This window comes from Lepisma saccharinum, chromosome 12 (assembly GCF_977018435.1).
Source record: "Lepisma saccharinum chromosome 12, izLepSacc3.1, whole genome shotgun sequence".
Lineage (NCBI taxonomy): Eukaryota > Metazoa > Arthropoda > Insecta > Zygentoma > Lepismatidae > Lepisma > Lepisma saccharinum.
In genome coordinates, this window is record NC_139240.1 from 53110668 (window position 1) to 53254846 (window position 144179).

At 37.8% G+C, this 144179-nt stretch overlaps 4 protein-coding genes across 7 annotated transcripts; 1 reads left to right on the forward strand and 3 right to left on the reverse strand.

The window, feature by feature from the left end:
• Positions 1–10473: 10473 nt before the first annotated feature.
• Positions 10474–27929, forward strand: LOC145996080 (cathepsin L-like). 3 transcript variants are annotated; one of them, XM_083132326.1, is made up of 8 exons: positions 10474–10496; positions 11827–11922; positions 12759–12908; positions 16587–16691; positions 21420–21553; positions 23586–23721; positions 25369–25529; positions 27350–27929. In XM_083132326.1, the coding sequence occupies exons 1-8, from the start codon at positions 10491–10493 to the stop codon at positions 27558–27560; spliced, it is 999 nt and encodes a 332-aa protein (XP_082988452.1). In that variant the 5' UTR covers positions 10474–10490; the 3' UTR covers positions 27561–27929. The 3 variants fall into 3 exon arrangements, with proteins under 3 accessions (XP_082988452.1, XP_082988453.1, XP_082988454.1); XM_083132327.1 differs by lacking the exon at positions 10474–10496 and adding an exon at positions 10662–10762; XM_083132328.1 differs by lacking the exon at positions 10474–10496 and adding an exon at positions 10813–10830.
• Positions 27922–44704, reverse strand: LOC145996079 (cytochrome P450 6k1-like). Its single transcript, XM_083132325.1, has 5 exons — positions 44584–44704; positions 32950–33897; positions 32189–32407; positions 30979–31230; positions 27922–28305 (listed from the first exon to the last, which is right to left on the reverse strand). The coding sequence occupies exons 2-5, from the start codon at positions 33884–33886 to the stop codon at positions 28133–28135; spliced, it is 1581 nt and encodes a 526-aa protein (XP_082988451.1). The 5' UTR covers positions 33887–33897; positions 44584–44704; the 3' UTR covers positions 27922–28132.
• Positions 44705–68411: 23707 nt separating this feature from the next.
• On the reverse strand, positions 68412–118623 carry LOC145996077 (cytochrome P450 6k1-like). 2 transcript variants are annotated; one of them, XM_083132322.1, is made up of 5 exons: positions 118452–118623; positions 76817–77764; positions 74022–74240; positions 70434–70685; positions 68412–68828 (listed from the first exon to the last, which is right to left on the reverse strand). In XM_083132322.1, the coding sequence occupies exons 1-5, from the start codon at positions 118477–118479 to the stop codon at positions 68656–68658; spliced, it is 1620 nt and encodes a 539-aa protein (XP_082988448.1). In that variant the 5' UTR covers positions 118480–118623; the 3' UTR covers positions 68412–68655. The 2 variants fall into 2 exon arrangements, with proteins under 2 accessions (XP_082988448.1, XP_082988449.1); XM_083132323.1 differs by lacking the exon at positions 118452–118623 and adding an exon at positions 84634–84777.
• A 1337-nt stretch (positions 118624–119960) lies between these two features.
• On the reverse strand, positions 119961–121158 carry LOC145996332 (cytochrome P450 6k1-like). The gene is made up of 2 exons (XM_083132763.1): positions 120645–121158; positions 119961–119965 (listed from the first exon to the last, which is right to left on the reverse strand). The coding sequence occupies exons 1-2, from the start codon at positions 121156–121158 to the stop codon at positions 119961–119963; spliced, it is 519 nt and encodes a 172-aa protein (XP_082988889.1).
• Between the last annotated feature and the right edge of the window lie 23021 nt (positions 121159–144179).

Genomic DNA, 144179 nt, shown 5'->3' on the forward strand with positions numbered 1-144179 from the left:
ATCTAGGAACTTCAAAACGAGTTTATCTTCTGATCGGCCATTCGCCACCGTTTTGGTGTCTGATCCTGGTTCACGATACTGACGCTTCGACTGCAGGCAGTTGTTTTTTAATATAAAAAGAGCGGAAAGTGATATCGAGGGCGTGCAAACGCTATAGATGTTGGATGTACAATGCCGATAATTCGAGAAATGTGTAAAGTAAACTAAAAACTGCCAAAATAATAATAATCATTTGTGGTTCTGTGGCACAAAGTCGAAATGTTTCTAAATACTGTACTTTCTATCCCAGAACACAAAACATATGCATGTGCAAGGTAAATTACAACAGAGGAAATATGATTGTATAAATTTACGAAAATACATGTTACTGGCTATTTACACGACACGACAATATAAATATATAAGAATTAAGAAATGAAAAATTCAAATACTTACCACAATACAGCAATAATAATAATAAAATATCTTTATTGAGCGGGCGAGCGTACCATACCATATGAGCGCACGCTGTTCTCTCGCGAATGCATTTCGTAAGGCATTGAAGTCCCGTAGAAGAAGGTTCCATGCTTTCTCCTTATCCTTTTGTCTTGCGCCGTCAGTTCTTTTTTAAGATTATTATTTCTTTACACCCTACTACATCCTTGTACTCGTCGACAAGGTTGATCAGTACATTTCTCAAATTCAGATAAGTTTGCGGCCCGAATTACTTTCTTCTCCTACACGTTGATACTTTAACACATCACACTACTCTGTGGTGTTCTTGATTGTCATTTGTTTTAGCCAACCAATCAGGTATAGCCTTACAAATTAATCTCGGATCATTTGAACGGAATCTCGTGAACGTCGTTTTTCGTTGGTGCAATGCAAATCTTTAAACCAAGTTCATTTAAAGTGGATTAAAATTGATCTCGTTCATCTGAACTTCGAAATAATCGGCGTTGGTGCACGCGGCCATGGACGTTGTAAAACTTGGACATTTTATCGATAAAACTGAACGTAGAAAAATTGAAAATTAAGAAATCGTATGTCACATTTCTAATATTAGTAGTAAATAGATGGAAATTATTGAAACGTGAGGTTGGCGTCTACCTTCTACTTCCATCCTGTGCGCTTGCGCCCTATAACGCGGTGGGTGATGTTAGGGGCGACACCTGGCGGGAAAAGTGACAACCATACTGCAAGGGGACATGTATATTCGGACGGCAGACGAAAGGAATGGGAGAGAACGGGACTGAGTGCTTTCTAGTGTTGCTCACGGGATGGGACATGTCCCGTCTCGTCTCGTGTCTCGTCTCGTTTTCGAGACGAGACACGAGACGGGACAAGCCTTTTGAAATTCGAGACGGGACGAGACGGAATGCCTTTCTCGTCTCGTTTTCGAGACGAGACACGAGACGGGACGGGACGGCTTTTGAAAAGTCTCGTCTCGTCTCGAATGTCTCGAAAAAATAAAAGCAAAATATTTAATCAGTTGCAAATACTTGTTTGCTTGGAATAAAGTATTTCAATTAGAAACGTTCATAAGCGTGTATTAAGTCAAAAGAAAACTATTCTAGAGAGAGTAATGAATGAATTGAACATCTAAATTTATTTTCAATACTCTTTCGAAACACAGCGTTACTCCACAATTTTTTTCGAATTTATTCCAGGTTAATAACTTTATGTTACGATAGTACTCCAGATACTAATACAATTCTGAATAACATCAAGTAAAAGGGCAGGTAGAGAAGGTGGAAGGAGAGGCCAAAACATCGTGGAGTGTCTGAGTCCGAGATTTATCTTGTAAAAATAGTCTCAGCTCTATAGGTTGGAAAGATAAACGGATCGACGGATAGGGTTTATTATTATTATTATTATTTAATTTTTACATCAAAGGGTGTACAGAAGTGAATGTTATTAGGATGTAGGAAACATGGCAGTACAAATTGATAAGGAGTTGTTGGGAAAGTTATTAAGGAGTTCAAGATATTAGCAAGACTAAGAGAAGGAGATAACTAGCGTACAAATAATCTTGCATTATCCCACTCCGAACAGCTGAGAGCTAAAGAGGAGAAAATACGGAAAATAAAGAAATAACTAATTTGGTGATTTTAGTGTTTACAGGGAACTATGACAAGATTTTACCACATGATTATTTGCACGGATTGCGAAATTATTAGAATGTTATGGAAATTTCGGAAATGTCTTTGTTCAGAAAATTCTTGTTGTTTCCCTCAGGCAATCTACAGGTGGTTGGATTGGATTTCTTTACGTCCGTTTGAAGATTATTTCCAAAGATTTTTTTATTTATTTATTTCTTATTTAAGGAGAATACTATTCCTTGGATTGTAATAATGAAATACCAAGGCTGATATAGAATAGATTTGAAATGAAGAAGTGCACAAAGTTCTGTATAATCGTCGTAGAAGGAAACGTTGTTCTACGAGGGTACTCCCCGATGGTACAGTGCTAGCGTCGTCGCCTTGTAATCAAGGGGTCTCGGGTTTGATACCCGGTGAAGGCACATAGTGATTTGAATCCCACTTTAAACTGTGGGTCCAGTCCCGATTAGCCTTTCTGTAAATCAGATGAAGGAATGTTGTAGCTGTTATTTTTATTCTATGAATTTAGCCTTCAAAACAAATTTCACAAAGTAGTTTTATTAAATTTTAGAGGGAAGCTGACAGCAATGTCAGGGTGGCGGGAGCTTGTTTATGACCAGGGTGTATTCCGAGACTATTTTTCGCCGTTCCCCACTGACAGAGGTTTCGCTTTGAACAATGGGCACCGTTGCTTCAGGGGACAAACACCAAACATAGGGGCGAGGTTGACCTGCAGTAGCGGGTAAGTGCCATAAATCCAGGCCTGAAGTAGGAATGAAGGTTGATGCAAGGGAGGGGCAATAAAAATTCTGTAATTTGGTTTGCTTGCTGACGAAGTTTTGCAGGAAAAACTGAAAAGAAAAACGGCAGACTTTGAATGAAAGAGGGACAGTGAACACAAGTTCTTTGTATTATTCGCCGACACACAAGCTTCCATTTCGAAGGTGAGCCTATTAGCAGCGAAGTTATTAGAGGGTTGGAAGCAGTGACGACGCCAGAGGGGGCAAGGGGATGCCCCATGTCAGACACTTCCCCCCTCCCCTGGGGGCCCCCAACTGAAGTTAATTAAATATCGTATAATAAGAGAGTTCATTTATAAGAGTATGACAATTTTCACCTTTTCAAAGTGGTGTATTCTGCATGATATCAGTTTCCTGCTTATAATACCAACTTGATTAACAAATATTAATTTGTTTAGTATATATATAGCTATGTGTATGTGACTTTCGTCCAAGATTCGAGCGCCGACCTGGGCATAGATGATTTCTCATTCATTCATGTCCTGTAATAGCCGAGATTAACCTAAGTTTTAACCAGTCTTAAGAACTGGGAAAAAGTGTTGAATGTGGATGGTTTTAAAACATCACGAATATTTTGAGGACCGCAAGACATCATCTGTAGTACGGACAAATTATTCTAATCGTGGTCATTAGTGACAACGCTAATTAGTAAAAGACATTCAAAGTTGATTCAAGATTTGGTTGGTTGGTTGATTTGATGTTTTAAGTCCACTTTATGCACAGTAAGGCTAATCGGGACTGGACCTACAGTTTAAAGTGCCTCCACTGGGTATCGAACCCGGGACCAAAGGTGATCGAAGAAAAACCGACACTACATGTCTGTTGTTGTGGATTCATCGCGGTTTCTTACTATTCAGGGACTTGAATTTCGAGATGATGAGTCTGAGGAAACCTTAACAAAGGGAATTTCTTCGATATTCTTGAAGTTAATGAGGGGATATTATTTGGAAATGTATTGAACGTGAACCTTAAAATGCAAATTACACTTAAAATTCGATTCAAAACATATCGCGGGCAGGTAAAAGAACTCTTATTATGATTTGCCACTCTTCAATCATTAGATGCAGGTTCGCTCTTTCTCGTACATAACAAAATCGAAGAACTTCTTCCCACGAACTCCATAGGTGCCTGTAATTGTGTAGCACAGACATACGTTGGAGTGGTAGAGTATGAGTAAGTAATGCCAGGGTCAGAATATTTCTTGAATTATGAGATAACTGAAACCTTTGTCTGATTTTTTATCCTGTGATAACATTTCCCTGAAAGGTGAAACACAAATTTTGCCCAAAACTCTTCAGCGTTACGAAGATGGTTGTCCTTAAAATCTTTGAAAAGGCTTGCTCGAAACAGGATGCTGGATGCAGACTGCCTCATTTGGCTGTTCTTGCCATTGAGAAGAAATGTTAAGTCCTGGACGTACCAAAGGTGGGCAATGTGTTCTCCAAAGCACATAGAGCAGAATTCTCCTACAGGGGAATTGCACTTCACTAAGTGCCTCACATTGTTTCTAATACTTAAGAAGACTAATTTCTTCCAACGTAACGTTTATTTTCCAAGAAAATTAAACTCTTCGAAGCATTTTTTCGTCATTTATATTATTATCTTATAACTTAAATATTTATATCAGTAGTTTCATCTCAAGAAAGACGATGAATTATAAAATTATGAATGTCTTCCAATACTGAAATAGGCTACTAGAGACAACGCAACTTTACAATAAAAAGGAATTAATGCCTTTATTAAAACGAATCATGTGGAGATAAACTCGTAATCAAGAAGTAAATTTAGGCAGTAAACGTCCACTCTAAATAAAAGACAAATACAAAACACCATACATGAATATAATAATAATTATAATAATAATAATTATAATAATAATTATTATTATTATAAGTATTATTATATATGTATATATATGTGTAGTGTTTTCGGGCGTGTTAATGTGACTGCCCCCTTACAATATTTTGTTGCCAGCCTTCCCCCCCCCCAGTCACATTTCCCTGGCGCCGTCACTGGTTGGAAGTAAATGTATTAGGACGAGGAAAGTAACATTAGCTGTTGACAGTGTTGCACCAAAGGACGTGATATGTGCTACTGTTTGTATAAATGATAGGAAATTTAAGCAAAAAAATTATAATTATTGAGACTTGATAGTTGTTTCCTTCATTATCGTGGGAAGAGGTTTTCTGAGACAAGATTGGGATTATTTTACAGATACATGAGAAATGGTGGTTGTTTAAAGATAGAGACATATTTTGCACATTTTTTAAAAGTTCAGATAAAACGAGAATTTAGCCTTACTGTTATGAAAAGAAATAACGCAGTACAGGAAAAGAATAACTCTGCACATTTCTCGCACCTGGTAGGATGCAACACACATTCAGAAGGTATTGCAGGAAGTCTATGAACGAGGATGAAGACGGATATGTGAAATTTGACTTACCTGCGGGTGAATTAGTGGATTCTAATATTCTTAAGGTTGATATTTTTTTTTTAAGTCCACTTGATTCACAAATAGGATAAATCACGAACCGACCTACAGTTTAATGTGCGATCCGATCCACTTTTTGACTCCATTGGGTATCGAACGCAAGTACCGTTCATTACAAGACCTCGACGTTATTACTACGCCATCGGGGAGGCACCCAATTTACACAAATATGTTCATTCCAATAACACGTTATATGCATAATCTGATAATGATGCACTTTTGGTGCATCTAAACATATTTTTTTCAACTATAGCATGTCTAAAAGAATCATTCAAGTTGGGATTTTTATAACTTCAGGAGGCACGGCTCTGTAAATATGCGATATGAACTAAATGCAGGCTTGCCTTCCATACGTGGTGGTTTTGTCACGTTTCTTTCTTTCGTGAAACATACACTTTTGCAGGTACGGCTTCTTTTATCCTCCTGGGGCCTTGCTCTAGCTAAACAAGAAAATATATTTGTTTAGCATAATCGAGGGTTACTTATTCCTGCCGAACTTACTAGAAAAGAAGATTCCATTGGGATCATACGGCTTTGAATGACAGTATCAATGAAGATTTATGATGTACACTACTACTTATAATAATGAGCATAAAATATTAATCAGGAACTTTATTTTTCGTCAACTGGATGTAACAAACTTTTTTGTTATTCAGCAAATATTCAATTTATCACCTTTTTTGACATTAATTTTCTTGCCAGGACAGCTGTTTTTATGCAAATTTTGGCGATCTTAACTACACGTAAGCTAGATATTAGCTAATATTCGTGCTGTTATATTACTATTCTTCTACAATCTTTGTAACATTTCATGTAATAACAATAATAGAATTAATTAATTTACATATTCAAGTGAATAGACCTATGAATTATATTAATGTATTAATTTAAACATTTGCTTAATTGTTGTCGTTAATGTTATTATTATTATTTTTTCTGAACACTTGGCTCGGACACCTTCCCCGACATATATTTCTAGATGCGTGACTACCGAAGGATAAATTAGATCAAACGGTGGTGGTACCGGACTCAGAGGCTAAAGGGAAAACAAAGAAGTATGTGCGTCATAGGCTGAGCATAAGAAACAGCACAATATCACAAAGAAACATTTTTTTAAACTTATGTCATAGAAGATGTTTGACAATATTAAGAACAATAAATGCATTCTATTTGTAATATACTAGGCTAAGTTTTGAAATTTTAAATAGTCTTTTGTGTTCGTACTACACATTTAAAAACATTTTTGTTGCTCCCAGCGCCAAGTTTAGAATTTAAAGAAAAAATGTACATTTTCATAGTGCATGGAAGTTCGACATTCAGAAAGAAAGAAGGTCTAGTGGAATACATTTGAAGACTTCCAAAAGGTATAGCAGTAATGAAAAAGAGCACTCACTTATGTACGATGGATAGACAGTTGTATGGAAGCGAGAAAAAACACATGGTAGATTTCATAAGATACCTAGCAATCAGTAACCAACAAACTGCATTTTTAATATTAATGTCCTCATGATTAACGAACCTTATTTATTCTCACCACGCAATGGGTAAAATATTTGGAACTTTATCCCACTTTCTGGAAAAATATTTCGTGTTTCTGTTACTTTTGACTTTTGTTGGCATGATATCCCGGATCACTTTTACGAGACGAGACGGGACAAAACGAGACGGGACGAGACGAGACGAGACAGAACCCTTCGAGACGGGACACGAGACGGGACAAACGAATATTTTCGAGACGAGACACGAGACGAGACAGCATTTTCACGAGACGGGACGGGACAGACCAAAGTCTCGTCTCGTCTCGTCTCGTGGGCAACACTAGTGCTTTCCAATCCGGACACGGCCTTAGCTGGACAGTAGGGGTGTGCGGGACAGAATTTTTTTGGTGGGGACGGGATGGGAAATTTTTTCAATCCCGACATTCGGGACGGGAAAAATTCGTCATTTCCCGACAAAGTCGGGAAATTTTCGGGACGGGATCAAATTTCCCGAAGCTCTAAAAATCTTGAATACTACACGTAATTTTCAACTTAAGTGACTGTTTTTGCATTTATGGAATAAAAACAAACAATTTCCTATAAGTTCCAGACACTTGCAAAAAATGACCATTCGGCATTTCCCGACTGCTCGGGATCCCGAAAAGTCTGGAAGTCATTTCCCGAAGTCGGGATCGGGACGGGAATTTATTTTCCCGATCACGGTCCCGACCTTTCGGGATTCCGCACACCCCTACTGGACAGTATGTTTCGGACAGGTGGCCGTCGCAATATCAGGTTCAATATACAACAAGTAAATCGAGTAAACCATTTAGAACAGAAGAAATACAAAAGCAAATATTTGTAATAGAAATAAATTATCTGGTTTAGCTACTTATCCTAATTCTAGTATAAGTCCTGCAATGTAATACAATGTTGAATGCCCTATTAGCACGACAGTAGTGCGAAAGGGAAAATACCATAAACAAAACAAACCGAGACGGGGGGGGGGGGAGGCCACAAATAATAAAACTAGAAGGCAGGGCAACCAACGAGAAAGCAAAACCGCCATAATTACTCCTGCTTGCTTGCTTGCTTGGTTTCATTAATGGCCTTCCCTGTTTTGGTGACTTTTGGCCAAGTTGGGACTCTCACTTTTCTTCTTACGTGGTTTTCTTCTTTTTTTTTCGATCTAAATTGTGTGTTGAGTGGTTCTGTTAATTGATTCTAGGCGAGCACACAGTTTGGGAATGTTAGTACACAGTTAAAACATTTACTATTCTTCGCTCCTTCGAGGCACACCGAGGAGTCTTCTTACTAGGTATCTTGTGCCCTGGTGGGGATGAGAAAACAAAAACATGTAGAAAATTGTATACACAGGGTTACATTTTATTACATAAATGTTAGTGTTTTTTTTCTTGTTATATGGTGATTTGGGATTTCTTTTTGAACTTACTCATGCAGTTTATGATGTGTGTATTTTGGGTAAAAATTGAATGTATTTAGTTCAGTGGGTGTTGGAATTTTCAATTGATTCACCATTAGTAAGTAAAGATATAACTAGCTGTATTAGTTGTTGTAAGAGTTGTCTCATTTCTGGGATGGTTAATAGTTTCTGATTTTGTAACATGGTTCCAATGAGGTTGTTTAATTGGGTTAGTGTGTTATACAGAGTATTTGATTGTACAGTGGGGAGTACAGATTGTGTAGTGTCTGTGTGTTCTTGTTTTGTCTGTAATGTGTTTGATGTTGGTTTGATGGATTTTTCCTCTTCGCTATGATGTGAGGTTGTGGGTTTTTCTTCTGATTGAATCTGTTGTGGTATACAATCTTTCTGTTGGGTGGTTTGATCTATGCATGTTGGCGGGTGTTGAAGTCTGAAATTGGGTCCCCATTTTTTTATGCTTGTAGCATATGAGCGATCGGTTACAGGTGGTATGGCTTTCCAGCACGTAACGTACGTATCTTGTCTTCTTGGTCGATTGTCAGTTTCTATGGGTTCTGGAGGAGTAATGTCTTTTCGTTGTAGAGGGCCTGTTCTACTATCCTTGCTCAGTGGGGGAAAACATGTGGAGTTGTTAGTTGGTGGGGGTGCGTTTTGAAAATTTGGATTGTAATATCTTCTTTTTGCTTGTTGGTATGATAGATTTTCGTACGCCATTAATCTTGATATTTCTCGTTCGATTTCCCACATGTTGCATATTTTATCATTGGCAGAGTGTAGCCCCCCGCAGTGGATGCATTTTTGGGTGCACAAGTATGATTCGTTGTGTTCCAGATTACCGCATCTGGGACATTTTGGCTTGCTTTTGCACTGCTTTTTTAGATGTCCAAATAGATAACATTGGGTGCATTGTTTTACATTTGGAACGCTAGGTGTTACTTGCACCCTATGTTTAAGGATGTATAGATATTTAGGTAGGGTCTGTCCTTGGAAAGTTATTTTAATAATTCGGATAGGTTCATACTTTGTTTGTCCAGTTTCTGTATTGTATATACGTCTGGTCATTCTTTCTATTTTGAGTATAGGTATTGTTGTTTCTGTTGATTCGTTAATCTCGTCTTCAGATAATTCTAAATCTATTCCATACACAATCCCTTCCCTTTGTGTGGTACCATATGGGATATGTGCTGTAATGTTACTTTTAGTTAAGAAAAGGTGATCCTGGGTGAATTGATTAGCTGTATCCCTATTCTTGAAGAAAATTTTGAATCTATTTTTTCCTACTTGGATTGTTGTATTTATGTTCTCATGAAATGGTTTTAACATTTTGCCTAATTTTAAGCCTGTGAAATATCCTTGGAATGTTGGCACAGGTTCCACCATAACTATGTATGGTCCTGGATGAGAATTATAATATAAGTTAGCTGGACGTACTTGGTTTCTCTTAGTAATGTTTTCGCTATTATTGGTAGGACTACGTCCTCGTTTTTGTGTGACTCTGGTGTTACTACTGTGTGTGTCCATGTTGTTGTCTTCATCTGGGATAATACTTAGTATTGCTTGTTTCAGTATGTCATTATTTTGGTTAAATGTCATTGTTAATACGTAGGGAGTAATATCCCCAGAATTGTGAAAATGTTATACTATTATCTATATGTATTTTAGATCGAAAAAATATACTTATCAATCCACGTTCTCTACAATTTTTTCTCTTTCTTGGTACTTTCACAGTCAACGATGTGTGCACGTCGGCCATTTTATAATAATTACTCCTGTCCTGTCCGACTGGTACAGTCAACGGCAAAGATAATGGTACGCAAATTGTCCACTACTATTTTCATTACTTTTTTTTAATTCTACATCCTGTGTTGTTTTAAGGAATGAAACTATGTTGGTTCGAAGCAGGCATTGTTCTCTGCTTATCGACGTCATTATTTCAATTCATTGTCATCACATTGTGTAATACAGGCCGAATGAAAATGGTGGTGGACAATTCGTCTACTGTTTCTTTCGCCGTTGGGGTACACTCGCCTCAATTAGTACTCCGGCAGTATGTTTCTTTATACAGCATATTTGCAGAAGATACAATTCAATCTATAGGTGTATCAATACACGCTGTATAAAACACAACTCATTACTAACTTCGCTGACCCTGTATTAGTCGCTACACAGTCAGCGCTCGAGCGGCACAATGACCAAATGAAGGTACTGTATATGTCCTGACATTTTCTTAATGAATTTTGTAAATCTACAATGTTGGTGTATTAAGAGAAGTAAATACTATTAGTAATGATGCTCATATGTGAAAACCTAACACACCAGAGCTGCGTTCAGTGTGAGCATGACCTTTGAACTTTGCGTCACGCAGAATTCTGAAAAGAACTTATCAAACGAGAGGTCAGGGGCCACAAGTAGCTGATGCTCTGTCAGCTGGTAAGACTGTGCTCCATTTTCTTTCGTTCTGCAACATGGTACGTATTTACACATGATAGCTTGAGTTCTGTTAGTGCATGAACAAAATTTAACTAGATGTGAATCGGTAGGTTCTTTTTTTACTTATCCTCAAGAATTTTGTTTTATATATACACACAGTTTCCGTGACACGTAGCCTTGTCCAGAGACATGAGAATTATAGTGAAACATCAGGAAGTAACGAAGTTATGTACCATGTTGAGAAACTAATCTGTTGGATCTTAATTCCGGGAAGAGTTTAAACAACGTTCCAAACAAGTTCGGAATGGGCGATTATCGTTAATGATATTCGATTTTTTTTTTAAATGTATTACTTTTAGTCTTATTTCTTTCTAGGAATGCAAAAGTATTGGTTTTATTATTGTTGTAGTTATTAGTTTCTACTAGCTTTAGGATTGTTACCTTCCAACACTCAAAATTCCACCCATAAGTTGGTTGATTGGTTGATTTAGTGTTTTAAGTCCACTTTATGCACAGGAAGGTAAATCCGGACTGGACCTACAGTTTAAAGTGGGATCCGAACCACTATAAGCCTCCACCGGGTATCAAACCCGGGACCCCTTGATTACAAGGCCACGATGCTACCACTGCGCCATAGGGGAGGCCCACCACCCATAAGTGCCGTGCATTTAATCTGCAGTAGCAAATAGCCTAGTTTTATACACACACAAACAGACATGCACATGTGTGGTGTAAGGGGTGACCCTTTCTGTTGACACCTAAATGTCAACCTCCCTTACACGTAGTACACCCTGGACTGCATTTTGCAGACTAGCGAGGCTCTGGCGTCTGGACTCGCTGACAGTATAATGCTCTATGGGACTCTTGTAGTGTCCATATATGTTTGTGATTGTCTCTTCATCCATCTAATTTTATCACCATTCATTCTCATCTTCGCGATTAGCCGAAAGTAGCATAAAAGCGAGGTAAAAAAAAATCATGTCAATCAACATATACCAAGGTATAAAAATGTCCAGATAATGGAAATTCTCCTTTATCTTCCCTACAATATTATCCTATACTAAATAACCATATAATATTCATTTTTCGTTTTTGTCCTTAGATGAAGTTGAAGATAGTGCTTTTGATTGTTGGAGCATCGTTTGTATCATGCAGAGAACTTCTAGATAAATATGATTTTGCCTGGGAAGAATTCAAGGTACTGTATCTTGGCAACATGTTTTTTAAATTTCAACATACCAATTTATCTATCTCATTACCTTGAAAATAAGGTGAGTGAATATTATGGATAAATTGGTATGTTGAAATGTTTACCTTTTCTTTATTAAGAGTTATCGGCCCAGAAGTTAATCAATATGTTCCGATAGTTGACATTTATATTTTAATTGTTGGTAGCGTCGAGAACAATAAAAGTGAATAAAGTTGAGCAAAAAAATATTGACAATCAATTACAAAAGGCTTAATTTGATCTGGCGACTATAATTAATATGAAATTTTTGTATACACAATGTTGATATTTTATTGCCTTTGCTACCTTTGGTTAAATTTTTATTTAGATATCAAATGCTGATAGGATATACGTAAAATGTCAAATATGCATGAAAAAACTCGATTAATGTATGCGATCGGTTGATACTTGTAATTTTTGAGTTAATATTCAGAAGACTTCTTTAAAGGAGGAACGTGAATTATATTCATGAGAACTGTAACAAAACTGCAAATGTGGAAGCTAGTTGTAGAAATATCTGACTGTCAATTTTACCAAAAACCTCATCATTCGTGGATATAAATAAACACAAGTGCACACTTTTGTCCCTTTCTGAATAGTTAGTTATTAACAATTTTTTACTCTACAATCTGTAGTCGCTTCACTACACAAAACTTTTAGTGTAAAGGTAAATAGTTCTGTATTAAAAACTTTACAAAACATTTCTGTATAATTTCTGCTGTAACTGTTCATTAATGTTTGTATTAATACATTAAGGTTCTAAGTGTAGCGCTCCTTTCTATATCAAAATGTCACTTGTTTTCCAGGAGAAATATAACAAGCTATATTACACTGATGAGGAGGACGATAGAAGAGCAGTATGGGAAGATAATATGCAAGCAATAGAACTTCACAATGTCGAAGCTAACATGGGACACCATAGCTATAAGCTGGGGCTTCACGAGTATGCCGATTTGGTATGTTAATCAGTTTCTTACATTGCTATAATCACACACATTCTCCATCGTTCAGTGGTCTCGCGAAACGTCTGATGAGTTCTTGTTGCCCTGGTGCGATTTTACATAACTGCATTCCATTACGTCAATGCTTTCCCGTAGGGAAATCCATCAATATTACCCGTAAGCAGAACACACTCGATTTACCCCATCATTCTACCGCGGCCTACAAATCTTCTTTCTCATTTTCGGCTCCCAAAGCATGGAATGCATTGCCAGCGAACATCGCAAATATAAACAACCCATTAAATTTCAAAGATAAAAGATCTGCTATTAATGGAACAATGGCAGAGTCGAGGCACATACTGAAGGTATGAAGTCACTCGCTACATGGAATTGTATTATTGTTACTATTGTATTTTGTATTTGTAGTTACTCTTTTTTGTATGCAACTAATTTTTGTGTATTTTTTAAAATTTTTAATTGTATGTGTATTATTTTACATTTAGCTTACTGCTCCATACGCAGATTATATTATCTTATATGTATCATCATATTGACAAGGGTTAGGTCACAGAGCAGCCCTTGGCTGAATCTCGCCCGCTTAATAAAGAAAATTTATTATTAGTATTATTGGTTCTTAAAAGTTGGGTTTCATCCCCTTGCGTAGAAGTATAAAGGGGGTTAGGACCGGTGACTGGAATTCCCAGTTCGATAGCTTCTCCCTGGAAAGGTATTAGACGTAAATTCACGAATAAAGTACACAATACCAATGTTTTTATTGAAATTGTGACTTTAGGCACACTCTGTATATGGCTGTAGCAATTAAGCTTTGTCGGTCATCACCTGCAAAACATGTTGAGTGTACAGGCACAACTTCACATTATAGTAGGTTTAGTTCACTGTAAAAGTTTAACTGCATTTGAAAAGATGGGATTGCTACCAAATGGCACAGGCTTACATTTGTCTAATCATCTTTTCTGTAGTCCATAAGAAGGAGGTCATAGATTTATTCAATTTTTAAAAACAATTTGCATTAAATTAGTACGCACTTGAGAAAATGATGCACTGTTAATTTTATGCCGGTTAAAATATTTAAAAACTTACTTTATGATATCAACATTTAAGATCACTACGACCTTCACAGCAATAAATCAGAGATGATGTATCATAATTTATTTCTCCCTAAATTCAAAAAAGTAATTTTTAAGGGAATGGAATTTCAACAGCAGAAAAAAATACGGGAAAATGAAGTTCAAATGGTAACTCTCAACCCCACACCCTTCCTAGATATAGTACCACTTATGCAGGATATGAAGAGGGAGGGGAAATTTAAGTGGTCACTAAAATTTCCTATTTACGAATAACAAAAGCAAACTGTACGTGTAAACCATTGAACTATATATAACGTGGAAGGACTGATTTACGGGGCAAAAGTGAAGCCATTCTCTCGCTTAGTTACGTCAGGGAAGAAAAGCTCAAGCAGACGAATTTTTCTGTGGCGAATTTTACGGCAGCTTTTTTCCGAAATAAAAGCCACAATTTATGAGAAAGCATTGCATTGAGTACATTATCTGCATTCAGACACCACTTTCTATGCATATTCTTGATACTTGTGAATAAAACGTGTGCAAAATACCTTTCAAAGGATATAAAACGCTTAACATGTAAAAGTGATAACAAGAAGTGAAATTGAATACAAACCGTCTGTTGGAAAGGGTTATCTGAGGTGAGCTTTTACGTAATACTTGACATGTATTTACTTGTGATTAACGCAATATTTTTTACATAAATTATCAGAATTATAGCATAAGTAATGCATAATTACAGTAAAATTGAGTAAAAGTATCTGAATTATTCCTCATATCTACCAAACACAACCTAAAAAACTGCAAAAGAAAGTGGGAAATTTCGAAACGTTACCTTCTCCTAAAGTATTTAATATACAATTTCTACTGTATAATTACCAGATATACTCAGTGTGTCAGATTGAATTAGAGTTTGCCCGCAACAAATTTTAAATGTATTGCTTGTCCTTTTCCTTTTTCAAAAACCTACTCTTGGTGCATTACTACGAAAACGTTGATTTTTCCACAAATACAGCAAATTTCCCTGATGTTTTCTAGGATTTCCAGATTGGTAGACACCCTGATAACATGCTTTTTGGCACACAATTAATGCACAATTAACACTTTCAGTACAAAAAAAAATGAATCACCATGTCAAAAAATCTCAAACAATATTTAACACTCATTTCGAAGATTCCACACATTTTGTTCTTCCTGTGCGTCTTGCGAAAAACATACATTGTGTGGAAAAGTAGGGCCATAATGTCGAGACACATTTTTGGGTGCACAATTAAAATTTAGTAACTACTGCTCGACATGCCGACAATATACACAAATTGTTCACAAGCATGACATGCAGATAAAACTAATATTTTACAACAAAAAAATCTATCCGGAGATTAGTTATTTTAATTCGCTTTGTTACTTCTGATTAGCTTCTCTCCATGACTCAATTAATTTCATGTATTTATAAATTATGAAAAATTCCAATTGGTTATTGCAAAATTTAATCACTTGCGAGTTGCGACAGTCGACAGTTTATGAAACTCGTGGGTGTAAACTCATTCGAAAGCTTTCGCTATAATATTTAATTACAATCACCAACTTTTAACAAATACATTTAGTCGTACTATTCACATATTTTAAGAATGATACCGATAAAAGTTTACACCCGGGCAATTATCTAAACGATTTGTACATCCAAACGCCGAACTCGACCGTACCATATGTTCAACCCACTTAATGATGGATAAATTGTTCGAAGGAAACACATGTCAACTATTAATGTAGCCATGAAACACTTAATACGACATTCATTTATAGCACTGAATGCATAATTATGGCTAAATTATGTTTCCTTTCGTGTTATACGAAAGCAAAGAGGCGAGTAAATAGGTACAGTCACGGACACTTCTGGGTTGTAATGAATACATTGACTTTCAATGGAAACTATACAACCCAGGAGTGTCCGTGACTGTACATATTAGCTCATGGGATCATCACGTTTTCTTCCCGTCTTCCCTGGAGAAACTAATCGCAAAAGTGGCTTCAGTTCTCGCGGCCGATCAGCGTTGCAGCGAGCGTTCCAGTTATATATAGTTCAATGGTGTAAACCCAGTGTAAACCTTAATTGACACCCCACAGAACTAACGGCTACAAAGCAAAGCTTGTTTTAAATTTTCAATATTTCACATACATATCCTGGATGATGTCAAAATTCTAAATGTGTACTTATGTAATATCTTAAAACATTAAACACCAATAAAAAATGTACGATTTTGTGGTTGATTCTTCTTTATTCATTTGATGCATTTATATATGCATCGTTACATTGTTAACCACAAATCTATTCATGAAAAAGAAACATGTGAATATGTCTGTCGAAAATAAGTGCCAATCACAAAGTAAATTTTAAAAATTAAGGTTCACTACAAAGTGTCTGTAGTGATATGGGAGTTTGCCAAAGATATGATTTAAAATACAATATCAATGTTAGTCTTGAAATGTATACAATGGTATATAATTATAATAATATCCAATCTCCATTAATCCGGACTGATCATGCTACAATTAAAAGTTAGTGGGACATATCGTGTTACATACAGTAAACGAATTTATTTTTATTTTTCAGACAACTTTCGAAATGCGAAAAGCGTTCAACGGCTATGTGAGTAAAGTACCAAGAACTGGGGACATATTTTCGCTTGTAGGAGATCCTGAGTACTTGCCAAAAGAGGTAACTCCTGCTTTATTACTATACCAAACCTTCAAAACAAGGGTCGTTCTCAGAAGATTAGCTTAGTGGGACCAGAGTCAAACCAAAATTTCTGTTGAAAAATCAATCATCTTTCCATATTTGTATACAAATTGTAAGGCTAGCGTTAATCGTTACATCAAATCTTTCAATTGCTGACATAGAATTGGCTGGATAAATATCACCAAGCAAATTGTCCATCCGCATGTTGATCCTCTTTGTTTTACGCAATGAGAGACAGCATCAGTGGCGAAGCGTCCTATGAGGCCCGGAGGCCAGGCCTACCCTATTATATTTGTCTATTACGGATTATTTTATTACTTATAAATTTAATTAAACGACGCTTAATAAGAGAAAACTGAAATTCTAGGTCTTCCGATAATTACCGCAAGTTTGCAACCCTGCCTGGAACCGTATCTGCGCATTCAGCGAGGCCCGCCCGAGAGTGCCTCAGCTGGTCCCATAACAGCCTATGTGATTCGTGCGGGAAAGCATAATTTCAGGGGCGCGTACGCCTGTAATGTAACCTGAGAGGCCGGCCTCTTTTCTCTCTCTCACCCTCTCTCCCTGACTTCCGAAGAGTGCCGATCGTGTACGAGCGCGTGACGAAGCAGGCAGTGGACGTACAGAGCTTGTTGAGAAGCAGCGTTTCCATGGAAGATTCAGAGCCGTGCCGGGAGCGGAGCACACCCAGCTGCTAACATGTAGCGAAAATGTGTTGCTAACACCTCTAAGCCTGGCCTCCTAACCTATCAAAGTAGGCATTATTAGAATTCTAACTGCAAATAATGCATGCAAGTTGGTTGCCAGTGTTACGTTTGGTGCTTTCAGCTCTTTTGAGCAACCGCTTTTCGCAAAGTGTTAGCTGCTGGATGTACCCCACACCAATCTCGATTCAGAGAGGGAAAGCATTTTATTTATTTGAGGAAAGGGATATTGAAGCGAAATTTCCTTTCATGATTAGTGACATAACTGAAAACGCGCTACTTTTAAAATGGGGCAAAGTACGTACAATGCAAACGTATAGAGAAAATCCACGTTTCTGAAATTTTCTGGTCGGTGTTACACAGAAAGGTGTCCGTGTTCTCATTTAGCATTTCATCATTTTCTAAATCATATTATAATTTTTTTTAAAAAGTCGCCTGTTGAAGAAGAATTATATGCATAAAAGAGTTAAAAAGAAATAGCATAGATAGATTTAGTTTATTTTACTTGGCTTTCTGCCATTTTTGGCTAATTGGGAAGATGAGAATGAGCGATAATATGATGACATTGACGAAGGGACACTCACAAAGAACACCTATGCCCAGGTGGGGATTCGAACCTGAGGCCCTTGTCGTAGCACGCTGTTATAACCAATCCGCCGCGGAGGTCAGCATTAAAAATAAATAACGGATAAGTGACGATCAAGTGAACCAACCATTTCTGTAATGCGAGAAACATTTACAATACTGTTATTGAAGCAGCAAATAATTTTTACGAGCAGCTTTAATCTAACAAATGTAATGGCTAGGGCCTGACAGAACGGCTTTTTCATTGGGTGACGCGTGGTCAGAACATCGAGTCCCATTGTCACTGTTTTCTGACCTTCGAGACAGAAGCGCCTTTTTTCTCAGATATCCAATCGAGACTAGATTAAAGTAGAATCTGAACCAATGTCTCCAGTGGGAATAGAACCTTCTACTTCTTGATTATAAGGCGAGAGCGTTAATCACTACATTATCCTTTACAATCACTATCCCGACTTTTTCGAATAGTAGTAGACTAGATTCAGGCAATATGTTATCTTTTCTTTTCTGTGCTATATTTTAACATACTACTGTTAAAAAAAATCACATCTTCCCCTCCCCCCAAACCCTGCTCCGTCCTGTGCCTACCCTTCCAGAGACAGCACGCTTCGCCACTGGACAGCATCAAGAATTGAAACTAAACGTTGTAACTTTTGCGTCAGCACAGTAAGAAACCATTCCTTAGAAACACGTAGGATGCAAGAGAAAAATTAATGACAATAGTCATGTCATACCCAGTAATACTTTGGCATCCCACTGTACATCTATCAATTAACTTGCAGCCTCACTTCGCCAAACTAAACTTTTAGATAATATTGTCTCTCATTCTTTTCAAAATGTTCTTCACTTTCTTTAAACATTTTCCGAGAACATAGATCAGCTGAGCTAATCAGTACAGCCAGCGATCAACAAATAATAGCATGCAAATTGTCCATCAGCATGTTCATTCATTCTGGTTTCTGCAAAGTAGTGTTCAAGAATTGAAACCAAAAGAATGAATAAACAGAGCCTAAAAACAGATACGAAGAAAAATAGCTAATAACAATTTGTACCAGAATGTAGAGTGCGTCCAATTCCTTGCGAAGTCGTGATATCGAGAGAAGTGTGGCGGGCGGCGCTAGCGGAGATGCCGACATCTTCGACCAGTAACGTCCCGTTTATTTTTATGGACATATCTCTAGCATGCAGATATTTATATTAATTTTGCAAAACGAGCACTCACCTCTGTTATAAGAGTTGTTCAAAGTGATGTCCACCTACATTCACACATTCCTGGCATCGTTTGATGAAATTTAGAGATTTGTTTGGAGAACGTTCTAACGCTGCACCAATTTCGTCGAGTTTTTCTTCGGTTAGAATCCGTCGTTTTTGTTTAGGGGTTCCAAAATTTAACGATCCACTTTCTCGTAATGTAAGAACAAGACGTCTAACCCGTCTCTCTACCTGGAGGTGAAACTCCAGGGAATTTCTGTGCAAATTGCCTACACACGTCTCCTCGACACGAGTCTGTTTTCACGTCTCGTACACAAAAATTCTGAAAAACTAAACATGCTGACCAAGGCAGTAATTTATTTTATTAAAAACATAAACTAAACGTAACGTTTCAACCTTCTAGCAAGGTCTTCTTCAGACTCTGTATCAAGTACAAAAGCAACAAGATACAAAAACAGGGTATTATATATACACAAACATTACTCCCTCCCGACTATTTATAAAGGGAGGGAGAAGCATCTTAGGAATAGCGAGGAATGCAAACAAGAAAAAGGAAAACAGAGAAGAGGAAGGGATTATCTACGAAGTGAAATGTAAAGAATGTCAGAGTGTGTACATAGGAGAAACGAAAAAAAGGCTGAAAGACAGGTTGAAACAACATAGGGATGATGTTCGACTTAAGAGAGAGAAAAATGCAATATTTAAACACACGAGAGAAACAGGACATGACATAGAGTGGGATGAGGCTAAGCAGATAGGAAGGGAGAAGAGAATGCTAGTGAGAAAATGGAAGGAAGCCAAGGAAATAGAGAAGAAAGGTGAAGAAGACACAATGAACTGGAATGGGGGATTGAAGTTAAACAAAGAATGGAAGAAGATGTTAGAAAGAGTTGAAAGGACAAGAGAGAAAGAGGAGAGGAGAAGGAAGAAAAATGAAGGGAAAAGAGCGTGAGATTAAAAGTCCAACCACATTCTATATGGAAGTAATTGTGTTTAGCCTTTTAGGTGAAAGTAAAGTTGGCAAGTGAAAGTCACCTGCTAGAAAGTTCCAAACAACTTTCTAAATAGTCGGGAGGGAGTAATGTTTGTGTATATATAATACCCTGTTTTTGTATCTTGTTGCTTTTGTACTTGATACAGAGTCTGAAGAAGACCTTGCTAGAAGGTTGAAACGTTACGTTTAGTTTATGTTTTTAATAAAATAAATTACTGCCTTGGTCAGCATGTTTAGTTTTTCATAATCATGGAAACAAGGCTGAATGGTGTTATAAAAATTCTGTTCTAAAGTGAACTTTGCGGCTGGCATTTCAATTGCTTCACTTACACACAACGCACACACACTGCAATTACACAAAGAAGTAGCAGGGAAAGTAATCAAAAGCCATACTCTTTCACACAGTACGAAATTAACCGGCTCTTGGTTCTAGGTCTGTTCCTCACTCCATTCGCAGCTCTGTCCAGGGCACCTGTAGTCGCGAAGGAAAGAACAACTCAAGCTCGGAGCTTTTCAATTGCAAACAATGCTCAAGAAAACCATTGACTTTTAAAGGTTTAGTCTGCAACGTAATCTTGATACAGTGTTGCACATTCGAAACCTCCAAACGATTCCGAGCGAAACAAAACTCTTTCGAGGGCAAACTTAAGCGGGACGTTACTGGTCGAAAATGTCGTCATCTCCGCTAGCGTCGCCCGCCACACTTCTCCCGATCTCTCGGCCTCGCAAGGAGTTGACGCACGGTATTATAATAGTTGACGGTGGTATAAATTATTTTGGATAGGGAGGTAAGCTAGACAAATAAACTTTCCATGTTTACTAACATGAGATTATTTGAACAGTACCATGAAGGGGTACAATTTGGACAGAAGGGTATAGAGGAGCTTCTAGCCCCTTTCCAGGAAACATGGTAGGGTTCAAACTACTCCTGTACCCCGTATTCCTGTGCGTATGGAAAGTCGAATTATGGTTGCTTGTTACAGTGCTATATTTTAAAACTTTTTAGAAAATATCTGGCGTTTTTATTTTTTAAAAAAATTGGGCAAATGTGAGGATTATAAAACCTACAAACACCCTTTAGTAACGCCAATGACCTCACAAGCAGTTGAAAGTAATTTCAAATAGTAAAAAAAATTGTGAACTTACTTCCACTATTCCATTAATGGAGTAAAAGTAAACAAATTTTTATTCATGCTAAAAACTTTCTTTTTTTAGGTCGACTGGCGTAAAAAGGGGTTTGTGACTTCTGTAAAGAACCAAGAGAATTGCGGGTCCTGCTGGGCTTTCTCCGCCACTGGGTCTTTGGAAGGGCAGCATCGGAAAGCAACAGGGAACCTTACGTCTCTCAGGTAACTACCAGTTGCGTATCCTGAAAATTTTACTTGCTTTATAACAACAATTCTTAGTTATTGTACATGTTTATTATTAGGGAGCGGATTTTCAGGTGCTATAAAACTGGAAAATATTTATTTTTTATGTCCTAAAAACAATGGAAATAAGTGACTAAAAGTAAAAAATCTTCTAAATCCAAATTCTGTCAATCAAATTAGTAAATACTCACCAGTGACAGCACAACGTTCGTTGCTTGTTACATTTTATTGATTACAATGAACAACAAAGCACATTACAAATTGTCCATTGAAAATGTATGGCGATTACAATGATTTGCATTGTGAAAATGACCTTTCTATATCACACTTAGTCAGACACGTGCATATTTAAAATTTAGAATTCATTATTTTCCTGTCTAATAGAAGATTGGGTTTAAATAAATACCCGGGCAACGCCGGGTAATCATCTAGTCTCTTATAAAAGTTGAAAAAAAACTATTATTGTCCAGACCGAAAAAATACGATAAGCTACAGTTTTGAAGTTCTGCATGTCAACAGGGGTGTCCATATTAAGTGTTTTAAGTTAATATCCTAAATATATGATAAACCTGAGGACGCTACGTACACAGGCTGGTGTATGTATCTCCGTTCACTACCAACTTGCGACCAGTTGAAATCGGGGTAATCATTTTGGGATACCTTGTATTCTTCAGTACTGTGTTTACTGTTCGAGAGAAAGTATGGACAATACACATCAGGAATGGGAGACAAAATCCAGTCTTCACCAAAACTGAAATGTGGAAACCCTCAGCTGCATTTTTTGTTCAAGAAGTTCGATTTATGCTCTTGAAGGTATCTAGAAACATTTTTGAATGTGAGAGATTGATACCTGACTGTCTTCCAAGGTCCCAGATCTGTGTTGCCATCTTAGTTATAACCAGAGCTAGGAATTTTAGGTGCTGCACCTTAAATTATTTTGTGTGAAAATGGGTAAAAGAGTGACTCATCTCCAAAATAAGCACGTATTGTTTCGGTTGCACCTTTTTGCACCTTTTTCACAATCTCAGAACCTTTTGCACATTTTTCACAATCTCAGAACCTTTTGCACCTTTTCGCCCTTTTTGCATCTTTGTCATTTTTTTAATACAACTCGCGCGCTGTTTAACCCCACGAACATTCGAGGCACGGCTTCTTGGCACGCGATTCTTGTTTACCGCACAACAATGAATCTGCTTTCTTCAGTTCTTGAACGTTAATGTAGTAAGCGCGCGGACTTTAAATAGTGCCAACAATGACCCGTTACAATTGCTAGAAGTTGTGCTTTTTTTGTCCTATGCTGTATTGTTTACGAATTGTTGTTCAAACCCTACAATCTACAACAAGGATGTGGATTACCGGTTGAAAACAAAATACGCACCACTTGTGTCTGTTGACGTTGAACGTTCTTTTTCAACTTATAAGTATCTGCTTAGTGACCGCAGATGTAGCCTCACTCAGAAGACCATAGAAATTTTGAATATAATATATTTTAACAGTTTTCTAGATGACTAATTCTAAGCAAGTAAGAAGAAGCATGTTTTCCTTTATGTCGCTTTCTAATGTATCAGAGAATTTTCTTTGCTTAGTTATATTAAACGATTTAAAACCAGAGAATGCTCTATGTGTTTATCCAGACAAGTTGAATCATATATGTATGCACTGCTCACAATAAATTTTACATCTGAAAATTAGCACCTATTTTAGCACCTTTTTATACAAAAATTGGCGCCTTTTTTGCACCTTTATTGGCAAATTTTTGCACCTAAAATTCCTAGCTCTGGTTATAACTTATTGATGTAATGATGTGTTTTAATACAAACATATGCCAGTAGCATTTACAAAATGGTCATCTGATATAGCACTCCTTAATAAAGTAAGAACATTGTGTGCAATATTATCTTTTATAGGCCTACAGGGACAGACAGTTCAGAACTATATCGATGTCAGTATGATAGTCAATGAAATAATTATAACCAAGACGTGTCAGTGAAATATCTTTTCATACTTTCAGCGAACAAAACCTAATAGATTGCAGCTCATCAGAAGGAAACGATGGTTGTAGTGGTGGAAGCATGGACCAAGCTTTTAAATATATTGTCGACAATAAAGGCATCGATACTGAGAATTCGTATCCATATATGGGAGAAGTAAGTTTCTATCTTCACCAATGTACATATTGAAAGGTAACAAATTTACAGTAAATATAGGTGTGTTCCACCTGCGTTACAAACTGTTGCATTGTGGCTTCGAGCACAATGATTGAGGACAGTTTTGTAGCTAAGCATACGGAATTAAAACAGGAGGCCAGTGGATAGAGTTCTACACAGAAAAACTGACTTCTTTGTCTGTGTACATATTCAGGATTTCGGCCATACTGGTGATGTGATCTGCTCCACGCTCCGGGTGCCTTTTCCTATTTGTACATTCTCTGACACTTCTGGGTTCTAATGATCCTGTGAAAAGTAAATGGAGTCGTTACGACTCAGAAGTGTCTGACTATACAAGCGCATTATATCGTCAATTAAGAATTTGTAAGTAAGGAAGTGATTCACCCAACATATCGATGGGGCTGAATGCACCACTGAATCGCGACTACGAGAATGAAATGATGAAATAGAGATGATTTAAATCCAGGATAATTGGTATAGCAGCGTCTTATTCTAGACACTTATGCACATAGTTTGTATACGTGTGTGTGTGTTTGCGGGACGGAGGGATACACATACATATATGCATTGATTTAATGATTTTCTTTGTTTTACTTCGCTTTCCTGCCACTTTTGGCTAATCACTAAGATGAGGATGAGTGGTGATAAGATGGATTTGATGAAAGGACAATCTCAAGGACTATGGACAGGACGCAACCCAACCTCCAAAGGGCATTATACTGGTTACGAGTCCAGACGCCAGTGCCTTGTTAGTCTGCAACAGTGCAGTTCAAGGTGTACTAGAGTTGACGAGCTGTATCTTTGCGGGTGAACCCTGCCCAAGCCCTGCTGCGCAGTAGCAAGGGGGAGGAGCTACCGGCTGCGCGTCATTATCCTTGCGTTCTGTCCTTGCTGTCGACCACCCAAAGGGCGATTAGGTGGCAACTACATAAACGTATTTCTCTCACACTCTGCGCGGAGTAGCCAAGGCACCCGCAAAGATATAGCTCGTCAACTCTAGGTGGAAGTGAGGTTGCCATTTGTGTGAATACGGGATAGTCCTTACACCCCACATATGTGTATGCACAATTCCACTTGTAACAAGTTATAACCACATGTTGTAGTACAGTAAAACCTCGTTAATCCGTAATAATGGGGGATAAGTTGACTGGTTTAACGAAAGTCCGGATTAGCTGAAATAACCTAAAAGAACAGCAGAAAGTGAATTAAAACTCCGTTTATAGCAACAAAACACCTCTGTTTTGTTTGTTTGAGTTGGTGTATTAAGTCCACTTTATGCACAGTAAGGCTAATCGGGACTGGACCTACAGTTTAAAGAGATCCGAACCACTAGTGCTCCACCGAACAAAACACGTTTATTATGGTGTATTTAAAGGGCATACACTATTTATTTATTTATTTATTTATACAGTACAGTACAGTACAGTACAAAGTTTGCGGGAAACAGAATCTCATCAGTGGTTGACTGCCTTTTGTTTGGGAAGTTCTCTTGTTGACTTGTAGCCACATATAAAACCTTGTATTCTGCTTGTCCGGATTAAGCGAAGTCCGGCTTATCGGTGTCCGGATTAACGAGGTTTTACTGTATTCAGTTATGTAAACAACATCAAATTTGTATTATTCCAGGATCAGCAATGCAGATTTAAGTCCACCAAAGTTGGTGCTACTCTACGGTCATGGGTTGACATCCCAGCCAAAGATGAAGCTGCTTTACAACTTGCGGTGGCAATTGTAGGCCCCGTGTCTATTGCCATAGATGCATCCAGCTTTGACTTTCAGTTTTACAAGTAAGTTTTCGCTATCTACGGGTGTTTCTTGCAAAGAATTCATTGTGCAAAAATATTATTCGTTCTATAATGAAATGTACTGTGTGTAAATAACTTTTCTACTTAATACTTGACAAGTACAAACTTTCCCTCTATGAACAAAAACTTGTGTGTCTTATGTTTTCGATATGGCTGGTGCTATCCAATGGGGACAACTTCAAAAATTGTAGAAATTAATTTATTACAATACCATACAACCAACATAAATAACTCCCAACATAAAAAAAAATAATGATTTGGGAGGCTATAATTTGAATATTAACCACATGGGCACGTTGGTGTGTATGGTGCTAGGCTGATTCTTGCCTTCGAGTTATGAGCAATTAATAGTCTACTGAAAGCCCTGTATTTCTCAATGACACTTACAAATGAAAAATCACGACTGGCTTGTAAAACGAGTACTTTGTGCGAAAACAAATATCATTGTGCCCCACTTTCATGTATATTTATTCTTAACGTATCGTAATATGGACAAAAACACTACTTGAAGTTTCTAAAAAGTATTCTAAATAACTTCTTTAAATTGTTACTGCCTGGAGTTACAAGTATAGATTCAAGATCATCTGAACGGTACCATTAGTTGACATTCTCTTTTATTTATTTAATTATTTATTTATATGTTCTTGTATTTTAGTTCCCGAGGGACAGTTAGAATAAATTCCTATGTTACAGTCATACCAAGAAGACAGTAATTTGTTTGCTCCTCACGAAAACGCACCCCTCTCTTTCGCTTGAGTCAGAGTGCTCCCACGTTGTCGTATTTATAACTTCCATCTCTTGCTCGTTTCAAAATATAAATATTATGTCTCTGTTTAGGCGTATACGATTTTCTCCCTTCATGATGATACAAACACTAGAAACTGAATAAAGGTGAAGACGATGTATTGAAAAAAGCCACATATTTGGACAATGGAGGGGCAGGATTACATGGCAAGCAGCTGATTACATTGCCCAAACTACCTCCGCTGGCTTAGCGTTGAAAATTCGACTATATCGTCAGAGTATTGCCCTTCTTGTTACAGCAGTACGAATCTTAAACATTGTGACGTAACAGGTTGGTATCGGTAGTACTTCCGGTATGGCTGATCCTCATTTGTTTTCCTCGAAACAAGATTAAACAACAAAATAACAAGTTTAGTGTATAAAGATGTTAAAAAAATGATTACACTGTCTCGGGAATGTGTGCAGAAACGCTAGATTTGATTGATTTGTTGTTTTTTTGTCCACTTTATGCACAGAAAGGCTAATCGGGACTGGACCTACAGTTTAAAGTAGGATCCGAACCACTATGTGCCTCCACCGGGTATCGAACCCGGGACCCCTGCAGTAACGCTAGAGAAAGGGAGAAAGCGAGTGGGGGAACAAAGCAGTTCCCGCTGCTGCAAACGACTGGTAGCCGTTTTCACCTTCACACACTCATTCCCCCTTTCACGCGTTCATTAGTCGATCCCTCTCGAGTCCTACTTGCGCAGAGACTTGTTTTTGTTCGCCTGCTCCACAGATTCCCTAGACAGAGTGTTGATTGATTGATTGATTTAGTTTATTTTACTTCGCGTTTTGTGCCTCTTGGCTAATTTGCGAAGATGGGGATGAGTGATGAAATGATGAAATTGATGAATAGACATTCACCAACAACCAAGCCCGACCGGGATTCGAACCCGGGACCCTTGGCGTCGCAGCGCGATGTGCTAACCACTCGGCCACAGGGTCGGGATAGACAGAGTGTAGAATCTGATCCATTAATTAATAGTCTAATAACTTTAATATATTTCTTCCAACAGGGAAGGCGTTTACGATAACCCATACTGTTCTGAAACCGAACTAGACCACGGCGTCCTCGTGATTGGCTACGGAACTGAAAACGGGAAAGATTATTGGCTAGTGAAGAATTCCTGGGGCACAACTTGGGGAGATGAAGGATACATAAAGATGACCAGAAATAAGAACAATCAATGTGGAATAGCATCACAAGCTTCTTTCCCCACGGTGTAGAAACATATTTCTTACAAGCAGCCACTCGTTTCTACTCATATATTTTGAAGGAATATATTATATATGCCTGCAGGTTGTTGATAAATATAAAGAAATAATAACAAATTCCATTTAATAAATAATGAATTTGTGTAAAACCTGGTATTAAATAGGGTATGTCTCAAACCTCAGTGTGACCTGTACTACCTGTCAACACTTGTGCACATTTCAGCTTGGACTACAAGATCTGTACTTGATTACTGCATTAATTTTACTACAAGATGTAACAAATATGTTAAGGTGTTGAAACATAACATTTTAGAAGATATTTGCTGCCTAGGACTTAAATTAATTATGATTATAGCACAACGAAATACATGTATAATACTATTAAGTTATTTTATTACTTTCCTCACTTTTAGACAGTACATTATTACTTATTGTTATTATTGTTAATCTATCATACTAAATAACAACGGTATAAAAACAGACACTTCAAAAACTTTTTCTTTCATTTGGATGTGCTTCTGACCTCAAGGAAAAGATATTTGGTTTTGAAATTAGTTTACAGTTGGAAACTCTGTAACAGAAAGTTACTCTTCATTCCTCTTGGTGATCTGCAGATAAAGTCCACCCTTCGTCGACAATACGATGGACTTCGGATCTAGTTGCATGGGGATCGGTGTCTGATTGCAAGTCTTGAACTTGTAATGTCGAAGGAGGGAAACCAGTCCAACTTTGGTTTGCATAAGTCCAAATCTCATCCCTAGGGGGAAAAAAATGTAATGTGGATGAATTTGCGACTATAAGTACTTCGAAATGACAAATATAAAATGGTATGCAAATGTATTTTAGAAATTGTATTTACCAAATCACCACATCGAAGGAGAAATGCATTGCTTATAACCTATATTCTACTTTTGCTTAATTTGTGATTAACAAACAGAAACAAAACAATTTAGCTATAGTAATGTTTTTGAAAGTTCATATTATTGTGGAACTACATTTGATTATTATTATTATTATTTATTATCTCAATAGGGTTACAATTAAGCCATACAACATTTCATTTAGAACAATATTAATACAAATAATGATCTGATGCCCTATGTATAAAAAATATACAAAACCTACATCTAAGGAAATTGAGATGTATTCATATGAGTATGTAGAGTGATATATAGTACGTAGTAGCAAGTGAAATAAAGAAAGTTTTATGTTAAAAGAAACGAAAGTGTAAGTGTGTATGGGTTTGGATATGAGTGTATGGAATTACTGTTGAAAGGATAGGGATGAAACTTTTAAAGCATATGTTCTTAAGCACTGAAATAATATTAGAATTTATAGGCATGTGAACTTGCGCTTTGCTGGTACTGAGTTTGACCTTCGTCGGAAGTGAATTCCAGGTTACCGCTGCAAGGTACGAGAAGGACCTCTGACCAAATCTGCTTTTGTTGGGTTTGGGGATTACTAGGTCTCTATGTAAGGACTTTCGGGCACTGACCTCAGAGCGGAGCTTAGACCTATGATGCAATAATGGAGATGATTTGTTATGAATACTACGGAATACCTTATTGAGGTAGATGTAGTGTATTCTCGAAGTGACTGTAGGTATGTAGTAAATCTTGCGCAATTGTTGGGAATTATTTTCTTTGGGGTGCATGTGAATGGTTCTTAAGCAATTGTTTTGGATTGTTTCAAGTTTCTTCAGATGAATTAAGTTACCGCCAAAAATAAGACTAGCACCATACTAGAATACGGGACCAATAAAGGAAAGGTATAAATGTCTACTAAGATTTCTATTGAGATATTTACGATTTTTTCGAAATATGTAAATATGGTGATACGTTTTACGGATATAGTATTTAGTTGAAGGTTCAAATTTAGCTGTGGTTCGATAATGATTTCGAGATATTTTAAATGATTACTCAAAGGAACCTTCGCGTCATTAAGAGTAATATCTATCGTGTTAGCCGGGATTCCCTTACCAGTGTGAAGCACCATGGCCTTCGTCTTTGCAACATTAAGCTTCAGGTTGTTGATGTTGTACAAATTTAATACTTTGGGGAATGAGTTTTCCATTTTCTCCCTTACATCCTCGTACCAACATTGCGACTTCCACACAGCGACATCATCTCACCAAAATATTAAATTAAGTATATCATTATAATGCTGCATATTTAAAATCACATGTTTTCATAAATGTTCATCAATATGATTAACATTTCATTGTTATTCTACCTATCTCACGGGGTGTATTTTAATAGGATAATAAAAGTGAACATAATAGAAGATTTGCTGCAAAATGTTATCTATTCTTGTCATTCTTCTTACTATTGACAAATGATGTAAGTAAGTTATTTTATTATTGTTAATTTAACACTAACCTATTCGTAAATAAAAATGGTATAACAATTATATTTGAATGTAGGATCATTAATATTTATAAAATAAAACGCACGGAATACAGATTTATATTAATTATTACAGTGTCAATGAACAAACTATTCCAATTACTTATTTTGATGGCATATAATAGTGGATATAACGAGAAAATCTAATATCAATACTATATAGTCTACAACATTTCAGTTTTTAGATTTCTAGTGTGAAAATTTTAGGCAAAGTGTGGCATAAACTTTAAATTTCATTATCTTGTTTCAAGTCAACTATACGGCAAATTGTTTAATGAATAGCAGAATCGTATTTCGAGAAAGAACATGTTCTTTATATCTGCGAATTAGTTTCTCTTGCACATTTATGTGTAATTGCCTAGATTTTCTTTAGAAAAAATATATGGACATAAAAAGGATTAGGAGACAGGTGAGTATAGAAGGTTACATAATTTAGAACTGCATAATTTGTATTCATGTCCAGATATAATTAAAATAATTAAATCAAGAAGACTTAGGTGGGCAGGACATGTGGCACGAATGAGAGAGGAAAGAAGAGTTTACAGGATTCTTGTTGGGAAACCTGATGGTAAGAGACCTGTAGGAAGGCCAAGACGAAGATGGATCAGAGTGGATTGATCTTGCCCAGGATAGGGACAGATGAAAGGCTTGTGTTGCTGCAGCCATAAACCTTCGGGTTTAAGAATGCTAGAGAGTAAGTAAGTAATTACCTAGGTGGTGTAGTCATGGGAACTTTTGGGTTATAACGATCTCATTGGCTTTCACTTATGACCTTACAATCCGCAACTATCCGTGACTGTGCTTGAATTCATTTGTTTTGCAAGATGTGCAAAAATTATATTATTCTTATTTCGTAATTACTACAGTGGCGTTTCCAAACAAGAATATGTGAGCACATAGTTTTCTCGTTTTTAAGTCAAATGGAGGAAAATTGTCAATATATGGATGGATTGCTAGCAAAAAAAGTCACACTTAAAACGAACAACAACGGTAAAGCAGTTTTGCTGTTATAACAACTTACTTACCAATGCATAATCTGGGTCCTTCTCCAAATGGTAAGAATGTGTAAGCAGGTCTCTTGCTCTTGGCTTCCTCAAGAAATCTTGTCGGCAAGAACTTCTCAGGTTGTGGGTAGTATTTAGGATCATAGTGGATGCCATATACTGGAATGATAACGTCTGTCCCCTTCTCAAGGTGTACGTCGGTGTCAGGAATATTGTACGCCTTGGTGCATTCCCTTGTTAGGTTGGGCAGTGGTGGGTATTTTCTCAGGGTTTCTGCGGAAGAAGAATGGAATTAAATGCATAATTGCTCTGTACTGTTTTCCCCTGAGCTTCGCTTCATGAACTTCTTTATCAAAAGCTGTCACGAGTTGGTTTTAAGTTCATTTTATGTTCAGATTAGGCTAATCTGAGTTGTACCTGCACCTTAAAGTGGGATCGAAACATTGGGCAAGTTCCACCGCGAAGATGGAACACAGGTCACCTTGATTACAAGACAAAGGCTTCCTTTAGGCGAAGGCATGGACGCGATTATACCAGATGTTTCAGAAACAATTGAGAGGTTATAAAAATGTATTGCAAGTAAACTGTTGAACTTTCGAAAAATTATAATTAAAGATACAGTTTAGATCATTGTCAGCTTGATGTTGCGATCCTTTACATGGTAATTATGTTCTAAATTTCAGACACCATTATTGTTAGTCTGATATCCGGATTGTACAGATATCCATTATGTTCGGATATCTGCATTATCCGGATATTCGAATTATGCGTTGCATCCGAAACGGATATCGGATAATTTGAAACCAGGATATCCATTATCCGGATATTGTGGCCTTCGCTATTGTTAATAAATGAGAACAATAAAATTAGTTATATCATTAAAGATACATATCTTTTAAAAAAAACTTATCGAGGATATCAGGAACCAATGTTACCTACAAATGATGATTACTTGTTCTCTACAAAAGGCTAACAGAAGGCAATATGCAACAATAAAAAGAGAGCCGGCCCCCGTGGCGGAGTGGTTAGCACATCGCGCCACGATGCCAGGGGTCCCGAGTTCGAATCGCAGCCTGGGGTGGATGCTTGTGAGTGTCCATTCAACAATTTCATAACTTCATCACTCATCCCCATCTTCGCAAATTAGCCAAAAGTGGCACAAAAAGCGAAGTAAAATAAAGCAAATCAAAACAAAAGAGAGTAAGCATTAATGGTAGTAGGAAGTACTTACCATTCACCACCAAATCCAAGTACTCCATCTCTTGAATAGCCTCGTAAGTAACATCCTTGTGCTTAGCCAGTACTTTGTCAATTTCCTCTCTAAGTTTCGTTTGAATATCAGGGTTACAAGCGAGCTCGTACAATGCAAAACTCATTGTTGTGGACGAAGTTTCGAAGCCAGCGATGAAGAACACCACAACTTGGGCTGTGAGGTCATCATGGGAGAATTCTGTTGAAAGAAGAGAACACAAATGTTTACAAAAAATCATCTGTAGCTGTGGTATGCATCAAAGACAGGAACAAATGGCAAAATGAGCACAGACTACTAAAAACAGTATACGTAAGGAAAACCATATATTGCTAAAGAAGATCTGTGCCTTGAAAATGAAATTTATTGTATAATAATCAGAACATGTTTTATTTAGTGTAGAAGTAGCAAGTACATTGGAACTACTTTCTAGCTACACTCTTTCTCTATTGCACAGAGCGATTCACAGGTCCGTGAAACATTTTAGAAACTTACTTTAGATAATTGGTACAGTGGTAATTTTGATTCCGACAGAACGACAATCTCTCCAATGTGCAAATTTTGTTATTAGAGGTGGCTGTCCTCCAACAGGTTTTCAAACAAAAATCAAATAAAGTCAGGAACTCAGTCGCAATAAATTAAGGGAACCGATTCAGTCTACTTTCAAATCTGAAAAATGATATTCTCAACGATGAAAGAATTTTGAAAAAGTAATTCTAGAAAGGTAAAAAATATACTGTTACCTTTGAATCCGTTTTTCTTTGCGTCAGTTCCACCATGTTCGATAATTTTACTGTCTTCTTCATCTTCAACGTAACCTTTCTTCTTGATTTGCATTAGAAGGTCTATGAAGTCATTTCTTACGATATTGTTGGTCTCCCTATACTCCATTGTATCCTTCACCAGCTTCCTGAAGAAGTCAGTCAGGTGATTTGAGAAAGACCTCAGCTTTAACAGATTTGACAATGCAGGACTCAAAACTCTTATACTGCGCCTCAGGCCATTAAGGAAAGTAGGCTCAAAGAGCGCTTTCCCCATTCTCCTGAACTCAGCGTCAGGATCCTTCATAGAGTTGCACTGTATCCCAAAAGCACAAGCAGCGATGACGTCAGTTGTGAACTTCCCAAGAACATCTTTAACATCGAAGATCTCCTTCCCTGCAGCTCTGTCTTCAAGGAACTTGCCTAGTTCTTCTCCGCTCTGTGTGATCAGGTACATCATCTTCTTAAGCTTTCCGCTCGTGAAGGTGGGGGTGAGTCGAACCCTCAGATCCCTCCATTTCTGGCCTCTGGAGTTGAACAGGTGCTTTGCAGACAGGGGATCCACGTTCTCGTCTACTGGCAAGGTGTGGTCGTGAAAGTGGGCGAAGTCCTTCACAAGGAAGAGCCTGATCAACTCGGGATCTCTCAGCATGAAATTGGGTCTGTGAAGAATATACGTCCCTACAAATCTGTGTTTTTCGGTTTGAAAATACAGATTCCTGATCCCATCCGCGAAAGATTGTGTCAACTTTGTCGATTCGCCGAAGTTTCCAAAGATGGATTTCGGTTGGACGTAAGGCACGCCTCTTCTCTTCCAATAAGTTTGCTTGTAGCTTAAATACAGATAGGCCAATCCCAGAGAGCCTACGAGCAAGGAGACTAGCGCAATGAACCAATCACTGAGTAGAATAGACATCATGCTCGTAACGGCTGGAATAAAAAAAAATGGTAAGGTGCAAAAATACTGGACAGTGATGAAACAAAAACAAGAAAAAAACACGTTATATACGTACACTGAGCATCTAATGTATTGGTTACGAATAGACCAGGGTTCATATATGTGTGCCCCATCCCCTGCCCACAAGCCTCCTCCATAACTTTTACAACAAACTATGTCAAATGGTTACTTATGTTTTTTAAAAAAATAATTTTACCACATTCCAAATTTAATATCTTTATTATGTCTCTTCAGTTCAAGCAATATATAACCTTTGTCAGAAAAGTTACAGGGTCAATTAATGGAACACGGTGTGTTAAAGCTTAATTTCAGTTTGTTATTGATTTAAGCTATGGGCGTGTTACACAAAATTTTTCCAATACGGAAACAAACCGGAATCGCTCAATTTGATTCTAAGACTGATGGTGGTAACAACTGCGCGATCTGAATGTGATTTGTTGCATAAAACTATACGAGAAAAAATTGTCACACTCTATGTAAATATTACATGGTCATGTGGGGTGTAAGGGGTGAATCTTTTTGAAGACACTTAAATGTCAATCTCACTGGACTGCATTTTGCAGACTAATGAGGTACTGGCGTCTGGAACCATGGCCAGTGGGACTTGTGTACCGTCCATGCGTACTTGTGGTAACACGACACTGAAAGGTCATTGTCTGATAAGGCAAGTAAGAGAAGAAAATACACGGAACTGGGCGAGGGATATAAAAAACATGTTGTACTCTATTGGGATGGGGTGGGTGTGAGAAACTGGAAGTATGGTAGATACATCAGTAGAAAACCAAATCAGAGCGAGACTGCTGGACATAGACAGACAAGAAATACTAGCCGACTGACAGACGAAGACTTCACTAAGGAACAAACTGAAATTAAGGGAATGGGGCAAAGCAAGATACATACATTTAGTAGGCAAAAAAGAAAGGGGAGGGTTAGCATAGATCAGACTGGGGGGTTAGAAACAAGTAAGAATGAAGCAGGGGAAACATGCTCTTTGTGCGGGGAGGGAGAGACGGACGAGCATCTGTTATCTGCCTGCCCCTCTACGCGTGATCTGCGAGACAAGTGGATTAAGAACGTAACAGGGAGGGAAATAATGGAAGTGGTATAGAAGAGGAATCATAAGTGAGATAGTGCAACGAGTGGGGAGATATTTGTGGAAAGTGAGAGAATGAAGAGGAAAGGCGATAGCGGATACCGATAAGAGCGAAGAAACCGCACAAAGTAACCTTAGCTTATAATACGTGGACTGTGGAACCAGCATTGTGCAATAGCCATATATATATGTTTGTTTGTTTCTGTTTCATATTTTCATACATTTGTCAAAAGAATAACCAATGTGAATCAACATGTAGTGCGTACAGCCAACGGCTCGCTCATAGAAGTTCAAATATACAAATATACACCTTATCACCATTGATTCTCATCTTCGCAATCAGCTATAAGTGGCAGAAAGGCGACGTAAAAAAAATCATTCATTACACGGTCAAGCTCTTGTAATATTTATTCATTTTTACAAAAAAAATAAACGTGGTACTTTACAGGGCAGTATTCTGGTCCGGTGGACACTAAATGACAAAGAAGGGCAGTAGCGGATCTAGAAATGGCATTTGGGAGGACAAAGTTTGGTACTTCACGAACTCGAGGATAAATTCTAACGTCTATTAACACTGTTTCCATCAGCAATGTATGCAATACCTCTAAACAACCAAATACTGTAACTCAGTGGTCTATAGATTACAATTAGAAGGCGATGACGTTAAATATAACCTTCAATTTATTTTAAAAGTGATGAAAATATTTGACAATACTGTTATATCTGGAAGTGCCACAAATAATCGGTATCGGCCGATACCAGCGGTATCGGTAAGTATCGGTTGAATTTTTTTCACAGATACCAGCCGATATCATTGTTTTAGAAGCGCGGCCAAAACCAACATTTGTTTCTCTTCAAAGGTTGTTAATCTTTTCCAACTTACCTTTGGCTTTAAAGATATTTGTGTATTTGTTAATTGAACATGGACTCAAGTTCCGTGAACAGCAAGTACGTGACAAAATTCCATACGCAGATAAGACTCGCGGTCAAGTATCTTGCAAATTAATGGTAACGAGAAATTCTCCCCATAAGAGTTTCTAAGAGGTCTACCAGGTTTTGTTCCTTCGGTCTCGTGTCACAATAATTAATGAGGTCCGGTAGTCACGAGGCACCTGGTGTATTGTGGACATTTCTCTGTTTAGAGACCTCCCGCAGTCAAAACAGTCATCGGCCATGTGAATGGTGAACGTGTCTCAGACATAGTATATAGCATATTCCTGGAAATTCAAATACCTGGGCTAATCCTCCTTATCCTTTCCAACTTTAGACTTTTGTTGTCCCGACCTACATAACTAGGTTTCAACAGGCGTGTTTCCGCACGGACAAGGGAATTAATTTATTTGAACGACAGCTGATGGCACTTACTTTCTGGAAAGTGTAGTGGTGGGTTTGGATTTCCTTCCACGCCAAGGGATAGTACTAAGCATTTAATACCTTTTTTAAAAAATCATGTGCCGAAAGTAAGTATGTCGAAAGCAAAGTCAAGTCTGAATTAGGGATGGCCAGATCCGGATCCTGGCGGTTCCGGATCCTTAGTCCTAAAATTTTTCGGATCCGGATCCAGAACTTTCGGATCCGGATCCGTTTAGCCATCCCACATGAGCGCTTCTTTGGAAAGTAAGAATGTGTTTATAACATATTGTTACCTAATATACATACATACATACATACATGCATATAGAGTGTGTGTGTGTGTGTGTGTGTGTGTGCGCGCGTGCGCGATTTGTAATTAATACACTTACAAGGGAGGTTATCTAAGTGTCCCCCTCCGATTTCCATGAAACTTGGCAGTATAGAGGGGCCCAAAGGAAGAAGTACGTGTTTTTGTGTTTCAGCTATAAAACGGTTTTAGGGGGCAACCCCCCCCCCCGCTCAAATGTCAAGATGAGGAGAAATTGACGCGGGGATCTGACCCCTGTGTCCCACTCCGATTTCCTGCCAAGTTTCATGGAAATCGGAGGGGGACACAGGGGTCAGATCCTCACTTTAATTTGTCCTCATCTTGACATTTGAGGGTTTTGCCCCCTAAAATAGTTTTTTAGCTGAAACAAAAAAAAGACGTATTTCTTCCTTTGGGTCCCTCTGTACACCTTCCAAGTTTCATGGAAATCGGAGGGGGACACAGGGGTCAGATCCCAACTTCAATTTGTCCTCATCTTGACATTTGACGGGGGGTTGCCCCCTAGAACAGTTTTTTAGCCGAAACAAAAAAAAAAAACACTTATTTCTTCATTTGGGCCCCTCTATACACTTGCCAAGTTTCATGGAAATCGGAGGGGGACACTTAGATAACCTCCCTTGTTAGTCTTACACTTTGTAATTATATAATACTGCATATATTATAAAATTTCTTTGTAATCGAAGATCATAATACCTTTTAAGGTGTGGTAATATTGTAATGGGATTAAGATACGAAACTTTCGGATCCGGGTCCAAACTGATCCGTTTGGCCATCCCTAGTCTGAATATCACTGTACTGAAATCAATCACCTGATATATAAGCAAGAGATTGGCAAGTTCTCATTCTCTCCTTACATTTAGTTTATTATTTATTATTCTCTTTGTTAAATGGCAAAAAAGAGACGAGGTAGGGCTTACATTACAGTTTTACTGTTAGTTTTTTAGACGTCATGTCCGGGGCTGGTAAATCACCAATTATTTTTGCGTGATCCCTTAGTTTAAAGGTTGAAGAGGCATGATCTCATTTTTCAACATGGGGGGGGGGGGGAGGGCACGATCGCCTTTCTCTTAGCTTCTCATAATATTTTTCTCATATTTGAAACATCTGATCTACTGTCACTGATCTACGGGCGCATCCAGAAAGTAAGTTTCCCTATTTTTTTTAAAAAAAAAACCAACACAGTTTCAGGAAACCATTTATTGGCAACAGGTACAGCAAAGGTTCAGCTATTTTTCAACATAGCAACCATCAGAATTGAGACACTTGTCGTATCGTGGTATCAACTTTTGGATCCCACTGTCGTAGAACTCCGCCGCCTGTGAATGGAACCAGCGTGTGACAGACGTCTTCAGCTCTTCGTCGTTGCCAAAGCGCTCACCGGAGGACAGGAATTTCTTGAGGTGCAAGAAAACGTGAAAATCGCTGGGAGCCAGATCAGGACTGTAAGGTGGATGATCAAACAACTCCCAGCCAAATTCCGTCAAAACAGCTGCTGTGCGCCGAGCCGTATGTGGACGAGCATTGTCATGGAGGAGCACAACACCTGCAGTAAGCATGCCACGCCTCTTGTTTTGAATGGCACGTCGCAATTTCCTTAGTGTTTCACAGTAATGATCAGCGTTCACCGTTTCACCTCTGGGGAGGAAGTCAATGAGCAGAATGCCCTTCCTGTCCCAAAACACGGTGCACATCACTTTCTGTACCGACAGCGTCTGTTTGAATTTCTTCTTGACCGGAGATCCACTATGCCGCCAATGCATTGACTGCTGCTTGGTTTCCGGGGTGAAGTGCGAAATCCACGTCTCATCGCCCGTGACGATCCTGTCGAGGAAATCATCGCCGTCATCATGGTACCGTTGCAGGAATGTCAGTGCTGCTCCTGAACGTTTCATTTTGTGTTCGGGTGTCAGGTTTTTCGGCACCCACCTGGCACCAGATCATCAGTGATGAGGGACGGACGCCCACTGCGCTCTTCATCATGGACACTTTGACGACCTTCCGAAAACTGCAGACACCAGCGACGCACCATCTGCTTACTCATAATGTTCGGCCCATAGACTTCACAGAGCTGACGATGAATGTCAATTGGCGCAATGCTTTGTGCATTCAGGAACTTTATCACCGACCGAACCTCGCATGCGGCGGGAGAAGGGATACGAGCTTCCACTTCGGACCACTGCTGCCTCGCTACTGGCGCCGGGTGGGATCTGCCCGCCTGGTATATGATTGATACGTCTTAGCTCTGCTTCGCATGCGCAATTTACACGGCTCATTATGTTTACTTTCACGGGAAAAAAATAGGGAAACTTACTTTCTGGATGCGCCTCGTATAATCTGTAAAGTTGTGATGCATTGTTACAAGAGAGAGCATCGTTTGGTGGGTTAATTTATTCATCGCCCCTTGTCAAAAATACATATCTACAAAATGTAACAATACTAAACACACACACATATGTAATAACTAGAGCCCGGAAGTTCAGGCATTTATTTTCGTTAAAATAGGCAGGCAAAAAGGCATTTATAATGTGGAAAATAGGCACTAAAAATGAAAAAAAGGCAAAATAAACCGAAAAATGGCACATTTGGAAGTCACTTACTTTTATCTATAATTTCTGGCAAAATGTTAAAATGTACTTTGAGAAGAGCATTTCAATTTTCTCCGTCTTGATTGCACATAACTACAAGGTGTTTTGTTTAAGTTCTCAACATTCATTGATAGTCGTCTGTCAGAGAGAATGTTTTCCATAATAGAAAATGATCATTCTACTTCGACAGAAGTTGTTGGAGCATACATAAAACAAGCTAATGTAGCTGGACTCATTTTGGTAACAGCATTTTCACCTTTTAGAATACCACAAATTGTTTTCAATTGTTTCAAGTCCTCATTTGCACTCACTACCTGTTTCCACTTTTCCGCAACAGCTGACCCATTCTCTCCTGGCACTTCCATCATATGCTCCATAGATTCCTCGTAGATTTTCATGGATGCTATAATTGTAATTGTCTCTGGCAATGCACCATAATGTGCAAAAATAAACTTGAATAGCACAGGAGTTTTTCCACTGAAGCCGCTTCATTTTCTGGAAGAGCATCTATCACCTCACTGATTTTTTCAAGGTCGTTATCAATATATAGCTGCTGATATCCAGGTTCCCCATCTGGTCAAGACTGGTTGTGGAGGTAAACTAAGCTCAATCGCAACTTCCTGAAATTTTCGGGTTCGAGAGGGAGATTTCAGAAATATCTTCTTTGTGTTCGAAATCAACCTGTCCACTTCAGCAGTCAATCATGCACAAGGAAATGTTAACCGAAAGGCAATATCCTAACTGAGCATGAAATACATTTTTCTCACACTTTTCTCCTTCAGCAATGTTGAAACATGCATAAGTTCAATATTACTTAAATAAGACGAAAATTACTCACATAATAAACGGAAGAAAAATAAATGCCAACAACGTTTTTTTGGAGAAAAATAATTTATATACACATTTTTTTTTAAAAAAATGGTCAAATTTCATTGAAAAAGGCAAAAAAAGGCATTTTAATTAAAAATAGGCAGTGGGGTCCCAAATAGGCAAAATGAAAAAGGCTTCTAAAACATTCGAAACAACATAAGAAACGTATATCCGGAAAAAAATTATCAATATATGCAGTAGATAAAAAAAGGCATTTTGCCAAACTTCCGGGCTCTAGTAATAACTAGCCTTTGTTAATTTAAATTGGAATTATACAAGTATTGGTATCGGCATCGGTTAAAAGTGGTAAAAGCCCTACTTTAAACACATCTGATTAAATGCTATTCATTAAACTTCGTTTGTAGTTTACAAACGCCACTTGCAATGTGCATTTCGCCACACAACACCAATACCGCATACGCACCAAAGGAAAAGGAACCGACCCCAGGGTGCGAAATCATTTAAGACTGGTGGGGGGGGGAGAAAGATCTTAACCTACAAATCCCCTTCCCCCACAAACATACATATAAATTACACGATATACATATTTATGTTATTGAAAGTAAAAATTAATTACTAAATTAAAAATATTTTAGTATTATTAATTACACAAAGAAAATAATTTGTTACTTTTACATATCAGATATTATAACGTTGCAAAGTAATTCCCTAAGTGGTTAAAGATGTTAATAAATTATGAAATAGTTGAAGTGTATAATATGTATAAGTTTTTGTTTAGATTTTGCTTTATGTTAATATTAATCAATTAGATTTCATAGTTATTATTCTTTTCCATTCTTGTTTTACTTGTATTGTGCGTATTGAAGTAGATTTGTTAATGATCTCTTGAGAGAGAAATGGCATTGAACACTCCAACTACACTAATTTGTGTGCGTTATTGATGTTATTCTTAGTAAAGTATACTTGAAATTAAAAGTAAATGCTTATCTTTTGTTTGTTGGAACAAAAACTCTCGCCCCGGGAATTTTTTGGTGGGGGGATTTTTGAGGCCAAGATTGTTGGTGGGGGGAAATCCACCCCGTCCCCCCCCCCCAGAATTTCGCACCCTGACCGACACTACTTTACAGCCACACTGGCCGCGAACTGAGAAACAAGGATGTTAATTTCAACCCTCAATATCCCTCCACTCCACTTGATTTTCAAGTTCGCATTCAAAATGTTTACATTCGTTTCTTCGAGGAAGAATTGTTCATATTCGAGCACTGTCTCGCGACCTCTGAAGATAGGGTTATGACGTAAGAAGTTATTTAAATGCTAGAAACTCCTTACTTGTACCTTTCTTTACGATATAAGCAAGTAAAATGACTTGATATATTGTTTAGTTTACTATTATCACAATAAGGAATTTTAATAGTCGATGATCTGCCATTTCAGCTCAGTGTGCGAGTGGAAAATGGAATTGATAGCATACTGTAATTTATTAAATGGAACAAATGCCACTTAAATCATTCCGGAACAGTTATTTAACCTTTAAAACAATTGTATCTACTACTCTTCTGAAGTTCTACTTTTAAATAACCCATTGTTTACTTGTTCGTATTGTCGTCGGGTGCAAAGGTTTTCGACAAACCTTCCAGACTAGTGCCATTGCTCTGTCCATTGTTAAATAAACTATGAAAATCTGAAGCAATGGCAGGTAGGGTTGATTTCGTCCGCTTTTTTCATAGGAGGTAGGTAATATTTCTCGCCGCACACAGTCATTGAGTTGAACGGACAATAGAAATTGGTCAAGTTCTTTCAGTATAGTTCTGTTTGTGTACGAGTTCGAGTTTTCTTAGAATGTAAATAGTTTCTAAATTATATGTAAATGTTATCATAAGATTTAATGTTTTGGGTTAGAACCACTGTTCTATGGTACTTACAACTGCAAGGCAATCGTTTAGTTCACCAACTGGTAACTGCCCCTCCACACTCCCTCCCGCCGCAATGAAATCACAAATACGCCACCGAGTGGGCATCCCCACCCAAGCAAAATGCTTAGATCGCACACTGCTTTAGAGTCTGTTTTGGCGTTGCCCGCCTGGACTTGTGAACCCTACGCTATAGCCTGCGGTCAGGCACGTATCCAGGAATTACTTTCGGGGGGGGGGGGGGAGTGGCTGAACACTTTTTTTTTAAGGGGTATAGATAGAACCTCACAATTATATGTTTAAGGTCAGTGGTGGCAATTTGGTTCCAAAACCGGGGGGGGGGGGGGTGCAAGGAAAGTTTACTTTCTCTTGTTAGACAAGGCTTAGGATTAAGAGGCCATAGTATGGAGGCAAAAAATGGGGAGCAACTATCCCCTAAATCGTGACCACTGTTTAAGGCTGTGATTTTAATCAAAACGTGAAATCGGAACATTTTTTACCACTCGACTCCTCAGTTTCCATTAACCTTGTGTGCCGGAACCATCTTAGTATGTATGTTCGTCCATTTCTTCTCATCAGGCATCAAAACATCTGTGTACCAGTTAACCAAAAGTGTTTTTACAAAGCTGTTACACATGCACGGGATTGATAATCAATCCACTCGACAACACGAGATTCAAACTGTGCTCTGCGAACTGGACGCAGACAGTTCTCGAATATTTCTCTGATTCGAACCTGAACACCACTAATGTGTCTTGTCCTCCCATGTTTGCAGCTCTTTTATAAGCCGAAACCCACCAAATTGTTCATATTCAGGCCTAAGCACTCGCAAGTGTTCAAAATTGTCTGTCATAGCTTCCGCAGTCTTGTCATATATCGGCACGAAACAAAGGAAGTCTTCTATAGAATACAACTGGATCGCGAAACAATTATTGCACAGTGAAAACCCTTCCGTTCCCAACACATCTAATGTTTCTTCTCCCAATATGATCAAATGCTTACTCATTTAGGTATCTCCAGTGACTTGCCCAAGGGAGGGTTGGTGGGGTCATAACCCCATTTGACCCAGTCCTTAAAAAAAGAACGTCAAAAACAGGAAAATATGGCAAAATGAGGACTGACCACCAAAAATAGTATGCGTAACCCCTCTCCCTGCAGAAAATCGTTGGCACGCCACTCTTTATCTCGGACACATTTTTTAAAAATCAACTCACCAGATGTTTTTATCATTTCGTATTGGAGACTGGAGTAAAGCACCTTATACACTATCAAATAAATCATGAACAAGTCCTTGAATTGAACGTTTAAAAGGAAATGACGTCAGAGACAACGCCATTTTTCTCATTGGATCCAAGGTTCGGTCAAAGAATTTCCATTTAGGAATGGTTCTAATTAACGCGTATTTATATCCTCAGTATATTGTAGAACGTTGCGCAGATAAACGATTTATAAATATTGCCAGTAGTTCGACTCCACTTATTCAAGAACATTCCCTCTCGCGCCTTCCAGAGATTAAAAATTACAACGAATCGCTCTACATGTGGCGATACCTTTGCTGTGCAGCTTCCAAATGCTGACAAGTCTCTATATAGTGCTCAAGTTTGCTGCGACAATACTGAAAGCTCAATAAAAGTTTACGTGCAATATTATCAACAACAGGGTTATAGAACATTCTCAGTCTTGCTTTGATAAGTATTTCTCCCCTTAAATTATAGTCACATTATTCAAAAAGCAAAAATCCTAATTTTATCTAATGTAAACAGAAATATTTCCTGAAGGTGTGTTTGTTGGGGGGTGGGCTCGAGCCCCCTGATTCCCACCTTGGATACCCGCTATTAATAATAAGAGGGTTATAGAACATCCTTCGTCTTGCCTCGACAATAATTTCTCCTTAAATTATAGTCATATTCAAAAAGACAAATACCTAATTTTATCTAGTGTAAACTGAAAAATTTCCTGCGGGGGTGGGTCGACCCACTTGATCCCCACCTTGGATACGCGCTAGTAACAATAACAGGGTTATAGAACATTCTCCTTCTTTTCTCGATAATTATTTCTCTCAAATTATCATCACATTATTCAAGAAGCCTAAATCCTAATTTTATGTGGTGTAAACAGAAAAATTTCCTAAGTGGGGGGGATCGAGCCCCCTGATTTCCACCTTGGATACGCACTATTAACAATAACAAGGATACAGAACATTCTCCGTATTGCCTCGATAATTATTTCTCTCCTTAAATTATCGTCACCAAAAAACTCATTTTATCTAGTGTAAACCGAAAACTTTCGGGGGGGGGGCTCGGACCCCTTAAGCCCCCTCCTTGGATACGTTCCTGGCTGGAAAGGTGATGGCTAAATGTCTGGAGTTCGGAGTTCTTTGTACTTTACATTTCAAAGATTGTTACGATATAGCCTAGTGGCAAATCTCACCCTGCCTGTGCTCATTATTTTGTGAAAATATTTTACCCAGCCCTTCTCACATTCAATCAAGAAATTATACCAAACACAAAATTTGAAATACGCATAACTTTATCTATTCATAACAATGTCTAACTCACATGTGGAGCGCCTGCGTTATCTCCCTTCGAACTTGTGTTGCTGCCAACTACATCAACACTGAATGTGGTGCGTTCAGATCTTGAAGTTTTAAGGAAGCAAACAATCTCTCTGATCTGTAGATAATTGCCAACGTTCCGACTGAAGATCAATGTTGCCAACCACTTTTCGGCAATGTCCCTACAGACGTAGTTAAAATGTCCATACAACTGACCAAATGTCCCTACGCCAAGTAAAGCGACTAAAAGAAACAACACCTCATGAGCATGCAAAGCAGAAGATAAAATATACACATTTACTTACCAAATCTTTCTGCTCGATGCTTCCACATTTTATGAATAACGTCGAGTCGTTTACTGTTGATTATGTTATTTGAAGTCATACATGCTGGTGCTGTGAGAAAGATAGACGTTGGTGGGTGATGCTGTATTTCCTGCAGTCTTCATCACGTGCCTTAAGGGAAGAATTTATCACTAGCAAAGAATTTAACAATTCTGGTTCCATTTCATTTCTCTTTTTTGTTTTTGTAGACTCCTGAAGTTGTGCACTTGTGCTGCTCGATGGTTCCTTTGTCCATAACGTGAGCAATGACTGTCTCTGAAGTTGAGATACACGTTTCTTGTGAATATCACGACTTGAATGTTTTATTAATTCACTACGGCCAGCATATAATTTCACATCACACGCTTTACACGAAGCCTTAAAATGATCACGAGGTACAGGCGCCACCCACCCTTTGAACACGTCTTCAAGCCATGCGTCTCGGAACCGTTGCTTTCTTGATTGATGTTTTGTTTTATCGAGTTCACCACTAACTTGTCTTTTCTCTTTAAGTGTAGAAGCCATGCTGCAACTTACAGCTATGAACTTTAGAAGCTAGAAACACGCCCAGAACACTAGTCACCCAATGACGATTGTACAGTATTTGCACACACTAGAGGCGCAACCACGAATTTCCGTCTGGGGGTGGGGACAAGTACCAGACTAGGATAAACGTACCAATAATAATAATAGAAATAATAAAACAATAACAATAGTAATAATAAGAACAATAATATTATTATTATTAGTAGTAGTAATAGCAGTGGTAGTATTATCTAAGACGTTATTATCGTAAATTACGCAAAAAAGGGGTATAGCTCGGTGCTGAAGCATTTGTGTTGGAACAAACTATTTGACTTTTTTCAAAACGTTAAATTTCACATTAATAATGGAAAACAAGCACACAAAACTGTATTTTTGAAAGACAGGAAGAAATGCATGATAAATTTATTCCGAATATAATTCTTCTCTACATGTAACATGCATAACTTTCATGTAGAGCATATGTCTTACACATATGCAACATGGAGCGAGGTAAAATGAGAAAATACATATGCAACTTTCTGACACTAAATTGTGTAGTACGTATTCAAAGTTTCTTTATGTATACAAAATATATTATTTAAATACATTACATAATCGATTCATCCATCTCATATTAAACCAACAGTAAAAATTATGTAAATTGTCTCAAATGTGCACTCTCCTATTCCTCCAAACATAATTGTTCATGCATTTAAGACAAAATCAATGAAGAGAAGTATTTCTTTTCTCTCTGGTAATTTACAATGCATTACAGAATACAATTATTGATTGCGAGCGAAGCGAAGTTGGGCTCGAAAATTTATTCAGTGTGTCTTAAAAACCTTTTGTCGGGCTTCGGCGCCGAATGATCTAAATTTTATATCGTTCAGAGCCCAGGCTCGACCCCCTCCTCCCCCTAGCTACAACTGAACTTGAAAAGGAAGAACTGCGAGCGTAGCGATAAAGAAAATTTTACAAAATGCATTTTTATTTGCATAAAATTTGAAATCGAGAGGGGGCAATTGCCCCTCTGTGCACAATGCAGCTGCCCTAAGCAGTCAATATTTGCACCCCTCCCCTAGAATCTATTTCCTTCCGTCCAAGGTTGAGGAGACAATGCCCCCCTGTGGTTGCACCACTGTCACACACACGTTACGTAGTTACCATACCGACCAAAATGCAGTCTGCAACTGCAATGCAAGATGCATCAACGCAATAATCATACACAAAGGGAAACTGAGCGCGAAGAAAGTGCAACTGACTGGCGAGTAAGCTTTGCATTTCGCACAATAAAATGTTATTTTCCAATATTGAAAAAAAACCTTACGTTTTCCCTCATTCGGCAAAATCTTTCCCTACGTGGGCAAAATATAGTGAAAAGTCCCTATGCGTACGGACATATCCCTACGGTTGGCATCACTGCAGAAGATTTTTTTGCGTGTTACAGGGCCTTGCGGTACTCGACAGTTTCGAAGCAAAATGACTAGTCATTTTAAAATTTTGCCGAGTCACGAAAATGATGCTGAGTCACGGGTGTCGTCGTTCTCATGGAAAAACTACGAAGAAATGTTTGTTTACAGAATCAAGACACGCGCACACAAAAAGGAATTGTGTTGCGGTGACGAACTTGTCTTATTTTTCTCCTTGGAAGGGGGAGTGGCTTAAAGACAGACAAAATCTTATCGGGTGCGTTCTACTTTGATTCCTATTTCTCTCAACTTTGCCCTTTCTCTTTCTATACGAACTTCGATTCTCTTCCCATACCTCCTCTCTCTTCTCCTTCTAACCCAAGGACGCCCGTTAAGGGGGAGGGGGGCAGGGGCAATTGTCCCACTTGAGATTATCTGGAATAAGTTCATGGAATTCGAATGGTGAAATAGTAGAGATGTTATATTTTATTACAAATAAGGTACTTTATACGGACTACCTCATTTCACACCATTTGTTTTCTGAGGTTAGGTTAAAGAGACGAAAAAGGCGTTCAATAACCTAACCTCTGAAAAAAGATTGTCTGAAATGAGGTAGTCCGTATAATACTAAAGTACCACAAATAATATTGTTCTGTCCGAATTAAGGGCTGTCAGTTCCAGCAATTAACTGCCATGTTCAACAATGCAACGTGAGAACGTTTTCACAAGAGACATCAGAATCATGTTGAGAGCTGTAACTGGCGGTGTGCGAGGCGGGATTGGGAAGGAAATAATAATCCTGACGTTTAGGGACTGAAAAAATTCTCCAATTCCAGACCACCTCAGGAAATTTTCTGATGCTGTGAAAATCTCTAAATTGTACACACTATTTTTCCTTCAAGTAATTGCTTTTCCACTTCTGGAATAAAAAACGGTCAATTTATAGACACTTATAATGCAGAAAATATCAGGAATGAACCTATTTTAAATAAGATCCTTTGGAATACCTCGGTTGTTCCGGATTCCGAGAAGTCTGGAAATTATTTCCCAAAGTCGGGATCTGACCTTGATAATTCACACCCCGTCATTTTGATGTATTACTTTCTTCACAGTACCCTTCGGCACTTAAAAACATAAATCAGAGATGATATGAAGGACAGTAGATTAAGTGGTCTGTGTTTGATATCTGTGCGTCGTGAAAAAGTACAAAAAGACAAAGAATTGTTAATCAACATAGCGATAGATTTTCAAGAAAAGGAAGCAAGGCGAATCCAGTTTCTATCTGAACAGTAGAATGGAGTCTGAAAAGTATTTTCAATTCAATATGAATTTTATGATTTTTAAAGTATTAATTATAATTTAAATAATGATAATAATAATAATAGAAATAATAACAATAACATGACTGAAGGGCAAGATATGAAAAAATCCTGCGGGCGCCCCCCCTCACCTTGACCTCCCAACCTCGTGCATTCTTCAATAAATCACGAGAATATTTCATACATTTCTGTTGGAGATTTATCTCTAAAAATCTAACCACGATTATTCCTTCTTTATATTTTTATATTCACGTATAACAGAACATATCAGTTGTTAAATTCTGCTATTCATTTGTTTCTGTATAACTTCAATTGTTTATTTGTGTATATGAAATGCTTCAAGAAATCTGCACTCCCATTTGTTAATTCATTCTGAGGCGATGTCTTGTTACCGTCATATCTTTGCACTCTGCAGTTTCAGTGTTCGAGGAGAAGCCACTCGGGCAACAGCCGGAAACCGTCGCGGACAATTATGGATACCGTAAGCCTAACGTGACTACGTTTCATAAGTGGCATTTCAGTGAAGTGCAGTGATATGTAATTGATTATCACAACAACATTACAGTGCTGAATAGCATTCATTCAAGAACTAGTGGCGTGTTATTGTAATACCAGCTACAAACCTCGTGCAGTTTCCTTAGGTAGAGTGCAGGGAAGTGTAATTACGTGTGGTGTGTATATACATTATAATCAGAGGCGAGGCGTCCGGTCATCGGGAGATGCGGCGATGACAAAGCAAAATAATATTGCTTTTTAAATATTTTAGGGAAGAAGAAAAAATAAATCAGAATATTCGCATATTTGAGCGAAATTAGTCAAGTAACACCATTAAACAGCTAGAAATACGCAAGAGGTTGGCTAAGTTTAGTGCATTGAAAGAAGAGTCCAGTTCTACACCCCTCCCCCCGTGCTCAATCGTCCCGCTGCGTTTCCGTTGAGTGCAATGGTGTCAGGTAGGCCAGCTCATCGCAGCAGGTCTGCGAATCCAAGGTCCTTCGACCGCTTTTCCCCTGCATTGGAAGGTCTGGTCATGAGAGACCTTTTTTTTTTCAGCCTCCTTGTTTACAAACACGGCAGGGTTTCTGTGACATCAAGATGAAACTTCTCAGACTGTCCAGCTCTGTAAAGCATGCAACGCTCTTGTTTTTTAAGAGAAAAAAACACATTGAAGGGCATCGCAACGCATCTTACACAGAATACATGATGAAAGTAAGTAATGGTGCATAGAAAAAAAAAAAGTAAGCAAAAGCATAAATTTCTCCACGGTTAGTGCTAGAAAGAACTGAAAAAAAAAGCATTCTGAATCCATTCTATTTTCTTCATAGTATTTCTTTTTTAATTTTTTTGGATCCTGCGGTTCAAATATAGATTTTTGGGGGAAACAAATGTTCTTGGTTTACAAAACACGAAGTACTTCCTGCTGTTTTGTGTTTACTATGCTTACAAATCACAAGATTGATCAAGATTTTTGTTCTCGAGGTGATAGACATACGTACTTACTCAAACAGAACCTTTTCCCTAACATACCTTACTTTCACACTAGGGACGGCCAAAAATATCAGGATTCCGGAAAATCTAAAAATCTCGATTCAAAAATTCTACTACCCGGATTTCGGAGAGAGAAGTTTAACAATTTTTCCTTTTTTAGATTTAGCCATCTCTACTTCACACGTCATGTACGAACACTTATCATCATTATCAAGGTAGTAATGCCCCCTCCCCCTTCCCCTTCCCGGGTTGAAATATTGACCCTGACGTTTGGCAAGTCTTGCAATGACTACGTAAAAATGTCACGCTTCGCCACTGATTATAATACATAGTTGTGGCGGCGATTGGGTTCCAAAACCGGAGGTGGGGGGCAAGGTACCAAAACTGGGAGGGGCAAAGACAGTATATTTCCCTTTGTAGTTAAGATTTAGCATAGTGCGGGGGTAAAAGTGGCGAAAAGTTGGGGGCAACTCCGCTCCTGATCGCCGCCACTGGTTATAGTTATCAGTGTATGTGCCTTTATTGTCTTTACAACTTCCAATAAGTTCGCGGTGAACTTAGCCCTACAGTGATATAATCCATTACAGAGGGATGTAATTGGCAACCTACAAATACGCATATATTTAGATCCTTCCGGTCCGGATCATCGTTCATTTTTGGTCGGACAGGTTCTACATTAATTTTTGGTCCTTTTCGGACCGGTGCCTTCCCGATGGCGCAGTGGTAGCGTCGTCGCCTTGCAATGAAGGGGTCCCGGGTTCGATACCCGGTGGAGCCACTTGGCACAGTGGTTCGGATCCCACTTCAAACTGTAGGTCCAGTCCCGATTAGCCTTACTGTGCATAAAGTGGGCATAAAACACCAAATCAATAACAATATCTTCGGATCTGATTCATCAATCAATTCAGTTTCACACTTTATTGTAAAAACAACAGTACAATGTACTTTTCACACTTCAACAATTGAAACGCAAGATAATTCTACTTCATTTCAACGTCCCCTGTTAAGCTCGCACTCGTCGTGATGTTGCTTACATTGCCTACCCGTAGAAGCACATCACTGCTGATCCAAACTGATTATATTAAAGCAAAAAGCTGCTTATTTCATTTGTAAATTCCGACAGTACTTACAATGCACGATGATACAATGTACTCACATTCAGTTTTCGCTCGAAAACTAGATTATGCAACATAATGTAATGCGAAGGTGGTTCCTCTGCATGTGCTGCACAATGTCCTGGTTACGTGCAGAGTTGGGTTACAGCGCCATGAATAACGTAGTGTGGAAAACGACCCAAGAAACTGGTTCCCGCGACTGATGAGAACATAGATGGCAGTGCGATCAGTATCGGTGCTAATTTTCTTATAAAGGTAATGCGGCTTTGTTAGTTTTTGGAATATATTGTGTAGATTTGTTCGTCTTGAAAGGCGGTACGTGAATTGATGGAAACAGTTAATTTTTGTGGAGTGATTTGCAGTCACGAAATGGCATTAATTTGGAAAGAAAAGTAAAATAAAATTAATAAATAAATAGCATGCGTGCGTAACACAAGAAGAAACATCGCAATGTGATTCCGGACGTCAGGTTTGGACTGTGTGTTAGAGTTTATTTTTCTATGTTATTATAATATAAATAGTATCCTGAGAGATATTTCATACCGAGGCGGCAAACCACAAGTGTCGCTTGAAAGCGAGCAGTCGGAAATCAATGCAGCCTTTCGAACCGTAGGGACACAAGCTCTGACTGCACCGTTTCCTCAAGGAGATTTTAGACCAAAGCGACACGCGACAAACGATACGAGGTTTCACACCAAAGCGACACGGGTCATTCGGTCCAAGGCAACTTTCATACCGAAGTGACACATGTTGCTTGGTAAGGAGCCAATCAAGAGCAACATTTCACATCGTAGCGGCATGACGGGAAGCACAGGCCAGCGTTTAGTGTTGCTCACGGGACGGGATATGTCCCGTCTCGTCTCGTGTCTCGTCTCGTTTTCGAGACCAGACACGAGACGGGACAAGCCTTTTGAAATTCGAGACGGGACGAGACGGAATGCCTTTCTCGTCTCGTTTTCGAGACGAGACACGAGACGGGACGGGACGGCTTTTGAAAAGTCTCGTCTCGTCTCGAATGTCTCGAAAAAATAAAAGCAAAATATTTAATCAGTTGCAAATACTTGTTTGCTTGGAATAAAGTATTTCAATTAGAAACGTTGATAAGCGTGTATTACGTCAAAAGAAGACTATTTTAGAGAGAGTAATGAATGAATTGAATACCTAAACTTATTTTCAATACTCTTTCGAAACGCAGCTTTACTCCCCATTCTTTTCCAATTTATTCCAGGTTAATAACTTTATGTTACGATAGTACTCCAGATACTAATACAATTCTGGATAACATCAAGTAAAAGGGCAGGTAGAGAAGGTGGAAGGAGGGGCCAAAACATCGTGGAGTGTCTGAGTCATAGATTTATCTTGTAAAAATAGTCTCAGCTCTATGGGTTGGAAAGATAAACGGACCGACGGATAGGGTTTATTATGATTATTATTTAATTTTTACATCAAAGGGTGTACAGAAGTGAATGTTATTAGGATGTAGGAAATATATTGTAGGAGACATGGCAGTACAAATTGATAAGGAGTTGTTGAGAAAGTTATTAAGGAGTTCAAGATATTAGCAAGACTAAGAGAAGGAGATAATTAGGTACAAATAATCTTGCATTATCCCACTCCGAACAGCTGAGAGCTAAAGAGGAGGAGAAAATACGGGAAATATGGAAATAACTAATTTGGTGATTTTAGTGTTTACAGGGAACCATGACAAGATTTTACCACATGATTATTTGCACGGGTTGCGAAATTATTAGAATGTTATGGAAATTTCGGAAATGTCTTTGTTCAGAAAATTCTTGTTGTTTCCCTCAGGCAATCTACAGGTGGTTGGATTCGATTTCTTTACGTCCGTTTGGAGATTATTTGCAATGCTTTTTTTATTTATTTATTTCTTATTTAAGGAGAATACTATTCCTTGCATTGTAATAACGAAATACCAAGGCTAATATAGAATAGATTTCAAATGAAGAAGTGCACAAAGTTCTGTATAATCGTCGTAGAAGGAAACGTTGTTCTACGAGGGGACTCCCCGATGGTACAGTGCTAGCGTCGTCGCCTTGTAATCAAGGGGTCCCGGGTTTGATACCCGGTGAAGGCACATAGTGATTTGAATCCCACTTTAAAGTGTGGGTCCAGTCCCGATTAGCCTTTCTGTAAATCAGATGAAGGAATGTTGTAGCTGTTATTTTTATTCTATGAATTTAGCCTTCAAAACAAATTTCACAAAGTAGTTTTATCAAATTTCAGAGGGAAGCTGACAGCAATGTCAGGGTGGCGGGAGCCTGTTTATGGCCAGGGTGTATTCCGAGACTATTTTTCGCCGTTCCCCACTGACAGAGGTTTCGCTTTGAACAATGGATACTGTTGCTTCAGGGGGCAAACACCAAACATAGGGGCGAGGTTGACCTGCAGTAGCGGGTAAGTGCCATAAATCCAGGCCTGAAGTAGGAATGAAGGTTGATGCAAGGGAGAGGCAATAAAAATTCTGTAATTTGGTTTGCTTGCTGACGAAGTTTTGCAGGAAAAACTGAAAAGGAAAACGGCAGACTTTGAATGAAAGAGGGACAGTGAACAGAAGTTTTTTGTATTATTCGCCGACACACAAGCTTCCATTTCCAAGGCGAGGCTATCAACAGCGAAGTTATTAGAGGGTTGGAAGCAGTGACGACGCCAGAGGGGGGCAGGAGGACGCCCCATGTCAGTCACTTCGCCCCCCCCCCACCTGGGGCCCCAACTGAAGTTAATTAAATATCGAATAATAAGAGAGTTCATTCATTCACCTTTTCAAAGTGGTGTATTCTGCATGATATCACTTTCCTGCTTATAATACCAACTTGATTAACAAATATTAATTTGTTTAGTATATATATATATATATAGCTATCTGTTTTGACTTTCGTCAAAGATTCGAGCGCCGACCTGGGCATAGGTGATTTCTCATTCATTTATGTCCTGTAATAGCCGAGATTAACCTAAGTTTTAACCAGTCTTAAGAACTGGGAAAAAATGTTGAATGTGGATGGTTTTAAAACATAACGAATATTTTGAGGACCGCAAGACATCATCTGTAGTACGGGCAAATTATTCTAATCGTGGTCATTAGTGACAACGCTAATTAGTAAAAGACATTCAAAGTTGATTCAAGATTTAGTTGGTTGGTTGATTTGATGTTTTCAGTCCACTTTATGCACAGTAAGGCTAATCGGGAATGGACTTATAGTTTAAAGTGCCTCCACTGGGTATCGAACCCGGGACCAAAGGTGATCGAAGAAAACCCGTCACTACATGTCAGTTGTTGTGGATTCATCGTGGTTTCTTACTATTCAGGGACTTGAATTTCGAGATGATGAGTCTGAGGAAACCTTAACAAAGGGAATTTCTTCGATACTCTTGAAGTTAATGAGGGGATATTATTTGGAAATGTATTGAACTTGAACCTTAAAATGCAAATTACACTTAAAATTCGATTCAAAACATATCGCGGGCAGGTAAAAGAACGCTTATTATGATTTGCCACTCTTCAATCATTAGATGCAGGTTCGCTCTTTCTCGTACATATCAAAATCGAAGAACTTCTTCCCACAAACTCCATAGGTGTCTGTAATTGTGTAGAACAGACATACGTTGGAATGGTAGAGTATGAGTAAGTAATGCCAGGGTCAGAATATTTCTTGAATTATGAGATAACTGAAACCTTTGTCTGATTTTTTATCCTGTGATAACATTTCCCTGAAAGGTGAAACACAAATTTTGCCCAAAACTCTTCAGCGTTACGAAGATGGTTGTCCTTAAAATCTTGCTTGAGCTTGCTCGAAACAGGATGCTGGATGCAGACTGCCTCATTTGGCTGTTCTTGCCATTGAGAAGAAATGTCAAGTCCTGGACGTACCAAATGTGGGCAATGTCTTCTCCAAAGCACATAGAGCAGAATTCTCCTGCAGGAGAATTGCACTTCACTAAGTGCCTCACATTCTTTCTAATACTTAAGAAGACTAATTTCTTCCAACGTAACGTTTATTTTGCAAGAAAATTAAACTCTTCGAAGCATTTTTTCGTCATTTATATTATTATCTTATAACTTAAATATTTATATCAGTAGTTTCATCTCAAGAAAGACGATGAATTATAAAATTATGAATGTCTTCCAATACTGAAATAGGCCACTGAAGACAAATCAACTTTACAATAAAAAAGAATTAATGTCTTTATTAAAACGAATCATGTGGAGATAAACTCGTAATCAAGAAGTGAATTTGAGCAGTAAACGTCCACTCTAAATAAAAGACAAACACAAAACACCATACATGAATATAATAATAATAGTTTATTTTAAGTGTTGAGCACAGTATGAAACCTAATACAGCACTAAGTCAAATACAAAAGTACAAAGTTACACGAATAGAATATATAAGCTGCAGAATAACATAACATAACAAGTTAGCATATTTACACTTCAAGTTACAGTTTTCAATGAGATCTATTATATCTCTGATACTAATAATTGTTTATTGTCATATAATATTGTGCAATTAACTGTGTATTGTTCTAATAATAATAATGATCATATTTATTGAAGTGATGATAACGATTAAACAACCACTATGTTATACAAAATTAAAAAAATTGAATACATAATTATAAAATAAAACAGTAGATCCTACAATTTTATACATCAACATAAATTCAAATTGTAGGTTTCAACAAGATCTGCTACTAAACCTCTTGCCTTGTTTAGGCATGTGAGAATTGAGATATACCTATGTGAATATCTGGGAATTTTATAAGCTATATTATTCAAAAAGTATTCACTGTCAACTTGGAAATTTAATATCTTCTCTACAAAATTTAACCTTTTCATTTTTCTTCTTAGGAAAACATATTCAACTGTGATAACCATTCAGAGTAATGTTGGTCATAGTAATTTTTTTTAAACTTTGCGCATAATAACCTGATAAAAAGTTTTTGAACTGATTCAACTTTTTGAAGGTGACTGGTTGCAGTCAGAAACCATAATTCATTTGCATATTCAAGAATAGGACGAGCTATTGTTTTATACAGGAATATTAAGGTATCTTCCTTTTTAAAAACTTTCCATGAGAAAAATATATAACCAAGCATTCTCTTTGCTCTTTTGCAAATTTCTGAAATGTGCTCATCAAATATGAGAGAGGAGTCTATTACTATTCCTAAGTCTTCATGACTGTCGCACACTTGGATTTTATTTTCATAAATAAAATAGTTGGAGACTATATAATGAACTTTCTTAGTACATCTTAAAACTTTACACTTTATAATAATAATTATTATTATTAATATTATTATAAGTATTATTATATATGTATATATATGTGTAGTGTTTTCGGGCGTGTTAATGTGACTGCCCCCTTACAATATTTTGTTGCCAGCCTTCCGCCCCCCCAGTCACATTTCCCTGGCGCCGTCACTGGTTGGAAGTAAATTGATTAGGACGAGGAAAGTAACATTAGCTGTTGACAGTGTTGCACCGAAGGACGTGATATGTGCTACTGTTTGTATAAATGATAGGAAATTTAAGCAAAAAATTATAATTGTTGAGACTTGATAGTTGTTTCCTTCATTTCATCGTGGGAAGAGGTTTTCTGAGACAGAGTGGGATTATTTTACAGATACATGAGAAAGGGTGGTTGTTTTATAAAGATAGAGACGTATTTTGCATATTTTTAAAAGTTCAGATAAATCGAGAATTTAGACTTACTGTTATGAAAAGAAATAACGCAGTACAAGGAAAGAATAACTCTGCACATTTCTCGCACCTGGTGGGATGCAACACACATTCACAAGGTATTGCAGGAAGTCTATGAACGAGGATGAAGACGGATATGTGAAATTTGACTTACCTGCGGGTGAATTAGTGGATTCTAATATTCTTAAGGTTGATAATTTTTTAATTTTTTTTAAGTCCACTTGATTCACAAATAGGCTAAATCACGAACCTACCTACAGTTTAATGTGCGATCCGATCCACTTTTTGACTCCATTGGGTATCGAACGCAAGGACCGTTCATTACAAGACCTCGACTTTATTACTACGCCATCGGGGAGGCACCCAATTTACACAAATATGTTGATTCCAATAACACGTTATATGCATAATCTGATAATGATGCACTTTTGGTGCATCTAAACATAATTTTTCAACTATAGCATGTCTAAAAGAATCATTCAAGTTGGGATTTTTATAACTTCAGGAGGCACGGCTCTGTAAATATGCGATATGAACTAAATGCAGGTTTGCCTTCCATACGTGGTGGTTTTTTCACGTTTCTTCGCTTCGTAAAACATACACTTTTGCAGGAACGGCTTCTTGCATCCTCCTGGGGCCTTGCTCTAGCTAAACAAGAAAATATATTTGTTTAGCATAATCGAGGGTTACTTATTCCTGCCGAACTCACTAGAAAACAAGGATTCTATTGGGATCATACGGCTTTAAATGACAGTATCAATGAAGATTTATGATGTAAACTACTACTTATAATAATGAGAATAAAATATTAACCAGGAACTTTATTCTTCAACTGGATGTAACATCCTTCTTTGTTATTCAGCAAATAGTCAATTTATCACCTTTTTTGACATTAATTTTCTTGCCAGGACGGCTGTTTTTATGCAAATTTTGGCGATCTTAACTACACGTACGCTAGATATTAGCTAATATTCGTGCTGTTATATTACTATTCTTCTACCATCTTTGTAACATTTCATGTAATAACAATAATAGAATTAATTAATTTACATATTCAAGTGAACATACATATGAATTATATTAATGTATTAATTTAAACATTTGCTTAATTGTTGTCGTTAATGTTATTATTATTATTTTTTCTGAAACACTTGGCTCGGACACCTTCCCCGACATATATTTCTAGATGCGTGCCTACCGAAGGATAAATTAGATGAAGCGATGGTGGTACCGGACTTAGAGGCTAAAGGGAAAACAAAGAAGTATGTGCGTCATAAGCTGAGCATAAGAAACAGCACAATATCACAAAGAAACACTTTTTGAAACTTATGTCATAGAAGATGTTTAACAATATTAAGAACAATAAATGTTTTCTATTTGTAATATACTAAGTATTGAAATTTTAAATAGTCTTTTGTGTTCGTACTACACATTTAAAAACTTTTTTGTTGCTCCCAGCGCCAAGCTTAGAATTGAAAGAAAAAATGTACATTTTCATAGTGCATGGAAGTGCGACATTCAGAAAGAAAGAAGGTCTAGTGGAAAACATTTGAAGACTTCCAAAAGGTATAGCAGTAATGAAAAAGAGCACTCACTTATGTACGATGGATAGACAGTTGTATGGAAGCGAGGAAAAACACAAGGTAGATTTCATAAGATACCTAGCAATCAGTAACCAAGAAACTGCATTTTTAACATTAATGTCCTCATGATTAACGAACCTTATTTATTCTCACCACGCAATGGTTAAAATATTTGGAGGTTTTTCCAACTTTCCGGAAAAATATTGTGTTTCTGCTACTTTTGACTTTTGTTGGCATGATATCCCGGATCACTTTTACGAGACGAGACGAGACAAAACGAGACGGGACAGAACCCTTCGAGACGGGACACGAGACGGGACAAACTAATATTTTCGAGACGAGACGAGACAGCATTTTCACGAGACGGGACGGGACAGACCAAAGTCTCGTCTCGTCTCGTGGGCAACACTACCAGCGTTCGGTTGGTGAAATCCTCAAGCGATAAGTGTCGCGTGCCGCTTGTCGCTTTGGTGCATAATCTCACTAAAGCAAGACACTCATTCCATCGCGTATGCGCGAACAACAAACCACGGCAACATGTTGCAAGCTATTGAGGAAATGGCCCAGTTTGAGCGACGCAGAAGCGACAAAGCGACGCGTGTGGCTTATCGTGTCGCCTAGACCTGTTGTTGTAATGTGCGGTTTATCGTGTCTCCTATCTGTTGTTCGCAAGCAACGCTTGCTAATAGGCTGAAGGCACCATGTCGCTTGTCACTTAGTTGGGAACTGCCCCTGTAGCGCGTCGCTTCGGTCTGAGCACCCTTGCTTTAAGGAGCTTTCCGACCGAAGTAACAAGTAGCATGCGAATACGCCATATGAACGTGTCGTTTGCTGTTTGGAACCTCATGTGCAATGAATGCTATTTTACAGTCTGGAAGTGTGTGTCACTAGTATGACAGTGTCAACATCCCGTGTCGCTTGTACCATTGGTTTGTAAGTTTCCTTACACTCATGTCGATGGCACTAAGAAAGTTTTGTGCGGTTCCAGTTGTCGTTTCATGCAATCATCATTATTATCATCGCCACGATTAGTTTAAAGCGGAAGGAAAGAGACAGTAAATATAAAAAAATACAAATGCTTCAATGTGTTATCTTTAAACTAAATGATGATGATGATGATGATAATAATAATAATAATGAACCTAATTCATACCAAAAATTTAGTTGCCAAGAGCATTCCACGCGTATTTTTTCTCCCGTATTATTAACGAAAGTATGACGAAAACAGGACGTGGTCGGCTGTCTGGAATGTTCGTTAATATCTTCGCGACCACTGTACCAAATATCATAGCAATTATCACATTCATAGAAATGCTTCATGTAAAAGAATCAGACGTTGCAGCGAAAACTCCATTTACTTCCATTATAAGCAGTCGAACACCAAGCACCGGGGTCAACACCAGCGCCTCTAGCGGATCATTTTCGAGTGGAACCAGCCAGAGAGCGCAGAAACGTGCCGTTTTCCACACTATGTTATTCAAGGCGCTGTAGTTCGGTCTTCTTCTGACTGATGCAAGAGGCGAAATACGTCTCACCATGCTTTTGACGTCATGGGCGCCTCCAGGAACGCTCAGCATAGTGACCTGCTACGTCACACACTTGTATGGCCTTTCCTGGATGCAGAGTTGAGAGGTAGCGCCGTTCCACCTGCTGCTAACAATTCAAAATCACATCGTGTTTGCCCTGTGGCGTCTACAGCTAAAATGGCAGAGCGTGTTGTGCTGTTGGATACGGTGCCACTATTCATGGATTATGAATCGATTATGTAGGAGTGGATGCCATTTTCCAAATAAAAGTGTGTGGTAAAGCACATGCGTAGATCTAGACACACAATTGAGGGGACATGTTATATTCCTAAATTGAGAGCTTTAGTTGCAACAAATTCTCCGTGGTTACAATTTTATCTCTCCAAAATAATAACCATGGAGGAGGAGTGACATCGAGTGTAGAAAAGTTGTAGTAAATTTTATTTAAGGATCTATGCTTAAATTGAAAATTACTTTCGTATAGAAGTGTGTGACGGTCCTGTGAATCCGCACAATATAATTATATGTTTATTGAAATTATTAATTTCATATTATTATAAAAAATCACTTTATATTAATGTTTAAAAATGTATAATTATTACTTTGTACAACGTTAATTATGTTTTATGTTATTTATTGCAATATACGCTGTATAAACGAGATATTTGGAATTCTAACGTTGCTATAGCAACGAGAATCAATAGTCGTTATGTGGTAATGTGTGTGACAAGAAATGGAAATATAGGTAATAGTGAACTGCATATTGCTCAGTTATTTCACTAATATATAGGCCCATAGAAGTTGTATCTTCATCTTCGCGTTTTTAGTTTCAAATATTTATGAACGAAATGTAATCGTGCTAATGATTGACTAGTGAACGTCACAGTATAATTGGTGGTCCAGTATTGTGGAACGTTATCAGCACGATCTTGAGTGATGTGTTTTGCGTGTTAACTTACAATATTGTTCTCGTGAATCTAGTTTGTACATACATTTATATTATGTACGCATCAAGTAATCCTTATAATCTGAGATCCAAAACAAGTCTTACAGCTAGATCTATCAATTGTGGCGATGAACTTGATGAATCACAAAATAAGAATGGTGCCATGAATATGGTGAAGTGCTGCAAAGATCCCGATAAGGAAAGGTTGGTAGCTTGTGAAAATTGTGGCCATTGGTATCATTTACAATGTTTGGGTTTGTCCGATAAGCATTGGGAGTTATACCAGTTAAATGAAAATTATTTCTGTACAGATTGTGATCCATCTTATGATCCGTTCAGTATTGAAGCTTTCGTGCAATGGAAAAGAAGTCAAAAAATGTTCAAGAAATTGACTTTCGTCCTTCTGTGTTGGCAGAGACGTCAACGGGGCAAAGTAATGTTCCTTTTCATTGATCTGCTGGCAGAGTTAAGAAAAATCAGCGAGTCACAACAGATGGAATTTACAAAAATTAGGGAAACTCAAGATTCTATGAGGCAAACTCAAGAGTCTCAACAGCTTGAGTTTACAAAAATGAGGCAAACTCAAGAGTCTTATCAGCTTGAGTTTACAAAAATCAGGGAATCTCAACAGGAAATTCAAAATTCACAGCAACTACTTAAGCTTGACTGCCACGAATTGAGTACATCGTTACGAAAGGAATTAGCTGAAGTTGCCGAGTCCTGCAAATTAGCAACACGTTCATTACATCAGGAAATGGAAAGAGAAGTGCAAGGACTAACAGAGAAAATCGAGGAAGTCAACACTACTTGTACAGAGAATTCCGATTTACTTGCTGGATTGAATGATCAGATTGCAGAATGCCAGAACAATGTTTCAGGGTTGTCTCGGCAAGTTCAAAGATTTGAAGTCGTTGTGAGCAAGGACGAAATAACTAAGCGCGTGGAAGCATGTGAGGAAAATATTACTAAGTTAACATCTAATATTTCGACTAATGTTGAATCAAGTAATCCTGTACAAGTTTACAGTTCTCATGTGAATAGTAACTGTCAACCTGGTATTCCTGAACGGACCCTAACCTCTCCTAAATCATCTGATTCTTCAGCGCGTGATGTTTTTGATCATGAACACAATCGCATTGCTTCACAAAGACACAAACGTTCTAGAAATAATCGAGTGAGAACTAGTAATACTAACAAGTTATGTCAATCAACCCGTTCTTTATATTCTGATGGTTCTGGTCAGGAAAGAAAGAGGCAACTAAACCAAAAGTCAGCAAATCCGCAAAATCATCGATGCGATTATCCTGACAATTGTATGCGTTCGCTTACTCAAGAACCTCGACGGTCGGTAAGATTGAATGAACTTACTGTTCTTCCTAAATATTCTGGAGATCCTGAAAAATCAAGCCCACATAAGTTTATTAAAACTTTAACGTCCTACTTAGACTCACTGCAAGTTCCTGACATGCAAAGGCTTGAATCTATTACTAATTGTTTTCAAGGACCTGCAGAAGGTTGGTATAATACTCATGTCGATTCGTTTACATCGTACAAACAGTTTGTTGACGAATTTCTGAATCACTACACGTCTTATTCGTTAACTCAGGCTCAATTATCTGAACTTAGAAGTCGTAAATATGATCCTAAATCGACGAGTAGTATGGAAGTTTTTGCTATTCGTACGCATTCAGCATATTATAATTTAGTTGATCGTCCGAATGATGCAGAAGTTATTGATATTTTAATCAATCAGTTGCCCACATATATTGCACAAACAATATTAGCTGCTAGATTAGTTAAAATGGATGATGTAATTGCTTTACTAAAGAGGTTGGATTTAGTGAATTCAAGATCAAACAAGAGTTTTAATGTTCATGATAATGTACGTGAAAAAAATTTCCGACATGATGGGAATAATTCTAAAAGTTTTACCGACAATAATAATGCAAGGGCAAAACTGAGAGTTCAAAGTGTTGCTAAAAGTTCATCGTTTGTGAACGATGATGAACCTAATGGAAATCAAGGTTCAAGACGTAACGTAAGACCTAATGATAGCGTTCATTTTGTTTCTTCTAGCGATGAAAATAAAAGAATTAAGATTCCACGTACATATGTTCCATTTGTTGCTGAAAACCAACAATCAAACTCCAGCCAGAAGACGATGATATTTAATAGAAATAATAATTTTGGGAAACCTAACCTAACTAACAGACCATATAATCGTTACAGGCGTAATGGTGCAGGAACTCAAAATTTCCGGCAAAATAGAAGTCCACAAAGCTCACGATACTTCAACAATAATGGTAGATTTATGAGCAACAGTTTCAATGCCAGAAACGAACAAGAAGAACAGCAATTTACACTGCGTCCTAACTCTCAGTTCTCTAACAATAATTTTCACTCATTCCAACCATGCCGTGTATGTGCCAATTGCGGATATTCGTCTTCTCAGTTGTCAACGGGAAACAGTTGCAATGCAACTGCAGTGGCGAATACTCCATTAAATGAAAATGCTCCATCTTTCGATCCAAGAGAAACTTCTTGTAAACAGTTCATTTCTTCTGTCCCTGAAGCAACATTAAACGAACGTCGCGGGTAAACGTGGACCAGTTTGCTCGCACTAACATAATGGAGGGTCCGTCTAAATCATATCGTAGTGATAATATAGGCACAACTTGTCAGTATGCTGTATTAAGTAATTCCATTTTATCTGAAGTTGATCATTGTTATCCACTTTCAATATTTTTTCAATTAGATTGGTACGAAGATGAACGTACTTGGATTTTAAATGATACTGGTATACCTACTCCTATTACTGATCAACCTTTGATCGCAGGAACAGTTTGCGGTATTACCATACAGTGTGGCATCGACAGTGGAAGCCAGTGAAATTTAGTCAGTTATGAATTATGGTGCAGTATAAAATCAATTATTCCGAGTGCCAAACTGGATACAGTGGATCAACTTAAGTTATTGCCGTTTGCAGGACATCAGAAGTTTCGTGTTGCTGGTCGGAAGATTATAAGTATTTCAATTAACTCGGAAGTTTTTTCTTTGGAGATGTTTGTATTGAAGCAACTGCATGCTGAATTAATTCTCGGAATACCATTTTTAAGGCAATACAAAGCTGTACTCGATTTTAGAAGAACCGAAATTAGTTTGATGCCGTCTACTGGTTCCGAATTGGTTCAGCCATTTAACTAGCAAAATCACAACTGATAGGGATCGCTGCCAGATGCAGGAAATTACTATAGTCAAAGAAGCAGAAAATTTTTACTTGTCGTTTCTCTAGATCAGATCACAACGAAGGTGCGGTCGTGTGAATCACTCAACACGGAGCAGCAGTCTCAGCTTGAGAATCTAATAATAGAATATCATAGGTTGTTTTCTGATCGACCCCGATCTGCATTCGTAGAACCTTATCAAATTGAACTAGACACAAAGGAACCAATCAAGGCACCTATATATCCGGTACCGTTCGCCAAAAGAGCAGCGTTAGAAAGGGAACTAGAGAAATGGAAGGCCTGGGGAATAATTAAAGAGATGTCTTCGCCTTATTTAAACCCAGTACATATCGTCCCAAAATCTATGGTGAGTGGCGTCCAGTGGTGGATTTTCGTCGCCTAAACCAACATGTAATTTCACTACTTACCCATGTTGAACCTATAAACGAGCTACTTCAACATTTAAAGGGTGCAAGATATTTTTCTTCGATTGATCTCTCCTGTGAATATTTTCAAATACCACTTACGCCCGACTCATATAAGTACACAGCTTTTTCGTATCGAAGACGACAGCACGTGTTTTGTTACTTGCCATTTGGTATAAAATCATCTGTTTCTGTTGAGAGAATGAATAAGGTGTTTGGACCAGAGACGCATTCATTTCTGATGATATATGTTGATGACATTTTAATATTTAGCCCAACAATACAGAAACATTTTGAACATCTTGATTATGTTCTACACATTGCAGGTGACGAACATGTCCATAAAATTTGCCAAATGCAAATTTTTCCAAACGAAATTAAGTTTTGGGTCATGTGGTGTCTGGTTCCGAGATTAAGGTCGATCATGATAAAGACTCAGCTATTCTACAGTTTCATTCCTCAAAACAAAAAGTAACTTCGCAAATTTTTAGGACTGGCAAATTGGAGGAATCGTTTTATACATGGATTTTCAGATATTGCTAGTCCATTATATCATCTTTTACGCAAGAATGTGCCATTTTATTGGACACCTCAGTGTCAAGAAGCTTTCTTGTTACTAAAGAATGCTCTAATTTCAGTACCAGCATAGAGTCAACCCGAATTTGAGTTGAGGTTTTGTGTTTCTGTTGATGCAAGCCAGAAAGGATTGGGTTGTGTACTTTGGCAAGTTGATAATGATGAAATTCGTGTCATACAATACGGCAGTCGTGCTCTTAGGGGAGCAGAGATTACATATAGTACACACGAATTGGAATGTTTAGCTATATTATTTGCTCTGGAGAAATTTGCTATATATCTTAAAGGAACTGATTTCAACTTATATTCAGATCATAAGTCGTTGTCTTGGCTTAAAACTGCACAATCACTTAATTCTCGTCTTACGAGATGGGCTCTCAAACTGCAGTGTTTTGATTTCACGTTATATCATGTCCCAGGAGTTTCGAATAATATTGCTGATACGTTGAGCAGATTTCCGCCTTGTACTACTTATTCTGCACTTGATGATAAATTATATATCAATCAAGTAATTGTGGAAGATTCACAAGATGATACTTCTTCTACTTGGTTAAAAGCTCAACGAGCACATGAAAAATGCAATAATATAATTTCTCACCTGGAAGATAGTACAACTGATAAGGAGTTTTCAAAGTATCTTCTTCACAACAAAATTCTTTTTTATAAACCCAATTCAGATGAAATTTGTAAACTTGTAGTGCCACGTGAGCTTATACCTTTGGTATTGCATAAGGTGCATGATTTAAATGGACATTTTGGTTATCAGAAAGTTTTAGCAGCTTGTAAAAGGGCATATTTTTGGCCGTACATGAGAAAATCAATTAAAAATTACCTGAAAGATTGCTTAGAATGTGCACGAAAAAAGATTGTAGGTCGGCCGTTGCGGAGAGATGAATATCACGTCGTTTCTCACCAACCTCACGATTTCCTCTATTGATTTAATCGGAAAATTACCAAGATCACGTACATATGAATATCTCCTCACAATTGTAGACGTTATGTCAAAGTTTGTTATGATTTATCCGTTAAGAAAAGCGACTGCCAGGGAAATTATCAATCGTTTTGAAGAACAATATTTTAAACATTACCCTGTATGTAATGTATTATTATCAGATTGTGGAAGCCAATTTACATCAAATGAGTGGAAAGCCTACGTGGATTCAAGGAAAATTAAGCATATTACTACCACTACATACAATCCGAAATCTAATCCTATTGAGAGGTACAATAAGGAGATTGTTAGGTTACTGCGATTATTCTGCAATGATAATCACACCAGTTGGTATCCAAAAATAAATTATATTATTCAGTTATTAAATCATTCATGCTCTTCAGTTACCGGATTATCTCCTAGTGAACTTTTCTTACATGAAGATATGAAGGACTCAATATTTGAACAAATCGGCTGGCCAGAACAAATTAAATCTTTGCCATGGAAACGCAAATTGTTTTTAGCAGAAATCAGGACTAGACAATCTAGAAGAAGTAGGAAGATTAAGAATGCATTGAACTCGATCAAACTTCAAACAGGAGATTTGGTTATGATAAAAAATAGGCAAGTTAGTTCTAAAATTAACAGCCAGATTCATAAATTGTTCAACTTGTATATTGGGCCATTCATTGTCAAGGAAATTAAGGACAATAATGCAATTCTTTACACAATGAACCAGCAATATTATGACAAGGTGAACTTTTCAAATCTTCGAGTGTTTAACTGTTCGGAAGAAAAGAGGAATCAACTCTTGTCTGAAAATTAAATTTATGAGAGTAGATACTGGAAAAGGGAAACCATTCTGTTTATTATTTTGTACAATTGAATGTTGTATTATGTTCTGACTTGTTATTACCTGTTAGGCACAAATCTGTTTAGGTGCACGTTGTTGTCGTATGTCAAATAGTATTGTCTATTTGTAACATTGTGTTAGTTATGTTGATACACATCTGACTGATTTATAAATTAAAACTCCTCCTCGGTGTTTCGTAGTTTTCATTTTCCCGGAGGAGGGGAATATTGTGACGGTCCTGTGAATCCGCACAATATAATTATATGTTTATTGAAATTATTAATTTCATATTATTATAAAAAATCACTTTATATTAACGTTTAAAAATGTATAATTATTACTTTGTACAACGTTAATTATGTTTTATGTTATTTATTGCAATATACGCTGTATAAACGAGATATTTGGAATTCTAACGTTGCTATAGCAACGAGAATCAATAGTCGTTATGTGGTAATGTGTGTGACAAGAAATGGAAATATAGGTAATAGTGAACTGCATATTGCTCAGTTATTTCACTAATATATAGACCCATAGCAGTTGTATCTTCACCTTCGCGTTTTTAGTTTCAAATATTTATGAACGAAATGTAATCGTGCTAATGATTGACTAGTGAACGTCGCAAGTGCAAGTTCGACAGAACACACAATTTTTATTTTGTGGCTGTGTGACCTTATTGGTTCTAAACCTTTGTTATAACATACGCCCCACTAAACGTGAAAGATAGATTAATTTCGATAACGTGCTTTGGAATGAGATCGTTATTCCTAAATAGTTTCATGCCATTGTCAATAGGACAATAATTATTTGATTTAATTTTTATTATTTAGTGTCGCTTTTCTGCCACTTTTGGCTAATCACGACGATGAGAATAACGTAAGTGATGACATGATGAAATTGACGAAGGGACACTCACAAAGAACACCCGTGCCCACGCCGGGATAAAAAAAAAAACAGGATACCCTGGTGTCGTATCACGCTATGCTAACCCCTACACCAAGGAGGGCGGCTTAAGAACAAAAATTTTAATCAGTGAGCATCATTTGCAATATTGTATAACGATGTTGTGTTTATAACTAAAGTCCGCGTCAAATCTCCTGCATATGGCGAAAGCCAATAGCAGCGTACCGTGGCGGTGCCATGTCGAAATCTCACACGGAAAAGAGACAGCGTGGTTGAGCGAAACGCCTTGTCACGGAGAGCACGGCAACGCCGCACGTCTGTGATTCGCTGGTGCTGTTCAGCCGTTCAAGGCCATATGCAGGAGATTTGATGCGCACTCTAAGCATCTAGTTTCTCCGTAATAATGTTTGACATAGTTAAAATTTGCTTTTGTAGCTGAGAAAAAGATCTGTAATAAAAGGAATACAAAAACACATATATATGCACGAACTGGAATATGCCACAGCATTTTTAGTAGTCTTTATGATTAACTTTGCATGATCACAGTCTAAGTTATTGTAATACCCCCTACGTCGAATGCATTTTCAAATATCACACTTCTTAAATTAACGGTGCAATTTCTAGATATCACGCTCCCTTGAAAAGAATGCATTTCACACAGAAAATAGCCTCGATACTTGATGCCAATTTTTTGGCTAGTGCAGAATTCCTGGGGCACAACTTGGGGAGATGAAGATACATTAAGATGGCCAGAAATAAGAACAACCAATGCGGAATAGCATCACAAGCTTTTCCCCCACGGTATAGAAACACCTTCCTTATATTCAGCCACTGGTTTCCTCTCAATCTATTGATTTTACTACAAGATATAATAAATATGTTAAAGTGTTGAAGCATATCTTTTTAGGAGATTATTGTTGACTAGGTCTTAAATTAATTATGTTTGTTGCAGAACTAAATGCATGCATAATACTATCATTTTTTTATTACTTTCTTCACTTACAAAAGTACACTTTTACTTGTTGTTATATGTACGTAAGAAAATCTCTTGCATCGCGTTATAAACAACAACGGTATAAAAAAGACAGACACTTTAAAAACTTTACGCTAAATGTAGCTATCTTCTTTCATTTGGATGTGCTTCCTTTAAAAGGCTTCTGACATCCAGGAAAAAGATATTCGGTTTTTGTAATAACCAAAAAACCAGAAAGTTACCCTTCATTCCTCTTGGTGATCTGCAGATAAAGTCCACCCTTCGTCGACAATATGAAGGACTTTGGATCTAGTTTCATGGGGATCGGTGTCTGGCTGCAAGTCTTGAACTTGTAATGTCGAAGGAGGGAAACCAGCCCAACTTTTGTTTGCATAAGTCCAAATCTCATCCCTAGAAAAAAAAAGTAATGTAGGTGAATTTGAGACTCGAAGAAGTTCAGAATAAAAAATACATAATGATATGCAAAATCTGTATCTTAGAAATTGTATTTACCAAATCACCACATCGAAGGAAAAAATGCATTGCTTATAGCCTGCACATACTACTTTCGCCTTACATTGTGATTAACAAAAAAGTAAGAAAACTTAATTTAGTTACAGCAATGTTTTTGAAAGTTCATATTATTGTGGAACTACATGGCAATTTCCACAGAGCGACAAAATCTCACCAAAATATTAAATTAAGTATATTATATAATAGCAAATCATTATAATGCTCACATTTAAAGGAACATTTTTCATAAATACATTTAATATTTCATTGTTATTCTACCTATCTCACAGCGAATAGTTTAATTATACAATAAAGATTTTAATTTTTCAATACAGAGCAGCAGAATGTTGTCTATGCTTATTCTTCCCACTATTGTACTTGCGTAGACTTACGTGCTTTCATAAATTAGCCAATGATGTAAGTAAGGTATCTTATTATTGTTAACCTAATACTAATCTATTCTTAAATAAAAATGGTATAAAATAATGTTTGAATATACCATCATTAATATTTTTAAAATACGGAATACAGTTTTATATGAATTCTTCCAGTGTCAGTGAGCATAATAATATTGTGAATTTCTTAATTTGCTAGTAAATAATAGTAGATATAACGGAAAAACCTAACATCAATACTACAAGTAATGAAACATTTGTTTTTAGATTCCCAGTGTAAATATTTTGAACTACATAAATAGGTAAACTTTGGCATAAACTTTTAATTTCATTACCTTTTCTCAAGTCAACGATCTACAGCAAATTGTTTAAGGAATACCAAGAATGGTGTTTAGTTAAAGAACATGCTTTTTATAATTGCGAATTAGTTTTTGCATGTATATTGTTGTGCAATTGCTTAGGTGGTACAATGATGGGCACTTAAGAGTTGTAAACGATCTCATTGACTTCCCGTGACTGTAGTTGAATTCATCTATTTGCCAGATTTGCAAAATTATTATACTTAATTTGCTTCAATGGTGATCCCCATTTGATCTAGCTAACCTACAAGGAAGAGTCAAATGAAACCCTTAATTTGTTCTTGTTTCTTATCAAGTAGATTTATGCATGTAGGGTTGCACAAGCGTGCTGCATCTTAGCACAGACATATTTCTGATCTACTGTATATTTCCAACTTTGAGTTGGTGCCTGCATACCTTAAGAAGAATAAGTCTTTTGGGTCCACGTGCAGACACTTATGAGCCACTGCAAAGGCCTTTCCACCCATCTGCCTGCGAACTGAGGCCATTGTCTAACTTTCTCTTCCATTTGCAAACTTGCTGGTGTGGTAAGCATGCACAGAAATATTGAACTTTCATTTGCAGATAAATTTCTGTAAGTTTTAGGGTGACAGACGGTAAGAAATCACTCATCTTCACTGATGCAAGTGTGTAGAGGAGTCGCCATCGAAATTTCTGGGTGCCCAACCTGCCTTATCATTTAAAATACTAAACACACAAACTTTCCAGAACGGTAATGCCGTTTTGTTGTGAAATAACAACATACTTACCAATGCATAACCTAGGCCCTTCTCCGAATGGCAAAAATGTGTAAGCAGGTCTCTTGCTCTTGACTTCCTCGAGAAATCTTGTCGGCAAGAACTTCTCTGGTTGTGGGTAATATTTGGGATCGTAGTGGATGCCATACACTGGAAAGATAACGTCTGTCCCCTTCTCGAGAGTGACGTCGGTGTCAGGAATATTGTACTCCTTGGTGCACTCCCTTGTTAGGAAGGGCACTGGTGGGTATTTCCTCAAGGTCTCTGCGGAAGAAGAATGGAATTAAAAGCATGATTAGTCTGCAATATGTAGGGCACTATTTCTTCCAGAGCTTCTCTTTCTAAACTTATTTATCGAAAGCTGTCAAGAGTTGGTTTTTAAGTCTATTTTATGCTCAGATAGACTAATCAGGTCTGTACCTACACTTAAAGTGGGATCGAACCCAGGACCCCTTGATTGCAAGGCAAAGGCTTCCTTGAGGCGACGTCATGGACGCGATTATAAGATTTGAGGACAGTGAAAGTCTGCAAGAAGTGTATGAAATATTGAAAATCACGGATTAAATCAATAATAATAATAATAATCAGATCACATATCAAAATGTGTAGCTTTATCTTAGTTGGATTCATGGCTTTCTTCTACAGGCTGCCTCCTGACTAAAAGGTGCTGGCGCCTAAAGAAGTTTTCGTTTTTTCTACCCGTGATCTCATCATCATAATAAGTTACGCATATTTTCAGATTGTTATGTGTACACACGCCTGTTAACAAACCCATTGAATTAAACTAGGACTGTGTTGCACCATAATCTTTGACTTCTTCTGTGCTTCGGGAGCTTTCAGACCAAAACGACACGCGCCAAGCGAAAAGATACTTCAGAAATGAATGCAACCTTTCGTATCGTAGTAAGGCGACAAGCTGCACGTGTCGCTTGTATGTCGGTCGGAAAGGCCGTTTTTTCAACAGCGTGCATCGTGTCGCCTCGGTCTATTGCCACAGCAAATGGGTAGTGAATGCCTTTTTGTAGTCTAGATAAGGCACGTGTTGTTTGTAACTTCGATGTGAAACCACCGTGTCGCATGTCAAGTGTCGCTTCAGTCTAAAAGGTCCCGTTGGAACAGACAGTTAAGGAAAATATATTTATTGGGGTATTGCAGTGTTACATGTGTGACATTTCACACACAAAATGTAAGATTCTAGACATGAGATTGGATTAAAATATTCATAATGAACTGATTCCACAGAACTATGAAGTATTCAGTGTGGTGTCTACTAACAAATGGAAAAAAAAACTTGAGTATGATGGCATAGCCTGAATACACGAAAAGCATTAACGAAAATGTGTTACATGTGTGACGCTTTAAAATGTAGCAAAATTAAACTTAAATTGTCAATAAAGCACATAGACTACAGATGTTAGTAATTTTCGTTGGTGAAATATGCAAATTACATGCATTCGTAAACATTTAAGCCTTAATGTAATTAAAAACGCTAATAATTTTTAAATTAATTCATTTTGTTATTTACATGGATTAGGACCACTTTTCGTGAAATGGTCTAATGATACTTATTAAAAAGATACTTATCGATTCTGTTAATAAATGATAACAATAAAATTAGTTCTATCATTAAATATACATATCTTTAAAATAGGGTGACCAGATATTTGTTGACCAAAAAGAGTATAGTATAGGTTGAAGGTGAGCATGCACATAAAAAGAAAACGAAAATAAGGGTGGCTATTTGTTATTGCTTCTATTATAGCCCCTATAAAATAGGCCTACACTCTACAGATTCAAATTACTTACGGGTCTAATGTAATTAGCTAATTACAAATACTTACCAATGGCACCATCGTTCATACTTCTGGGATGATTTTGCTTTCTTGAGTATATTTAAATCGTACTTTACTGCCAGTCCAAACTCTTCACAGGTCATGTCCACATTGAATTTCACTTTCATTACTTGTTCGAGTGTTGACACCAGGAGTGTACTTTTTTCCTCTCGCCAATAAGTTTTAATAACACTGAAGAGTCTTTCACAACCAACATTTGAGCCAGGCAGAGTAAACACGAATTTTATAAGAGTGCACAATCACTTTTAAATTTGACCCAGCCTGTACTAAATCTTTGCACACTGACCTCCACTTACCCATCATTGATTATTTTCTTTCCCCACAATCTTCAAGATGTTTTTCGAAATTGACGGCTTTTGAAATTTTTGAAAGACGGCTTTTGAAATTGCACAGTAAATTTCAAAAAATATCATTATTAGGGCTGAGCCGATGCATAATTATAATTCAGCTACCGATACTTTCCGGGATTTTGGTCTTTCACGGGGTCCACAAAAATCTTGACAGTCAATTTTGTTAATTTTCGGTATACTAACTAATTTTGACCTCCTAATCACGAATCTGTTGAAAAAAACCGGGGGTCACGTCTGAAAATTTGAAAAAAAAAACAATTGAATTTTTTTATATATAGGTGTATATGCGTAGTTTTACGAACAAAAATGTAATCTCCTGTCATTGTGTTCAACCACGCCGTTGTTTTACAAGAAAATTATTTATGATGTTCAATTCTAGTACGATCCCTATTTTTTTCGATGAATTTAGGGGTGAAATGAGTGCTAATGGAACCTAACCTAACAGGCCTAACCTAACCTCGTGTGAATGGTTCGTGGGGCTACCCGTGGATGGTTTTTGGGGCTAACGTCAATGGTTTGTGGGGCTACCCGTGGATGGCTTTTGGCGCTAACGAACAATTTTTGTACAATTTCCAGGCGTGACCCCTGGTTTTTTACAACAGATTCATGATTAGGAGGCCAAAATTAGTTAGGATACTGAAAATTAACGAAATTGGAGACTTTCTCTATATTGTAAATTCTTACAGTCTAATTACCCTGGAAATTATGCAAAATTAAAATTTCTTTTGTATTTTGCACGAAAAACTATATTTTGTGACTACATAATATCTATTTTAATATTCTGATGCAATTTTTGAATATTCTAAAGCAAATTTCTTGGTATGTTGATGCATATAATTGGAGGATATTATTTACACACCAATATTGATCAATATTTTGAACAAATTTGAATTATTGCAATTTTCAAGTATTGGTATCGGTATCGGTGGGAATCGGTAAGAGTATCGGCATCGGTTCAAAGTGGTATCGGCTCAGCCCTGATCATTATCATTAAATTCCAATGAATTTGAAATATGTTTTGCTTGTTGATAAAATATGAAAATGACTCTTGAAATTGTTTATAGGAAATTCTTTAGTCAAGGAGTAAATATTTCAGTTTGTTGACATCTTGATGTTTTCCGTTCTATGGATTTTAAGGCATTTTTACGCGTAAAATAATGAATGAAATTAAATATCAAGGAAAAGAGTATATTTGGGGATTTTTGCAAATTGAAAAGAGTATAGAGTATATGAACCTCTAAAAGAGTATAATACTCTTAAAAAGAGTATGTCTGGTCACCCTATTTAAAAATAACTTATCGCGGTTAGCGATGAATGGTGACTTGTTACCTACGAAATGCTGACAGAAGGCAATATGCACAAAAAAGTTAGTATTAATGGTAGTAAGAAATACTTACCATTCACCACCAAATCCAAGTACTCCATCTCTTGAATAGCCTCGTAAGTAACATCCTTGTGCTTAGCCAGTACTTTGTCAATTTCCTCTCTAAGTTTCGTTTGAATATCAGGGTTACAAGCGAGCTCGTACAATGCAAAACTCATTGTTGTGGACGAAGTTTCGAAGCCAGCGACGAAAAACACCACAACTTGTGCTGTGAGGTCATCGTGCGAGAATTCTGTTGAGAGAAAAGAGCACAAATGGTTACAAAATACCAGGAAAGTAGTGGTGGCGTGCCCAATGGGGGGTTGGTGGGGCCTAGTAATCCTAAAAAAAAGTATTCCAAAGGCAGGAAAATATGGCAAAATGAGCACAGACTACTAAAAACAGTATACGTAACCCCGTCTTTTCGAAAATCCTGGGCACGCCACACTGCAAAGACATCTTTTTTGGAGGAAAACCATGTATGCCAAAGATAGTCTGTGCCATGATAAAAAAATATAAACGATTTCATTACTTTTTTGCATAACAATCATGACCTGTTTTATTTGGTGTAGAAATAGCAAGGAGTTAGTACTTCTTTCTAAAGAAGTTCTCTGCTATACAGGGCGATTCATAAGTCCGTGAAACATCTTAGAAATGTACTTCATATAAATGATGCAGTGATAATTGTGATGCCGAGAGAACGACTAACTATCCAATTTTTTTTTCTACACGTGTGTCCACCTTTGTTGATGCGGCAGTTATTTAACCAATGCTACACGAGTATTAGCATATCACGGACAGCTTTCATTTCGAAATTTCTCATACTACTTCTTGATGTTCTTGTTCCTTTTAAAATTATACTCCATAGCTGTGCAGTCACAGCGGACAAGGTTCTTGCGAATTCCAACACACTTAGCGCCATGCTACTACTTCCTCCTAGTGGCAAAGCATGGCAACTATGCGCTTGTGCGGTTTCCTACAAAAAAGTTGGAGGTTTGTTCTTCTATCGGAATCAAAATTAGCGCTATCTGTGCTGAATCTCTGAAATGTATCACGGGTTTATAAGTAACTCTGTATAATGTTTTTAAAAAAATAAAGACAATATAAATATATGAATAAATATTTTTTGAATAATAACTTCATATTAATCTACAAACGTGTTGCTGCCTACCTGGTGGCTGAATTCATTAAATGGTAGACTTCCGATTTTGCCACCGAAGTGCCCGGTTCGAGTCCCCGTCTGGGCATGGATGTTCTTTGTAAGTGTCCCTCAGTGTTACGTAATCATCGTCGTGATTAACCAGAAGTGACAAAAGTGATAAAAATACAAACACGCTGGAAAGCAATATCATCACAACTCACAACTGTGTTAACACAGACACGGTGACGTTGCTTAGCGTCGCTGTTCTGCCTCTTTTGGTTGACCACAACGATGAGGATGCTTGATATGATAAAAAACACACTAGCAAGGAACAGCTATGCCCAGGCCGGGATTCGAACACGGAACTCCTGACGTGGTAGTAGCGCGATGTGCTAACAACTCCGCTAACGTATTAGCCCATCCCACTATATACGACATGAAAATTTGAAAGCCAAGAAGAAAGTAATACCCGAAACATTGAACATTTTCCTAAGGAAAGTTTTCAGAGATAAATTTCTTTGTTGGTTTGATATACAGTGCCTCAAATTAATTATTCACATCTTAAAACAGAATATCTCAGTAATTAAAGCAGATAGATATACGATTTTTTGTGGTAAATAATGCAGAAGGCAGTGAGGAACTTAGCAACGCTTTCGTTTGTTGCAGGCATTATAAATAAACACGGAGGAGATGCTGTTATCATTTGATTAACCTAAGTGGGTACTGAAGTGTTACTGGAAAACTGATAACACGACTGAGGTTGACTGAGAATTGAATTTGGAACACAACCACCAACAAGGGTAACAATTACAAGTTTGAAGTCAATAGAACGGTGCAAGATGTGAAGGGACGGTGCGGAAGACCATTGACAACAACACAGTCGGTATGTCGCTCTGTTCTACGTCGTTCCATTGAGGCGAAAGGTGGCAATTTTGAATATTTACAGCCGTATGGTACACGACACCACAAAATTGTATAACTAACTAACTCTCTAGCCTTCTTAAATCCGACGCTTTATAGCTGCAGCAACACAAGCCTTTCATCTGTCCCTATCTTGGGCAATAGGAATCCAATCCATCCTGACTGATTTCCTTTAGGTCCATCTCAACGTTATCCCTCCATCTTAGTCTTGGCTTTACTACAGGTCTCTTACCATCGGGTTTCCCACCAAGAATCCTGTAAACTCCTCTTTCCTCTCCCATTCGTGCCACATGGCCTGCCCATCTGTCTTCTTGATTGAATTATTCTAATAATATCTGGACATGAATATATATTATGGAGTTCTAAATTATGTAACCTTCTCCACTCACCTGTCTCCTCATCCCTTTTAGGTCCAAGTATTTTTCTAAGGATCTTATTTTCAAATACTCTTAATTTATGTTCCTCTTTTAATGTAATGAACCAAGTTTCACATCAATATAATACTACAGGCAAAATTACTGTTTTGTATTTTAACTTGTGTATAAAAATTGTATGTATATCTGCTATAATTACAGAGATATTCTGTTTCAAACTGTGTCAACATTGAGGCACTGTATTGAGCAATAGCAATCATTTGAATGTGTTTTCAAACAAGGATATGGCGGTTGGAAACTCAGTTCTAATCGAAATTTAATAAGGGATGTCCTCAACAATTAAAGATTTTTGAAAAGTCATTCTAAAAGGGTACACAATGTACTGTTTGTTACCTTTGAATCCATTCTTCCTTGCGTCAGTTCCACCATGTTCGATAATTTTACTGTCTTCTTCATCTTCAACGTAACCTTTCTTCTTGATTTGCATTAGAAGGTCTATAAAGTCATTTCTTACGATATTGTTGGTCTCCCTATACTCCATTGTATCCTTCACCAGCTTCCTGAAGAAGTCAGTCAGGTGACTTGAGAAAAACCTCAGCTTCAACAGATCTGCCAATGCTGGACTCAAAACTCTTATATTGACCTTCAGTCCATTAAGGAAAGTGGGCTCAAACAGAGCTTTCCCCATCCTCCTGAACTCAGCGTCAGGATCTTTCATAGAGTTGCACTGTATCCCAAAAGCACAAGCGGCGATGACGTCAGTTGTGAACTTCCCAAGGACGTCTTTAACATCGAAGATCTCCTTCCCGGCAGCTCTGTCTTCAAGGAACTTGCCAAGTTCCTCCCCGCTCTGCGTGATCAGGTACATCATCTTCTTAAGCTTCCCGCTTGTGAAGGTGGGGGTGAGTCGAACCCTCAGATCCCTCCATTTCTGGCCTCTGGAGTTGAACAAGTGTTTTGCGGCCAGTGGATCTACGTTCTCGTCAACTCTCAAGGTGTGGTCCTGAAAGTGGGCGAAGTCCTTCACAAGGAAAAGCCTTATCAACTCGGGATCCCTTACGATGAAAGTGGGTCTGTGAAGTGAATACGTTCCCACAAATCTCTGTTTCTCGGTTTGAAAGTACAGATTCCTGATCCCATCCGCGAAAGATTGTTTCAACTTTGCTGATTCGCTGAAGGTTCCAAAGATGGATTTCGGTTGGACGTAAGGCACGCCTTTTCTCTTCCAATAAGTTTGCTTGTAGCTCAAATACAGATAGGCCAATCCCAGAGAGCCTGCGAGCAAGGAGACTAGCTCAATGAACCAACCACTGAGTAGAATAGACATCATGCTTGTTACGGCTGGAATAAAAAGAGAGTGGTAAAGCGCAACAATAGTGGATTCTGATGAAACAACAACAGCAAAAAAAAACAAAAAAAAACAACTTATATACAGGGTGGCCAAAAAATGGTAACCGAAATTAAGAACCGTTGTATTATGTTTCCGTTACCTTTTTTGGGCCAGCCTGTCCGTACACTTAGAAGCTAATGTATTGGTTATGAACAGACAAGGATTCATATGTGTGTGCCCCTTTCCCTGCCCATAAGCCTCCATAACTTTTAGAACAAACTATGTCAAATGGTTACTTATGTCTTTTAAAAAAATAATTTTACCACATTCCAAATTTAATTTCTTTATTACGTGGCTCTCTTCAGTTCAAGCAATATATAACCTTTGTCAGAAAAGTTACAGGGTCAATTAATGGAACACGGTGTATTAAAGCTTAATTTCAGTTTGTTATTGATTTAAACTATTGGCGTGTCACACAAAATTTATTCTAATAGGGAAACAAACCGGAATCGCTCAATTTGATTCTAAGACTGTTCCGCTACACTCCACCCTTACCGGGCCGCTTCTTGCAGGAAAAACCCAAAGAAACAACTAAATAGGCTCGTTAGTCCTGGGTTCCCATCCCGTTCCTCACCAGAGCGCTCAGAACCAAAGAATCAATCACAGGCAAGAACTTACTGAAATTAATGTTGCAGGGTGATTGCTGAAAACTCGCAGAAATGGGCTTTATACATTTATTTACAATTCATCAAAACAAGGCTCGGATTCTTCCAATAATTCTCTAATTTACATTATTTACATTCCTCTAACTTGAGCTCCACGGCAGAACTGCCAAGTGGAAGCTAAGCATCGGCAGAACTGCCTCGGGATGCTTTTTCTCAAGGGAGGCCACTGGAGCCCGAAGATCGCTCTCCCTTCTGCTATCCAGTTCCTAAACACACTCTGCCTGTCCTCTGCCAGAGGCCATATTTATACTTCCTCCCGCGTCACATGGGGGAGGGCTGAAAGTCCAAACCTTATTGGCTCTTTTAAACTACACAGAACCATGGAAGAAACCCAAGCATACAGAATCATACACAATCACAAAAAAGAAACAAAAAAACAAATACTGTTTGTAACAAGACTGATAGTGGTAACAACTGCGCGATCTGAATGTCATTTGTTGCATAGAGGGTGTAAGGGGTGATCCTTTTTCAACACACTCAATGCTGGACCCTGTGGCCGCCGAGTGGTTAGCACATCGCGCTGCGACGCCAAGGGTCCCGGGTTCGAATCCCGCTCGGGCTTGGTTGTTTGTGAATGTCCATTCATCAATTTCATCATTTCATCACTCATCCCCATCTTCGCAAATTAGCCAAGAGGCACAAAACGCGAAGTAAAATAAATTAAATCAAATCAAAATCAAATGAAATCAAGACACTCAAATGTCAATCTCACTGGACTGCGTCTGGACCCATGGCCATTATAGTATATTGGACTTGTGTTATGCTATGGGACATTCTTTAATTACACAGTCAAGCTCTTGTAATATTTATTATTTATTTACTTTTACAAAAAGATAAAAACGTGGTACTTTACAGGACAGCATTCTGGTCCGGTGGACACTAAATGACAAAGAAGGGCAGTAGCGGATCTAGAAATGACATTTGTGAGGACAAAGTTTGGTACTTCACCAACTCGAGGATAAATTCTAACTTGTACCACCAGCAACGTATACAATACCTCTAAACAACCAAATACTGTAACTCAGTGATCTATAGATTACAATTGCAAGGCTATGACGTTATCACCACGTCATCGAGGAGACCTCGTATTGCAATACAAATATTACCGTGAGAACAATAGTACTATTACTAGAACAATATTAAAAAAATATAACCTTCAATTTATTTTAAAAGCGATGAAAATATTTGACAATACTGTTATATCTCGAAGTGCCACGAGTACCACATCAGGCCCATCGTAAAGGTCCAGATTAGTTTATTTTAATACTTCTATTGCACTTCAAGTCTCATTCTATTTAATTTTGAGGCGCATTTCAAAGGATTTCTTCCCAGCAGAACACCTTTGAAGCAGGAGGTCTACAGATGCAGTAGTCTCCGAAAGACCCCCTTAAATCTGGGTCAGTTCATAATTATTATATTAACAATGCGGAACACGTATATTTCAGAATTTAATATCTTTTCTTTATTTTCTAAATGCCCACACAGAAAAAAAATCATTTCTTTCAATTAACGTTTTGTTAGCTTCTTGGTACAAACAGAAAAGTTGGTAGCCTTTACTTAATTATGTAATTCTGAGATTTATTTTGGCAACTCTAAGCTAATGTGCACGATTAGTAAAATAATCTGTTTGGTTACGAGAAACTAACTATTTTTATTATGCCAAACAAACTATTTTACTCTGAGCATGCATATGCTATTAGTCAATAGCTTTGTACACCCAACGGCGAAAGAAACAGTAGGCGAATTGTCCACCTGAATTACACAATGTGATGACAATGAATTGAAATAAAGACGTCAATAAGCAGAGAACAATGCCTGCTTCGAACTAACATAGTTTCATTCCTCAAAACAACACAGGATGTAGAATAAAAAAGTAGCGAAAATAGCGTTGGACAATTTGCCTACCACTATCTTTGCCGTTGACTGTACCTTTTATATTGTACCGACACTACTGGCACATCATATTAAACAGTTTCACAATCTTAAAGTAACCATTGGAGAAAATACTTGTAGGAAAAGGAGCAAGAAACCTCACGTGTTTTATTGTAAACAAAACTACTCGTATTAATTGAATATGGTGCGAATACTTTCACGGAACGTCGCATCGTTTATCATCATCATTGCTCGCTCGGCTCTCTCCAAATCGGGTTAACCAATCTTCTCCTCTTGGGTTCATTATGAATGTAATTTTTCTCTCATTACTACAATTGCTCCAATTGTTGCGATGAATCTACGAGTATAAATACGCGACTTCAAACTAGAACGTATTCTTGAGAATCGCACAAAGAGCTTGACAACAGGGTTGTTAAAGGTTCAGGAATTTAATAAATTCATTTCCGGACCAGGGATAGAAAATCAGCAAGCGTCAATTGGTTGTGGACCGTAAATAAACTTTTCATGTTTAAGCACTTCAATTCGGTCCAGCAACCTTTTCTCCGGATCAATTTAAATACGGTCGAAGTGCGATATTAAAATGAAACAATACGTCACTTGGACCTAATTTAAATTGTACGACGAAAAAGGTTCCGGCCCTCTTGCGGAACCTAATAGAAGCTATAGAATTTATGGGTTCTTGGACCATTAAGAACTCTGCTTGAAAATGCAAAACATGTTAGAAATAGTTAAAATCACAAAAACGTTGTGAGTGCAGTTGCGTTATGTAAAGACAATGCTCCCACTAGGCCCACACTAAATTTTGGTCAACTATGTATGTATATGTATAATGGCTGTAACCACTGTGCCGCTTAGACATCAGTGTTTCAGTGTGGAAGGGGTGGTCTTCTAATCGTCCACCCCACTGGATTTGCGCCTGACGAAACCTCGCCTAGGGTTCGTACCTAAGACCCCTGTCTACGTAGCACGTTACGCTCACCACTCTGCTAAAAGGCTGACAATAATAACGAAATCGTGGTAAATCTTTTCGTTAATCTGTACTCAGGAAGGTGCGGGGGACTTAAAATATTTGAGCACTTAGGCTATCCTTTGAGCCCTGCCGACATTATTATTATTATTATTATTACGTTCTGTTATCGTACTGCACTTCAACTAATTGAATACTCTGTATTAATAACACTTGTAAACTTTAAACACATTAATTAAAGGCTATTCATTAAACTTCGTTTGTCCTTTACAAGAGCCACTTGCACTATACATTTCGCCACACAACACTAATACCGGTTACGCACCAAAGAAAAAGAAACCGACACTACTTTACGGTAGTCACACTGGCCGCGAACTGAGAAACAAAGATGCTAATTTCAACCGTCAATATCGCTCCACTTGATTTTCAATTGTTGGCATTAAAAATGTTTACATTCGTTTCTTCGAGGAACAATTGCTCATGTTCGAGCACTGTCTCGCGACCTCTGAAGATAGGGTTATGATTTAAGAAGTTGTAAAGTCGACGCGCTACCTTCGTTACGACCGGCTGGCTTTGGAGTCCACGGAGCTCGCCCACCAGCTGCAACAATCACATTCAACGCACAGTGTTGCCACACATCTACTCTACGCCACCTTGTCCCTCCCACGCACTAGCACCTTCCCACGGTCTCCACATTGAAATTGCAAACTACTGCAACAGCGTATCCGAAGTCATGTGACAGACTCCACGTGTAGTAGACGATCAAAATGACAGCTGCGTCCATTGGCTGAAGGGTGAGTGTGATTGGACGAAAACAACTCGCCCGCTGTTTAACCCCACCCACGTTCGTGGCGGCTGCTTCCCTCAGTTCTTCGACGTTAACTCCTTACTTGTACATTTCTTTACGATATTAGCACGTAAAATGACTTGACATATTGTTTAGTTTACTATTATCACAATAAGGAATTTTAATAGTCTGTGATCTGCCATTTCAGCGCAGTGTGCGAGTGGAAAATGGAATTGATAGCATACTGTAATTTATTAAATGGAACAAACGCCACTTAAAAATCATTCCGGAACAGTTATTTAACCTTTAAAACAATTGTATCTACTACTCTTCTGAAGTTCTACTTTTAAATAACCCATTGTTTACTTGTTCGTATTGTCGTCGGGTGCAAAGGTTTTCGACAAAGCTCCCAGACTAGTGCCATTGCTCTGTCCATTGTTAAATAAACTATGAAAATCTGAAGCAATGGCAGGTTGGGTTGATTTCGTCAGCTTTTCTCGTTGGAGGTAGATAGTATTTCTCTCCGCACAGTCATTGAGTTGAACGGACAATAGAAATTGGTCAAGTGTTTTTCAGTATCACCAGTTGAATATACACGGTGAGCAAAAAGTAACTGTGCACCTAAGGTAACTGTGTTCCTACTGTTCACACATTCTTACATGCTACATACTACATACCTGCTACAGTAAATGTTGAAAATGTTATCCGTGTGCATCTAGGCATGCATTGACAAGCTTTATCTTGTTTGCAAAAACCCTTGACAGTTCCAATGTTGAGATGTTCCTAATGAATGTTGTAATGGCTTCCTTTAGTTGATCCAGAGAGTTGGGATTGTCTTTGTAAACAGCGTTGGGTTTGTCTTTGTAAACACAGTTTATCAGTGATCCCACAGATACATATCTGGAGGTGTCAAGTCATGTGTCTCTTGAGATTAATTTACGAATTGACTTCTTTGGGCTTTGCTCTATTCTAATCGAAATATCCTGCAATTTGTCCTCTGTTAGAAATTGTGACCTGCCTGATTTCGGCGCATTCTTTACTGATCCCGTTCTGCGAAATTTTTCGATCAACCACCGCACTGCATTACGATGTGGTGGATCTGTATCAGGAAACCTTCCATAAACTTATTTCGCACTTCTTCCATATATTCACCTCCATGTCGGAAGACTTGTTCCACCAAAAACACACGAGCTTCGAGTAACAAAACCATTGCTAATGCAGTTCCGCACTTTGCAAGATCACGCTCCGAAGAAACAACAATGAGTGACTGACAACAATGAGTGTCTTACTAATCAACTGTCCCATGTCCTTATGTACCAACAAACATCAAGAAAGGGAAGTTTTTCCCTGCATAATGTAGCGTAGTGTAGGTGCACAGTTACCTATTGCTCACCCAGTAGTTTGGTATGATTTCGAGTTTTCTTAGATAAATAGTTTCTAAATTACATGTAAATGTTATCATAAGATTTAATGTCCTATAGATTAGAACCACAATTCTAAGGTACTCACTCCCGGTGGAGGCACATAGTGGCTCGGAACCCACTTTACATTGTAGGTCCAGTCGCGATTAGCCTTACTGTGGATAAAGTGGACTTAAAAACACCAAATCAATCAATCTAAGGTACTTACAACTTCAAGGCAATCGTTTAGTTCACCAACTGGTAACATACCAAAATAATTGCCTCTCCACACCCCTTCCCCCGCAATGAAATCACAAATACGCCACCGAGTGGGCATCCCCCCCCCAAGCAAAAAGCTTAGTTTTAGCGTATTTCTTTTGGTGTGGCCCGCCTGGACTTGTGAACCCTAGGCTATAGCCAGTGATGTGCTTTATACTGTAAGTTTACATCTACACGTAGATTACATTGGGTTGTAGTTTACATAGACTACGTAGACAATCAAACATACATTTAAATTAATTGTCAAGGCCTTCATGAAAGGAAAGTGACATTTTCAACGAACTGATATGACAAGAATCCTATTTAAAACAAAGTTTATATATCTCTTCTTTCTATCATCAACTGTGAGAAAGCTAAATTGTATGTCAAAAAACAGATGGCAGTAGCGGAGCAAAAGTAATCTTCTTTCCATAAAACACTACAATATTTCCTACATAGCTTTCTTTCCTCTGTGAGAAATTGTTCGCAATTGTAAAGAAGTGTATACAAGATCTTGTTACACATCAGCATACGATGCGCAGTATAATTTTGTTTTACTTCTACAGCGCCCTTTGCTAAGTCATCACCTTTCGACATGTTGTTTACATAGATTACGTTATCTACATGTGTAAAATAGTCTACGTGTAGAATGTAGACTATCGTTGTTTACGCGTAGACGCACATCACTGGCTACAGCCTGTTATAGCCTAGTGGCAAATCTCCCCCTGCCTGTGCTCAATATTCTCTGAAAATATTCTACCTAGTCCTTCTCACATTCAATCAAGAAATTATACCAAACAAAATTTTAAATACGCATAACTTCATCTATTCATAACAATGTCTAACTCACGTGTGAAGCGCCTGCGTTATCTTCCTCTGTGTAAACGCACACTCCAAACGTTTGTTGCTAACTAGACCAACAATGAATGTGGTGCGTTCAGATCTTGGAGTTTTAAGCAAGAAATATCTCTGATGTGTAGATAATTGCTTATCAACGTTCCGACTGAAGATTCTTTGCGTGTTTACAAAGCCTTGGTAGTCGATAGTTTCAAAGTAAAATTACTAGTCATTTTAAAATTGTGCTGAGTCACAAAAATACTCGTGCGTCATCGTTATATTGAAAAACTGCGAAGAAATGTTTATTTACAGAATCAAGAACACGCACACAGAAAATTAAATTGAGTTGTCGTGACGGAGTCCTTGGAAGGCGGAGGGGAAAGGGAGGGCTCAATGACAGACCAAATCTTATCAGGTGCGTTCTGCTTTGATTCATATTTCTCTCAACTTTGACCTCTGTCTTTCTATCTCAACCTCTCTTCTCTTCCCATACCTCCTCTCTCTTCTCCTTCCAACAGCGGCGGCGCCAGCATTAATCATCTAGGGTTGCTGAGGGGGTGCGGAATGAAATTTAGGGGGTGCGACGTTGAAAATAAAGAAAACATGAAATAAGCATGCATGTTTTAGTCCCTAAATCAAATATCAGTCAACTTTTAGTAGGCGTCTATGATAATATGCCAATGAAACTTCTAGAATACTAGCGACTTCCTTCATTTTTGCCTGATTTTAGCACAACGACGACGTTTGGAAATGTGAAAAGAACAGCTTGTTCAAGGGAAGCCAATGACATATATGGACGACTGGAGGATTTTCCCATGGAGAGCCAAGCAAGGCAAGGCAATTTTCCACGGAAAGGGGTCAGGTATATTTTCCCCCTAATCGAGTTGCTCGCCCTCTCGAAAAGAAAACCTTCAGTTTTAAGTTACCATATTCCTGCAACATTATAATAATGAACATAAATGACCTTGACTGAAATGTACAGTATTAGATTGACATGCATTGTTTTGAGTCCACTTTTCACGCATTTGGTGACCGTCTGTATAACTATGTGACTAATCAGAACTTTTAACGTTATACAAAGCCTCTCGGTAACGTAATAGATACAATTTTACCCTCACAAGAACAATAAAATTGAATTAATCAGCCATCAGTATATCACTATCAAAAGATAAAGGCTCCGATACCCTTTTCTACACCCTCCTGTAATGTAATGCATATTATGTGTCTACCAAAGAATTACAGGTCAATAGGTATGCATTGTTCAATATCAATCATTTTATCATGTTTCAGTATATTTTAGTCTTACCAAGAAATTATACGACTCATTACGAACAATCAGATTGAAAGTTTTTAAAACAAAAATGCTTCACGTCAAAAATCTACTATTCAACAATGTATTAAATACATGAACATAACTGAAAATTACATTTTTTGTTTACGCATCACATGCTTATGCATAAAAATAATCTCCAATTTTACAAACTACAAGTTGTCACGTTTTTACAGAAATCAAAGATACAGAAATCCATCTTTAGGAAAGAATTGCATTTTTTCGTCTTTCAATAATTATCATATACTTGTTCCAAACGTGTCAAATATTGATAACACAATTGTCCAATGCGCTATTAGCAAGTGTTTTATACTCCTGTCAAGTTATCAATACTTATCTGAAAGTCCTACGACCCAAAATGGCCGACAAACACTATCCTATTGACGACTCACTATAAAATGTTTCGTTGCTTTGTTACCCCTCTTTTCATATGCGTTCGTTTTACATAATACACAGCCTATCTTTCGTCTGCCCAGATGCTGTGGTGTCAGGACAAGACGCTAAGTGCACAGCAACTTCTTAGTTAAAATCCTTTGAGCCGAACTGTCTCCAACATTCCAACAACGAACTATAACATTTCTTCTCGAAATTCTGGCCTCTTCGTAATAGTATTTGAAAAAGTCTGAAATGGTACGTTTACTAGAACAAATAGAACGAAGTAACAAGGAAGCTACCGTCACAATACAGCTCGAGTTAAATAATTTCCGGAGAACGACCTGATGATACTTGAAAGCAACTGAAATTATTGTTCCAATGCGACTTGAAGAAAAGAGGAAGAACAAATAGGCGGACAACAAAACCGTGTATCAACAGTGCAAAGGAAAACATACAACTGACACTGAACTATATGTATTTATCGAAAAACACAAACAGATTACTTGAAACACAAGAAGAAACAATTCTTATCAACAATTCTGAAGAACTAAAGACAAGGGCCGCTGCCGCTGATCTGTATAGACTATCGACATATAAAAGAAAATAAATGCGGAATATCTCTGAGAGTACTTGTAAGTAATTACAGAAGTCTCAGTACCAATCATTCGGCACTCAATATGACAACGACATGACATAATATGACATTATAAGAGGTAATATTTTCGGTAGAATATAGGTTTTGGATGGGAGGTGCTAAAGGGGGTGTGGAAGAAAATTAAGGTGTACGCAAGTACACCTTCGCGCCCCCCTGGCGCCGCCCCTGCCTTCCAACCAAGGACGACCGCAAAGGGTGGGGGAGGGGGGTTCAGGGGCACTTGTCCCAATTGAGATTTTCTGGAATACGTTCATGGAATTCGAATGGTGAAATAGTAAGAGATATGTTATTACAAATAAAATTGTTCTATGCGATTTAAGGGCTGTCAGTTCCAGCAATTAACTGCCATGTCCAACAATGCAACGAGAGAACATTTTCACAAATGTCATTAGAATCATGTTGACTGCTGTAACTGGCGGTGTGCGAGGCGGGATTGGGAAGGAAATAATAATCCTGACGTTTAGGGACTGAAAAAAATCTCCAATTCCAGACCACCTCAGGAAATTTTCCGATGCTGTTTGGTTTGGTTTGAGTTGTTGTTTTAAGTCCACTTTTTGCACAGTAAGGCTAATCGGGACTGGACCTACAGTTTAAAGTGGGATCCGAACCACTTGTGCCTCCACCGGGTATCGAACCCGGGACCCCTTGATTACAAGGCAATGACGCTACCACTGCGCCATAGGGGAGGCCCTTTTCCGATGCTGTGAAAATCATTAAATTGTACACACTATTTTTCCTTCAAATGATTGCTTTTGCACTTCTGGAATAAAAACAGTCAATTTATAGAAATTTTAGACGCTTATAATGCAGGAAATATCAGGAATTAACCTATTTTGAATAAAATCCTTTGGAATATCTCGTTTGTTCCGGATTCCGAAAAGTATGGAAATTATTTTCCGAAGTCGGGATCTGACCTTGATAATTCATACCCCGTCATTCTGATGTATTACTTTCTTCACAGTACCCTTCGGCACTTAAAAACCTAAATCACATATGATATGAAGGACAGTAGATTAATTGGTATCTGTATGATATCAGTGCGTCGTGAAAAAGTGCAAAGAGACAAAGAATTGTTCATCAACACAGTGATAGATTTTCATGAAAAGTTAGCAAGCCGAATCCAATTTCTATCTGAATAGTAGAATGGAGACTGAAAAGTATTTTCAATTCAATATCAATTTTATGATTTGTAAAGTAATAATTATAATTTAAATAATAATAATAATAGGAATAATAACAATAGCAATAATATGACTGAAGGGCAAGATATGAAAAAATCCTGCGGGCACCCCTTCCCTCTACGTCTACCCCCCCCCCCATTGGCCTCCCTTTGCTCCGAACCTCGTGCATTTTTCAATAAATCACGAGAATTGTAAAAAAAAAAAAAAAAAAAACAGTACAATGTACTTTTCACACTTCAACAATTTAAACTCAAGATAATTCTACTTCATTTCAACGTCAGCTGTTAAGTTCGCACTACTCGTCGTGATGTTGTTTAGGTTATAATGCCTACCCGTAGAAGCACATCCGTGCTGATCATTCACTGATATATGTTTCAGATATGATCCAAACTGATTATATTACATATATAAAATCTAAACGCAGACAGCTGCTTATCTCATTTGCAAGATCCGACAGTATTTGCAATGCACGATGATATAATGTACTCAGATTCACAGTTTCTCTCGGAAACTACCACTCAGGGATATGAACCCACGACCCTCCTCCTACTCTTCCGAAGTCCACAAGAGCAAAATGGTTAACTGATGCTTCCAAAAGACGAGACGAAGATTATAAACACTGCATCGAAAATATTTCCCCAAAAGTTTATTGGCCCTTGTCGTGTTCCTCACTCCTTGCACAATTTCAGATTCTGTAACATGATGATATGATGTAATGCAAAGGTGGTTCCTCTGAAATGAGTTGCACAATGCCCAGGTCACCTGTAGAGTTGTCTTCTGACGAATGCCAGAGGCACGACACATCTCACCATGCTTTAGAGCAGGGGTGACCAACGCGTCGATCAGCAAGCCACGAGAAGTAGCCAGCGGTGCTCTGTCATATTATACGGATTTTATTATGCATAGTCACAAAAATTTTATTAGTTCCGTCTCAGTACTTTCAACTGTTGTATCAGGAAAAAAGCTGTGTTGTAACAGTTAATTTCTTTCTTTGTTGAATCACATAATACAACCTCTAACAATAAAGTTCGGTGAATGATCCTGAATACCGAAAGTAGACGAATTCTTAATGAAACCTACCTTACTGTCCTTCGAAGTAGTCCCCTCCCATGGCTATGCACCGTTGAGAACGGCTGTACATGCCTTGGAAACTTTTAGAAAAGTCTTCTTTCGGGATGGTGTTCAAGACCCTCGTCACGTTCCGTTGGATGTCCGGAATATCCTCAAATCTCTGACCTTTCAAAGCGATTTTGAGGCGTGGGAAGAGAAAGAAATCTGAAGGATTCAGATCCAAATTTCTTGCAATGCATTGCTACAGACGATGAGAGCTGGTGTGTGAGGTACGACCCTGAAACGAAACGCCAAAGCATGGAATGGCGTTCTCCTGCATCACCCCGTCGGAAGAAGGCCAAGGCGGAAAAATTGTTGTTCCCTCCGGCAGGAATTCCTTGTGGATCATGCCATCACTGTCAAAGAAAGTATTAAGCATCGTCTTGATGCGTGAATTTTACGCCTTGACCTTCTTCCGACGGGGTGATGCAGGTGATAAACTCATTGGCGGAATGCAATGTCAAGTGTCTGGAAAGAAGTGAACTGACTGCTGAAAAGTACAAAATAGTTGTGTATTTTTTTACTGATGCCCAGCAACAAGTGAAATACTTTTGTTAAAATAAGTGTTTGTGAAAGAATAAAATTGTAGTAATTATGTTTATGTAAAAAAAATAAAGTTTTTTACCTTCTCATTAAAAGGATGAAAAGATGCTAATGAAGAACTGGCGAGATACGGCCTAAAAATGGTGCCAGGCCCACAGTACTGAAGCCACAACGTATTTAATAAATAAAGAAATAAGTAAATTGTAACGACCCTGCGTGGTCATCACATGTAGCTATCCTGCGTGATAGCCAAATTCTTTAATATATAATTATTAATGCTTGCGAAATGCCCTGCGAGGCTTACGCTTTTGCTTTACCTTTTATCTAATTTTGAGTGCATTGTTGTTAAGCATGAAGCATATATTGTTATGGCACACACGTTTTGGTTAAAGAAAGCATGCTAAATACCCTGCGTGGTTTACGCATTCAGTTATCTTTTGTGCAGTAATTGTTGTTTAATTTGTAACTTGCATTGTCGAATCTCTTTATCTTGTAATTTCTTTAATGTAACGTGTTCAGTTTAGCACACAAGTGTTAAGTTTATATCGCCACATGTTAGTGGTTTTTACAATGCTAAACTTGATATTTTATAACGCACGAGTTGCATCTCGTGAATTGAAGGGAGTTTGCAACGCTGCAGCCGGCTTAGTTCCGATCTTCTCCACCCGCCTCAGTGCTGCCACCAAACAGTATATAAACAAAGCAGCGAGGCCCGGAGCTCAGTCGACTGCCAGATGCCGACTGCGAAAGACCTGGTTCCCAGATCTAGTCTGGATGTTCCCCCTACCGGGATCCAATAGCTTCCTTGAGAAGGAAGGAGGAGGATAAGAAAAGCAGATTACCTACCTACCTGGTCTGCTCCATAAGAGCTTGGTGTGCTAACCTTGGGTCGTGGCGGCCCAAGCCCAAGTCTCCTGGGTGCTTCCAGACCTTCCCTTTGTACCTTGCCGTCTCTTGCTACTGACTGGACATACCAAGGGACCGAACCGTTCCCTTGTCGTAGCTGGATTGACTTTGCGGCGTCCTTTCATACCAACACCTTTGTGAAACCGCGGGCCCTTGGCCCGTCCCTCGCTATTGATTGGACGCTTTCGCATGTTGTCCCCAGGCGGCGTGGCATGTGACGACTACCAAGGTTCCTATTGGTTACCTGTACTAGTTGGTTCCCCCCCTAAATTAGATAAGAATACTAATACTGCCCAGGTACCTCACTGAGGAGGATTTAAGAGCGTATGTGCTAAACAGGTTATTTACATGCGTGTATAAATATAAATAAACATTTACTAGTTGACCTTTGACCTTTCAATATTAAACCCCGCAAGCCCTGAGATACTTTGAGTCCATGTCTTCGGCTGGCTACAAGCTAGCATATATGGGTACACTTTTGCACCGCTCCGTGGTGTAGTGTGCAGTGCTCCGGCGCGCGGACGTTGCAAAAGTTTTTGGCGCCCAACGTGGGGCCCGATTTGCAAAAACACAGGGCTCGACTTGTAAAACGTGGGGTCAGATTAGTTACGTGGTGAAGCCGTATATGGACTAGAAGTGGCTCACTGGTTGTAGTGCAAGAGTTAGTGACGGTGTTCGTCCATTGAATTCACGAAGGTAGTGAAGTGTTTTCGGTGAAACCATACAGAATTCACGAAGGTAAAGTGTTGTGGCATATACGATTGTGACAAAATGGAAAAAGAAACGTCCGGAATGAGTCTACGGAGCAGAGGGAGAAAAACCATGGAAGGTGAGACTGGGTTCGCATGCTGTGATGATTCGGGAGCCGAGATGGAGTCCTTCCAGTGTTTCCAGTGTCTCAAGAATTTCCATTTGAGATGTGAGGGGCAAGAAGAGACCTCAGAGACTGATGCAGAGGCTAGGTGTAAAACATGCTTATCAGCACCCTTGGTAGCGTCCCTGCTTGAACCAAGTAAGACCCAATCAGACTATTGGCTGCTGGAGTGGTTAAGGAAAGATAAAGAGGAGCGTAAGAAAGATGAGGAAGAACTGAGACGTAAAGAAAAGAAAGAGGAAGAAGAGCGTAGACAAGCTGATGAAAAACAAAGAAAAAGGGAAACTGCTCAATTAGAGAAAACTCGAAAGAAAGAGTTGTTAGAGCTGAGACAGGTGGTCGAATCCATGGAGGAGAGGAGACTCCTTGAGAAGGAAGAGGAGACAGCACGTATTAAAGAGGAGAAAGCAGAAGAAGAAGCTAAAAGAGCAAGAGAGAAAGCAGAAGAAGAAGCTAAAAGGGCAAGAGAGAAAGCAGAAGAAGAAGCTAAAAGGAAAGAAGAGGTACATCAGTTTAGGACTCTGATAAAGTCTCTTGAAGAGAAAAGAGAGGTGGAGAAGCGAGAAGCTGAAGAGAAAAGGGAGATGGAGAAGAGAGAAGCTGAAGAGAAAAGAGAAAGGGAGTTAGAAGTTCTCCGTGTCCTGGTGGAAAGTCAGGAAGAAAAGAAAAAGAAAGAAAAGGAAGAAGAGGAAGAAAAGATAAAGAAAGAAAAGGAAGAAGAGGAAGAAAAGAGAAACAAAGAAAAAGAGGCAGAGAATGAAAGAAGGCAGCTAGAAGCCGAGAAAAGTAGGGAGGAGTTGCGAACGTTTTTCTCTCAGCTTAAGGTTGACCAACGAGAAAGTGTTAGAGAAGAGTTGGAGAAAATCCGGATCTCTTGCCAACAGGAGGTAGTAAGGGTAGTAGAAGAACAACTAGAGCCCTTAGCTGAGTGGCGTGGAGAGATAGAAAGAGAGCATGAACAGATGAAGAGGAATCTAGATACCTGCTTAGAACTGGTCCAGTCTAGAGGGGAAGTTACTAGGAAAGAAACTGAAAGTGACGATCCCGAGAGGGTTAAACAGATAGAGGTCTCTGTTGAAGCAATGAGTTCTGTGGTAAAAACCCTTGGTGAAAGGACCGAGCAGATGGAAAAAACTGTACGAGAGCAGAAGGAGGCTGCCGACGCATTGACGCGGAATCTCCGGGAAGAAGTTGTAACAACTGCTGGAGAAAAAGTGAGCTCTCTCCGTGAAGAGACCAAGAGACTGGAAGTGTCCCTTCGAAAAGAGATCCATGAACAAACTGGAACTATAATTAGAAGAGTAGGTGAGCTGCAGGATAAGTTTCAAAGACTGCAGTTGCAAACCGAAGCCACTTCAGATGTACTCCCGGATTCTATTGAACGGGGTGGAAGCTTAAACCCGGAAGCGGTCACCTTTGAACCTCCTAGAGTAGTGCAAAGTCCCTACTGCGTCGAAAGAACAGTTCGAACAGATAGAGGCAAGCGACCTAGAGAGGGAGACAGTTCTGATGGATCTCCTCCTCGACGTAGAGCCGATTTCAAGATGCCTAGGATGGCTGATATCGCCCACATACCAAAATTCAAAGGCGATATCGAGGCCCAATCGGCAGAGAAGTACCTTAGAGAGCTCAATGTCAGTTTCGAGCTTATGCAGATACCTGAGCACTATAGACTTGAGTTACTTCCTAGAGTATTTGCAGGCAAGGCGGAACATTGGCTGGCGGGAAACATAGATAGTTTTGTCAACTATGCCGACTTTTGCCTAAGATTTAAGGAGGAGTTTGCCTCTGAGAAAGCCAAACAAAGACAGTTAACTGCCGTAAGAAATCGACGATATTTTCGCCCAGTCCACGAGAATATGGAGAGCTTCGCTTGGAGCATCTACGCTGCCTATCGAAACTTGAGTGACAATTTCAGCGAAAGTGAAGTGCTGAATCTAATAATAGGACAGCTGCCGTATCGTTTCCGGAACCTCTGCCTTGCGCATGCTCCAAGATCAGTTGATGAATTGACCAGTTTTCTCAAGGACTTCGACATCTATGACGATCCCGATGCCTGGAGAAATAAGGAAGACCCCAAGAGTAAAGAGTCTGGAATCAATAATAAGAGCTTCAAAGTCCGCAACATCGAGACCAGAACCAGCGGTAGAGAAAGGAATGCTGCGAGGACTCCAAAGTTTTATAGAAGACAAGGCTGGAGAGGAGCGGACCGCAGCCAACAGGATGGTCAGAGGAACTTTAATCGACCTTATCCAGAAAGAGGTCGAAGCTTCCCTGATATAACGAATTATCAGGATGAGAGTTCCCCTAGACGATACTCACCTCGGGGTGCAGAACAGACTAGAAGGCAGTCACCAACCAGAGAAGACTTGACCTCTGAGCAGGAGGAAGCCCTAGAGACAACCCGGGACTTCCTGCATAACCAAAGGTCACAGTCTAGTCAAACAAACTAGAGCCTTGTCTAGGTGCTTCGTTCCCATTTAGGCAAGGGGCCTCGGAGGAGCGACCACTAAGATCTATCCAGGAACTAAAAGTAAATTTTCAATTGTCCGAAACAGAGGAAATAAATTTGCAAAGTGATCTGAAATCTGCACGAGCCTCTAAGACCAGTTACAAATCACCAGCAGTGTCTGCAAAATTAATGGAAATACCGATAAACTGTATAATTGATACCGGAAGCGAATGTTCAATTCTAAGTCATAATGTCTGGACTAAACTAAAGGATCAAATACCAGGCATTCAGGTACAAAAGGTTCCAGAAATAAGATTAGTTGATTTCTCTGGTACCCACAGAAAGCGAGTTTTTGGAAGTAGGCGAGTAGAGCTACAAATAGGTGGAATGACTTTCAGTACTGAAGTATTTATATTGAAGGGATTTAGTACGGATCTTCTTTTGGGCATGCCATTTTTGAGGCAGCACGAGGCAGAGATAAATTTCAGGAAAAACTCTGTAAAGTTGAATTTCGGGAAAACTCCTGAACATGAGGAAGGGAATCCACTGGATATTGAACTTGTGAGGTATATCCAAAATGTCCAAGAGAGAGACAAGAAATGGATGTATAAACCCGCGGACCTCAGGGAGAAGGTCGACACAGTAGATATTCTAAAAGATTCCCAGAAGCAGGAGCTGTTAAACGTGCTGATTCAATTTTTGGAAGTATTCTCAGAGAAGCCCGGAACAATGGAAAGTGCAGAGTGTGAAATCCTTCTGAAGAGTAATGAGCCAGTTCATCGTGCGCCGTATCCAGTACAGCTTTCAAAAAGGGCAGCTCTAGAGGAAGAGCTCAGCTTATGGAAGACCTGGAACATTATTCAACCATCTGTATCACCATACCTGAATCCATTGTTAGTCGTGGACAAACCTGATGGAAGTGTGAGACCATGCCTGGATTTTAGACAATTGAATGCATTGATGATAGTTCCCAAAAGTTCGGTTCCACCCATTGATGAATCCTTACAGAAGTTTAAACAAGCACGGTATTTCACGAGTTTGGACCTGGCCTCAGGCTATTTGCAAATTCCTTTGAAGCCAGAATGCCGAAGGTATACTGCGTTTTCGTACAAAGGTCGCCAATACGAATTCTTGAAGATGCCGTATGGTTTATCTAACGCTGTATCTACTTTCGTATCTGTCATGCATCAAGTTTTTGGCCCTGAAACAGAAAATTATTTGACAGTTTACATAGATGATCTAATTTTTGATGCGGATTTCAGCAACCACCTTCAACACATAAAAGCAGTATTACTCAGACTAGAAGAAGTAGGACTAAAAGTAAAACTTCGAAAGTGCAATTTTGTAAAGAGTGAACTAGTGTATTTAGGACATGTGATCTCGGGTGACCAGATAAAAATAGACCCGAAAAAGAATGAAGCCATCTTGAATTTTCCCTTGCCAAAGAACAAGAAAGATATTCGGAAGTTTTTAGGACTAGCCAATTGGAGGCGAAAATTTATAAAGGATTTTTCGGCTAAAACAGAACCTTTGCTGAAATTGCTTTCCAAAAGTGCTAAGTGGACTTGGAGTACTTTTCAACAATCAGCTTTCGACCTGCTCAAGCAAGAATTAGTAACCGCTCCCGCTCTAGCTCAGCCTGATTTAAATCAAGAGTTTTGCATACAGTGCGATGCTTCCACAAAAGGTTTAGGCTGTGTCCTTTTCCAAGAACTAGGTGAAGAAAAGGTTGTAATCCAGTATGCGAGCAGAAAACTGAAGAATAATGAAGTGCATTACTCCATCCATGAGCTGGAATGCCTAGCCATACTTTTTGGTGTAAGTAAATTCGAAATTTATCTCCGAGGAAGACATTTCAAGATATACACAGATCACCGGGGATTGGTCTGGCTCCAAAATTCTAGAAATTGGAACTGTCGCCTCACTAGATGGTCTCTCAAATTACAATCCTACTCATTCGAAATTATCTATATACAGGGAAAGGAAAACGTAGTGCCAGATGTACTCAGTCGTTATCCTGCAGAAGTCAGCGAGGAAGATGAAGAACCAAAATGTTTCCATGTTAATTACATTTGGCAGGAAAGAGGAGAAGTAGACAATGTCGAGAATTGGGTGCAAGCTCAAGAGCATGATTCTTTCTGCCTTTCCATCTTGGAAGTACTGAGACAGAAGGAAGATGAAGTCTCCCCTGCTGAGTCCAAGGTGAGAAGGTTGTATCAGTTGTACGGAAATCTCCTGTTTAGAAAAACTACGGGCGACGAAGTCTCCTGGAAATTGTGTGTTCCTGAGAAATTAAAAGATAAGGTTTTACGAGAGAACCATGATGAGTTAGGACATTTTGGCATGGCTAAGACTTTGAAAAGAGTGAAGAACAGATATTTTTGGCCTAAATTAAAACAAGACGTAGCCAGACATGTTAGAGATTGCCGGACCTGTGCGAAGACCAAGATGGATAAACTTGGGATCATCAAAGACAAATTACACATTAACCAGAAAGACCCGCATGAACTTTTGTCCATCGACCTAATTGGAAAGTTACCTATGTCTTTGGGTTATCAATACGTCTTCACCTTGGTTGATGTAGGAACGAAGTTTGTCTCTGTCTATCCCCTGCGGCGACGCACGGCCAGAGAGATCATTAATGTAATGGAGAAAGGATATTTTACCCACTTTCCTAAAGTCAGAGCCATTCTATCAGACAGAGGAACGCAGTTCACATCAGGCTTGTGGAAGGAATATCTGGATAAAAAGGGAATAAAGTATTATTTCACCACCAGTAGTAGGAAAGTATATAGGATAAACCCGAGAAAGGAAGAGCTCCCCTCAAGCAGATTTGTCTATACTTAAAACTAGCTCAACATGAGCATATGAGCTTTTTGCTCAAGTGTGGAACCCTGTCTAATCCAAGATTTTTGTAAAAATGCCCTCGGGAATTTTCTGTGAAAGGAAGAGCCTCCTCAGATTGATTTGGCCATACTTACAAAAGTTGCATCAGCCAGATTTTTGTCCATAAACTTGTCAAAAATTGATATTTTTTTGGCTACACTTAAAATTAAGCTAAAACCCATACCCACCCACACATATTTACTTCTGGCTTAAGTTTAATTGGACCCCAGGTTCAAATTGTTTATCTAATATTAAAACAATGCAATATGCAGAGACCCTCTAGAATTGCTCCGTGACTCTCTTATTTTTTATATTATATGTTTGCATGTTTCAAGTGATTCTCCTTTGTGTCAGTATATACAATTCCCGACACGGTAGTATTGATTTTTGCTTTGCATGTTTCAAGTGGTTCTCCTCTGCGTCAGTCCTTACAGAAATTTCCGAGTAATGAAGCTTTGCGTGCAAACAAAATTGCATCAGCCAGTATTGTGAGAGTGGTTGAGGAGAACAGATGTGTTGTTACAGTGCTTCTCATACTTACAGGCCTGTTTGGTTTAATTCATATTAAATATATTTCTGGTATATTGAACAATATTTTGCCTGATATTTGTTACATCCAGCTTGTTTGTTGTAATCCACTTTTATTTAGAGTCAGGCTTATATCTGTCCCAGCCTGTTATACAAAAATCAATACATAACAAGGCCATTGCCATTCTAGGCATGCATGTCCGTGCAGGTATTTGCGCTAGGTCAGTGTGAATGAATATTTTTCTTTTTTTCCACTTGTAGGCTATTGGCTTTACAACCTGTCATAAGATAAGCATAGAGTTTTGATTTAAAACCCAAAAAAGTTATATAATAAACCGAGGATAAAAATTAATAATAATATTAATATTATTAATATTAAGTATATACACTAAATATACAAATCACACTGCTGAACCCAACTTATATTTTTTATTCAGTATAAAGTTTTGAATTGAAGCCCAGAAAATCTTATATAATAAACAACAAGAAAAATGCCAAAACAAAAATATTGTGACCAATGCAATAAAAATATATTTAGCTCTAATTGGGCCAGACACCAAAAGATTTGTAACCCAGACAAATGCAGAACTCCCACAAAAATATGCCCCAAATGCCATAGAAAATATAGCATGGAATATTTCACATATAAACATAAAGGTACTTGCTCTGCACAGTCATCAATATTGCCCCCACAACCATCTACATCTGGTCTGAAAAGAAAGCATGAAGCAGCTGTTAATGCTGGACCTGCAAAGCAGCCATGCTATGCACCCATCCATAGCAGTTTTAATGGCCAATTAAGAGATTATCGGTTTGTATCAGAGCCAAGATGTGGTATTGAGAATTTTTTGAACAATATAAATCCTGATGTGCAGGCAATTCTTAATGCACAAAATGGCTCTTATAAGCTGTCCCTCAAATTGTTTGCACAATATAAGAAACCAAATGGCACAAAATTTACACAGCCCCACATAACAGAAACTGTACCTGTATATTCAAATGCAAATTCAGATACAATAATAAGCAGTTTAATAGATCAATTGAATATTAAACACTCTGAATTTGCGGCAAAAGAGTCTGGATGGAGCCTATGCGGTTCTCCACACAAGTTATATGTTAATATTTCTGAATTCAGCCCATTACAAGGATCTACATATCTGCCATTACCTGCCAATATTAAAAACAAAAGAGCCGTGGTTAATATAGAAAATACCGACCAGAAATGCTTTTTGTGGTGTATTTTAGCTGCTTTGTATCCAGTTTTAAGGCATCCTGAGAGAATAACTTATTATAAACAACATGAACATGATTTTGATGAAGCAATGAAGGGTTTAGAATATCCAATGTCTGTTCAGAATATTGATAAATTTGAAAAAAAGGCCAGGAATATCAATGATAAACAATTATCTATTAATGTTTTTATTTGTTCCACTGGTCGTGGCAATTGCTTGATAGAACCTCTCAGAATCAGTACATTTGATGATGATTCTGCTGTTCCGATTGATTTGCTCTTAATTGAAGGGGATGGCACATATCATTATACTCTGATACACAGTCTTGAAGCTTTAGTGAGAACACAACTAGACAAATCCAATACAATATTTAAGTTGTGCAGAAGATGTTTAAGTGTATTTGATGGTAAAAAAATAATAAAAGGGGTTTGTAAAGTGAATGCAGAAATTGCCAAAAACAAGTTAATTGAACATTTAAAATACTGTGGCAACTATAAACCTGTTCATATGGTGATGCCCAATCCAAGTGAAAAAGCAAAATTCAAAAAGTTTGAAGCCTTGTTGGAACACCCAGCATATATTGTCTGTGATTTTGAATCAAATCTCAAACCTCTTGCATTCTGCAATCCAGATCCTGAAGAATCTTCAATTACACCATACCAGCTACATGAACCTTCCAGTTTTTATTATGTTGTTGTACAGGATGGTGTTGTTAGTAAAAAAGATTCATACATGGGACCAGATGCCATCAAAAAATTTGCACATAAAATAGAAAATGAGTGCCATGACATAGCATCTAATATCTTATTAAAATCAAAACCCATGTTGCCTTTAACAGAGAAACAGATTGAAGATTTCAACAATGCAGAAAAATGCCCGGTATGTGGTTCTGAATTTTCAGATACAAAAATCAAGGTGAAACACCATTCTCATACAGATGGTAAATTCAAAATGGCCCTGTGTAATAGCTGTAATATTAAGATCAAGAGACCAAAATTTGTCCCTATATTTTGCCATGGAGCATCCAATTATGATTTTCATCATTTGATCAGATATGAGGGGTTTGACAAGCAGAATTTAAATATTTTAGCTGAAAATGATGAGAAATATATTGCCATTAGCAAAATAATTAAAGTTAATGGTGTTCCTATTCACATAAGATTTCTTGATTCTTACAGAATTTTATCTGCTAGCCTGGCTACACTGGCCACTCAATTATCTGATGATCAATTCAAAATCACATGTGCTTTGTTTCCAAATCAGGACCTGAAACTAATTAGGCGGAAGGGTGTATATCCATATGATTATGTTACAGATTTTTCTAAATTTGATGAGTGTTCTCTGCCACCACAAGAAGAGTTTTACAGCAAAATCAGAGGATCTGGAATCACTGATGATGATTATCACCATGCCCAATTGATGTGGAACAATTTAAAATGCCAGACATTTGGTGATTATCACATGGCATATTTAAAACTTGATGTGACCCTCTTGGCTGATATACTTCAAGCATTCAGAAAATCTTCCATGAAAAATTATGAACTGGATCCAATATATTTTTACAGTGCCCCGGGCTTAGCATGGTCTGCAATGTTTTTAAACACTAAAAAGCAATTGGATCTGATCCAAGATCAAGATATGTATCTGTTTATGGAGCAATGTATAAGAGGGGGGATGGTGCAATGTTCTCAGAGATATGCCAGAGCAAATAACAAATATATGCCTGATTATGATCCAGCACTGCCATCAAATTATATACTGTATGTAGATGCCAACAGCCTCTATGGTTATGCCATGATGCAAAAACTGCCATATGCAGGGCTCGAATGGGTTGAAGATTTCAATATTGAAGATCTTCAGGACTTTGATGACAGTGACTATGGCCTCTTCTTAGAGGTTGATCTGACAATTCCTGATGATTTACATAACAAATTTTCTGATCTGCCCCCAATTCCTGAGGTTAAGTGCTCACCTGGCTCTAAACAGAAGAAATTGATGATGACACTGGAGCCAAAACAGGGTTATGTCATATATTACAAGAACCTCCAGTTCCTGATGCATCATGGTGTTCAAGTGACCAAAGTTGGAAAAGTTTTGAGGTTCAGGCACTCAAAATGGTTGAAACCATATATTAATACAAATACAGAGCTTCGAACATCTGCAAACAGCCAATTTGATAAGGCCTTGTTTAAATTGATGGTCAATTCTGTATATGGCAAAACAATTGAAAATGTCAGAAAACATACCGATGTTAAAATAATTACTGACCCCAGCCTGAGCAAAAAATTGGTTGCAAAGCCTAATTTCAATTACAGAAGAATTTATGATGAAAATATGGCACTTTTCAACATGAAAAAAACAAAAATTAAGTTTGATAAACCTATTTATGTAGGGGCTGTGATATTGGAATTGGCCAAATTACATATGTCACAATTGTATTATGATGTGCTGAAACCTTTTTATGGTGATAGTGTAAAATTGATGTACATGGACACGGATAGTTTTGTTCTTGATATTAAAACAGAAAATGTTTATCAAGATATGGCCCAGCCTGCATTGCTTGAATATTTTGATACCAGTGAACATACAAGGATTCAACACCACAACAAAAAGGTGCCTGGCAAGTTAAAAGATGAGACACTTGGTGATGTTATTGTGGCATTTGCTGGGTTAAGTGCCAAGATGTACAGTTTTGAAACACGTGGTGGTGTTGCTGCCAAAAAGGCCAAGGGCATTGGCAGAGTAACTGTTGAAAAAGAGCTCCAATTTGAAGATTATAAAAATTGTCTCCAATCCCAGAGTTTAATCAGAACATCAGAATCCAGAATTCAGAGTGTGGATCACTTATTGACTAGCAATATTGTAAGAAAAGTGGCTCTGGACCCACATGATGATAAGAGATGCATTTTATCATGTGGCATACATACTTTACCATGGGGTCATTGTGATTTGAAAAATGGCAATCAATGCCCAATTACAGAGCATGATTTGAAATAAATAAACATGCCTATGAACTTATTTGGGTTCAAAAAACAGGCTATTATGGAGCTGCCAACACCACAACCCTCTTCTGATATGATATCTAAACTGAGTGGTTTGTTAATTATTCATCTGAACAGCATACTTACAGATATTGATGATGAAACAGGTAAAATATTGTACATATTTAACAATAATTTAAATCATTACCAATTACCTGTAGGTGGGCAATTGCAATTTATTACAACCCCTGAGGGCAATGTTAAAATTTCAGTAGGGAGAAATATTTACAGAATTAAGCACTCAAACATGATTTCTGGCACTGTTTATACTGTTTCTGCTGGTGACTGCTTATATATTGAGGTCCCTGGATCTTATGACAAGCTTATACCCTTTTTTATAGAATTAAGAATCAGATACTCTATAATAAATAACCGCTAAAACAAAAATGCCTAATGATATTTTTGGCCATACAAGACATGAAGATCACAGTGATGAGATTCTGATGCTTGATGTCAGAGTCAAGAAATTAAGAAGTGATTTACAAGCTTTACAAACTACACTCAATGCCAGTCTTCAATTAGAAATTACAAATTTACAATCACAATGCATGGACCCTCTTCTTAAAATTGATTCTGAACTCAAATTGCTGCTTCAGAAATATACTGATTTGGCCACATTGGATAATTTTCAAAGTTTGGAAGAAGCTGTAGCAGCTCTTCAAGCCAAATTTAAGACCCAGGCTACCAATTCTGAGCAATTGAAACAACAATTGGAAGAGCAGATAAATAATGTCCAGGCACAGCTCCAAACAATTGTCAAAAGCATAAAATCACAAGAAGATTTTGATCTAGTGATTTCCACTCTAAAGGAACAGATTCAGTCACTCCAAATACCTAATCTGGACCCTCTGAACAATGCCATAGCCGAGGTTAAAGAAAAAATTGAGACACTTGAAAATTTTATGAACAACTTGCCATCTTCTGATGCTTTGAATGCAATAACTCGGAGTGTTAAGCTGCAACTTGAAACATATGAAGATTTTGGAAAAATTCAAAGTTCCATAACCCATCTTGAAGGTACAATAGCAGCAGTGCAAAGTGATTTGACAAATGTACTAGAATCTCGCCTGCCCGGTATTGTAGATACCCTTGTCAGTGTCCAGCAACAAATCACAAAGCTTGAAAACCTCAACACTGAATCTGAACTATCCCATTTTCATCACTTGATAGATGATATCCAAACAAAACTTGAAATTTTACAACAATCCACACCCTCTCAGGCAGATATAGCCCTGCTCCAAAATGCTATGCAAAATGTGGCTCATGCTTCTGAATTAAATGATGTGAAATTGGCACTTGAATCTTTGCAAAATACAGTATCAAATTTCCCCACATCACAGGAACTTAAAAATATTAAGAGGGCAGTGAATCGCATATTGAAATCAGAAGATATCAAGAATATCCAGGCAGAGATCAAACATCTCACTCAGGCAGTGGCCACTCTACCAACTAATCAACATATTAATGAACTGCATGCCCTGTTTGAGGATATCAGAAGACAGGTCCATGATCTTACTGCTCAAAATTGAAAATTGGCAATTGTTGAAAATTTGCAACAAATTGTAGCTAATATCAAGCAACAGCTAGGGACCATGGAATCCAATCAAGCAAATGCTCTGTCTGTTTTTGCCACCCAGCTACAAGAAATTGTGCAACAATACAAAAAACTTGCTGTGGACATAAGAATCAAGCCGGGGCACGATGAGATTGTTAGGACCATCAATGAGCACCTTGAATCTGTAACAAGCAGATTGCTCACAGCAGAAAAGGAAATAACAGGCATAATTGAAAATCCAAAACATACAGTAATTCTTGAATTGTACAGCATCCCCAACAAAGAATATGATTCTCCATTTACACCAGGTGGCAAAATATATATGCTGTCCCCTGCACAATTTTATTACCAATTTTTTGTTGGGGGCACATTGAGACCAATCAAAATCAAATATTGGCTACAACCACAGGCACACCACTACCCTACCTTATCAATAACAAATGCTGATAACAAAGTGAAAATCACCAGTGTAGAATTGGAGGATTTTACAGATCCCAATACATTAGAAACAGCCTATGCTGAAGATGATGGCTCTCTGGAATTTAAAATACAAATAGGGAAAAAATTATATTTAGAAAATCCTGCAGTTTGAGCTGCTGAACATCCCATAGTTGCAATATTCTTGTTTACATATTATGTCTAGAAAAATTATTGTTGATGAATTACACAGACAAGCCCGACATAATTTTAAGAGACTCCCAGTAGTCACAAAGGGCATAGATGATTTATGGCAAAGCGACTTGATTGAAATGGCAAGTGGACAGTTGAAAAACTTAGACAAAATCAACAAGGGCTACAAGTATTTACTCACTGTAATAGATACATTTTCAAAATTTGCCTGGGCTATGCCACTCAAATCCAAGACTGGAAAATGTGTTACAGAAGCTTTTAGTACAATCATCAATCAGAGTGGAAGATCACCGCGCTATTTGCAAACAGATAATGGCAAAGAATTTTATAATTCAGTGTTTCAACAATTTATTAAAAGCCAGGCAATACAACATTATTCGAGTTACAGTGATCTCAAAGCCTCAATTGTAGAGAGATTCAACAGAACCTTAAAAAATCTTATGTATAAACAATTTACCCTGCAAGGTAATTATAAATGGATTAATATTCTTCCAGAACTTCTACATAAATATAACAACTCGGTCCATTCCACAATCAACATGAAACCCTCTGAAGTAACTTCATCTGATGAGCAAAAATTGATCAGAACTGTTTATTATCCTAGATACCAGCCAACAACAAGAAAGGCCAAATACAAGATTGGTGATCAAGTAAGAATCAGCAAATATAAGCACTTATTCAAAAGAGGCTTTACAAGAAACTGGAGCACCGAATTATTTACAGTAGTTCAAGTTAAACCCGGGACCCTTAACACATATATAATAAAGGATCACCGAGGAGAAATTCTCAAAGGCAGGTTCTATGAAGAAGAGCTCAGCAAAACTAAACAGCCTGACACATATCTCATAGAAAAAATCATCCGCAGAAAAGGCAACAAGTTACTTGTCAAATGGCTAGGACTTCCAGAACACAGCTGGATCGATGCAAACAAAATAATAATATGAACACCTGGGATGTTATAAAAAGGCTGCCAGAACCTGAACAGCAGAATAAGAGAAATGGAAAATTGCTACCTGATAATATTAGGTGTCTTATTGTTGGGCCATCTGCTTGTGGTAAAACTACACTAATGGTTGATAATTTTTTATTGGCACCCAACTGGTTAGACTGGAAAAACAGGCACTTGTATATCTTCTCTAAGAGCTTGGAACAATTAAAATATCAGCAGCTGATGAAGCTATATGATGGATTGGATATAGCCACTTTTGAACCAGATGTTAAGCCACTCCATGAATGTCTCGATAATTCTGTTGTTGTGTTTGATGACATTATATTGGATAATCAAAACAAGGTTAGAAATTTTTTTACACAGGGCCGGCACAAAAACATTGATTGCTTCTACCTGGCACAGACTTTTTCAAAAATACCCAAGCAGCTGATCCGAGACAACAGCAATTTTATATGTGTGTTTCATCAAGATCATACCAACCTCAAACACATACATGATGAATATGTAGGTGGGGACTTGAGCTACAATGATTTTTCCAAGTTTTGCAGTTGGTGCTGGAACCAGGACAGTTATGGGTTTGTCACAATTGATATGACAAGAACACCCAATAGTGGCAAATACAGAAATAAAATCAACAATTTTCTAGACATTGAAACATAAATAAATAACCATGAAAAGGCCAATCATTGATGATCTTAAGTTAAGAGATTATCTTGTAAAAAGATTTAAGGGATGGAAATCAGAGAACCGAGGAATTTATGAAAAACACAAACAAACAGAACAGCCCATAATTGATGCTATTGGTCAATTAGGTAAAAATATCAAAACTGTTACAGAGCAAAATCAAAATTTGATCACAGAGCTTGTACCTGTAGCTGCAAGAAACATATTAGATTATCCATTCACAACACTTTCCAGTATTCATACACCTAGTCCTATTGGTCCTAGAAGAATTGAAGCTAGTCAGGATCCTATTGAATTGGGTCTTCTTGCTCAAAAATATTTAACCACACCTAAAGACAATAAAGATGAGGTTTTTGGCTTATATGCCGACACAGAGCTTGATGGTAGCATCATACATAGAATTGGCAATTTCAGAGTAACATTTATGGGGGATGATCTGACTGTATATTCAGAATCTCATCTTGGAGAAAAAGGTGCTTTTGTTAAGTACCCCGGCACACCTGGATTGTGGGAACTGATGACTAGGAAAAGGCCTGGCAGCTATACAGATCAAGATTATGAATATTACAAAGAAATATTAATAAAATCAGATGCTCTATACCAGAACAATGATCCCACACAAAAAAGGGTTAAGTCTAGCAGTGGGGCAAAATACAACAATTTAATCAAGCCCATATGGTCACAAATCAAGACTGGCAGTGGAATCAAACAATACAACACCCTGCCTAAAGAATTTGTGTGGGTTGATGATGTCAGGAAACTTGTAGATAGGTTATTGGTGATAGCTGGGGAGGAAAATGCTGGCAACAACAATTTTTACAATGAAAAGGTTGGAATTATGGACATGATAAGCACAAAATTGTCTAATTTTATAGTGAATGACACTAAGGGGATTGGATATCTTATAAAAATTATTAATACTCTACCACCCAAATTTTGGAATATTTCTGAGGGTCGGGGCCTTGTTAATGACATTATAAACAAGCTGCCATTTGAATTACATATTCCAGGCTATCAGTATTGTGGTCCAGGCACAAAATTGGATCATAGATTAAACAGAGGGGATCCTGGTGTTAATCCCCTAGATGCTGCTTGTAGAGACCATGACATAGCATACAACACAAATTCTGATCTTGACAAGAGACATGTTGCAGACAAGAAATTAGAAGAGGCTGCATTTGGTAGATTTGTAAGCAAAGATGCTTCTTTAAGTGAAAAAATAGCAGCATTGGGAACCACCATAGCTATGAGCACCAAACAAAAATTGGGGTGGGGGTTGTGAATATGTATATAATAAACCTACAATGAAGGCCAAGGGTGTTATGTATCAAATACCTTATGCAGGTCTCAAATCTCTTAAAACTATTGACAGTCTTTTGACCAAAAAACAGCGCAAGAAAAAAAATTCTTGTATTGCAAAGGGGCTTGGTATGAAATTGTTGCTTAGCACCCCCCAATTAAAAAAATTACAGCAATCAAGAAAAAAATCACATGTGGGGGGATTTATATTTACCATCCCTGCCATCTTAGCTGCTCTCGGGGCTGTTGGGAGCTTGGCTGGGGGATCAGCTGCCATAGCAAAAACAGTAATAGATGCCAAGAAAAATAGGGCTGAATTAGATGAATTGAAGCGCCATAACCTGGCCATTGAGAAACAAGGCAAAGGTGTTAAGAGAGCCATGAATAAGTTTAAAAAAAACAAGAGCCGCTTACAAACCAAGATATTGAAGCTTTAATCAAGCCACTGGGCATCAAACATTTTAGAGGTGTGTACATGTCTGATTCTTTACCAGAACAACCACTCAACAAAGAGTGTGGTATTGTTAATTTGGATAAGTACAAGAATCAGGGCACTCACTGGATCTGTTATCTTAAATATTTAAAAGATGAGGCATTTGTGTTTGATTCATTTGGAGGTGTTCCACCTGAAAATTTAATAAAATATCTAAATTCAACTAATCTTTATTACAATAATGCCCGTGTTCAAAACTTCAAAGATGTTAATTGCGGACATTTGTGTTTATCTGTTCTTAGATATATGTCTCAAATAAATAAACCATCAATTGAAGATTTTCAAAAAACCTTGTGGTATCTGAAACATCATTGGGGTATTTCATCTCACCAGCCAAAATTCAATATTGAAACTCAAATTGCATGATGACATAGTGTATCCCAAAACAATAGCTCTCAGAGCATTTTACGGCATGTACTTCATGCCTAATATTACACACCACAACAAAACAATTGCAGTAGGGGATGAAAAAATTGTCATCACTCCAGGGCAATATAATCTGTCCACTCTAAATGCTCAATTACCCAGAGGTATAGTGTTAAGTCAAAATTCTGTCACTCACAGAGTAGAAGTTGTATCTGCCACAGAAACAGTGGATCTGGGTACTATAGGAGAGCTGTTAGGCTTTGAGAACAACACAAAACTTGAAGCAGGCATCAAACACACTGCTATGAATATACCCAAATTCTTAGCCATAGAGACTCTGAATATTCACTGTAATGTGGCAGAGGGTATGATCACCAAATCAAATGGCATAGGCACTCACAAACAATCAGGCATCATTGCAACATTCAAACCTAATTCTGAATTTATGGAGCCTATTATCTACAATCCATCCCCAACATTATATTTTCCTGTGTGCCATAATAGAATAGATTATATTGAATTGATGGTCACTAATGAAAAAGAAGAATTAGTTGATTTTGCTGGAGCCACAACAACTGCAATCATAGAGATTAATATTTAAATAAAAATACATACAAGAAGAAAATGGAAAATATTGAGAGTTATGAGCTACAATCATTCCCCCCAAACAGGAGGACATTTGCAAATTTAAATCAACCCAACACACAGATTGAGGTTGATCTTGATGTAGGGGATGGATTTATACACCCCCACAGAGCAGATTTATACATCAAATTTGATGTTGTAAAGCTCGATGGAACAGATTATCCGGCAAATACAAATATAAGATTGGTTGATAATTTTGTGCCGCATCTCTTCTCTGAAATTGAGGTCAGAAAGCATGGTGTTGTTATAAACAGGGTAGATTATCCCGGCATTACCTCCACAGCTTTGGCCACATTAAAATTATCCAAAACCGAGGCTTCTTACTACAAAATAGGTGGATTTGAGGCTGGTGATAAGATATTATCTAAGAACCACACAGTGCTGTTCCCCATGCGCCTATTGCCAGGATTCTTTTCAGATTACAAAGATATTATGTGGAAGGGTGGTTTAAGAATTACATTTAGAAGAGCTGCCAATGATAATAATGCTTTGATGAGGTACAGTGCATTAAACTCTACAGGGGAAGCTCTGCTTAATACCCTACCAGATGCAGGCAAATGCATTATTCAGACTATGGAGTTAAGAATTCCTGTTGTTGAATATGAGGCCAGCTATGTTCTTAAATACAAAGCAGATATAATAAAAAATCCACAGGTTCTTTTACAATTTTATACATATCAATGTGTACAGAAGCCCGCAACTGGTGCATATTATGAGTTTGATGCTACAAATTCATTCTCCAGTATACAATACGACATGCCTGATTTTGTAGTGGTACTGTTTCAGACTGGAAGACACAACAATCAGGAGAAAAATTCAAGTAAATTTGATAACTGCAACATCAAGAAGATATATCTTAAAAATGGCAGAAATGAGGTATTTCCTAGAGAAAATTACAATTTAGACATGTCCAAGGATGATTTCCTCAAATTATATGAGGCATTTACATCCTTCAAAAGGGTCACTACTGGCAATACTGACATGTATTACACACCAGATGAATTCAAGGCACAGAGACCCATGTTTGTAATTAACACTTCAAAAAGGAAACAAGTTGTGGTTAATGACAGGACAAACATTAAAATTATCTGTGAATTCCATGAGGCATTACCTGATGACACCATATGTAGTGTTATTCTCATAGGTGAAAAATCATATGTTTATGATGTAAGAAATGAGAGGGTCACAGAGCAATTCTAGAGGTCCGATTCAAACACAGAGGCCCTTTGATTATAAAACAATAATACCAACACTTTGCTGTCAGGAAATATATTACTTACCCAAATTTTATAGCACCTCTGCTCGTGGCAGAAAAGCTTTTATATATATTACCTACCCAAATTTAACAGCACATCTGCCTGCAATATTTTGTAAGTTACAGACTTGGGATTATATTATTGTGACAAGACCAAACCTAAATGCAATTCAGTTTGCACGACAAATATCCAAGAAGCCAATACTAGGAATTTCCTCAATATGATGGATGGTAAGTAATTTTCCCTGAAAAGGGGGCACAGTGTAGATAATAATTTCTCTTTGAGTCCCATGATAAATGACATGTAATTTCCCTCTGAAAAAGCATAGTGCAGGTTAAGCCAACAGATATAATCACCCAGGCATTTACTAATTTCTCTTTGATGATGGATAATATGTTATTTCTCTCTGAAAAGACACAATATAGATTATATCTGCTGGCATTAATTTCCCGGGCAAGCATAATTTATTGCTGGCCGAAACATGGGACTGATCAAAAGATTGGAAAGAACATGGAAGCAATTAATTATGTTTGTTCGCCCCTCTCCCATTGTATTGATCAGGCAATTTTGCCTGCATAGCTGAGCTGATATTTTTATACCCAGACAACAGCAATAACAAAACTCTGGTGATTCCCAATAGAGAATAATTTTGCTCTGTTGTACAACATTTTTTACCAGGTTTAAGATCTGGGGGCTATCAACTAGCAATAATTATTCTCAAAATCTCACATATGGAAATATTATTTTGCCACATATATTTCAATCTCTCAGAACTCAAACCCAAAAACCTCCTGATTACAAGACAACAATATTAACATTTTGCCATCAGGGGAGGCTTCATATTTTATGAGGACTCAAACCCAAAAACCTCCTGATTACAAGGCAACAATATTAACATTTTGCCATCAGGGGAGGCTTCACATTTTACCAGGATTCAAACCCGAGCCTCCCGATTACAAGGCAATAAAAACCATGCACCACACTCTACTGGGTCTCAGAACCCAATAAATATGAGCTTTATATCAATTCAAGATTCCTGGGATTTTGACAGAAAAACACACTATAAACAATAAGATGATAAGAGAACTTGGCATAGTTTTAAGTGTAAGCAAATCAATCTGAGGAGGCTCTTCCTTTCACAGAAAATTCCCGAGGGCATTTTTACAAAAATCTTGGATTAGACAGGGTTCCACACTTGAGCAAAAAGCTCATATGCTCATGTTGAGCTAGTTTTAAGTGTAGACAAATCTGCTTGAGGGGAGCTCTTCCTTTCTCGGGTTTATCCTATATACTTTCCTACTACTACCACCGCTTATCATCCTAGCAGCAATACCATCGAACGGATGAATCAGGAAATAGTAAGATTACTCCGGCTATTCTGTCATCGAGAGCACCAAGCCTGGTCAAAATACTTAACCGAAATATCTTGGCTTCTAAACAACTCTGTTTCCGACACGACCGGTTACGCTCCCTCCGAGTTATTCTTTAACAGGCCTGTGCCTAATGAAGTTTTGGACCACTTCAATTGGCCCATCAATGAAGCAGATTCCCAAATATCTAATTGGAATCAGAAACTATTCATGGCAAGGACTAGGGAAAGCACCAAAAGCAAGAAAAGAAGAATTAGGGTAAAAAGAAACGCTCTTCAATTAGAAGAAGGTGACTTGGTTCTTGTCAGGAATCACAAGTTAAGTTCCCGAAAGAATAGGACTATCGCCAAATTGTTTGAGGTATACATTGGCCCCTATGTCGCCTCGGATGTTCGAAGCAACACTGCCCTGCTGTTGAACCCGACGACCAAGAACCCAGTCGACCGAGTGAATTTTGACAACCTTCGTCTCTTCAGGTGTTCCCCCGAACGGAGAAGACAAATAGTGAATGAAGAAAAGACTTAGTGATTGAAGAGTAAAAGAGATATAGACTCTGGTTTACCAAAAAAATTTCTGAAAATTTAAACTTTTTAATTTTCCTCAAAATTTTTGCCCGACAGAGGGGCATATGTAACGACCCTGCGTGGTCATCACGTGTAGCTATCCTGCGTGATAGCCAAATTATTTAATATATAATTATTAATGCTTGCGAAATGCCCTGCGAGGCTTACGCTTTTGCTTTACCTTTTATCTAATTTTGAGTGCATTGTTGTTAAGCATGAAGCATATATTGTTATGGCACACACGTTTTGGTTAAAGAAAGCATGCTAAATACCCTGCGTGGTTTACGCATTCAGTTATCTTTTGTGCAGTAATTGTTGTTTAATTTGTAACTTGCATTGTCGAATCTCTTTATCTTGTAATTTCTTTAATGTAACGTGTTCAGTTTAGCACACAAGTGTTAAGTTTATATCGCCACATGTTAGTGGTTTTTACAATGCTAAACTTGATATTTTATAACGCACGAGTTGCATCTCGTGAATTGAAGGGAGTTTGCAACGCTGCAGCCGGCTTAGTTCCGATCTTCTCCACCCGCCTCAGTGCTGCCACCAAACAGTATATAAACAAAGCAGCGAGGCCCGGAGCTCAGTCGACTGCCAGATGCCGACTGCGAAAGACCTGGTTCCCAGATCTAGTCTGGATGTTCCCCCTACCGGGATCCAATAGCTTCCTTGAGAAGGAAGGAGGAGGATAAGAAAAGCAGATTACCTACCTACCTGGTCTGCTCCATAAGAGCTTGGTGTGCTAACCTTGGGTCGTGGCGGCCCAAGCCCAAGTCTCCTGGGTGCTTCCAGACCTTCCCTTTGTACCTTGCCGTCTCTTGCTACTGACTGGACATACCAAGGGACCGAACCGTTCCCTTGTCGTAGCTGGATTGACTTTGCGGCGTCCTTTCATACCAACACCTTTGTGAAACCGCGGGCCCTTGGCCCGTCCCTCGCTATTGATTGGACGCTTTCGCATGTTGTCCCCAGGCGGCGTGGCATGTGACGACTACCAAGGTTCCTATTGGTTACCTGTACTAGTTGGTTCCCCCCCTAAATTAGATAAGAATACTAATACTGCCCAGGTACCTCACTGAGGAGGATTTAAGAGCGTATGTGCTAAACAGGTTATTTACATGCGTGTATAAATATAAATAAACATTTACTAGTTGACCTTTGACCTTTCAATATTAAACCCCGCAAGCCCTGAGATACTTTGAGTCCATGTCTTCGGCTGGCTACAAGCTAGCATATATGGGTACACTTTTGCACCGCTCCGTGGTGTAGTGTGCAGTGCTCCGGCACGCGGACGTTGCAAAATAAATCATTAAATACATAAAATAAAATAAAAATCAATGTAAATTTAATGGTATTGGCCCTTTGCTTCCTTTTTTAGGCTTTCGTTGTTAGGTCTAATAAGATAAGTAGACCACCAGTGGTTCTTGAAATGTGAATTAGCCCTCAAACCAAAAAAACACAGTCTCTGAATCATCACCACGCTCCTGCAACCTTTACCTCGCAGGTACCCATTTACTAGAGGCTGGGTGAACTCCAGAGCAGCTCCATGCAGGGACAAATTCCCTCTGAAATCATCCACCCCGAGAATCTAACCCATGTCTTTCCGCCTCGTAGTCATAACGACTGAACCACATGTATTAATCAAATGTCCTCACTATAAATGTGTGTAAATATTTAAACACTGAACAATTTATATATTTTCAAAACGTTCACTTGCGGTGCATTTTGATTATAAAAAAGTTGACATACAGTTCCAGGTTCAAGAGAAGAGGAACTAAGAGGTGAACAACACTAACTATTGTTAGGACTCATGAGTTGAGAATATTATTACCCAAGGTGGATTAACTGATATGGCGATTTAAATCAGATGATTTTTTTTTTTTTAAATTACAGATTTAAATAACTTTAAATAAATAATTTACACAAGGATTTTGTAGATTTCAGAAATAACTTTTGCTGAAAGTTCTACATTCATCTCGTATCATTTAATGGTGTTTATTAGGCTCTAAGAAAGAAAAAGGAAACAAAATATATGTAGCCTACTGATGGGCTGAAGCTCATAGGAAAGGAAATCAATGTCAACTGTAAACACACTTAAATTTATCTTGATTTGCAATTCAATAATTTTTATAGGCAAAAATAGTAAACATTAGGGATGTGCCGAAGCCGATTACAGATGTATGAAAATCGGCAGAAATTGATATATCGGCATTGGTATCGGAATCGGCAAAAATCAGATATATAAACCGGTACAGGTTATACTAGAGTTTTACCTTCTAATAAGTTTTATATTCTAGTTTTGTAAGATTTGTTGGAAATTAGGTTCTGATTCTTCGTCATTGTAGAGTTTTTGTAATAAAATTATTGCAAACTCTGATTCAGAGGATCAACCTAAATATAAATCGGAAATAAAACAGTACAAACCTGAATCAGGATCTGCTGTTGTATTGGAAATTCAAAAGTGAGTATTCAAACCTGAAGCAAGTGCTGAGAAAATACTTGAGCATACCTGCTGCATCAGTATTCAGTGATTGAGTGTTCAGTGTTGCTGAACAGATTTACGATTAGAGAAGAAGTACGTTACTTCTTGAAGTGCTTCCAAATCTCGTATTTCTGAAGTTGAATCTGGCAGCAGTAAATTTCCAACATTACGAACAGGAATTTATTTTGCATTTCAAAGAATTGCTTGTGTACTAATGTTAAATCTCCAGGTTCACATAACCTTTTGTAGATGCAAATGAACTTTCGCATCTCTTGAGAATATATATGTATATACATATGATTTGATTTGATTTGATTTATTTTACTTCGCTTCTTATGCCACTTTTGGCTAATTTGCGAAGATGGGGATGAGTGATGATATGATGAAATTGATGAATTGACACACGAACGTCCATGCCCAGGCCAGGATTCGAACCCGGGACCCCTGGCGTCGCAGCGCGATGTGCGAACCACTCCGCCACGGGGGCCGGCGTATATACATATGATATGCAATAGAATGTACATACCCAATTTATTTTTGTCATGCAGAAAATAACATCCCATTTCTGCTTAATAATATTATGTATCGGAATCGGTTAAATATCAGCATCGGCAACGGTTCCAAAAATTATCGGTGAGTACATCGGCATCGGTATATTTTCAGCTTCGTCACATCCCTAGTAAACATCTTGTGTAGAAAAATATACAAAATACTAATCATGTTAAACTGTAAGTAGTATAATTATCATTAAACATTCTTAAAAAAATAGATTCAAATTAAAAAAAATCACACTTAAATAAAATAAATGGTACTACTTTACTATAGCGGAGACACCTATCAATGATTTATTTCGCAATTTTTTACATTGCTAACGTACTCTTCTGCATTGCGGAACATTTCTTTAGGTGAAATAATGAATTTATAACGAAAATAATGTCTATTTCTTACATTAACGAGTACTTACTGTTGTTCCTTATTTCCCACAAACCATCCACGGGTAGCCCCAAAAACCATTGACGTTAGCCCAAAAATTCACGATAGCCCCACGAACCATCATGGGGACGAGGTATGCCTACTAGGTTAGGTTAGGCCTGTTAGGTTAGGTTCCATTAGCACTCCTTTCGTTCAATTTAGCATATACGGACAACATCATGGCAGCAGCAGCAGCAATAGCGCATCGGAAATAGATTTTCGTAGAAAACCACATGCATTCACATTAAAATGGATCAAAACTACATTCCCGAACATCAACAACACTACAGAAAATGATTTGCGTAAGTACTTTCTCCTGTAAATTTGAAGAAATCCGTCTCCGGTATAGTAAAGTGTTACCAAATAAATCATCAAAAAATATTTTTTTAATAAGATTCATGGTTTTCATCCACCCTGTTATTACCACTAGGTACAGTGGGATGCATACGTAATACCAAGCAAATTGTCCACCACCATATTTATTCACTCTGTTTTATACAATGAGAGCTTCGGAAATTGAAACAAACGACTGAGAACCTCTGAACCAACATGTGTTAAAATACAGTACCTAAAAGCGTGTAGGATGCGAGAGAAAAATTAATTAAATTGGTCATGGACAATTTGCCGAGTTATACTTGTACATTCCGCTGTACAGCACCACTAAGGCCATTGTCGAACTTTCTCCTCCATTAGTAATACTTTCTGCTGTGGTAAGCATGCAAAGAGATATTGAATTTTCATTTGCCGAGAAATTTCTAGAACTTTTAGGCTGACAGAGGGCAAGAAACCACTCCTCCTCACTGGTGCAAGTGTGTAGAGGAGGCGCCATCTTTAAAATGGCGTTTTGATCAGTGTTGCAGCCTTGAGGTCGTTTTGTAAATAACAGTTGATACCTCATGTGACTTTGAGCTGCACACAGTCTTTTTTTCTCTACAATTTATATTGGACTTTTAAGGTGAAAATAAACCACTCATACGGCCAGTAGTATGAAAAACATGATAATCAACTCGGAATTTTTGACAGATTCTAGGAATGAACTGGAACCCAATAGGAAAAATACGAAGAAGACCAAAATTACGATGGATGATGACTTGAGGAAACTACAAGGTGTACAACTTTGCTTCCGCAGTTTTTCCCCAAAAATATGACGCTGGAATGAAAAACATTGCTTACCCAGGCATTATTCAAAGTATTGTCCATCGCTGGCCACTACTTTCTCCCATCTTTCGGGCAGCGTACGAATGCCGCGTCTAAAAAATTGTTCATCTTTGGAGGCGATCCACGAATCGATCCACTTTTTGACTTCATAAGATCGGAACTGTTGGTCAGCCAGTTCATGAGCCATTGATCTAAACAGGTGATAATAAGAGGGATCGATGTCTGGAGAATAAGGCGGGTGGGGTAGGACGTCCCATCTTAATGTTTCCAAGTACGTTTTCACCACTTTGGCAACGTGGGGTCGTGCGTTGTCATGCTGAATCATACCCATGGCTTTCAGACGTTTTGAAATGGCTTGCTGTGTCACTCCCAATGATCGTGCCAATTCTTCTTGAGTTTGACGCGAGTCTTCACTCAGCAATGTCTCCAATTCTGCATCTTCGAAAACTTTGTCTTCCACCACTATGCCGGTCTTCGACGTTAAAGTCACCGTTCTTGAAGCGTTGAAACCACTCACGACAGGTTCTCTCACTTATAGCGTCCTCACCATACGTAGTGGAGAGCATTCGATGAGCCTCAGCCGCAGTTTTCTTCATATTGAAACAAAAAAGTAGAACCTCCCGCAAATGGCGAGAATTTGGCTCGTACACTGACATTTTTAATCGCGAACAACTTCACGATGCACACACCACTCGACTAATGTTTGAATGGGGTTATCTTGACAGAGGTCCAAGCTAACTGCGTGACGTCTGCGATCTGCTTCTTTCGACTGCTACTTCCTGTTGTTGCCACCTGTCGGAAAACGGCGGAAGCAAAGTTGTACACCTTGTAGGTGTAAGAAACTTGAGAGAATTAGTACACGAAAATAAGATATGGCATAATCTTGTTGAGAAGGCTAAGACCAATAAAGGGTTGTAATGTCAATGGAAGAAGAAATCTACAATATGCTGGGAATCAAACTTCTAGATTCTGCTAGCAAGCCAAGAGTTATACATACGGGGAGGATAATTATTCGAAGAGCTCGCCGCACTCAAAGCAAGTGTGAGTGTGGCCGGTCCCGGATGCAGAGTACCACCTCGAAGTAGGTGCACTTTTAAACACCCTCACTGTATTTGGAGTGCATGTGCACTAGCAGAAATTTTTCCAATACGGATCAAAATCTAAAAGTTGTGTCCTCCTCAGGTTAGGTATATCAACATCATAAGAAAGAAGTGTTTCGCGGGAGGTAGAAAAAATGTGAATGAGAATAAGAAAAAGTAATACAAAGAGACAGAGAGGGAGGAAACGAAAGACAAGAGAAACACAAGCGAGAGACCTAAAGAAATAGAAGCAGAGAAATAGAAATTAATAAATAAATAAGCGGGAAAAGGAGAAGGGAGGGAGAAAGAAGCAGAGAAGAGAGGGAAAGAGGAACAGAAAGAAGCGAGAGAGGAAAAACAAGCGGGAGAAAGAGGAACAGAAAGAAGCGAGAGAGGAAAAACAAGCGGGAGAAAGAGGAACAGAAAGAAGCGAGAGAGGAAAAACAAGCGGGAGAAAGAGGAACGAAATATAATGATATGATTGGATAGATAGATAAGATATGATTGGATAGATAGATAGATAGATAAGATATGATTGGATAGATAGATAGATAGATAAGATATGATTGGATGGATAGATAGATAGATAGATAAGATATGATTGGATGGATAGATATGGATGGATGGATGGATAGATATGGATGGATGGATAGATATGGATGGATGGATGGATAGATATGGATGGATAGATATGGATGGATGGATATGGATGGATGGATGGATATGGATGAATGGATGGATAGATGGATGGATGGATATGGATGGATGGATAGATAGATAGATAGATAGATAGATAGATAGATAGATAGAGCAAGAGAGAAGGAAGAGAAATAAAGGAAGATCGACAGAGAGAAAGCATAGAAAAATGGGAGGAAAACGTAAGAAGAGACAAAAGGGGAAGTAAACACGAATAAAAAAGGTACTAAAAATGAGAAAAATAAGATACAAGAAAAGAAATAGACAAAAGAATCTGAAACAAAAGGGAGGGAGGGAGGAAGGAGAAGTATGTAATTGATCCTCATTCGAAGGGGGTCAAGCAACCCCCCTCCCTAAGGGCACCTACGATGGAGGTACTGGGCTAACATCGCGTTCACACCTATTGACTGCTGGCAACACACACTAAAGGAATAGAACTGGGGGATGCAACCGTATTGAAAAATTTTACTCGAATCCTAATAATAATAATAATAATAATAATAATAATAAACTATCCTTACCATTAATTACCATATCCAGGTATGACATCTGTTGAATTGCCTCATAGTTATGCCCTTGTGATCCTTCAGAACCCTGTCCATTTCTTCCCTCAGGAGTTTTTGGATGTCTTGGTTAATCGCCAACTCGTAAAGTGCAAAGCTCATTGTCGTTGATGACGTTTCGAAGGCAGCGATGAAGAAAACTACCACTTGGGCTGTGATATCGTCGTGGCTCCACTCTGCAATTATCAATGAAATATCGTCGCAATGAAAACGACAAAATCAATTGAATACAAGAAATTGAATTCTAGAAATGAAAGTTCAAGTTCGACCACTCTGCTGCCTGAAAGCTTTTCTCCAGCTTACATTGGTTTGGGTTTCGAATTTACGTCCACTTTATGCACATTCACCGGATGTTTACATTTCTGTGTTTCCTTGGCGCGGGCTGGAACTTTACTTCCGGTTTTCAATAGAATAACATGGTGTTCAAAGATGTAAAGGCAGTGTCTTAAGAAAAGGCGACGATCATTGTGTGGCTTGTGGTTACAACACAAGCTTGGGAACAAATATTTCTTCTCGGGTATCTATTTTTCAGACAGATCCGATAGGGAAAAATCAGTGAATTCAGGCAGCAAAGTGAAAAGATTGGACACAAACACAAGGGACTATGCTCTATAGTGGACACTACATCACCCGAGTAATTCAAATGAAAATGTTTTACGTGTTTCGAAAATTATAATCGTCTAACGCACATGTGTTGACTATATTTATAAATTGGAAGTGTTTATAATCATTCAGAATTCCAAAAAAAATAATTTTATAATTTAATGTAATCCACGTAAACTTTATTAGTAAAATAAAGTCTTTTCTTAAACGACACTTGCAAAATTTAATAATGAAATACAATAAATGTGCATTTCAGTATTGTAACTTTTGTGCTGGATATGCACTCGAATAGCATTAATAAATAAATAATAATAAATTTCAAATAAAATTTGTTTATTTCATTAGTTTAGTAATTATTATTGTATAACATTTATAACAGTTGTAATTATTATTATTTTCTGTTATTTTATTTTTATTACTGACGACGCTCTCTCTAAGCCATATGATAAAATTAATCTAAAATTAAAGGGGCTGTGTTTGATTACACAATGTCGAAAATTGTGCATTCTACTGTTGTAAAATTGAAGTAATTCAATTTTTGTAATTTATATAAGCTTTATTTCAACCTGCAGAAGTCTTAACACGAAACTGTTCGTAGAAGATCAATTGATTGATTGATTTGGTGTTTTAAGTCCACTTTATGCACAGTATGGCTAATCGGGACTGGACCTACAGTTTAAAGTGGGATCGGAACCAGTATAAGGGTATCGAACACGGAACTCCTTTATTGCAAGGCGACGATATTACCAGTAAGCCATCTGAAAGGTCACAATGATACCTATACTACAGAACATGAATTAAGGTACCTGCAAGCTCCAGTCTCTAACGTATAATTATATAGCTCATTTGTTTTGAATATAGCAATCATTCTAGAGGACAAAAATATTAAGAATAAAAGGTACAGAAAGGCATATTGACAAATCAGTAATTATAATATTTTAAAAACTTTCGGTCCATTTCTTTTTCAAAATATCTGTGCATACTGTTTTCAAGCTCAGTTTTGTCGAGAATTTAAAAACTTAATTTTTGAAAGCTAATTGATGGAAAGACTATTCGGATAAAGGCAGAGTAATGACTAATATTAGTTCATAAATTAGCTGCAGAGATTATTCTAAACACCTAATATTAATAAAATAAAGCACAGGTTAAATATAAATAAACTCGGTATGTGATCGTATGATATAAAACTGTCCATATTGAGTATATTTTACGATCAGTGTTATAGAGGCTTGTTTTATTCACTACAATCTCTGAATATTTCAATTAAGTCTACATTTAGATTTTAATTAAATAAACTATTCAGTTTCCAATGTTGGTAAACTCCAGATTATTATAAGTATTATTGCATAGCATTTAACTTGATATACCAAATTAAACTGGGAGTCAAAATCTTAAAACATGAGTTACCTGGTAATCAATGAACTGTATTTCGTCAAAATAGAAGGAAGATTAAGGAAGATACGAGAGTAGTTTGAAAAGAGATGGTAAACTGAAGCTTCCTAATAGTTTCTAATGCATATGTATTTTATAAAAAAAACATGAACATACCTTGCTTAGCAATTTTCTTCACTTCTTCAAGAGCCCCATGTCCATTTCGTTCCTTATCTTCATCAACAACATATCTGTTCCTCTTGATTTGCATTAACAGGTCAATGATATCGTTCCTTGATATCTTATTGTCCTCTCTGTACTCCATAGTGTCCTTCACCACGTTTCTGAATAAATCTTCGGGATTGGCAGTTATCATGCCAGTCTTCAACAAACCTGCCAACTTGGGGGCCAAGATCCGCAACGCAAACTGAATTCCGTTGGCCAAAAACGGTTCGAGTAACGACTTGCCCATCTTTCGAAACTCTGCATCAGGATCCTTGAAGAAGTTGCACTGTATCCCAAAGGCACAGGAGGCAATGACGTCAGTTGTAAACTTCGCCATAATGTCCTTAACTTCGACAACTTCCTCCTTGGAGGCAATGTCCTCCATGAAGTTATAAAGTTCTCTTCCACTCTCGGCCATCAGGTAGAACATCAACTTCAGCTTCCCGGACATGAAGGTAGGTGTCATTCTGACCCTTAAATTTCTCCATTTTTGACCCTTGGCGTTGAAAAGATGTCTAGCAGTTATTGGTTCCAAGTTCTCATGAACGAGTGGTCGTGGATACGAGAGAAGTCTTTCAACAGAATCAGCTTGATGATTTCTGGATGCTTAACCATGAAGATTGGTTGCATGAGTTGATGAAGCCCAACGTACTTGTCGTTCTGGGATTGGAAGTACAGATCCAGAAATCTTGAGCTGAATGACTGCTTCAACAGGATTCCTTTCATATTTCCGAAGATCAACGAATCTGGCTAAATGTAAGAAACTCTTCTTCATTTCGAGTAGGACTGTTTGTAGATGATGTATAGGTAAAGGATTCCCACAGCTACGACGAGCAGGGTTGCCAGTTCCATGATCCATTGAGAGATCAGGAATTCCATTACGTACAGCGGTTTTAAAAACCGTTGGTTCTTGAAATTTGATTAAGCTAACGACGCATACGAAATGCTAAAACACTATCACAACTTATTTTTGATGATAAAATTAACAAAACTTTGAAATTCATCTTCAAAGTAACATTTCTTTCATTGACTTAATCACACAAGAAAACATCCTTTCAACAATCCTTCAATGCCTGCAAGAACATAAATTGTCGATCATTTTTCTTGAAAATTAACCCGTGTTTTCTGCATAAAAGGTTTTGCCTTTCACTACATTCTTATTTTGATTTTCTCAGGTAATATGAGCAAATGAAATTTGCGCTCTCATTTCCAGCAATTACCAGTTTAACCAATAAAGATTTAAAATTCAATACTTGAGAATGATATCCATTTATATCCCTGATATTGTCAAGAACATTTATCTATTTACTTAAAGTTTCAGATGCAGTACTGGATTACCATTCTATGCTGAAACTTTAACAGCATTAAAATAACGAAACTAAAACAATACAAGATGGCACAGAAATAAAAATAAAAATTATGTGTAGGCTACCCTTGGCCCAGTTCCTGAACGTCACGAAACTTTTGTACATAACCCTTTGCGCAATACGATTTTACATATAGAATAATACAGTGTGATGCACAAGTATTACTCGGCAAATTGTCCACGACTACTTTCACTAATTTTCTCTTGAGTTCTACGTGTTTTAAGACAATGATTATTGTTTATAATGGTGCAGAGTTTGTCAATAATTTCTTTGACGCTTTGTTTCAATTCTAGATGCACTCTTTGCGTAAAACAGAGAATGAACATAGTGATGGACAATTTGCTTGGTAATGCTTATGCATCTATTTGTACAGTCGCCTCACTTACTAGAGCCGAGATTCGCTTCCTTTAAACAGCATTTCTGTCAATTGTCGGTCGAACTGCACCTTGTACAAAAGTGCTACATAGAGAATCGAATTAGGCACTACTAAGTGAGCAGAGTGTACATGTAGCCTAATACCTGATAATTAATCAAATTAATTATATATAGACAATAAATACAAAAAGATAAAGACAAATTCGTAATAGCATGTATCGTTGATTTCCATTAGTAATTTCTATTCCATTGTTATTTAAAAACAAATCCAAAATTCTGCAACTTCTGAGATGATATTTACTATGTACACGTCTTCATCTTCTGTGTAAAATTTAGTATACTAACAAAATAGACACTAACTCAATCGTAATGCTTAAGGAATAACTGCAAGGTGCAATTGCTAGATAATAATCAAAATCTTACCTTGACAGTGAAGAAGTCAAGAATTATAGAATGCAATTTGGAAACTCTGCTTGTATTTTATCCACATGGAACTTGGAAACATGCCACGTAACATGTGCAAAGGTATACAGCAAGGAATTTTGCATGCAAGTATGACAACGCAGTTCTGCTTTGCGAATTCATGTGCAAACAAAAACTTTTGAAAGGGCTTCTATTGTCTCGTGTTTGCTGTGCTGAATTTCTGTACACAGAAATATAATTTGAATATTCGCAACAAAATTCGTTCCAGGCTATGAAATTGACTAGTGCCCATTATTTAAATGTGAAAATACCGTGCGTTCATTTCGATCTTCGGCCGAGAGATCGGGAGAAGCGTGGCGGGCGGCGCTGACGGAGATGCCGACATTTCCGGCCTGCAATGCCCGCTTATTTTTATGGACATATGCAGACATTTATATAAATATTGCAAAACGAGCACTAAACTGTGCTATAAGAGTACGGTTTTAATTTTAGTAGCTTAGTGGCTGTATGTGCTGATGATTTTGACACGCCCATCTCCTGTGAAACACGGCGTAGAGGCTTGTTTGGAGAACGTTCTAACGCTGCACCAATTTCATCGAGTTTTGCTTCGGTTAGAATCCGTCGTTTTAGCTTAGGTGTTTTACAATTTAACGATCCAGTTTCTCGTAATTTAAGGACAAGATGTCTAACCATATCTCTAGATGTGAAACGCCTGGGAATTTCTGTACAAATTGCCTACACACGTCTCGACACGAGTCTGTTTTCACGTAAGTGTCATACATAAAAAATCTTTGTTCTAACGTGAACCTTGCGGGTGGCATTCCAATCGTCTCACTGACACAACACACATACACACTGCAATAACACAAACAAGTAACGGCAAGTAACCAAGAATAACACTCTTGCGCACAGTTCGAAATTAACACGTTCTTGGTTTACATCTGCTCGCCACTAAATTCACAGCTCTGTCTTCATCTAATCGCGAAGGAATAAAGAACTCGAGCTCGGAGATTTCGGATTGCAAGGAAGCTCACGAAAACCATTGACTTTTAACGGTTTCGTCTGCAGCGTAATCTTGATACAGTGTTGCACATTCGAAACCTCCAAACGATCCCCATCGACACAAAACTCTTTCAAGGTAATAACTTAAGCAGGACGTTACTGGTCAAAACTATGATTAAAATGTTTTATTATCGGTGGCTCTTAACATCGTTTCTAAAGCGTATTTATTTGTGTATATAAGGGCAGAACTTGGATGAATTACAGAATAACTTTTGCGTGTTATAACACAGGTTAGTACTCGTCTTTTGCAATATTTATATAATTGTCTGCGTATGTCCATAAAAATAAGCGGGCATTGCAGGCCGGAAATGTCGGCATCTCCGTCAGCGCCGCCCGCCACGCTTCTCCCGATCTCTCGGCCGAAGATCGAAATGAACGCACGGTATAACACTTCGTCAAAATAAGAATTAGACAGTTGCAAAGTGAAGTCTTGGAAAGATATTTATTATGTATGAAGAAACGAACGAGTTTTTGTGGTGTGATTTTTCAACTTTGTAATGTTTTGTTAACAGTTAATGTTAATATTGATGTCGATAATTTTTATCTCGTCTTAAAAGATAATGAATATACTCACATCCCCTCAAATCAAACAGCATATTTTAAAGACCTCTACTCACATCTGATGTTGCATTCCCAATGCAACAATCCTCGCCCCTAGACAAAATGGTTCTCCATTTTTATGTCCACATGGTCTGCAGTTCAAACGTCCCTATGCCAGTGATATAGTATTCTCCTGTTTATTCAAAGGGAAGCTGAACCTCTGCATTGGTCACCCTGTCTATTCCAACTCATCGTTTTTTTAGAGTAACTGCAACTGAACAGAAAAGAGGAAACAACATATCCAACATTAGGCAACACAGGAACTAGAGTAATCTAGTTTCTAGAACACTCACCGGAGTAATCCTTGATGTTTCTTTACGAAAACTGTACCAGAATAGTAGAATTCTTCCAAATGTCCTATGAGGATAGTCTCTTTATACTTGGTGTAATATTCTTGCTCATCATGAAGTCACTCCGACGTTTTCTCCTTTACTTTCTACGGATTCAAGAATATTACAAATTATGCACAATACTCACACGTAATTAATATAATAAAAGTAATAATTCTATAGAAATTGTAGAAACTAATGGTACTTGTTCATTACGATTATAGTACTATTGTCGGTATACTTAAATTTATAATTTTTATTTGTGGGTTTCAACTTCTAAAGAAGCAAGGGGAAGACTTAGAAAATAAATAATGGACTTTACGTAGGGTAACGTAAAATGCACATACATATGAACATCAAAGCCATACCTATTATCTGTGTGAACTCACCTGTCATGCATTCATTCATTAATCATTTCCTGAGTATTGCTGAAAATCCGTCCTCTTCTACATCCATGTGAAGTAACATAACAAACAAACAAAATATTCTCCAGCTTTCATTCTTCTAATACAAGTCAGGAACGCCCTGTGATTACATGAAAGGACATAAATATATATGAGAGGGGTGAAAGAAAAGTTCTGCACCTACCTTACTCCGGCTGGCCTCCTCCATCCCTCAGTTGGTCCTCCCCAACTTTGGATAGATGTCCTGTGCTGTGAGATCGTCCTCACCAAAAAGACGCGGTGCTGGGTACGGTACCTGACGCCAGCTGAGGCAGAGCAATTTCGTCACCAGCCACTCCCGAGTTTACTATCGCGAACTTGCTAAAGCGGTCCTTTCTAGGACAACAAAGGAATTACGGTTTTCGATTAGGCACACTGAGATTAATTGTAACGTCGACGTGGGGGCTGTAAGAAACTCACAAAACATTCACAGTGCAAAAATGATAGAATGGAAAGATATGGTACTTACCTTCGACTGGATCCTGGATCTTCCTCTGGACCCTGGATTATCGTCTGGATTATGGATTATCGTCTAGACCGTAGATCATCGTCTGGATCTTCGTCTGGATGGTTGGCACAACTGTTCAATCCTAAAATGAAAGAGGATGGTGCCTCTAATTAATTGGTTGCTAATACGTAAGGCATGCATGATAGATGATACCATCAATGGAGTAGTTTCACACCTGAAGTAAATTGAATTTGAAGTTTGCGTTCCTGAAGAAACTGGCTATTCGGGGAAAATGATATGCTTACGGCGCTGCAAGTTGGAAGTTGTCTGTGTTTCATAGCGTAAATAGTGAGGCATAATTTCAGGTATAAAAATATACAGTTTTTTCTTCACAAAGAAGTAAAATCTCGTTGCAACAGGGTGTGTTCCAAAATAACAAATCCAAAATTCTTGACTTCTTCATAACTCTTTTCTGAGCTTTTCGATTTCTTTATATATATACACTATATCATATATATATATATATATATTCCACCCCTACTTAGCTAAAATTGGAAATTAAAAATTAAGAAATTAAATATTTATTTAATCAAAAACTACCAAAATGCCACTTAAGATGAAAACTGAAGCTGTATTTAACAAGAAAATTAGACTTGCCTTGTCTATTAATGCAACCTGGACTACATTTGGTGGACTAGCGAGGCTTTGGCGTTTGTACTTGCAGCCAGTATAATCTTACATGTTGCTTGTGTCCTTATACAGGGTAAGTCAAAATGATGGACCCGATTACAGAAATTTATTCTGTGAAATGTAATAAACATATGTTCTTGTGAGACATGCGATTCCAAAGGTTAACTTTCAAAGTTTAGTTTCCACGCAGTGTTTCCACTTTCTACCGCTAGGAGTCAGCAGCGAGCAGGAAAATGGCGTTGACTGTAGAACAGAGATCTTTCTGTGTGCTTGATTATCATGTGAACAAGTCTGTGATTAGTGTGCAACGGCATTTCCGTACCAATTATCGGAGAGAACCACCTACGGGGAAGGCCATTCGTAGAACATTTCAGAGATTCGGGCTGCATCTGTAAACAAAAATCGACTGGCCGTCCGTCGACTGGGGAAGAGACAGTGGAACGAGTGCGCACATGTTTTGTGCGGAGTCCACAGAAGTCCACCTACCGGGCAGCGAGAGAACTTCAACTTCCACAGAAAACTGTCTGGTGGGTTCTGCGGAAATGTTTACAAATGAAACCCTACCGCTTGCAACTAGTTCAAGCCTTAAAAGACACTGATTATGCTTTGCGCGCGTCTTTCTGTGCTGATTTCCTCGCATTAAATGGAAACGGATGGGTTCTCTGAGAGGTTAATTTACAGTGATGAAGCAACTTTTCACCTTTCAGGGAAAGTGAATAGACACAACGTAAGGATTTGGGGAACTGCTAACCCCCATGAATTTGTGGAACACGAACGCGATTCTCCCAAAGTGAATGCCTTTTGTGCCATTTACCATGAAAAGATTTATGGGTCCTTTTTCTTCCATGAACGTACTGTGACAGGACTTGTTTTCCTTGATATGCTGCAACTATGGCTCCTTCCACAGCTTGCAGAGGATAGAGCAGATTTCATTCTCCAATTGGATGGTGACCCTGCGCATTATCATGGCAGCGTTCGGGACCATCTCAATGGGGCATTGGAACAACGTTGGATAGGCCGTGCATCTCCGGAGGATCTACCTCTCCTTCAGTGGCCACCTCGTTCCCCCAACTTGTCCCCATGTGATTTCATCATGTGGGGTTTTGTCAAGGATCATGTTCACGTACCACCACTTCCAACAACATTGGATGACCTGCGTGCCCGCATCACAGCAGCCATTGCTGATATTGACCGCAACATGCTACACAAGGTTTGGCAGGAGATAGACCGGCTTTATGTGTGCCGTGTTACGTGAGGTGCTCACATAGATCACTTGCGATTTGTTTGAAAAAAAACTTTGACAGTTTGCCTTTCTTAGCACATGTCTCACAATAACATTTGTTTATTATATTTCACAGAATAAATGTCTGAAATCGGGTCCATTATTTTGACTTACCCTGTATATTTAGGATTGTCCCTTTATCCATCTTATCTTACCACCATTTATCTTCTTCGCAACTAGTCGAAAGGGGCAGAAAAAAAAACTAAATCAATCAATCTGTCATTCTGATAGCAAAAAATCTTGACCACAAGTATAATTTCTTGACTTTTTATTGACTTCTTGGCCTACTTGTTGATTTATTTACTTTTTCTTGACTGATAAGACACCCTGTGCATTATTCCGAGAGCACCGAGGAAAAGAGAGAGGGAGGGAAAAAGAATGGTGTGGATAGAAAGAAAATTAAAGAGAGAAAAGAACAAAGAAAAAGATACAAAAGGACAGAAAGAGAATTAAAGAGGATAAAGAGAGGAAAGGACAGAAAAAGAATTGAAGAAGAGAAAGAGAAGAGGACAGAAAGAGATTTAAAGAATAGAAAAGGAAAAGGACAAAGAATTAAAGCAGAGAAAGATAGAAAGGGACAAAGAATTAAAGAACAGAATGATAATTACAGAAGAGAGAAAAGGACAATTAAAGAACAGAAATAGATAAAAGGACAATGAGAGAATTAAAGAAGAGAAAGATTTAAAGAACAGAAATAGAGAATAGGACAGAAATTGAATTAAAAAAGAGAGAAAATGACAAAGATAATTAAAGAATAGAAAGAGAGTAAAGAACAGAATGAGAATTATAGAAGGGAGAGAAATGAAAAGGCAGAAAGAGAAATAAAGAAGAGAAAAAGGAGAGAAGAATTAAACAACAGAATGCGAATTAAAGAAGAGAGAGAGAGAGAGAAGAAAGTCCCAAATTTTTCACAGGGAATACGCTGTGTCGTGAAACGTTGAGACCTTGTTTCCATTAACTTTGGATTATATTTGCATTAAAGAGATGAAATTTAACTTATGTAAAAAAAAAAATCATTGTTCACTGGCGTACTCGGAAGGGGCTGATGAGGCTAAAGCCCTCTTCGAAATGTTGAGAAAGTCAACATTTTTAAATAGAAGCACTCAAGAACTCAGGAAAAACTAGTGTCAATGCAAAACCCCTTAAAATGACACCGAATTGCCATTTTTGAGAGTGGAAAGTTCGAAATGTCTTATTGTGTATGGTGCCCCTAGAAGCATCCACGAGCCGCCAACTTTTAAAAATGATTCTTGTCACGTGCCAGTTTCCGACGACACAAAGAAAAATGCAAGGAAGAAATGTTTCCCGAGAGCGACGATAGATGGCAGCATGCCATATAAAGAAGAGCAGAGTTCATTGTAGAAACTTGGAGCGGAGAAGAGCGATTATATATATTATAGTAAATGAAAAATATATAAAGGAAGAGTATAAAAATTATTGAAGGAGTGAATAAAATGTTGGGTAACATTATCGTATGGGTAAAACGGATTCCTTCAAATTTCCTTCAAATTTACAGGAGAAAGTACTTCCGGAAATCATTTTCTTGAGCGTTTTGGAAGTTCCTGAATGTAGATTTGATCCATTTTAATGTGAATGCGTGTTGTTTTCTGCGAAAATCTCTGTCCGACACGCTGTTTCTGCTCACGCCATTTGCTTTTTGCATGAGAGTGCAATGTTCCGTGTGTTAAGACGATGCAACCCCGTACCCAGTGTTTCAGCCTCGCCGTGTTTTCACTAGAACCACCTGTCGAGTTCGGAACAAGCCATTTTTCCCGAATGGGTGTCACTTATCGCACAACATTGTAGCAACATTGTGTTCCGACGTCACAGGAGAGAGCTGTTTTTACAATTTTTCTTTGTATTTATGCTAATGGAACCTAACCTAACAGGCCTAACCTAACCACGTAGGCATTCCTCGTCTGACGTCAATATTCAAGGTTGCAAGGAAGAGAATTAACGAATTACGAAAGAAAGATGGTTCCGACCCGAATGGGTGTCACTTATCGCACAACACTGTAGCAACATTGTGTTCTGACGTCACAGGAAAGATCTCTTAGCGAAAATAATAATTTTTCTTTGTATCTATGCTAATGGAACCTAACCCAACAGGCCTAACCTAACCACGTAGGCATTCCTCGTCTGATGTCAATATTCAAGGTTGCAAGATGGTTGTGCGTAAAGGAAGAGCATTAACCAATTTCGAAAGAAAGATGGTTCCGACCCGAATAGGTGTCACTTATCGCACAACACTCTAGCAACATTGTGTTCTGTGTCACAGGAGAGACCTTTTTCATGTTAGGCAATACAAAGGTAACGCGTCTCTTACGAAAATATTATTTTTTCTTTGTATGTATGCTAATGGAACCTAACCTAACCACGTAGGCATTCCTCGTCTGACGTCAATATTCAAGGTTGCAAGAGAGTTGTGCGTAAAGGAAGAGCATTAACGAATTGCGAAAGAAAGATGGTTCCGAATTGCGAAAGAAATATGGTTCCGAATTGCTGTGTATGGACAATGAACGTGGTAAATCGCAAGGTTATTTTACAAGTTCTACACGTAAATGCGACGTATTAGCATAATTTCAAATAGGGGCACGAAAGTAGATATTTTCCGGTGAACGAGGTTGCACCACTGCATAAATCGACAAAACACTCTCAGAACGCCCCCTAAACCAGTATGCTATCACGGCCATAATGTGTTACAGATTCGAAACAACAAGTAACAGTAAGTACTCGTAAATAGAGAAAATAAACATTATCTTAGTTAGAAATGCATTATTTCGCCTTAAGAAATGTTCCGCAACGCGTTAGCAATGTAAAGAAGTCCGAAATATATGATTCGTAGGTGTTTCACCCATACGATAATAGTACCAAATGTTGTATATAGCCAATTAAGATAAATAAGAATATGCTCATATATGAAACAATTAGGAAAGTTAATAAGTGAGCAAATGAATTCAGAAATTTATATCTCTCCTTTTTGATATTCTGACGAGGATAATATCGTCAGCTTTTGTATTTGTCCGTTCCTCGGTGGCGCTGTGTCCAAATTAGACGTCCCGAAGCACTTACGGTTGCGCTTCTTATTAGACGCACTGGGCCATAGGCAGCGCGTGCTGTTAGCGATCCTGGGCTATTCCCCTTTTGGTCGTTACATAGGAGGTGGCGCTATTGTCAGTTTAGACGCCCCTAATCTTTCTATAAGTATAGCTTGTGAAGCGGGGAAAGCAGGGCATATATGCAATAAATAAGTACACTTTAAAAGGAAAGAAAATAAATTAGAATAAAGAAAAAGAAGAATAAGCCTTTTCCAAAAAAATAGAAGAAAGAAAAGAAGAATAAGCCTTTTTCAAAATTAGAAAGAAGAAGCCTTTTCCAAAAATAGAAGGAAGAAAAGAAGAATAAGCCTTCTCCAAAATTTGAAAGAAGAAAAGAAGAAGAAGCCTTTTCCTAAATAGAAAGAAGAAAAGAAGAAGTAGTCTTCTCCAAAAATAGAAAGAAGAAAAGAAGAAGAAGCCTTTTCCAAAAATAGAAGAAAGAAAAGAAGAAGAAGCCTTTTCCAAAATCAAAGATAGGAAGGAAGAAGAAGCCTTTTACCAAAAATTACGAGAAGAAAGAAGAAGATTTCCCTTCAATTATTCATATATAATTAAGAATAATATAACCGACGTAAATTTGGAATCAGCATATATATATATATATATTTCAATGTATATACAAGCTTCGCTATATATTTTCTCTGTATTGTGTATAGTTTTCAGAATATAGATCCGCATTTAACTATATCCTCTTGGCTATAAAACTCTTTCTTATTTGGAATTCTCGAATAAAGAACCTATCCCCTGAGATTAAGATGGATTTGTAGCCGTGGTAAATAACATTTTGAGTACCTACCCCAAGGGCGTAGCATAGTGGTGGTACTCCTGGTGGAACTTCTTCTTCAAATTAAAAAAAAACTCAAATTCTTCCTTCCTTGTATCATGATATTAATGAATACGAACAAATCTTCGCCCTTCCCGCAACATATTACCAAAGGGCCCCCTCTACCTACCTACCTACCTTCACACACACATTGTAAAGGGTGATAGTGCATAGGCGCTTGGATCATTCCCGAGTTCTTCACTGCTTTTATTTGTAAATGTTTATCTCACAATTTCGGAGGTGGCTGTAGCCCCTTCAGCCCCCTCTGCGTACGCCAGTGATATTACACACACATAATGTATGTGTGTGTGTGTGTGTGTAATTCTTGATCTCATGTTTACAAAGCCACATTCAAGGACCTACAGGGTGATTCAAAAGTTCCTTAATACTCCCTATAAAAAGTAAAGGACTTAGGCTAGGTACAATTGTTCATGATATAAACAGGTTAGGCTTATGGGGAACCACATTGGTGTGTTCCAAGCGGACGTCCGACATATTAGTGGCCGCCATATTGAATTCAACTCAAAATTTTTAATGGAAAGGGGTATATGTGCAAAGGAGCCAATTTATTCAGATATTTGGGGGGGAGGAAAAGCTAAGTAAAGCATAAACATTGATGTGTTTCTATTTCCGGGGAGGGAAGCAGGTTTTTTTTTTTTTTTTTTTAAGTTGGGACCAGTGATGTGCGTCTACGCGTAAACAACGATAGTCTACATTCTACACGTAGACTATTTTATACACGTAGATTACGTAATCTATGTAAACAAAGTAGAATGACAGCACTTCATTCCTACGCGTCAGCAAAAATTCGATGCGACTGGTGTTATGTTACATCCTGTCGTAGCGGGGTACGAGCGGTTTTATTGTTGAGTCAGCAGAACGTGTCTGATCACGTTGAAGACGTCGGAAGCGGAGGGGGGCAATGGATCTGTGATGTTGTTTGTTGATGTATGCTAACCTAACACGTGCGTATGCTTGTGTGTGTGTGTGTGTCTGTGGAGGAAATGCGCGCGCAACCATTGCGTATGATGCAAAGACATGAAGAAATGATTTAAAGATGGCGCCGAAGGTGCTGTACCCCGAAAGCTTAGCGGCTAAGGTTATTGCTCTGTAAAACAAGAGGCGTCGAGGGTTCGATTGCTGGTAGAGTCAATATTGATTGATTGATAGATTGAGTTAGTTTTTTTTAAGTCCACTTTATGCACGGCAAGACTAATCAGGATTGGACCTACAGTTGAAAAGTGGTGATTCGGACCACTATGTGCCTCCACCGAGTATCGAACCTGGGACCCGTTGATTACAAGGCGACGATGTCAATATTGTATGGTCTCGATTAGCCTGTGTGTACATAAAGCCAACAAAATGGCTGAGTTCGAAAATCGAGTTGGTTTAGTGGTTAATGTTGTCTCCTGGCAATGAAGAGGTCGCGGGTTCGATTCTCTAGGTAGTTAAATTAGGCCAATTGTTTAGTCCCGCCATTATAGGTCCCGATTAGTCCATCTGTGCATAAATAGTGTTTGAATAAAATCAATATGGCGGCCTTGGGTTAGTGGTTAATGTTGTCGCCTGGCAATGAAGAGGTCGCGGGTTCGATTTTCTAGGTAGTTAAATGAGGCCAATTGTTTTGTCCCGCCATTAAAGGTCCCGATTAGTCCATCTGTGCATAAATAGTATTTGAATAAAATCAATATGGCGGCCGCGTTGTGTGTTCAGCGGCGGCGGCAACGGGGGCGCGGCGAGGCGCGGCGCGGGGTGTTTTTTATTCCGCGAGATGTTTTAACCAAGTGGTTGAGGGTTCGATTCCCAATGTTGGTGAAAATTGGATATTCAATTGTATTTGTTTAAAAGTTCCGATAAGCTTTTGTGCACAAAGAGAAAATGAACTAATTGGAAATAGGATGTTTATGCTGTAATGAAAAGTTCCCGGGTTCGATTCACAATGTCAAATTGGCTGATAATGATGTTGTTTTTAAAATAAAATAAAAAGAAGTGTGTTGAGTCCCTATTAGTATTTATGCAGGAACAGATATTAAAAATCAAAACAAAATGGCTGTGACTGGTGTTTAGTATTCGAAAGGTTCCAGGTTCGAGTCCAAATGTTGGCAAATTTTTAATTTAATAGTTATAATTTTTTTTTTAGTTTACAGAATTCTTTACCATTTATTGCATTTTGGCGAACACGTCCTCCCCTTGTGGCATTTGGACATGATGGAGATATACATAGAAATTGTTGTCAAAGTGCCTAATAATGATTTTCTGTTTAAATAAAAAAGAAGTGTGTTATCAGTCCCGATTAGCACGAACAGATATTCAAAAACAAAACAAAATAGCTGGTATTGTTGTTTAGTATTCAAAAGGTTTTGGGTTCCAATGCTGGCAAATTGCAGAATAACATTGATTTGTTTCAAAAATTGAGTTACTATTCCCGATTATCTTTGATACACAAATAGAAAATGGGTGATTTTGGAGTTTTGCAACCAAGGGGGGTCGAGGGTTTGATTTTCACTAGGGGCTAATGTTGGCGTTTTTAACGCAGTCCCGATTAACCGTAATGCATAAAGCTGTTTCAACGAATATCGAACCTTGAACCTTTTGATTACAATGCAAAGACTTTACCACTAATGTATGCTATGTTTTAAAACAAAAAATAAATAATAGTATCGAATTTTTTAAAAGATGCGTTACCACTCTCGATTAGCCATTATGCACAAAGAGATGTGTTTTGAAACCAAGGGGGTCGAGGGTTCGATTCCAACTGGGTATGTGTGTTGAGGAAACTAAAGGTCAACAGGCATGGAAAGTTTTTACTCGCCATCTCAAAATAAGTTTTTGGGCTTGGTACAGGTAGCTTTTTGTAGAAAGCCCCACAACGGCATCAACGTGGCTACCATCTGTGGGGGTCTCTTTTTTTTTAAGTTGGAGAGGGCACAAGGCCGCTTGTACCATACAACCTTGCACCGAAGAACCAACTTGTCAACTAGTCACTCACTCCATCATTAAAGTGCACAACATAATATCAGATTTGCACTGATAATAAGCAAAGAATTATAGCGGCTGCATAATTATATTTCAATGACAGCAAATGGTTTCAAATGAATGGTTTTCATTTTATTTTTTACTAAGTAACAGATTTGGTAATGAAAAGCTTTAACATTTGCATATAATATGAGATTTCTTTTGGTATCCAGTTTGTATGTTGACCAAATCACAGATATACTATTACTAAGGATAGCATTAACTTAATCTAATAAAAATATATTCCAGTGCATTACAAAATTAACTCATTCTGTTTTCTGTTGTTTGAATCCATATGGTAAAGTCTCGAAACTTGATGCACATATTTTTCTTTTGGTATATACCACCTGAAAACCCCTTATTTCCGGCTTACTAACAACGGAATGTCTTTTTGTGCGCACGATTTTGTTCGAGTTGAGTAAAGTTAAAGAGGAGGTGTTGTTGAGAATAGCATTGGTGAGTGATTCGAAATTGATTGTGCTGCTGTTTTTATGGTTTAGACATATGCCTTTCACCTTGCAAACAGTAGTAACATTAGTATTGTCTGGATTTACTACCTCAAATGCATAACTTTTCGGCCCACTGGATGAAAATGCTCTGATATAAGCATTTTTCCCATAGAGTTCTAGTTCACTTGTTAACTCCCCTAGGTAGTCTCCAACAGGCAGATCAACATCACCTGGCCTTTGAATATAAATAACACTATCGGTATCATAGTACAATACATTTTCGCCTAATGTATCCAAATATTCATAAAGCTCTAATCGTGCATGGGTTGTAATGTATGCTGCAATAACTACATTTACAGTCGATAATGGAAGTGCAGATTCTTCGAGATATTGCCAGTGAACTATCAACATATCTTCATTTATAGGTATAACTTGATGTACTTCAACATTGGGATTTTCTAGTTTATCGAAAAAATCCTTAGGATTGTTGATAATACTAACTTGACCAGGTTTTTCTCTCTGTCCAAATTTACCCCAAAATGAATTCAGCATAAGTTTTGCTAAGCTTTGTAATCCAGGATTAGCACATATTCTGTTTTCATCCAACAACACACCCTCCTTTTCAAAATAGTCAGCTATGTATTTTTTTTTGGATTCTTCATCAATACACCACAATGGCCAGCCGCTTGCTTCAACTTTTGCTTTGAGAAATGTATTGATGTACTCTGCAAAAACACCACCTGATTTTTTTGCAGGATCATATTGTTCAACATTATATTCCCATACCTCATGTAATTCTAAAATTTTGTATTTCTTTTGAACTGCCTTCTGAACTTCATCCACAACCCAGGTTCCAGTTATAGCTCTTTCCCTAGCAGTATGGTTACATTCCGCCTGGTTTATTTCATCGGCACAAGTTCTACATAGAGGGAAAGTTAATTTTGAATTGGTTCGATATGGTAACACAGGATGGTACAGATTTCTCGGTGGAAGTATTGTTGCTTTGACAAGCCCTTCAAAAGAATAAATATCGGGGCATTCTTCCCCCACATAAATTTTCACAGGATGGCCAACTGGAAACTTTTTAACTTTGCAACAATAAGGGTACAGGCTACATACATCCTTATATTGAATTGTTTCATTTTCTTTCACAGTGTAATGAAATTTGGTAGCATTAGTTCTACCACCATAAAACGCCTCCCGGGGAATTATGGGGGCTTTAATTGATAACGGATGTTTTTCAACATAATGTTTCATGGTTTTGTTATTTCTCAACTGCTGGTGAAATTCGCACCCCCACATCTCATGGACAATGTAGTTAAGTGCTTTTAATCTGGTAATTTTATTTTCTGTTCTTTCATACCGAAAAGACAAAGTATCTGTACGTGAAGTAGGGAAACATTTGACACAACCATGTGTTCTGCATCCTTGATATTCAAATACATGCTCTTGCCCCTTTTGATCTTTAAAATATCCATCTACTTTCAAATTTCCTCCAACTTTTACTTCTGGTCCTCTGGCTGCATGTTGGATTTCGATTTTATGTTTTTTTTCCTCCCATACCAACCATTGAATAGCCTCTATAGACTGAATATCACACCATCTGTATCCGTTTTTAGGAATAATTCCTATATGTTCTGCTTTCAAAAATCTTTTACGGAATACTTTATTACAAGCTGAAGCGATGGTGATGGCTTCCAATAATGGGTTCACTGTTGTTTCTTTTTCAAAAGTGGTCATGAATTTCAAACAGGCAGCACGTAGTACATTAACATCTTCTACACAGTACTTTCTCAACTCCTTCTGCATATCGAAAACTACCCCTGTTTTCTGTTGTTCACTATGCCATTCCAAAAAAAACTGGTTCTCTGATTCTCCATCATAGAATCAACAGCGTAAAATTCAGTACCAGGGACACATCCGACATATTCTTTATTTTTCAAAGTATTAAAAAAATGAGGAAAATACCCTTTGGACATTGGGAGATCAAATGCTTTCGGTAATTTGTTGAGCGCCATTGGAATAAAGTTGAGAGAATCTATGAAATGGATATTATGCATCTTCAAAGATAATATTTTGGCTCCATTCATGATAACAGACGGTGTCCATTTCATTTTTTCGATCATAGTTTGCAATACAAAGTGCGAATCATACCCTCTACTATTGTGTGCAATACACACAATATTGTTAATTTTGGTGCGGTGAGCTGAAACAAATTGCAGAAAATTGTAAACAGGTTCTGTACTATCAAAAATGTGCTGTTTTTTCCCGCATACACTGCACCATTGAGATATATCTTTGTTCTCAATGCAATTATAGCATACATTTTGGCATACCAAAAGATTTGGAATATGCAGAAAATTGTTTTCAGTGCCTTCTAGTTTTGTGTCCTGCCTCGATTCAATATCGTAGAAAACAAGCATTGCTTTTTTTGATATAAGAGAAGATATTTGTTTGCCATAATTTTTTTGGATGTGACAGATGTTCAGATGGTACCATATTTTTACAGCTGACACAGAATTTCTCCCCACATATATGAGGATTTCTGTTTGTACGGATAGCATACGCTTTCATGCATTTTTCACAACATTTTACTGTCTGACAAAGAGAGTTTTTTCTATTGTAACATGTTTTATGATTATTGTAACACTTTTGACCATAGAAAAATCTGTTACAATCAGTGCACTTTATTTTGGTTTCTGAAACAGTACATTTGGGCTTTTCTTGGCATTGTGAACAAACAGCTGTACAGGATCCTAGGTGTCTAGAAACATGATCATATTTCTTATGGCAAGTTTCACAATATAAATTAGCGGAGAATGCAGCTGTAAGAGATGTTATAACATTAAAATGGTTGTTTATGTACACCAAATTTAAAGTTTCGCGCCTAGGTAATAAAGGACCTTCATATATCACATCACTACCGGAAAATCCATTATATACGGTAATCTTGAAATCAGATAAATAGTCCTGAAATTTTTGAATTTCGGTAGTTCCTCCACCACCACTCAAATTTTCCCCAGCTTCTCTGCACAGTTTATCCACTTCTTCTTCCATAACACATTTATGTTGTCTAACATACTGATAACGTTTTTTAAGTTCATTTTTGTAAACATTAATACCTCTTGCCACAACCAACGCATAAGCCAAACACCTGCTATCGGAATTTTTAATAGTTATAATTCCTTTTTTTAGTTTACAGAATTGTTCCCCATTCATTGCATTTTGGCGCACACGTCCTCCCCCTCGTGGCATTTGGACATGAGGGAGATATACATAGAAATTGTTGTCAGAAAGAAATGTTGTATTGTTCTGCAATACTTTTTCCAATGCTGCCCACAATATCTCCATATTTATCGCCTGTGCTTCCCGAAAAGATAACCAAAAAGGGCGATCAGGGTGATCTTCATTCCTGATAGTAATACCAACTTGGTCATGCTCGGCCACATCACGTAGAAGATATTGGATCAGTTCTTGCAATCCCTCCTGAACCCATATCACCGGATTCTCATTGTGTGGTGCCCCCCGCAACCGAGCACGCACCATTCGTCCTTCCATATTGAATCTTTGGTAACGCCTTCTTGTCTCTTCTATAACTTCAACATGATGTAACACTGCATCATCGCCACCGCCTATTTGTCTGCACACTTCCGCTTCCTGAATACAATCCCGAAGAACCATTTGGTATAACGCTGGCGAAATATGATTTGTACATTGTTCCAATTCTTTAGTCTCTAAAACAGATTCTAAATGGAAAATATCTCCACATTTTTCATCGGTTGTTCCAATACACCCAAATATCCCTGTATCCTGGTTGTTATACTTGTTAGGAAACATTTCAACATGTTGGTTGGTCTCACTAGAAATAGAGACAGAGGGTCTGGATTGATTGCTGTTAATAGCAGTAGAGGTAGAGGGGGTAGATTGGTTGAGGTCATAAACAGTACTATGAACAGTAGAAAAAACATTTTGTTTGTGCTTATTATGCTCTTGTGAATAATCAATCCCAGTTGATTTATTAGCATGTCTTCCCCCAATTCATTGGCAACAGCAACAAAAATATCCTGAGTATCAATGTTTACAGATTTGTCTATGTTGTCAATCGATTTATTTCTTCCATCTGTACCCAAGGCCAAATCCAGATCATTGAGCATACCCTGGGTGGATATACAACTACTTTGACTATATTCACCAATTTCATTTCTGATTGTATTCAAAACCTCTTGGGTGCTTATTTCAATACCCTTCTCAAAATTAGCAGTGCCTGCATTTTCCATTGAGGTGAAGGGCGTAGATTGGATGTAGTCACTATAACTACCATAACTATAAACAGTGTGAGAAAAATTTTCTTTGTGTTTATTATGCTTATGTGAAAAATCAATCCCAGTTGATTTATTAGCAATGTCTTCCCCCAATTCATTGGCAACAGCAACAAAAATATCCTGAGTATCAATGTTTACAGATTTGTCTATGTTGTCAATCGAATTATTTCCCCCAACTGTACCCAACGCCAAATCCAGATCATTGAGCACACCCTGGGTGGATATACAGCTACTCTGACTAAATTCTCCGATTTCATTTTTAATTTTATTCAACACCTTTTGGTTGCTTATTTCAATAACCCTCTCAAAATTAGTAGTACTTCCAGTTTCCATTTTTTCGAAGATATCTGAAAATTATAAAGTTCAAAATTACCTAACAACATATGTTTTTATTTTCTATAAATACACTACACAATAACTGCAGAGTCACCCCCTTTATAGCTTATCTGTGAATAATATGTATTTATATAAAAAAAACTCAAACTATATGGTTTACAGTTCAACAAGAATGCGTTGAAAACACATTTTAAACACACTTTAAACTGTAGAACCAATCCCAGTTTGCCTATCTGTGTATAATCTGGCTTTTTTTAAACAATCATTTATTTATTTATTTATTTATTATTTTTTTTTTTTGCACAAAGGCAGATTGGGGCTGGAGACAATTTTACAAACGCGGTTTTATATAGATGAATAGATAATATCGACCCCGCTTCAAACTGTAGTTCCAGTCCCAATTAGCCTATCTGTGTATATTATGGCTTTTTAAACAAATACAGAAATCCAGTTCCGATTACCCCATCTGTGCAGAAAGCAGCCTTCTAAACAATTTCTCTCTCTGCATACAGCGGCTGATTGGAACTAGTGACAATTTTAAAAAAAATATATAGATACATATGGCTCTGCTTCAAACTGTAGGTCCAGTCCCGATTAATTTTTTTGTGCATTAGACGGTCTACTAAACAATTCGTCTTTTTGCGCGCAGTAGCTGATTGGGGCTGGCCTTCTAAACAATTTCTCTGTTTACGCACAGCGGCTGATTGGGACTGGTGACACAGTTTTTAAAAACAAATGTAAATAGATACATATGATTCCGCTTCAAACTATATGTAGAGTCCCGATTACCCCATCTATGCATAAAGCGGGCTTCCAAACAATTTCTATTTTTGCGCACAACGGCTGATCGGGATTGGTAACAGTTTTACAAGAGTGATTTTATATAGATACATATGGTACCGCTTCAAACTGTAGGTCCAGTCCCGATTACCCTCATCTATGCATAAAGCGGCATTCTAAACAATTTCTCTGTTTGCGCACTGCCGCTGATTGGGACTGGTGACACAGTTTCTAAAAACTAATATAAATAGATACATATAACTCCGCTTCAAACTGTAGGTCCAGTCCCAATTACCCCATCTATGCATAAAGCGGCCTTCTAAACAATTTCTCTGTTTGCGCTCTGCGGCTGATTGGAACTAGTGACAGTTTTTAAAAACTAATTTAAATACATACATATAGCTCCGCTTCAAACTGTAGATCTAGTCCCGATTACCCCATCTATGCATAAAGCGGCATTCTAAACAATTTCTCTGTTTGCGCACTGCCGCTGATTGGGACTGGTGACACAGTTTCTAAAAACTAATATAAATAGATACATATAATACCGCTTCAAACTGTAGATCCAGTCTCGATTACCCCATTTGTGCATAAAGCGGCCTTCTAAACAATTTTTTTTTTTTTGCGCACAGCGGCTGATTGGGACTGGTGACACAGTTTTTAAAAACAAATTTATATAGACACATATAACCCCGCTTTGATTTGAACTCTAGAATTTTTTATTGCAGTGTTAATTTTTATTCCATTTCAATTCGTTTTACATTTTATTGATGGTGAATTCTACTGTTGGTTGAGCTACATTGGTCAAACTACACACCAGACACACACGCACTAGAGATTAAAATTAGTAAGCATTAGAGAAGTAGAGTAAGTAGTTTGAAATAACAGTTAACCAGAAAAACAAACTCATATCACGCACTTACCTCCAGTTGCATTGTTGGATTGCAGCAGAAATAAAAAGGTATAGCAGCGAAACAATCGGCTTAACTTTTTCTCACTACAGAGCACAGCAAACTGAGTTTTTGAAACTATTTTTGAACTTAAAAATACTGAATAATCATTTTCTGCTGGATGCGGGCAAAAGTTGGACTTTACTACCTGTGACTCGGGGGATTCTTAAATGCGCCTTTTCTAACAAATGAACTAGAACTCTATGGGAAAAATGCTTATATCAGAGCATTTTCATCCAGTGGGCCGAAAAGTTATGCATTTGAGGTAGTAAATCCAGACAATACTAATGTTACTACTGTTTGCAAGGTGAAAGGCATATGTCTAAACCATAAAAACAGCAGCACAATCAATTTCGAATCACTCACCATTTAACAATGTCAGTCAGTATAATTCAAACTCAGTATCAGCACAATAGGTAGTAGCTATGGTGCTATATTGAAAAGGAAATTTAAATTTGCATATACTAATGAATAATGTTTATGTTCAAACAATAATAAATAACTTTATAATTATTAAATTGATAAAAGAAAACTAGAAACAACAAAATTACAAGAGCATTTATAACATATCAATGCTATACTTGAGAAGAAAATATCTCTTTGTTATCTCCTTCCGGGATAAAGCAAGTCTTTGTATTCACAATTCTGAGCTTCCTTTTTCAAGATTCATCATCTGACCAAACCACCTCCAAACGTAGAACATATAAGTGTCACTCTATGCAACCTTCCTCCAAGCACTCATTTGAGGAACTGTCACCTTTACAAGCATGCTCGTTAAGCCAGATGAAAACAGATACCTATTCACTGCTTCAAAATCAACATGGCATCTTTTATACATATCAGTATCATTCCATGACTTTCGAATCTTTATAAGATTATATCATGATCAAAGCTCATTCAAGTCATAAAAGGCTTCTATATCACTTAAACATCCAAGTTATTATAACGTTGCCAAGTTTAATCTTTAAAAGCAACAATTATTATACAAATATATCACCATCCCATATTGATATATCTGTCCTTATCTTTGTTCCAACTTCAGCCTCTTACCAAGTCACAGACAACTAGTCTCAGAGCAACTAGTTCAAGCCAAATCTTTTAGTATGTGCAATCTTCAATTGTTTTTGTTTTATATTTTTGTCCATAAGTGCTTAACAGCTTGAATGTTTGTGTTGTAAATGTACATATTTGCTCTGTTACAGCTATTTTACTATGTATATTACAATATACTTATCTAATGATTACAATTACCATTTTTTTGAATGTTGATACAAAATACCAAGTATGACATCATATTATACATTGAACAATTTTAAAGAGTTGACCTTTGTATATACACCTTGAAGCCAATGCAAATGTACACAATTTCAATAAATTTAATTATAAATTTGAATATATCATATCTTTCTTGTCTGAAAGAACACATATGATTGAAGATATTTGTTTTTCATATTGCCAGTCAAAAATAACTGTTATGACTAACTTATTATAAATATTGCACAAATGTAGAACTTTGAACTTAGCCTAACCTTTTTGAAATGTTGTTATGACAATGTATTATTTATATTGTCATACTGGCGCTCAACAAGGGACGAACCCACAACAACAGATCTGAGCACTACTGAGACTTTTAACATATAATAATTAATATAATGCCTCTATATTTACAAACTGTTTTCATGTTTAGCATTATAATCAACTGAGTATAACTGAATATTTTTTTTAATGAGTATAACTGAATATTTGTTTTCCAACAATAGAACAAGAACATGTTCATCATGAACCAATACAGTGCAACTACACATAGTGAGTTTTTAGTACATAATAATGTTGAAAAACAAGCAATAAAAATCAAGTTGTACATACCAACAATTATCTAATGAAGTTCCATATGAACCATTTTTACATAAAACAATGTAGCTCCATAACATTTTTATTTATTATGAACCAATGAAGCACCATTAAGAACTTCATTCTTAATCTGAGAGCATAATTTCTATATTAATCTTTATTTAGCCAAAAATATATTAATTATAATTTTCTATATGTAGAGTAAGTTACCTATGATCCAACTAAGTTTCATTGTGTATTCATCCATTTGTCTAGTAACATCAGCTAACAAGACAAGAATCTAAGTCCCTGCATCAAAAGCAAACATCCTCAGATTTACCTAGTGTCGAAACTAAGATTTCTTACATCACAAATCAATTCATGCAAGAAATGTATAAATTATGATGTGCGCACAAAAATTATAAATCTCAAATAACTGTTGTTCCTGAACTCACAGTGTCACGGCACGAATTTTCTATTCTGCCCTTTGTGAACACATTTTGGAGCCATAATGCATTCTAGCATTTTAAAGGAACCTACTACTTGACTTAAGCTTAGATCAAAACGTCTTTGCTTCTTGTCAAGTTTATTTCTATTTGAGCCTACAATTCAACTCTTGGAATCTCAGAGCTCTATAAAATGTTTTTAAGCCACAGCTAAATCTTAGCATTAAAATCTATTATGCACATGCTATCACATTATATTATACATTTTTTGCACTCCAAAATACACATAACAAAGAATATTTGTTATATTGAATTTTTCCACTGCTAATCACAACTAAGGATCAAGATATATGAATGAGGACCAATGTCGGATTACGAAGATCAACTTAAGGCAAACTCTACAAATGAATACTTCATAC

Bases quoted from the DNA above. Each gene is read 5' to 3' on its own strand.
- LOC145996332 (XM_083132763.1), bottom strand. From the start codon at position 121,158: ATGACACCTACCTTCATGTCCGGGAAGCTGAAGTTGATGTTCTACCTG.
- LOC145996077 (XM_083132322.1), bottom strand. From the start codon at position 118,479: ATGTCATACCTGGATATGGTAATTAATG. The intron at 74,241-76,816 runs GTAACAAACAGT...TTCTCTCAACAG, and splicing joins AAGGAAGAATGGATTCAAAG to AATTCTCGCACGATGACCTC. The intron at 70,686-74,021 runs GTAAGTATTTCT...CTTCTTCCGCAG, and splicing joins CTTGGATTTGGTGGTGAATG to AGACCTTGAGGAAATACCCA.
- LOC145996080 (XM_083132326.1), top strand. The intron at 16,692-21,419 runs GTAACTCCTGCT...TTCTTTTTTTAG, and splicing joins CTGAGTACTTGCCAAAAGAG to GTCGACTGGCGTAAAAAGGG. The intron at 23,722-25,368 runs GTAAGTTTCTAT...GTATTATTCCAG, and splicing joins CGTATCCATATATGGGAGAA to GATCAGCAATGCAGATTTAA.
- LOC145996079 (XM_083132325.1), bottom strand. From the start codon at position 33,886: ATGATGTCTATTCTACTCAGTGATTGGTTCATTGCGCTAGTCTCCTTG. The intron at 32,408-32,949 runs GTAACAGTATAT...TTCTTTCAACAG, and splicing joins AAAGAAAAACGGATTCAAAG to AATTCTCCCATGATGACCTC. The intron at 31,231-32,188 runs GTAAGTACTTCC...CTTCTTCCGCAG, and splicing joins CTTGGATTTGGTGGTGAATG to AAACCCTGAGAAAATACCCA.